A 144,179-nucleotide genomic window follows, 5' to 3' on the forward strand; every position below is an offset into this window, starting at 1 on the left:
AACCTACAGATCGCACGGGGAATTTAACCTTAACAACAGAATCTAACCTACCGATCGCAGCTTCTCTCTTCTCAAACAGGGACACAATAGGCCACTCTTTCTACAATGATTTGATCTCCATCCCTGCGTCAGAATATTTTTTGACCTCCTATGACCTCGCTGCTACTACTACTACTACTACTACTACTACCACTACTACTATCAATAATAATAATAATAATAATAATAATAATAATAATAACGAAAAATTTATCCAAGTTGACAGACTAAGCTATCAGCCAGTTTTCATTATGGCCAATTAAAACAAATCTACATGCAATTAGTGAAGAGTATGTACACGGTTAACATATGCTTCATAAAAAGAACACCACGTATAATAGGAGTTAATACAAATTATGCCAGTATGACATACTGCCAGTATGACATACTGTTATCAAATGGATATATTACAGTTACCACTGATATGTATTATCACAGGGATATATCACAGTTACCACTGATATGTATTATCACAGGGATATATCACAGTTACCACTGACCATAAAATGAGGATTGCTTATTACAGTGTTTGCAAAGGTAACATTTCTTAAAAGCCGAAGCACTGGGATCTTGTTTAACATCATGATGCAGACTGTTTCATAAAACTATTCTAGAGTAAAAAATATTTCCTAAAATGTTCAATCTAACCATTTGGTATACCTAAATCATTGATTTTACATCAAACGTATACTCATTGTTGTAATAATCCTTACAGACTTAAAAGCATCAATACACTCAGACCAGATTAAAGTAATATCAATATGGATACTTCAATGTTTGGCACATTAAACAATTTTGTTTTTTTTACCATTTACTTTCAAGTACAATTCTCTAGATCTGGCTTCACGTTGTTCTTAGCAGAATAAGTATTAACTGGATTTTCTGTACATTTTAGCAACGTTTACTGTCATACATCTTTTTCATATCAAAGTTTATTGTCATACATCTATTTCATATCAAAGTTTATTGTCATACATCTATTTCATATCAAAGTTTATTGTCATACATCTATTTCATATTAAAGTTTATTGTCATACATAGATTTCATATTAAAGTTTATTGTCATACATCTATTTCATATTAAAGTTTATTGTCATACATAGATTTCATAGCAAAGTTTACTGTCATACATAGACTTCATAGCAAAGTTTATTGTCATACATCTATTTCATAGCAAAGTTTATTGCCATACATAGATTTCATGGCAATGTTTATTGCAACACATATATTTCATAGCAAAGTTAACTAACCTAACATAGATTTCATAGCAAAGTTTATTGATATACATCTATTTTTTTGATAGCAAAGTTTATTGCCATACATCTATTTCAGAACAAAATTTACTGTCATACATCTATTTCATAGCAAAGTTTATCGCCTTACATCGATTTCATGGCTAAGTTTATTTACCATACATCGATTGCATAGCAACGTTTATTGCCATACATCGATTTCACAGCAAAGTTTATTTGCTATACATCGATTTCATAGCAGAGTTTATTTGCCAAACATCGCTTTCATAGCAAAATTTATTGCCATAGATAGATTTCATAGCAAAGTTTATTGCAAAAATGTTTATTGCCATATATCCATTTCATAGCACATTATACATTTTCATTTAGTTTGCTCTCAGCAAAGCTAACGTCTTCATCACTAACATATAGTGATGTATCATTTGCATACGTAGACATTAAAAATGTTTCAAACACTTTGGAAACTTATTTATATATCAAATGCAAAAGAAGGGGCTTAGAATTGATCGTTGTGGTACTCCAGTGGAAATTTCATTAAAATCCAACACAATACTTCTCCAACTCACAGGTTTTAATCGAAATAGTATGATAATATTTTTATTATTATTATTATTATTATTATTATTATTGTTGTTGTTGTTGTTGTTGCCACACGCCCCTTGTATGCTCCATTTTCTTTTGTGAAAGCTAAATTTCGTATACCTCAGAGCCGCTCTGTAATAACGGATACTCATATTTCTTTTCAGTGTCAAGTAAAATATTTCACCAGGGATGTAATGGTTGATAGTAAGAAATCCGCGGTTCTATAACTATGTCACTTGGGATGCTGACTTTTGCAATACTTTTTCCAGCGTCAGACTGAGTCAATGTTTTTCTTGTTTTGTTAAATGCATACACTTTGGATTATATGTACCTTTTGATAACATATTTTGCAAAAGACATTTGTCTTATATGTAGATTTGTTTATTTTTCCTGTTGTCTTCATTCACTTTGTACGGTAGATTTCTTTGCACTATAATGTAAACACTTTTTCCGCTCTCATAACCTTTGTGTTAAGTGTCTGTTTTGTGTTTGCAAGCGCCCTCTATGCTACTGACGAAGAGCTGGACTAGCTTTATATGTTGGTGTACATATTACATGGTTGTTATCTATATGTAATGGTTGTATTCTCTGTTCTAAAATTCTGTATTAAGTGTTGAACTCTGTTACTCTAAGACATTTCATACTTCAAATGGGACTTATCTGGGTATTCAAACGCTATTACAAAATTCTGTTTAAAATCTTGCATCGTGTTAATTTAAGACATTGGATAATTCAAAGAAGTTTCCTTTGAGTATACAAACACCGTTGTGAAATTCTACGTAAAGTGTCAAATCGTATTACTGTAAGACATTTGATACTTCAAAGGGGGTTTCTTTGGGTATACAACACTATTTTAACATTTGATTTTGTCTGTTCTTCTGTATGATTTGGATTTTTAACGTAGCTTTAACAATTTTTCAGTCACATCGCTACGATGTCTCCAGTGTGGCAGTTTATAGTGATTGTCTAGCACTGAGGCATCATGCCGCTGAGATGTCCCACTCAGTCGCATTATCCTGACACCAGGTCGACCAGTCATAACACTAACCTCTTAATGCTGATCGCCAAGCGAGGCAGCTGTATGTACAATTTTTATAAGTCTTTAGCATGACTCGGCCGGAGTTAGAATCCGCGACCTTCCGCATCCGAGGCGGACGCTCTAACCACTTTAGGATACAGGAGCTGTCTTGATACTGCTGAAAAAGATCAACGTTCTTAAAAAAATGGAATCGATAAATTTTGTCAGCAAAGATACGAAAATTTCTTCGCTGGTGTCCCTATATTCAGAATCTCTTTCTCACGCATTTGAAATTTAATTGGATTTAATCAAAAGTAGAAGAAAAGCAAAAACTCTTTCATCAACTCATCATTCGACATCCGACATTGTCAATTGACTTTCAACTTACATTCTCTATACTGTTTCGAGGTTTCTGTGGCAGCATGATTTTGTTTGGTATTTGAGTCATGAACAATAAAATTTAAAAAAGTAGTTAATATCTATATTGATTCTTTTATTGTTTTTCACGTAATTTTACATCACCTCGATAATATCCCTTGCTGTTTTGTCTGTATATTTTCATTTTGTAACATTTATGCTGCATACCTTGGAAACAACAACTGATTTCGCTATTAATTAGTACACAGTTCCAATTCACAATTTCAATAAAGTTGAATACCTTGAAAAAAAGTCGACCTTGTTTTAATTGGTACACCACTCCATTTTAATACTTCAAGTCATTTAATTAAAGAATCAATAAATTACTACATGTATATTAAGTTTAAACGTACGATACGTTAAAGTACCGGATTTCTTCCAATGTACGAGCTGTTTAATAGATACGATAGTTTGGACATGTATATGTATGTCATATATTTTGCATTTGAACAGACCCATAAACAACGATCCTGGCACTTGTTTGTATTGGAAACTTTACATTATAATTTCCCTCTGTGTATTCTTCATGTATTTAATATGCATTTTTCAAGGAACATTTTAGCAAATGTTCATAGCTAAGATAAAAACAAAATGCATACGAAATACAATAAGTAGGTTTTATGTATACATGATAGGTAATGGCGTAATTTTTAGTAGATGATTTAAAAAATTAAAGCATTGTACTATTTTTTTTTTACAAAAGAAAAGAATACATTAATCCAACATGTATAAATTATAGTCATTAATTATATCTTGAGTGATACGTTGGTATATTTTACGAGTTGGGGAAGTGGGGTGGTAACTTATCTTTAAAACTATAAAGACTTTATACGCACACATAATTTAAATCGTGACCTAAATTGACTCATGCAGTTTCATCTCAGTCTAATAAATACCATATACAGAGTATATAGTCATTCCGTCAGACTGCATAATTCTGCAACCAAAGCAGAACACTTTTGAGGCACGAACATTGATTTGTAATGTTTGTTCCAATCCTTTTCCTTCTGCCAACCAATAACTTCTTGAAACTGATTATTGTTATGCTATGTATATAAAGTATTGATTTTGCTCCCAAAAGCTTATTAATCGTTAATTTACAAAACAAATTCCATTCCTGGTTTACCTACCTTCTGCAATGTTTGAAGATACGAGACAATTTTATCTCAGTTGAATTTATGCAAAAAAATTAAGCCAATTATTCCAACCTTTTCTGCAGAGGTTGAGCACATTCTAATCATCAGTGTTTTTAGAAAATACTTGGAAAATATACACAACTCGCGGTTTTTCGTTTAGATTTATTTTTCCGGACATACGAGTATGGTGCCAAGGTTGGGAGCTTTGGGATCCCCATGCACATGCAACAGTTTATTGTATTTTGTATCAGAATGGCGTGCTAATTTACACCCAAATTTCGTATACTTATCCGTACGTGAATGTCTTAGTATATAACTTTGAATGGTGATCTTTCACAGAGAGAGAGAGAGAGAGAGAGAGAGAGAGCATTAAACACATATCTAAATATTTAAGCTTATATCCCTGTAGATTCATAAACATGTATTTATCCATTTAACTGGTATGCATCTAATTGAAGGTAAAATACAGAGATTATTGTTTAATTTTTATTAAATCTTCCAGACATGGAAATCCTTTTGTTACTAATTGATATTATTGGGAACTAGTGGTCAATTATCTGCCCTTGAAAGATTATAGATGGCGCCACCGCTACCGGTCCAGTAGCTGACACACACACACACACACACACACACACACACACACATGTTTACGTATTCATCATGGAATAAAAATTTGGTTCAATGACGATTCCTCACTTGAGAGATGAACTAGAGAAAAGAAATGCGAGGATTTCAGGAGGCAATAAAAAAAAACTATGTTAAATTGTGGCTCTGAGCACAGGAGTCTGACGTTTTATCAATAAAGTACGATGAAATCTCTGACAACACGAAATCACATTATTGGTACTATAAATTAGCATAAAGAGTGCAAGCGTGACCCCAACCCTTCGCTCGATTCAACTTTTTCTCACGCGTCTTTTATCACTCCAGAACCGCTAAAAGACTGAAAAGCTACACATATTCATTCAAAACACAGTAACGTACCAACGCATAACTCTGGGACGGTCATCACACTTTGAAAGTAATTTCACAAAATAAATTGTTTAAATTGCCCTTTTTTTTCAGATTGTATCATATTATATTTTTATATAAATTTCCTGAACAGAAATATCTAGTTAAAGTTAGGATAGTAGAAATCACGGTTGATGACGTCATCACACTTCCAATTTTAAATCCGACACGGATTCTGGATTCCGTCGTATTAAAAGATAAGACAGACTCTGCTCCGTGATCGGTACGATTATTAGACTCTAACGCTTATTTACTGCAGGGAAGACTCTGGTAAAATCTGCTACTTCCGCCTGATGGTGTCCTGTGTAAAGACTTTGTGACCGTAATGGTGAAAATAAAGGTTAATTCGTCAAATTAGATTCATGCGATGGTCACGCTTGCACTCCTTGTTTTAATTTATAGTACCGATAAGGTGATTTCGTGTTGTCAGACATTTCATCGTACTATAAGGCTTTTATTACTAAATCTGATAAGATTTCTATTTGCATCATTAAATCATATGTAAACATCGAGTACCTTTCATTTATCATTGATTATAATGTAAACTTTTAGAATAATTCCATTTTTGTTGTTAAATCGTAAATATCAGATATTATTTTAGAAAATCGTTAAATATAATGTAAAATTTAGAAATGCTTCTATTTTTTATTATTATCGAATAATATGTATTATTTTGGAGTATTTCTACTTTTATCGCTACGCATAATGTAATATTCAAAACAAGATTTAGATACAATACAAACTTTCAATATCGTGTTATAAAGCATTTAATATAAAGTAAAATTTGGAAATTACTCTATAAATTATCATTCTATTCTTTAAAATTATTCTAGAAATGAAAAGTAGTCTACAAGAAATACATTAATTACTAGATGACGTTCAACATCAAATGTAACGTGTCACTGCATTTTTACCATATTCCGATTTGGAATATTTTTCTCTTTTCCGTTTTATATAAATCTTAGAGGATTTTTTCAAATGTCTTCATAACCTCCCTCTCATCCTGTAAAACATTATATTTAATAATAATTTTATTTTTAGATTAGGCTAAGCAAAATTATAATCAAAACAATAAAACAGAAAATAGAGTTTCACAATAACATGGTACCGTAGAGTAACGTCAATACTTAAATTACTATACCACACACATCACAATTCATACACCAGACACATATGATGATTTTGTTTTATCATAACCTTCTTCTCATTTCTTGATATGAGAGGGAAATACTCATAACTTAAGAAATATCTTTGCTCATGGTCAGAGAGAGAGAGAGAGAGAGAGAGAGAGAGAGAGAGAGAGAGAGAGAGAGAGAGATGGAAGGAAAAGAGCTCAGGCTCTGTTAAAAGAGGTGTCACTCATAACGGTGTAGATATGGCCACATCTCGGGGGAAAAATGGCAATGCGAGATGTAACGGGAACACTATAAGGAAAGACAAGAGTTTTCTGATTATCGATGAACTAACTTTATTTAAATTAATATATATATATATATATATATATATATATATATATATATATATATATATATATATATATATATATATATATATATATATATATATATATATATAGATAGATAGATAGATAGATAGATAGATAGATAGATACATTTATAAAACTTTATGTTTAAAATACACGAAATACATATCGAATTACACTTTTCCTTCGAGCTTACCAACTTTATATATTTGTATAGTTTTTGCCTTTTAGAATATAATACAGATAATTCAATCTCGACTAAAGTCATGATAGCCAAAGAGTATAAAATTCAATAGTTGTGATATAATGCAAAAAGTGTTCTGAAGAAATGTATTTTACTAAACTTAAAATAGAATACTAATTTGGAATAGGTTACTAAAACATTTTTATTACTTAAAGAATATTTTATTTCCAAATTAAATCTAAACATGAAGTTGGTAGCGAATTCGTCTTTTCCAATAATAAGTACAATATATGCGAATGAATATAAATTCTTTTAAAGAATTAAACAATCCATTAAATTATAATATAGAATAGAAGGAACCCACAAAAATATTGCTTAAATATCGAGTCTAGATTGAACTTTATCGTGAAAATCTCAAACATTAAAAAGTTAATTTACTTTATACGAACACAGACGATGCTTACCTATAAGGAAAGACAGAGTCTTCTGAATTTCGATGAACTGATTTTGCGCAAGCTTGCTCTCAATTTATACGCAGTTTTGAACGCAACTTCTTGACCAAATATGGACGTTCGTCTAGGTATTTGTGTTCATTCATTTCGAATCAGAACGAGTCTCTCGTCCTTTTCCACGCTGCATCGGCTTATTCGTGTCCAAAAACGTGTGAATCATCTAGCTTACTCATCCATTAGGAATTTCCCTGTTCAGCAACTTCCCACCAATTCTAAAATTTGCTGACCTTTGGATACAAGAGAAATGTATTTTATGGGTTTTTGCACTTACTCGTAGAAGTGCAATCTTTATTAAAATAGTATACAGTTGTAGTGCAGAAATAGATAAAATTAATCTCAATATATTTTAGTGGAAAATTACTTTCAATATAATTTAATGAAAAATTACTTTCAATACAATTTAATACAATTTAGAGAAAGTTTCAATCGTAATACTTTTACTAAAAAATTCTGTCTTAATACATGTAACTATCCCAAGGTCAGCCGAACCACGATTTTGGGCCTCATTTCACATGTGACATCACTTTACATCATACTTACCTTCATGTCAACAATAAAAGGCGTCATCAGATAATGGAACAACCCCTCCTCAATTATTCCATTGTACAAAATATCAGTCCATATCACAAATATTTCACTTGGAAATACACAACAGGTAAATACATTTGGTTTCAAATAGGAGCTAATTAGCACCATGCCCATTTATTCGGCTCTGATCTGCACTCAAAGACAAACTAAAGCTTGCCACCATGAAGCCTCGTCAATTCTACATTGACTAATTAATAGGAGGTGAGAAATATTTCCCCAACACCGATTCTCCATAATCAAACAACCAATCACTAAAATCTAATACATGTTATGTATATTTTATTTAATTATATCTGATTTAATATATATCTATTTTAATTTAATTGTTTGTCAGTTTTATTTCTTTAATTATTTTTCTTTACATGATATTGTAATGTAAATTTCTTCAATAGAGATGATAAATTTTTTATTTAGAAAATAGTTTGACCTTGACTGTTAGTTTATAAACACCAGGTGTTGATCTAAATCCTGACCTTGTTTCAGAATTGGTAGCAACCTTCGTAAACACGTTCTATTTTATTTTTAAATCACTGGTTGTTTCCAATGTCATTATGGGAACTTGTCTTTAAGATATTTGTTATTTCTTAGAGTAAAAATGATTGGTTTTCGTCAGGGTCACACTGGGTAAACGTGAGCTGTAACAAGTACTTGCTTCTATAAACTTCTAGAAGATGATCACGTGACCCTTGTTTACGTTTGAGAAAGTCCATTAAACCCATGTTTTGGAGAATTAATAAGTAGAAGTTGGACCGTTAAACTGTTCGTTGTATGTTGTGCTGTTTGGAGTTATTTCAGATTACTTGGTTTGGAGTTATTTCAAATTACTTGGATTCAAAAGGATTATTTCTGTTATTTTTCTGGAAAATACGTGTGGTTATGTAATATTGAGGAACAAGAACATTTTGTTTACATAAAAATGTATTCAGCTATCAGAAACCGGAGTGATAATTCTTATTTCTACAAGGAACTGTAGACTTCAACACTACACATTGTAGCATACGTCATCGTCTTCCATCTTGGATTCTTCGTCGGGATTCGAATATGAAATCAGTAGAACATTTTGTTATTAGGGCTAATAAAATTGTATTATCGGTTTATTTTTGGATTTTTTTATATTTGATTCTATAAAACCGTAAGTTCATATTTTTTAAAATTTTTACAGAATTTTTCCAGGGAAATAAATTATTATCTTTTTAAAAGCCTGTCTTTTTCACTCTTTCTTGTGTTACCGTTTATTCGAGCCTAAACAAGTGACGTAAGAACGAAAAAAATGGAAACGTAAGTACCCAAGATTTTTTTATAGTAATAATCAAACAATCAAGAAATATGAACCAGAACCTTCGGCAGCGAATTTGAATTTGATGAAGTTGAATTTGAATTTGAATCTGAATTTGATGAAGTTGAGTCTGAATTCGATGAAGCTGAATTTTAAGTTGAATTTGAATTTGATGAAGTTGAATTTAATTTGATGAATTTGAATTTGATGAAGTTGAATTTTACGTTGAATTTTAAGTTGATGAAGTTGAATTTAATTTGATGAAGTTGAATTTTAAGTTGAATTTAAGTTTGATGAAGTTGAATTTGAATTTGATGAAGTTGAATTTTAAGTTGAATTTTAAGTTGATGAAGTTGAATTTAATTTGATGAAGTTGAATTTGATGAAGTTGAATTTATGTTGAATTAGAATTTGATGAAGTTGAATTTGAATTTGATGAAGTTGAGTCTGAATTCGATGAAGCTGAGTTTTAAGTTGAATTTGAATTTGATGAAGTTGAATTTGAATTTGATGAAGTTGAATTTTACGTTGAATTTTAAGTTGATGAAGTTGAATTTAATTTGATGAAGTTAAATTTGAAGTTGAATTTAAGTTTGATGAAGTTGAATTTTAAGTTGAATTTTAAGTTGATGAAGTTAAATTTAATTTGATGAAATTGAATTTGATGAAGTTGAATTTTAGTTGAATTAGAATTTGATGAAGTTGAATTTGAATTTGATGAAGTTGAATTTTAAGTTGAATTTGAATTTGATGAAGTTGAATTTGAATTTGATGAAGTTGAATTTGAATTTGATGAAGTTGAATTTTAAGTTGAATTTGAATTTGATAAAGTTGAATTTGAATTTGATAAAGTTGAATTTGAATTTGATAAAGTTGAATTTGAATTTGATAAAGTTGAATTTGAATTTGATGAAGTTGAATCTGAACATGGTGAAGTCCAACCTAAATTTGATGATGAATCTAAATTTTATGAAGTTGAATCGAAATTTGATGACTTTAAATCGGTGTTTGATGACTTTAAATCGGAGTTTGATTTTGATTTTGAACGATTCATAAACGATTTAAATTGGAATTTTATCAAAATAATCTGAAACTGATTAGATCAACTAAAATGAAAGAGAATAAGATGAATTTTAAATTAAAATTTGATGACCTACAAATCATCAGTCCTCTAACTTATTAATTTATAATTTGTATTGTTTTAAATTAAAATTTGATGACCTACAAATCATCAGTCCTCTAACTTATTAATTTATAATTTGTTTTGTTTGTCTGAAGAAAATCTCAGAAAGGGTTTTTCTAAAATTTTGGAAAAACAAAATAAAAAATGAATTTTGTGTGGTGTTGGTAGACAAAATATAAAAAAGTCAACCAAACTGAATTATAGGGAATATTTGGCGGGTGATGGGCATTATTTAATAATATAAATTTTCTTATCATTTTATTTTGTATAAGAAATGTAAAATTTTATCGCAAACGAAAACTTTGTCAAATATGATACTTATTGTTTTCTCGTCTTAATTAACACAAAAGTAACCCTATCATCCATTCAGTTCTCTTTTTAAAAAATTGTACTTTTTCTTTCGAAGTTTAGGTTAAATCTTTGACATTCATTCCATTTGAAATTAAATACAAGTATTCTATTTTATACAAAATGTGTGTTCTGGTAAATGGGATGCCAACACCCACGCAATATATTTATAGGAGAGGGCCCGTAAAGATAAAACACACGTACTCATGAAACGAGATATTTTTTTGTGGAAATCATGTAAAATTCAAACGGAAGATAATTGCTCCCTCGAAAGTCATTGAATGTTTCGCAGTGTGACAAAGGAATACATATATAACGCATTCAGATAAGCTAGTAAATAACTAAAAAAATAACATTAAAATCTATTTAAAAAAATAACATTAAAATTTGAAATTTTCTAAAAGTTGGATTTCGCGCGAATATCTTTCACAACATCAGAAATATAGTTATATTTGTAATATTCAAAATTAGTTTGTGTCAAAAAAATGCAGCTGTTTTATAAATAATATTAATTCTTCAAATTATTTTTCATAAAAAATGACAACATGCTATTAGTATATAAATTACAATTTTATTCGGGAATTCCAGTTTATTCCTCACTGGCGGAAATTACCGACGTAACCGTACAGTGAAAAAGTACCGTGGTACGTACCTACTGGAAATAAAACCAGAGTACCGATAAACCGGTAATACCACGCACCTCCATTCATTGCATAGGGTCTCGTTACAAAGTGAACGAAGAGTATACTCTTACTTTTTCTTTATAATGAATCCCTGTGATTCATTGTACTTCCAGCTCATGCCGTGAATTAAAAAAATTAACACCCATATAATCATTACTTTGTAATGTTATTAATCTGATTTAGGTTTTTTTTTCGTTTTGTTTTTAGTCAGCCAAATTAGTGTAACGTACATCAAGTAGCGTCCTGTTACATAATTCGACATAATAGACTTTTAATCCTATAGTGCGATGAGCGCAACGCAGCTAATCCATCATATTTGCCTGGAGTGCTAGGTGAATGTGTTTATAAATGTATGTAGTGGAAAAAGTTATGTTATTGTAACTAGTCATGGAGCCAATAAATCAGTACAAATTAGTAACAATATTAAAAACGCATACTCGTTCGCTTGACAATTTTTGTACATCTTTGCTATCGATACAGATGATCACATTGGAAATAAAGCATCTATGGTTCAGTGGTAGAATCCTCGGCGCCCACGCGGGCGGCCCGGGTTGTATTCCCGGCAATGCACGTTTTTTTTTTCTTCTTTCTTTAGGAAAATGCTTTTCATTTATCTTTAGCATCGAACCAGAAAACAATGAGTGGAGATTTGTGCAATATTTGAATTTGGGTAACCATACTAAGATCCTTTTGCCCCATGTTACAACTTGCTATAAACCAACATTTTAGTAAAGTCGTGAAGAGAAAAGGTGACATGTTGCATCTTTGCCTAACACCGTATTTGTTTGGGAACACCCGAGACAAGTATTACTTTGGGTAGGAGTCTGAATAGTCATAGCCACGGTAGAGTAACGTCAGTAATACTAAATCTTAGATGGTACTTTATATTGCTAAGTTGAGGCTTAACTTAAATTAATTATTTTTCCCGACGGTCTCATCTCACTGTATCAATTACACTGAAATCTAATAATTGAGACGATCATGTATGCCATTCTTCTGCGGACACTGTGGCAGAACTGTCTAAGGCAGGCCTCAGAAAGAATCTGAAGGCCCTATGATTCCCCCCCCCCCCAGTAATCCCCTATGAATTACCAAAAAAACATATTCTCTTCGGCGGTGGGTCCCCTGACAGTTATGGAACCTCGGAATGTGTCTTAGTTGTCCTACCCTGTGTTATGTATAATTGCATTTTGGACTTGACCCTATCAAGAATGAAGTTCGTTTTCTACCTGACGTGAATAAAAACGTTTGGTTTCGTAAACATGTTTATCTCATTTTCCTAGAACTTTGGAAATCCTTCATGAAATGCCGGATCTACGTGTTGTTTACTACATTTTAAATTATAATTTTAGAAACAGACATTCTATTTATAACTTAGAGATTTTAACTTTTAAACATTTGGAACCTCCCAGAATGAAATTTTCCATTAGGTAATTCCTTTTTTTAATAGAAAATTATAAATGTGACCTAAGGTCAGGTAGAGGAGTGCATACTATTGTTTATTTGAAAAATTATTTATTCATGCTTTAAGAACCAGCTGCATTATTGCTCTGCCCAGTATTTCATTTGGGCTGGAATTGTTCTTCTTTGGAAATACGATGTGCTCCAATATAACATTCCTGGAAATAGAAACTTAGATTTATAATGAAATTCAAACAAGGATATATTCTTGGATTGTATTATTCTGATTCAACAAAAAACTGTTGACACATCACTACAACAAAGGCCATCACAGGCTCGTCATCACTCCGAGCGTTGTATTTATTTTGAAATACCTTTAAAGTTTTAATAGAATTTTAATCATTAGGAATTTTGTTAGATCTTCTAGGGTTATCTGGGATTTAATTTGCAACACTGTAAGTTCCTTTTACATTTTTCACTTTGTATTCTAAGGAAATAAATTATATTGAATTGTAAAAAACTTGTTGGTCTTCTCACTCTATTCTATGACCAAATTTAAGACCTTAGAATCGTAATAAATCTATCTATTTTCCTGTATTTTAGTGACAAGATATTTTAAGTACATATTTCAGAAAACGGCGTTGTCTTCTGTACTTGGGACTGAAAATTAAAAAATGCTTGGTGGTTTCGATACCACCGCAGTGTTACGTGTTTAGGCTCTTACAAAAGTAACAAGAAAAGAGTGAAGACAACAACCTTTGTAAAATTTAACAAATAATTTTTTCCCTAGAAAAAGAAGGTAAATATGAAAGAAAAAGAACTTACGGTTTTACCAACCAAATCCAAAAATAATCCAAGAATTAAACAATAGAAGTCCTATTATTAAAAAAAAGTCTTAAATGAAACTGAGTTTGAATCCCGATGAAATCCAAAATGGAAGACAATCACGTTAGCTGTAACCTGTGAAGTGCTGCATTTTAAATAGTCTCTTGTTGAATCACAGAAAATATTATTCCAGTTTTTTTATTATGTATAAATTTCGATAAATATCCTTGTCCAAGAATTAATTTAGAGCGCTAGTATTTCCAGGGAAGCAATCTTAAAATCCAAATAATTTGAAGAAAATAAAATAATTAGCCCAAAACTGGTCACAACATAAAACACTTTAACTTTTCAAGTGTTAAGGCAAGAATTACAATTCTTTCTCAAAACATTAGTAAAAAATCTAGCTACAACGCAAAACAGATTCCCGGATGGATGTCAAGAGTTCATCCTTCTGGGAAAACCAAAAGTATGTAACAATAAACACATGCTACTTGTCACGTACTCCAAGTATGACATCGATTCCACTTTGTGAGTCTTACTCTGAGAAAGAATAAAAATTCTTTTAAAAAATGTGTCAACTACAACTCTTACTGGTTCTGAATTAAGGTCAGGAACTAGGTCAGCATTAGATATAAAGTTTCTATTAGTTGTTCTTTACCTTGAAAAATAAACAAATCAATCAGAACTGAACTCTATTCCAGTAAATAAAGTTACATTACAATAACATGTAATGAAATTTAAAAAATTAAAACTAACAAACAATTAAAGTAAACCAAATATAAATTAAATCAAATATACATAATAACAGGAACAAAAAGGTGTATCAATACGATGAACAAGGAAAAGATAAGCTGTTTATGAATTTGCAATATGTCGTAATCTAGTATGGATAATATCCACTGTTCAATTAATAAAACTTGACATTTTGCTAGATACGATATTTGGACATAAACACTTTTTTAAAGCACTGTAAGACATGCTACACTGAGTATCCTGTTCTAGATTATTCCGCAAAGATAACATTGAGCGTATAAAAGATGACTGAAATTGCAAATTGTCATATTATTTGAACATCGAAGGTTAAAATTTGTTATTTCGGGCGGGGTGGGGGGTAGTAATTCAATGACATAAGCTGGAGCTTGATTCATTTTAATGTTGTAGAGTGTTAGTATTTTTTGTCTTATTCTTCTAGACTGCAGACCTTTCCACCCTGTTTCAAAATACAAGATTGCCTACTAGTGTATTCTGGAAATCCTGCAACTAAGTTTGCAGCTTCGAGCTGTAGTTTGTCCAATTTTTCTGAATTGGTCAACGAGCACCCTTCCCAGACTACACTAGCATATTTTAAGAAAGGCCGGATATATGCAATATACGGTTTTGATAAAATTTGCCTGCTAAGGTGAAGTTTAGTTTTTGAACAATGTCCATTCGAGATGATGCTGTTTTTAAGTTGCTTTCAGCGTAGAAAGTCGATTTATGTTTTGATAAAATGAATAATCCTCGATGGCGATGAAAATCCGCATATTTAAGTTTGATATTATCCACAAAAAAATTATTATTATTTATTACGTTTTTGTTCGTGAAAAACGCTGTTTTTTTCTGGATCAAAACTTAAGACCATTGCTTGGACCAGTTCTGCACTTTTATAAGTACTTTATTCATGACAACATCTTTTACAGAAGAAAAAGACGATGAATAATGCAGAGATGAGTCATCTGCAAAATGACGAGTCGAAGAGCTTATACCATCGGCAAAATTGTTTACATAAATTAAAAACAAGAGTGGCCCAAGCACAGATCCTTGTGGTACACCAGCATTTCCTGTGAATAAGTATCCTGCAAAAGGACCGTTTGTTTTCTATTACTTAAATAACTTTCAACCCATTTTATCAGACTAACTAAAACACCGTTTTCATTCAGTTTAAATAATAAGCCTCTGTGCTTTAAAAATGAGGAACCATATAACTTATTGTAATTTTATATTTCATTGCCAACCTTTATACGCAATCATAGGTCTCGCGGCATAATTTTCGTAATTGTCCCCTTCGTTTAACATTTGTTTCTTGCATTGCTGTTTGCGGTCCAATTGAATAATGTGCAGTTTTTGTATTATATAGCAAACTATTTCTACCCTTTCTGACATCAGAAATGAGTTTTCTGTGAGACCATGATAATCCTTGTATTCATTTAAATTATTATCATGTCTTCTATTCATTTATTTTATTTTATTTCTCACTGGTTGTCCTAGTAATTTCAAGACCTGGCATATGCTAGGTTTTCTTGAACGAAATTTTAAATCCGTTTATTTTTTGGTGTATGGTTGATGGTTGATGGTTGATGGTATGTCTGGTTGATGGTTGTAATTTGAGAACTTTTAAAACACTTTGTATATATATATATATATATATATATATATATATATATATATATATATATATATATATATATATATATATATATATATATATATATAAAAGCTGTATTGTCTAGTTGGTAATTCATTCATTGCACTTTGAATAGCTGGTACTTTGAATAGCTGGTATTGTCTAGTCTACCAAAGTTTGTTTTTCTTATTTTAATAGCTATTAAAGATAGTGTACTTTAGACTAATTCAGACTGATTTTTCGAGTCATGGGAGCAGCCATTTTGGTTAACTACGTGCTTAGATCATGTACAATTTACATAAGTACAATATCCAAACATTTTAGAAGTAAATATAAGTAACATAGAGATATGCCAAAAGTCTCTCCATTGTGTCGATTGCAAATGAGAACAACTTCACCTTATACGTGACTCTCTCACAAGTACATAATCTGCGTAGAGTCTTTTAAGTTGTGAGTAAAATTTCGGAATGCCTTTGATTTTATCATGGATTGTATTTTAAACTTTCAAAATACTTCCATTTTAGTTAAATCGTATCTATTATTTCAGATGTTCAAGAAAGTTGTTACATATAATGCATATTTCGAAATACTTCTATTTTTTTCCTGGAATCATATGTGAAATATCAGAACACTTCTATTTTTATCGCTAACCGCAATATAAACTTTTAAACAAAGACTAAATATAATGTAAACCAACGATATTATTTTAGAAATCGTTATGCATAATGTAAAATTCGGAAATTATTATCGAAATTGATATTTTATTGTTTTTCATTTGTTTAAAATGATCATAGAAATAAAATTAGACCATATTAGGAAATAATTAGCGTGCAGCTGACCTTGAATATAAAAATGAAGGGTCAGTCTGCATTCTAAACGGACACCAGATTTATTTCTTCTTAAAAATCAAAAAATTTTACATCAATTTTCTTGCAAAATTTCAAACGCCATAACAATATCTTCATCTCAAACTTCACACTTTTAAGCACTAATTTATTTTAAAATATTAATTTTAAATTTAAATACAAATACAAATAATATTTACAGTTGGTTCCTTTTTCATATTGAAAGATAAAATTACCCGTTTTCATATAAAACCTTTTTATTACTTAAAAATAAATTATCTCCCTTTACCCTTTCCAGAGATATAAAAAATTACTTACTAATAAAGGGAGTATTATCTCCCTTTTCGTCATTAGACTGTTATTAAATAAATATTCAAAATATGTCATGCTCTAGGTCCCCTTGAGTTTCTCCGCCCTAATTTGTATGTACACCTTCATTTTCTGAAAATATTTTCTACGAAAATAGAAATCAAATTTTTGGGGTGGGTGGGTGGGGGCGGAATAAAAAGGTAGCACTGTATTTAGAATTAACAAAGCTTTTGTTATTACAGGAATATATACGATTCTTATATAACTGTTTTGATAACAACATAAATAATCAAAAGCAAGGGCATAGTTTTCAGTGGAAGACTGGAAGAATAATGAATGTTCAAACTGAAAAGGAAACACGCAAAAAGGAAAAGGGAGAAATATTTCCTACGAAAAGAGGATATAAATCTTATTAGTTATAATTAAAAACTAAATATGCCTAGTTCTTATTCTAATAATCAAATGATCAAGAAATAGATCGTAATCTGAAAAAAATAGAATTATAGAATAAGAACCTGAATTTATGAAGTTGAATAGGAATTTGATGAGCTGAACATGAACTGGATGAACTTAAATTTAAATTTCATCAAGCTGAATGTGAATTTCATGAAATCTGTAAAAGCAATCATTTATTTCACATATATAAATAGATTCATAACATATGTGAAAAACAATATGTGAAAAACAATGTTACATATGTAAAACAAATTCTTACTTTGAACCGCTACTCTTTCACATGGCTATTTCCCATAAATCCAATTTTACACATGCGAAAGAAATGTTTATTTTACGTATTTTAAAATAGTTGTCCATATATGTAAAAAATGTTCACATTTTTAAAATTAATCTACATATATATACAATATATCATTGATTTCACATATAGAAAGAGATGTTCACATAAGTGAACAAAAATTGTACGTAAGTGCAATAAAGTATTCGGTTGACATGTACATTTCTTTACCACATATGTACAATTTTTGTCAAATATGTGAAATTTCTATATTGAAATATGCGAAAAATGATTTATTTTTTTTTTACATGTGAAAATCCTATTTAAATATGAGAAATAAAATCTTCACATATGTGAAAAATTTATTTACAAAATTCAAGTGAGAATAAAGGAAAAAAGAACTTAAAGGTGTTTCTATATGTAATGTGTAAGCTAGTTATGCCGCTTTATCTGTAACGGAAATTTATACATGGTCTTATGCTAGAAAACTATAGTTCATTGGGTTATCTTACCTGTGCCAGGTGTGCACAAACGTCGTATGTGATGGCTTGTTGGTCTAGGGGTATGATTCTCGCTTCGGGTGCGAGAGGTCCCGGGTTCGAATCCCGGACAAGCCCAATTTTTTAGGGGAATTTTATTCTTATATTGTTAATTCCTACAATAACGTATCGAATATCCATGTTTAATGGGTATGTTATTGGTCTGTTTATCGGTTCAAGCAAACTTTCGTGTACATTCTTGATGGCATTTTTTTTTATTGCGAATTTGGGGGAGCTTTTTATTTAACGCTTTTTAAGTGTGAGCGATCACTGTATCAGACTAGCATACTAATGTAGTATAATATATCAAATGTGTATCAGATTGTTACGAGGAATTTAGCTGCATCCTACTGGGGAGAGTCAGGACATCATGTCATGTACATAAACAAAACAATTTAAACTTAATTTTCTATAAAGGAAATGATTCCAATATGTGATTCGTCACTTATCTGAATGACTATAAACAGGTCCGGCGCCAGACTATCTGGCGCCCTAGGCAAGGTTAGATTCTCCCCCCCGCCCCCGGAAAATATCAATTTCAAAATTTATAAACAATAAAAAAATTTTTAAAAAATTCATCATTTGAGCACAGACCAAAGGTAATTTTTTTAAAAATTACCCCTCTGTGCTCAAATATCCGGACACCCCCAAAAAGCACTACTTGATACTATTTCATTTGCAAAATTAAGACAAAAATAAACAAACGTGAAGACGGACATTTAATACCCCACACAGGCTATTTCTTTCCTTGTTTATACCATTAAAGTAAGGAGTTACCCCCATCAATTTGGTTTCCGCGGCAAACTGAAGGTTTCGTATACGCGTGATTCCACGGAAAAACTCGTGGCCTATAAAAACACGCGAACGTAATTACGTCCTGAAAGTTTCGTATACGCGCGACTTTCACTCACTCATTTTGCTTGTTCCGGTTAGCCTGTTGTTTCGGTCAGACTGAATCAACCCGATTATTTGTCCCTGTATGAAATAAACCAGGATAAAAATCGACCCTCAATAAAACTGAAATTTATTTTTTTATTTTTCAAAACTGTTGTTGATTTGGAGAAATGCGCCCCCTGAAATCAGCGCCCTAGGCGGCTGCCTAGTTTGCCTATATGGTAGCGCCGGCTCTGACTATAAAAGACACAGGTGCAGAAGGTATGATTTACAATTACAGTAGATGCAATTCAAAATAAGATTCAATTATAGACTTTTGATTGGGACTTTACCTTTCAGAAGTTTTATGAAGTTTGACGCCATTTTTGTGCCCTTATTAAAAAGATTTATGGTAAAATGTTAATAAAGATCTGCCCCAGTGCAAACTGCACAGACCCAGCTCAGCCGGCGCATGATGCGACAGCAGGGATGGGTCTGTGCAGTTTGCAGTTGGACGCAAATTAAAAGTGAGTACAGTCGGACAGTCAGTATTTTCATATAGGCATGCCTTCAGTCTGGTATCACTGATCTTAGAGGTTGCTAATTCACCTCACTATTTGTAAATTAATGTCCAATAATTGTAAATTGAAGTATGTTCCTCAAAGCTTGATTCCGTTGAATACGTACCTCGTTTTCATCTTTCATTTGAATGTCTCGTGTTATCTTTCCGTTTGCATTTACAGAATCTTTTTCCATGTATATTTTGACTATTATAAGATAAGACATTCATTTATCTACTTTCATTTTCTCTGCGTGTACTTTTAGACGACAAATTATGAATGAAAAATAAATTATTAGAAATGGCAATTGCTTAATATAATTTTTATTTATCATAGTCGAATTTTAACATGTTATCTTATGTTAGCTGTTGTAATGGGTGAATACCTCCAACAAGCTAATGTTTTTTTTTATTTGTAATATCAAAATGACTTTAAATACAAACTGTACATTGCTGTGATTATACCTACATACATATGACAAGCTTGGATTCATTATCTTTTTGGACATGGGTGAATGCTGTTTGATTTCAGATCTCGAGTTTTTTTAATTTACTCAAACTAAGATAGAGAGAGAGAGAAGTTGTGAAATGACTGTCATTATTTGACTTCAATACGTTTGAAATTGCTTAAATTCCCATTCATAAAAGAGACAAACTTTAATTTGTGGTTAAGCAACAAAAGTCCAGTAAACACATATGATCAATCCATTTCTGGCTTCAAGAATTTACTACATTTGCAGGCTCGTTTTTTCCATTTAAAGGTCTTAGTGTTAAATGTACATGTATTTACAACATTAAAGTTTGAAAATTAGAACTAATATTTTGTCGTACATTTGAAAGACTTTATTACAATGTACGTGTTTAAGACCTTTGGCTGGTTGAACCCAGACCAGGGCATGCTGGTTTATGATTCAGGTTAACGTTCCACTATTACGTCATATAAGTACTGTGGAATGTGAACGAAATCTAGGCACAGGGCCTTGTTACAATGCACCTGGGAAACGCCGCGATGCCATGTAATTGGAGCTGCCATATTGGTCTTCTTCCGGTCAACCTTGTCCCTTGATTGAGAGTTATATTACATGCATACATATAACACGACGGATAACCCGACGGGAACCAAACTTTCAATTTGCTTGTAAGTATGATAAGTATTGTCGTTGTGGTATGCATTTCCAGTAGTGGGAGGGACGGCACTTCCAGCAAACTAAGGGCTGGATTCAAATTAAGAAAAAGACAAATTTTAACAAAAATGACAAACTTACCAGGTAAGACATACGAGCAGTTGCATACTTTACAAGATGGTACCTTGTTCGATTCTACTGGATGTCACGATTGTCATTCATCAGGAATGTTAAACTAAGTATAGCGCGACACGGTTAAAGGATTTTGGTAATGCGCAAGTCAGTACAGGTGGGTGGGGGATGGTACTCTGACTGTGATAAAATGGCTACAGGTTTTGGTAATAGTCGTGTCATTTCTTTCGTTTAAGCATCATGCACCATTTGGCAGTGAGTGTGTGAAATAATAACTTGTAATATAAACAATTCCATTTTTCCACGGAATTTGATGCAGTGTGCAAAAATACGGAGACTGTACGTAGTGAAAATGAAACTGACAGGTATGAACTATCTATTCATTGGCAAGGAGAAGTGGACAACACGAGCTGTTTTTCTGCACATGCTGTTCGCAAATACAACCTTGACAGTTGTTCCCAAAGCGAGGTACGAAAGCCAGTATTGCCATATGTAGAATTTTATAATGAAGACAATAACACAATTCTCCGTGTATTTTGGTAACAATAATTATGACATAATATTTAGCCCCCCCCCCCCAAGAAAGAGACAAAACAAATTATGAAATTATGATGCTCACCAAAATGAAGAGTTCGGAATATTCATGTTTTCTGCTCACAGGTCTTACTGAAGATTCAGAACTATTTATTGTACCACACTTGGTAGCTCATTTTCCTAAACATTATCACTGGATAATTACTGAATCATGAGTTACAATCTCTAATCACTTTCTTGGTATCCTAATAATGGGCTCAAGGTAAAATATAGGAAATCTAAGACTTTGGTCTAATATTTCCCCTTTATGTAGACCGCACGCCACATTAAACTTCCTCCTTGTAGTCTGATTTTCTTAGTCATCTTTGCAAATTACTATACTGTACAACGATAGCAACCAAACTTATTCAGTGTTCAAATGACACACACAAAAGAATACAAATAGCTAGTAATCACAAATACAGAAAACATGTCACTAAATCACCACTAACACGCACATGACTAATTGTGCAAATAAGTGTCAATTCTCTCCGTGGCCTATTTGACACACGGTGCAATCCAGTGTACTGTGAGGTGAGCGTTTATGGCGAGGCTCAATAGAATTTAGATCAAAAAATGTTCAAAGTTTAGAATTTTTTATGGGGTATTTATATCCCTAGTGTGATCTAAAGGGTTGTTTATCCTACTCTGGATTTTAAACCCCAGTGTCGGAGTTCCTTCCCTTGTTTGTTTCGTGATCTTCGCCAGAGATCTCCTTAGTCCCGTGTATGCTATAATGTATTTTTGCTATACTGTGTATATGCTATAGATGTCTTTGTTGTGACGGCAAACGTAGTCCAATTATCGCCCAGGTGTCTTATCATACAGTTATAGTTATAGTTATTTGGTATTTTTATTCAAATTATTGAGGTTTGATTTTATTTTGAAAAAATGAAAGTTTGAATTTTGTCGAGAAAACGGTGTGTGTATGTGTGATTTGGATTTTTAACGTAGCTTTAACAATTTTTCAGTCATATCGCTACGATGTCTGCATTGTGGCAGTTTATAGTGATGTCTAGCACTGGGGCATCATGCCGCAGACATGTAGCATCATGTCCTGTCCAGTCACGTAATCCTGACACCAGGTCGACCAGTCCTTAATTTTTTGGTTGAGAAAAAAAACAAATTTTAACAACATTACAAGCTGATCAGGTAAGATGTACTCTTATTGTACTCAGATGTACGCACGCACGGACGGACAGGTGGGTGGGTGGGTGGATGGACAGAAAGACACGTGAACAGAGAATATGAAAATATTCCACATTGTTTATTTTTTGTTATCGTCATAATGCTTGAGAGTAAAACTTGCGTCATTATTATTATTATTATTATTATTATTATTATCATTATTATTATTATTATTATTATTATTATTATTATTATTATTATTATTAAAAACAGCGAAATACACGGATAATTGTTATTGTCTTCATCGTAGAATGTTGTTTATGGTCAGTTCAGGTCTTTGTATATTTTTTAGACACTGCTGTCAAGGTTGTTTAGGAATTACTAGAACTCAATTTATTTACAAACAGTATCTGAAGAAAAACAGCTACTGTTCAGTTTTAACACGTTTTCTACAAATCGACTTCTCCCTGCCACTAAATGGATTATTCATAAGTGCCACCGACATTTCAGTTTTACTGTATACATGCTCCAAATAACAGTACACTGCATCATGGTCTGTGGACAAAAGCCATGGATTTTTAAAAAAAAAATTCTAAGTTATTCTTTCATACATTCACTGTTATGTTGCAGGATACTTAAATGACGGAGATGGGACACCACCACAATTACCATAATTAGCCATTTATTCACGTTCAGAGTCCCATTCCCCACCCCACCCCCAACTATACTGATTTCGTTTTCCTTTTTGTCAGACAAACTATTGTTACTTACATAAACTGTGTTGCCTGTTTATCATTACGTCACTTGTAACCGTACCGGGTGACACCATCAGAGGGGGTGACACCAAAATTACTGTCTATAAATTTTTTAAAATTTTGTGCAGGAAGGAGGTCCATGGTGGTGACACCATGAGTTACCGCACATGACTGTCTATAAAATTTTTGAATTTTTGTGCAGGAACGAGGTAATATGCTCACCTGGCACGCGATTGGCCCGGTTTCTATTCCCGGCCGATACACATATACATTTTCTTTTTATGCATTTTAAAGGTCAAGATTTTTAAATATCGCAATTTTGACGTCGACAAAGCGATTTGACGTCGACACAGCAATTTGACGTCGACAAAGCAAGGAAAGAAACAGATCAGTAGTTGTGATTTGTAGTATCTTGAAATTTGGGTAACCAAATAAAATAGAAACAACACTAAATGCCTTTTGCTTTATGTTACAACTTGCTCAAATCGAACATGTTAATCGTCTTGAAGGTGATAGGTTGCATCTTTGCACCGTTTTTTGTTTGGCAACATTTGGGACATATTATCATGTGTAGATATCTATATTATTATGCGTAATGATCTGAATGGGCACAGACTTAATACAATGTCAGTATTAATTAATGTTAGATGTTTCTTTAGAAACTTAAATAAACAAGTATTTTCCAGACTGTCTTTTCCCATAGCAACAAATGCGTTAAAAGATTATGCACATAACATTTTGTTTGGGGCTAAATAGCCTTACAGTGCTGATGCGCCGTTAAAAATAATCAATCAATCAATTAATCAACAAATGCGCTGAAATCTATTAATTAGACTATCGTGTAATCCGTTCCTGTGTAGAACCTCAAGCGGTGAGTTGTCTAAGTAAGGTACGTGCCTTTGCAGATCACTCACAGTCATCGTGTATTCCGTTCCTGTATAAAGCCTCAAGCGGGTGAGTTGTGTAAATAAGGTACGTGCCTTTACAGATCACTCAAAATCATCGTTCTCCCTCTGAATTCGAGACTCGAGGCTCAACCAGTGAATGTGTGACAAATGTTTGCCAGTAGCTTTCCTGGGGCTGGTTGTTTTTCCGGGTTCTTCCTGCACCAAATATACTGGCCACCAGATATAGCCTATCACGTGATAAAAAATGGCTCTAAACCCCACAAAACCAAACAAAACTGTTCTTGTGCCTTCTACAAAAATATCTAATGAGCTTGATATTTTGCCCGCTAAATTATGTTCATTATTCATAAGACAAACATTTATTTTATTCAGTTTTTTTCTTCTTCCTAGCATGATATTTCAGGCAAGGTTACCAAGCTCCAGTCAATGACTGTACCATTTTGTTCGAATCAGGGGAACCAGCATTATTATTATTATTATTATTATTATTATTATTTGGCGGGAGGGAGGAGGGGTTCAAACATGTAGTGGTCAGCTATTAAGTTTTACGTACCGGTGCACGTGGTTGAAATGTTGATTTATATTACAATATAACTTAATGACAAAATATCTTATGTTCATATTTCATTATATGGTGAAACTGTGCATTTGACGTTTTATTATTGCCTATGGAACTTTTAGAACATAAAACTCTTCAGTTATTTATTTTTGTATCCTCAACTTTTCCTACACGAATACATTCACTTCTTTTTTGGAAACCTTATTTCTTCTAGATTGAAAGGCGTGTTCTTATGTTACAAAAAAAATAATAATATTCAAATGTTCTGTCTTTCAGTGTGGAACAATGGAACTACTTATTCATCCTTTTGATGTTTTATTTGTGGAGAACACCCAGACCCTCAGCTGTATATCTGAGGTGACCTCCCTTGGACGAAGAACTATAAAGTGGTTTTATATGTACATGAGCAGCAGAGGGGGCGAACCCTACAATGTTTAGGAAGCCTCCAAATGCCGAAATAACCCCTTTATGGAGGGCGAACCCTACAACTTTTAGGAAGCCTCCAAATGCCGAAATAACCCCTTTAAAAAACCGCGAGTAAACTCAATTGTCGCCGTTGTTGCTGCGTTTTGTTGTCGTCGCCCTCTCTGCTGCTCTCTATGAAACCAATTTATCCAAAAATCGTATCTAACCCGACTCGATACCGTGTTCGAGGATCATGTAAATTTATTGTTATAAATCCGTGCGGGGTTGATTGGGCATGACTAAATAAATTTCTAAACTTAATTATGTCCATATCACCGCTGCACCAAGTCTGATGTATATTTCGTAACGTGTGTGTATCAACTCCGTTAAACACAGCAAGAATATTACAGTTATCCCTAATCACTTTAGGAATTTGAGTATATCGTTGGGTTACATAAATCACATCAGTGTTTTTATGCCTGCATCTGGAAAATATCCTGGCAGGATTTGATTGTTTATCCAACATCACATCATCATACACGACTAAATTATTAATGAATCCATCAATATCTTCTACAGATAGTGCTTCGTAAATGTCAGTTATAAATTCAACAACATCATCACCGTTTTCATTTAACGATTTTGCACTTTTATTAAAATCTTTTAACACTTCGTAGCATCGTTGATCGTCTACACTTGGTGCTACCAAATACAACTTATCCCACTTCATCCATTTCATTATCAAATTAAGTAACAACTGCGTCTTACCACTCCCAGATGGTCCAATTATAATCATACGAACAGAGTTTGGTAGAGCTGCGTGATGCTTAACTGGTTCACGTTTCCTTGTAGCAGAAAAGTCAGTGATCTCCATTAGATATATTATAAAAGAATATGGATTTATATTGTGTGAAATGTAGAGCACGTACCCGAACAAGTGATCTAACAACCATTACAACAAAAAATAACAGATCTGCGGTTTCGGGTAAGTGTGAGCGATGCGGTACAAAAAAAGTTTAAATTTATTTCCCTGACTCCGTCAGGTGGAGCGCCAAAGTCAGCTAAAAACAAAAAGGAGGTGATATTGCCGCCAAGTTAGGAAAATTACCCGGAACTCCGTGGGCTAAATACCCAGGAGAAAAACATCTCCCAGGATATAATTACTGTGGTCCTGGAACCCGACTTGATATCAGACTTGATGCCTTAGATCAGCCCAATCCAGGTGAGTATCCGATAAATGCTGTCGATAAAGCATGTCATGTTCATGATGTAGCTTACCGAAGTAAAGATCTGCAACAGCGCCATCTCGCGGATGTGAAATTAATTCACACGTTAAATTCCATCACTGATAAATCTTTCAAAGAAAAGTTAGCTAGTTGTCTAATAAAGTCCGCAATGAAATCTAAGCTTGTATTAGGCGCTGGTAATTAATTATAATGGAGTCGATTTATTATTCCCCAAGAGGATATTGGAGGGGTAGCGCAGCAATTAGTAAACTCGCTGAAGCAGCAAAAGTTATGCGAGTTACTGCTAAAAACTGGTTATCCAAACAGGCAATATGGCAAATTTACCAACCACCGCCTAAGCAAATTCACTTTGCACATTTCAATATTAGTGTGCCAAATGAAGTTCACCAAGCTGATATATTATTTCTACCACATGATACCATTCGTCACAAAACATACAAGTACGCGTTAACTGTAGTTGATGTTGCAAATAGATACAAAGATGCGGAACCGTTAGCGACTAAAACAGCATCTGAGGTTGCTTCTGCGTTTGAACGAATTTATCAACGAGGTGGTCTGCGATGGCCAAATCTATTACAGGTTGATCCTGGCAAAGAATTTCAGGGTGCAGTATCATCAACGATGAAGCAACATAATGTCAATATCAGACGAGGACATACTGCAATTCACCGTGATGAGGCAATTGTTGAGCGATTTAATCGAACACTTGCTGAGCGGTTATTTGGATATCAGTATGCGAAGGAATTCATTCAAGATAAAAGATCGCGCGAATGGGTTGCAAGATTACCAAGCGTGATAGCTGCATTAAATAATTAAATCGAACAACCAACATGAAACCTGCCATCGCGGTCACCAAAAAACATATACCCGTACGACGTGATTTTCCAGCACAACCAATACTGGGTAATGTCACTGTGAGATATTTATATGAACCAGGTGAACTTGAAGGTGGTAAAACAAAGAGCGACTGATCCTATCTGGAGTATTACCACACACAAGATATCTAACATAACTAGATCCACTGGTAGACCAGCAATCTACAGGCTGGATTCAAATGCTCCTCAACGTGGATTCACACGTGAACAATTACAAGTAATTCCCGAGGACACACAATTACCGCCCAAATCACTTAACTAGCGCCTCTACGCCGGTTACACTCAAGACAGGTCAGCATCACATTTTGTCGTGTATAACCGCGACTATTATCTTTTCGGTCTACGGTGAATTGTCTTGGATTTTTATTACACCACAACATTATACAATTACAGCTCGCACAGTGATTATTCTGCTGTTGTTTCAACGCCATGATAAATTCAGCATCCAGGCCGAAATCGCGATTATATTTTTTGTCACTCTGTTTGTAACCGGCGAGTTTTTTTCTTATTATATCATTGTTGTTTTCATTATTATCAGCCACTGACTCTTCCAAGACAATTCTTCGCAGCTGAGATATTCTTCTGACTCTGGACACTGATAAGTAAACTAAGTTTGACCACTCGATTCGATCATCAACAATCCAAACAACTGTATCAGAAATAGTTAGTCCTTGAGAAGAATGTATCGTCATTGCGTATCCTAGCGTCCACGGGGATATGTTCATTTTTAGTGCATCTTCAACAACACTAACATCAACTGTGACAATATCATTCAATACTAAATTCTGTTTCTCTGTTTTCCCAGGAATATCAACGTCGATATTCTGTAACCGCGTATCAGTTGGTCTATAACACAATGGCACTGGCAACATTGGAAACTTTTCTTGTTGTAATTGAAATAACTGCTGTTGAAGTGTGTCTCTGACTATCTTTCTACTTGCCACTATCAAATCGCTTGGTCTCCACGTTTTCCAAAAGTCGCTCATTGAAGTCTCTGAAATCACTTCGCGCATGATTTCACATTGAATTTTATTCGGTTGTAATCTGATTATTGTTTTAAATTCCTTCAACGTTGCATCAAGTGCTCTATGATCATCAGACACTTCTTCACAATAATCAACAAAATCTTTTAACCACAAATGCGGAGATGGACCAACAAAAGGTGGTGGCTGACCGTGATCGCCGCACATTATCACAGCTGTATTTTTTGTTAATAGCCAGTCGAGAAATGTTTTTAATATATCTAACGACACTGTGCCTATTTCATCCCAAATTATAATCCGCGGAATATATTTTGTTCCCATTCGGTCTGGAGTCCACGCACTGCCGCTGTATTTGAAAAAACTGTGATAAGTACAAGAATTAACTCCTCGTTGTTTCATCTCCCTGGCAAGTCTGTGTGTAGGTGTTAATACAATCATATCTGAATTTCGAAATAATTCAATCGCTCTAGCTGTCTTACCAGAACCCCCCGGTCCGTTCAAATAAACGGTTTTGTGTCTGGTGATTGGATCATTTACAGATGGTGCATTCGACATTTCTGATAATTCTGATTTGCAATAATCATCCTTAATTTCAACATCAGCGGATTCACAATATCCATGTAACGTCTCCTTTTTTATTCTCCACGAACTCCATGGTTCGTCGTTGCTTACAGCCAGTGATTCTGAATATCTTTTATTCAAGTAAAATGAATCCGTTGTAACTTTAACTGCAGTGTCGGGAAATCGATTTTTCATCGATAGCAAATTTATAGAAACATAAGCCAGCATCGAAGATCTTAAATGTGTGTATTGAGGTGATTCTCCATTAATATAACTTACAATTGTGCCCAACCGTGTTCTGTCAGACAAGTAAGCATCTTCCCGATTACAAAATATATTTCTCGCAGCGGCATCAGCAGTTATAAAATTTAATTCAGCGTCATCGATAATCAATCGTGAGTGATGTCGTTTATGACCATATGCACCACCTTAAGTAAATTTACCGATTATTCTTCTCCCGAGATCCTTTGCTGTGTTTTCACTATTGCTGAGTTTAATCCTAAGAATATTAAGAGCGCTATTGTTAATGACATCCATGGTCTGATGGGGGCACTCTCCTGCATATTCTTCAATGACTTCATCGAGACTGATGCGCTCCGGTGTTGGTAACCAAACCAAAGTCTGCGGTCGATATGATATAATTGCTTCACTGACAGTCAACGATACCAGTATTCGGCTGTCAAGCATATATCGCAATAACACTATTGGTGCCCAACGCTTTTCACTAAAGTGTCTGCCAAACCAAACATAACAAATTGGATGAAGCTCTTTAGCGAATTCAAACGACGTTACACGAGCAAATCCTGTCAGGGAAAAATCGGGTAAAGGACCATTTATAGCAACTCGTGTCATCGGGTTCGTGGGATGTCCAAATCGTCTAAAATATCCACTACACTCGCCCATCCCAAGAAAGCTTCCCGGATAACACGCAACCATATCCACGGAAATGATATCCTTGTGGTCATACTTGATATTCCACAAGCCTCCGTGTCCATACTCGACACAACTCAATTGTATATCTTGAAGAAACTCACTTCGGGATGGTTTCCATGAATTTCTTTCTCTGGCAGCGTGGGCGACAACACTCGGAACTGTAAAACAATTAGTTAATAACTGCTCAGTGTTTTCTGAATATTTCTCTGCGAGCTTTTTCATTTGTTGTTGCAGAAATTCCGTCCGGTATAATTCACCGTTAGAACTTACAAATTGATCATACTCGCCATCTTCGGAACTTTTAAATAACCACATCGACACAGGGTCGTTTTGCTTATTTGATAAATAAAATCAAATATGTTTCCCGAATAATATTTCACAACACGATCCCGCGGAAATATCGTAACTGCGTTAGTCCAAGCGTGAGCGTTATGGTCAATGATATTTATTGGAGCTCCGTTTTGATTATATTTCGATTTGTATAATACTTCTTCTGTTATCGTTTTTAGGGTTATGGGAAATCTTAATGCTTTTTCTAGCTCGGCAACATCGTTTATTGACGCTCCTGTATCCTTGACTTTTTCAGCCCACGCTGCTATCTTGGAACGTCTTAGATCAGTTAGACCGTTTCCGCGCATCGCATTTTTGAAATGTTCCATTACTCGCTCGGCTACACAATTCAGCCTTGACAATCTCATCGGGGCGAGTTTATTGATTTTTGTTTATTTTTATCGGATAGATTCCATAAATAACCGCGGTCACAGGATACGCTTGAGCGTAATATGGTTTATCAATCCCAATCAACATTCCTGGTTTGGAATCTTTACTTAACAGAACGGTTTTTTCACTAGCAAGGACAGGGTCATTTTTATCACGGATAATCCACGTATCGGAATCTGCTTGCACAATAAATTTTATTCTGAAACAATATTTCTGATTAAGATAATCGATAATTGTTTTCACTCGTGCATCATTCATTGTAGCGTCCTTAACTTCGTCAACATTGACTTCGTCGGTGTCGCGTATAATTTTAAATGTGGACCATACGTGAGATACACCGTCGTTACGAAATTCTTTTTTGGCATTTCTGATAATATCAAACAGATCAGTCAGGGCTCGTCTCCGCGAGTCAGGGGTTAGTCTGTCAAGATCAAATCTAGAAGCTTTCCCGGTGCCGATGGCACTGGGCTTGATTTTTTAAGCTCCTCCATATTATATTTAAGACAAACATTTAAATAAGAAATATTACATATAATGAATCAATGAATTCTGCGGGAAATATTCCCAAAGCGTCCGAAGGGGAAGTTTAGGACCAATACCATGTCTGTGATGTGGTGTTGGGGTTAGGAGTAAAACACAGTTATGTGCAAGCTTAGAGGAAAGAGATACCGTGAACTTAAAAGATATTATAACAAAAAAATATATTATATTATATATTATATAACTATGTTTTCAGACAAATTATAAATTAGACAAATATGTTATATATATAAATGAGCCAAGAATTTGTCCCACATCCTATCATCAATAACTACGAGACGAATCGTGATGGCGTAATCAGACACTGCCAGAGGAAAGTACCAGTTGGTGTTGTTAATAATACTGGTTATCTTAAATTTGCTGTTGGGAAAAAACCTATTATAATCACAGGTTGGTATTCGAGTGTTTCTTTGGAAAGATCAAAGACGGTCTTGTGATCGATCACATCAACGGTGTGACAACCGACAATTTTTTATCCAATCTGAGAATTATAACACAAAGTCAAAATTGTAAATGTGGAAACACTGGCCGTAGTAATAAGAGCGCCAAGAGAGTTGCATCCATAAATTTAAATACCAATGAAGAAATAATATTTCAAACGATGAACTCAGCTGGCAGATATTTTGATATTTGTGTGCCATCTCAATAAAATATAATAAACAAAAAATTGTTTTTCATTATTGTTAGGAATCCTGAAGTTTTTTAATGTAAAATGGGAGATAACTCCGTTAAGCATATCTCATGCAATTAGTTCCCTCCCCCTGCGCAACCCTCCTTGAGATTGTGCAATACAGGTAAATTTATCCAGAGCGGTATACAATTGCATCACAGTCTATAACACTTCCGCGTTTGTGAGTACAGGTATTTTTCAAATTATGTGTTTAGATCAAATTTAAATTCAGTGTTTAAAATCCAGTTCAGAAGTTAAATTCAGTGTTTAAAATCCAGGTCAAAATTCAGCAGTAATGTTTTAGAACTTGTTAACTCTCTGTCAGTAGTTACATATATGATAAGTTTTAAACCCTGTATTATCAGATTAGACAGTGGTACAGTGGTAAAGCGTTTGACTTTTGTCCCGACTTTATCAAATGCCATGTTCGAATCTCGTCACGGACAAACTGTCGACGGTGCCCATTTGGGGTTTAATAATAAAATGTACATATCTCCTCCACGTCGAATCGTGGTGGTGTGTTTTTCACCCCTGGGATTTCGATTTGAGGGGTATGTATATGGATCCCAAAAATAAACAGTAGCCTTGGATGTATAAAGCTTTACATCACATGGGTCAAAACGAATGTGGCTAAAAGAACCGATCACGAGGATGCCGAGAAGCTATCAGAAAAGCTCTGTAAGACTGAGATAAGAAAGATAAAAAATCACCTTGACAAAATCAAGGAAGTAAATATTCAAGACTGAAAGGACCTCGTGGAGACCCATAGGCCAATGCAAGACTCATGATTGATAACCGCTCATCAGGCTACTGTTTATTTTTTTCTTTTAAATATATGATATATATATATATATATATATATATATATATATATATATATATATATATATATATATATATATATATATATATATATATATATATATATGTGTGAATTACGAAAATATCAATGATGTGATTGTTGCTGTTAAAAAATTAGAAGAGCGCGGATTTAATATATCCCTAAATCCTGAAACAATCATGTCTGATTTTGAAACACTACATGAAGCTAAATGCACAGGGCGTTATATTCTGCCTGCTCAGTACCGATTTATAAAGATGATCCAGACGAGTGCAATTGAAAAGATTAGGTTGGAATTAGCTCAAGAATATGGAATAAGGAAGATAATAAATACTCGTGTAAGAAAGCTAAAAAATTGTATGTCCGCTGACGAAGTCGAGGAAGTAAATACCTAGAAATGAAATCAAGGACATGGAAATGAAATGGAAAGTAAAAAAAGATATCACTTTGTTTTACTTGTATCAGTCCGAGTTAGATAATATTTCCCTTAGTCGGCTGGATTTAATGCAAGAGTGAGCATAATTGAGAATTTGATCTCGGTCGCATACAATTGAAATAATATGCTCGCGTCTGAGACTATCTAACTGTTGCTGTGTTAGTAAGAAATCTTCGTCTCCGTATTCGTCAATTATAAATTTAACGTTAATTTCTTCTTGGGTAAATGCAGCCTTAATTGCTTGCTCGAGCGCTTGTTTGTCATACACGAAAACATTTATATGGTGGTACATATAGATTTATAAATCTAAGATCTAAATACGCGTATATACTCTAAAATTTGATGTATACCGCAGTGCGCGATCACAATATGATCTTCTTTTAGTTGCTGTAGTTGTGTATTAGTTAGTATAAAATCGTCATTGCCGTATTCATCAACAATTATTTTTTCCGGGGTAACTTTTCCAGTACTGACAGCTTCATCAAGAAGTTCTTTGTTATGTATAAAATATTTCACGCGGTGGTACATTATATAATACTCGCTTGATTAATTGTGAAATCGTAGACGTCTTCGACTTCCATGATTTTGCAGTCAAAAATATATTTTTTCTGCAGATTTCAATATTTTTTTTAACTTTTTTCCTGAAAAACGTTGAATTTCTGTGATTTTTACTAGTAAATTACCTTTCCAAATTAGCAAATCGGACGATTTCTGTGTTTTTTACTAGTAAATTACCTTTCCAAATTAACAAATCGGACAGTGTGCACAAAATAAAATATTTTTTACTGTTTTTAGGATTTCACAAGTAAATTAATATGTAGTGTTTCATGCTGTAAATCAAGAAGGTGACCGCGTTGGTCTGTCAACGCGAAATTTATTCTGGTCAGCCACGGATTGTGACATCGCAGATAGACTGGATTGATCGGCTCTTGCACGATTAGATATCCAGGTGGTTCTTTCGGGGTGAATGAATAAAGAACAAATCCTTGCTTGTCTTGATTTGATACTGTCGTGTCCGTGCTGTAACTGCCATCAATGACAGCACACACAAGATTGACCGCGACCACTTCAGTTATGTTTACGATGCCCGGAGATACATGCCGACCTTCTCCGGTTGGGCTATTGTTATGTCTGAGGATAATTGGCTCCGGTAGTGTTTTTCTGTGTTGCGCAAGTATGTCATCAAAGGACTCATTGATTAGATCATTGACAGATTTTTTTAGTTCGGCTGCATTATACCCGGGAAGTTTAAAATTTGGCAGAGTGGCTTCTGTTAGCGAGTAATTGGTTAGACATTTTGTTTAAAGCGATTTATGTCATCAGTGTGATCAATTGTTGCCTGAATTACTCATTGACTGAGATATTCCATGTCGGATACAAGCTGATTTAATACTTCAATCCGCGTGATGATTTCGCTGCGTGAACTTGTTATATCAAAAAGATGCTCTTGGAAGCGCTCCCGTAGTCGCTCTAGTTGTCGTTTATGTAATTGATTAATGATTTTAAAATATTTAATAATATCTTCTAGCTCAATAATCGAGGATTTATCTTCTCCTGTGGGAGTTAGTTTATATCTAAAAACCCACAAAATATTGTCCCCCAATGAAGCTAAACTCACTACCCAACGTTGCATTTTTTTATATCGTGTAGATGTTGTTTGTATGACGGTGTAATTCCATGATATGATTGTTTGTCAGTAACATAATTAGACTTTTTAGGCTCTGGTGGTATTGGTGGTGCCGGTGGCGGGGTTTGAGGCCATCCTAACACGGTTCTGATCGAACTATTATATATATCCACGGCGTAGTCTGGGGTGCTTATTTCGATGGCAGAAGACAGCGTTGGCTCATGAACAGTTATTGTTATCTTAGATTCTTTTGTTGTGATATTTTTTATTCGACGTTGTAATTCCTCATTGATTTCTTCGATTTGATAAGACCCGGTTGGTATCCCAATGACGTTCCAGTCTGGTGTGCCATCGGGTTTATTTTTATGTGCAAACACAAACGAATTATTCGCTGGCAATCCACCAAACGACTTTGATCTGATATTGGGCCAACTGTGATATACTCGTAATTGTGCTAACGCGATCTCGTTTACTGGAATCGCAGTTGGAAAATTAATACTGAATTCTGGTTTAGTCGAGATTACTGTTATTGAAGAAGTTTGCGCTGGGCTTGTATTTGTGACTATCTGTTGAAGTAATTCCGTCGATGTCGCTGACATTGTTAATTATCTTTTGTTGTTTCAAATCGAAGTACTTTGTACTCTGGGTATAGTCTTAATACATCTTTGCCATTTGCGCGAATTCGGAATCTGATATTGTTGTATCGTCGAGATTTGATGATATCAGCGACGACAATTTCGAGTAGGCGCTCGTGGCCGCATTGTTTATCTTTTCATATTCGCGCAATTTTGTTAGCGCACACGATGATATTAGCAACTCCTGCAATTGTTGTTGATGTTGAAACCATAATTGTGACTGCGATTGCAGTTGTCACTGGTGTTAGCGCTGATAATGACACTCCTGTGGATGCAACTAACGCGTATACCGAATACACTATTGTTTCTAGGATGATTACACGCCACTTGTATCTTTTTACCTTTGCTGTGCATTCGTTAATGGTATTTTTTAACTCTAACTGCCATTCGCGTACTTGTTCATATCTGTATTGTTGTGCATCCGATGACATTTTATTATTTTATGCAGTAACCAATTGAGGTGTTTCAGCTACGAATTGCAAACACCACCAGTAAGATGTTGCGGTTAATTTCTTGTCGGCGGATTCCAGTATAAATGTTTCTTCGGTTCCCTTGTTTAATATGATAGTTACAACCCCGGAAAACTTGTCAGTGGAATGTCGCCTGGGATACGTTGTGAAGATTTCAAATTTAGCGGCACTGAACACAGACAGTCTATACACTCCAGTGACTGTTGCGGTATATTTGATAGTATTATTTTGTTTAGACCATGTTGCGAATCCAGATGATACTGTGTATACTATGTTGATAATACGCCCGGGAGTAACTCCGGATGGGGTTTTAATCAAACCGGTTTTGTTAACGATCTCAGGAATCCCCACTACGATATCCTGCTGTGTTTGTTTGATCGTGTCAATGTTGGTCTTGATATCAGAAAGTTTTATGTCAACGGTGTGCGGAGTACCAAAGAATTCCTCTGCGGTTTCATTAGTTTTTCTAAAGTTTCTATGGAGATTTGCAAACGCATTTACGTGAACATCATACTCGACCCGCAACGTGGATAATTTACCGTCAACGGTGTCAACATATTGTTTGTTTTCAGCGTCTTCCGGGGATGTTGGATCCGCTAACACGGTTATTTGATTTTTGTTCATGTTGAGTTCACCTGTCATGGTATCACCGGTATTTCTTAAACGAGTATTAAATATGTCTCCGACGGTTGTAAATAGCGCGTCAACATATTGTTTGTTTGCGGCATCTTCCGGGGATGTTGGACCTCTTAACACGGTTATTTTGTTACCGTTCATGCCGAGTTCACCTGTCATTGTATCACCGGTCTTTTTTACTGCAACTTTCTGCATATCATCTCGCAGCGCCGCAATTGATATCAGCGAATCTCTGATTTTTCCGCTGTCAGTGAACACAGGGATGTTACCTGGAGTAGCTCCAATAACCCTACGAATTATTTCATGCTATTTGATATCACTGGTTTTAAGTTTTCCGTGTCGGTCCTGAAAAATAACAACCTCTTCTGGGTCTATCCCGGTCAGACTTAAAAGATTATCGATTTCATCTTTGGTCGCATATTTTGATAAGTCTATATCGGTGCGTTTCACTTTTCTGTTGAGAAGAGATCTTCCGTAAATATCAACCATTATATGATAGAAAACTGTTTAAATCGACCCGTGGTATACTCGTGCACGACTTTGTGAGGTGATTTGGTTGACGCTGATATCGCATCGAGAACATTTAATACTTCACGACCACATATCGGAGGATCGGTTAGTGTTTGTGTTGGTAGCGTTGAGTACCAAACTTTTGTCCTTGTCTTTGACGCGGGGATGTCTTTTGTATATTTTAGAAATTCAACTGGCGGTGCTAACCCATACGAATCAAAATAGATAATTCCACGTGGATCGATCGCGTAAGCAACCCAGTGAGTTCCTGGACCGTTACTATTATCAAGATTAATAATTCCGGTTTCTGGATTATTCGGTTGTTGTGATAAATGATCTCTCATAAAGACGCCTCTAAAAAATTTTATATTTAACTGTTTAACAGCGTCAAGCAAGTCAAAATTTGACATTGGAGTGATGTCAAGAACCGTTTTGGGTACCATGAGGGTGGACTTCCTGGAAGTCTTAACCCGCGTCCTTTTTTTTTTTTGTATCCTTTTCCAGTTGCTTTCTTTAGTGTCATTCCAGAAGCGGTTCCAACAGCTCCTAACGCGGCGTCTTTAGCGGCTGCGGGAGCATCAGCGGCAGTCAGTGCTGGTATTGCTGCGAGAAGAGGAAAGATACCGCCGGTTTTAACCATGTTCCTGACCGCGGCTGAAGAAAAATCAAGCTGAGTCCCAGTCTTCCCTTGCTTTGCTTTTTTGAAATGGTTAAGTTGTGTTTTGGTCAACGATAACTTGTTTGGACCTCCAGTAATTTGATCATGTTTTAGTGTTATCGTTGCCCCACATATGCTTGCCTGCTTTGGTTGTAATTTTTTGGCCTGACCAGGAGTCAGAGTGACATTAACATAATTGTACGACATTTTTATAATTAACGCGATTGATCTAATTGCATTGCCTTTAGCGCTACATGTTTTCGGAAAACTACATGTTTTCTACTGGTGCATCAACGATTCTCATTCGACCACTAATACCTTAAAGCAACATCGCTTTATCACTGAGGATGACCGCGATTGCTCTGTAGGGACCGTGAACAGGTGGCGGACCAGCCGTGGTAACTGGTAGGGCGCCGCCACGAACTCGGAAGTGAATATCAACAACAGACTGCTTGGATAAATCAAGATGTTCCAGCGAAAAGTAATAAATCGGGTACAAATTTGTAAAATCAAACTGTGATATTTGCGTCCCAGTATCTATATTTGTGTTACGCGCCAAAAATGTCAGCCAGCGATGATATGCGCGCGCCACATGATTATTTGTAAAACTTAATGATATATCTTCGGATGGTTCTTGTTGTCCGTTTATTCTCAATGAAACCTCAGTAACGTCAAGTTTGTCAAATATCATATGAGACCGTTGCTGATTACCCGTCCGATGAATACCTTGCAGCGCAATGAAAATATGTCGCGGTGCGGAAACCCCCTGTTGTGATGTTATATGCCAAGTAAACACATCTCTGACGGAACTTTAAATAGCGTCTGTGGTTACTGTAAGCCACGATAGCAATGATTTACCGCCTTGATTCATAAAAGAGAGCAGTCGCGGTTCTTCTGTGACCGATGGAGTTAATACCGGCATCTACAATGAGAGTTTCGTTATTCTTACCATACCAGCATCAGCAACACCAGCCCCTCGCCAGATCGCATCATTGTCATCAACTTTTCTATGAAGCACAACTGTGTGTTTAGCTCCAAAAATGATCCTTCTAACATCCCTACAAAATCCAAAGATGTGATTTAGTGGGATCGCACACGAAAAATTTCTAGTATTTCTGACAACATTGTTCGGCGTGTTGCAAATCCTAAGTTGTAAGTCTCGCTAGTACCAAAAACTACAGGCTCCCATCTGCGTCATCAGCAGCGGCAGAGTGTTTTTTTGGTCGTCTCATAGTATACTGAATATGATCGGCGTTGTCGGTAATATCTTTGGCAAACATCATTGATGGACCAGATGATCTTGTAAAGTCGTCAGAATATCTCGCTAGACCAATTATTGTTGTAGTAACATCGACATCATTTTGAATCGATTCGATATTTTTTCCATCAATCATGTATGTGGCGCTACTAAACAATGCCATAATCCCATTGTTGACAAAACCAACTCGGTCATTGGGATCGTAGTTATTACCATCCGCCTTCATAAGATCACCTTCTACTTCAATAAACGCTTCAGATGGCAAAAAATATCTACTTGTATCGTGAACTTGAAGTTCAATACGCCCTCGCTGATCTGGCTCTCGTGCAACGTAGGAATAAAATTGATAATCACGCACTGATTTGTCTCTGGGAACCGGCGCATCTGTATCAAATGCTATATCGGATATCGGTTTGAACATTTTATACTATTGCGTGTGATTTCAAATGGATGACAATCCGCTTCTTGCCATTAAATGTGCTGTGATATTTCTTTGCGCGTCAGATTCCAGCGCCGCTAGTTTTTTATTTGCAGCCTGATTTATTATTTTACTGACTTCCGCCGGCATAGTTTTGGTACTTGGCAATTTTATCGGTTTGCGTCTCATTAGTCGCGCTATTCTTTCTTTGATTGCTGAGAGCGCTTTACCAGCAGCGATAAACAATTGCACCAGGAGCTTTTTCACCAACAACATTAATGGCTTTCATTGATAATTGTTTTGCAAGAGGGCCCAATTTTGGTGCTAACCCCGCAAATAACTTTTGAGTTACATCACCAAGTCCATCTCCGTAAGTTGCGTTATTAATTGGTAATCGTGAGTTTACTGCTCTGACCTGCACGGGCGTACATAACCATATTATGTTATTTGTTGTCATGTATCTAATCGTTGTGACTTTAGTCACTATAATAATCAACAAGCTCATCGACGAGTTCTTGATATATGTGAGCATCCATAACACCACCTTGAAATAATCGCCGACAAATATCAGCAGCTTCATTAATTATTTCCGGTGAGTTGTTTCCAGCACGTCTTCCTCCTATGAGAACTTCTAACCGCGACACATCATTGAAAATATTATCAGGGCAAGGGGTTCCAAAACCGCTGCCAGTAGACGGTGACTTGGGGAGGTACTCCTCTATGTATCGCTCAAGTTCCTCATCATCTAACGTTCCCTCCCTCCCCGAAGGTTTATCCATGCAACTAATATCATAAGAGGAAGGCTTCTTTGCCTGAATACGCAATCGGGTTGGGGCGAAGCCGAAGGTGGATCATCTACGTCTACGTGTGGTACTATTATTTCTTCTGGTGTTTTTTTTTTTTTTTGGCCTTCCTTGTCGTTTTTTCTCTGTCTGTTGCAACGGCGCAGGAAGTGAAAGGTCTCCCTGCAACGGCGAAGGGTCTTTTTTCTTTTTTGTTTTTTCTCTTGTATTTTTTCTTGCCGTTCCCGTTTTTCCGCCAGTCGCTCTTCTTGTATTATTTTTTGCTGTTCTCGCTGTTCTTTATTATATTCTTCTATTCCATAAACAAAAAATGGATAACCAATATCTGTTTTATCTATAGTATCGTCATTCGTATTTATTTTATACAACCAATTACCCCAAGTATCTTTTTTTACACCTTTGATATACTCGGGTTTTAAAAATTGATCTCTACGCTAATGAGTTTCGGCAGCAAACGTACCAAAATCAAACCTACTGCGGGCGTCGGTCAATTTAAATTCCTCAATTTTTTTTATACCCTCTTCAGTAAATCTTGCTCTGAGATCAATCATTTTTTTTTCTACCAGGTTGCGTAGCGGATTCTTCTCGCAATACCTGAATAAGACTTTTTCCTTCTTCGGGTCCCCTGATAGCAGTTAAAACTTTTTCAGTAACTGCAGTGACAGGTCTAAACAACTCTTTTGCCTCAGCTGCGTACTCAACTTGTGCTTGAAGTTGTAATTGCACATCTTTTTTAAATTTTTCCTTCACAGGGATATATTTTTTAAGCGCCTCCTCTCGCTCCCTGGCTAGTCTAGCTGTGTAAGATTCTGAGTGTACCATTATTTGGTATAAGTAATTTGTAATTTATTTCCTCGGTCGGGTTTAATTGCAATCAGCAGACAGGGCGACGACAACAAAACGCAGCAACAACGGCGACAATTGAGTTTACTCGCGGTTTCTTAAAGGGGTTATTTCGGCATTTGGAGGCTTCCTAAAAGTTGCAGAGTTAGCCCTCCATAAAGGGGTTATTTCGACATTTGGAGGCTTCCTAAAAGTTGTAGGGTTCGCCCTCTCTGCTGTTACATGTCGCTGCGATTTTTGTTTCTTTTTTTCTTCAACTGGTTTATGCAGTCATAGGCTTTACTGCATAATGTTTTTAAACATCCGTCACTTTGAAAACTTATTTTAACATTTATTCTTTCCTTGTGTTGTTATTTGAGGTATCATTGAGTAATATCCGGCTTTTCCCCCTCATCAAATAGTATTAAAGCTTGGTTTTTATTTTAATAAACCTGTTTATTATGACTTTATATCTGCAGAGTGACCAGAGTGACCAGTTTACAATACAAAATTACTGTCCTGCGTTTTAGTGAAGGCGATATGATCTAATACTGGGATATCTGGGCTGTTATGGGCTACAATATTTCTTTTTTTATATCTTAAGAATGGAGAATTATTTACAAAAAGAAATCGCTACGACTGTGTGGCTTTTATAGGACTTTCCACACATCAATGTCACATCTGGGCATATTAAAATCATTAATACAATTTATATTTTTCTATTTTGAGTTCTGACTTTCTGAGTCTCTTTGATGGCTTTTTCTTACTGAGTCCCATTCAGAATTTTGACTTACTGAGTCCTGTTGAGGGTTTTGATTAACTGAGAAGACCCATTTAGGGTTTTGACTTTTAAATACCCCTTTTGACTAATTGAGCATTAGTGAGAGTTTTGGCTTATTGAATCCTATTGAGGGTTTTGAGTTACTGAGTCCTTTTGATGGCTTTGGCTTCGTGAGTCCCAGTGAGAGTTTTCACTTACTGAATCCGATTGACGGTTTTACTTAATGAGTCACATTGAAGGTGTGACTTAATGAGTCCCATTGAGGGTGTGACTTAATGAGTTCCATTGAGGGTTTTGTCTTAATCAAACTGAGGGTTTGACTAATTGAGTTCCTTTGAGAATTTTTAGTTAACGAGTCCCAATGAGATTTTTGACTTACTGAGTCCGATTGAGGGTTATGGCTTATTGAGTCGCATTGAGCGTTTTGACCTATCAAGCCCCATTTAGAATTTTGACTTATTTAGTCAAAACACAATGACAGTCGTGATTATAGAACAATTTTTCGATTTATCGGCCAGGATATTCACCATTCTTCATTGTCATTTATATTGGAATACTTGGGAAGTGTTTTCTTCCGTTTTGGCGCATGATGCTTCAGCACAGTTTTATGAAATTTCTTTCCATTGATCTTGATTGAGACTTTTTGAAGTATTCTGTTGCCTACATCATGTAATGTGCATTATGTTTAGACAATAGCTCAGAGACTCTAAGAAATTGTTTATAATTTTTATCTTGGATGGCAGAATTGAAATTAAAGTGTAGCTCATCTCTCTCGTAATGTGGAACATATCTGGATCTGGATTTGTTAATAAGTTCTGTATCTTGCATTTACTTGTTTCTTTGCTATGCTTCCTTTTTAGTGCCATTTGCAATATCTTTTGTGTTTACTCCCTGATCAGTGGCAATTATATATACATATATATACATATATATTCATATATATATATATATATATATATATATATATATATATATATATATATATATATATATATATATATATATATATATATATATATATATATATATATATATATATATGGGGGTTGTGGATGTCTGTGTGGTGAAGACTTCTCGTTAAAATTCCTAAAATCTTTGTATCATTTTGAAATCAGAAATGTCTCACTGGCATATAAGATGTCTTTAATATTTTATGGCGACAAGGTGACATTGAATCGGAATTCCTTACTCTTATTCTTGATTTTCATCAATGTTAATAATAGTCATCAGTGTTAATAATAGTCATCAATGTTAATACTAGTCATCAGTGTTAATAATAGTCATCAATGTTAATACTAGTCATCAGTGTTAATAATAGTCATCAGTGCTAATAATAGTCGTGATGATGGTGGTAAATAAGTCAGGATTTTATTATCAAGTTGCATACATTTGCAAAATTATACAGATTAATACAGACAGCGTTTTAGGCATCCTGTAAGCATATAAGTTGAGGTTTTATTTTTTTGTTTCTCATCTCATCGTTTAACTTTTTTCTTTCTCCCTCTTAATTAGCTGGAATTTAGCATCCACTTTCGACTGCCTCCTACGTGTGCAAATGACATTTGACTTGAACATATTAGGAACTTATAGCTTTTTCCCCAGAAAACGATCTAATCAACAGATATCCATTCTGTTGGCTTGACTGATCAAGGAATCATATCTTGTACCTCAAGCGTTGCATGACTAAATACGTTTATTTCACAAAGACCAGTACTTAATATCGAATCTGTACTATGACTAGTTGTTACCATTTTTTTTTTTAAAGTAGCACCCCCAACCCCCCAAAACAACAACAACACTTAGCAGGTTATCATGTCCAAAACCAGACATCGTATCGCGTTTTTCAAGGCATCAACGTGCGATAAAACGTGAGCCAGCAAGAAAACCTACCTGAAAAACTTAAAGTTAATTTAAATATGCACCTGAACTCTTCGAAAATCAAATATCAAGACTTCATCCCAACCATCCCTAACAATCCAGTTCTGTCACAGGATTCATAGGCTTTCATTTGGATACACCAATAGGACATTCAAGAAAAATAAAACAACTTCCATCACAAAAGCAGTTAGTACGGCATATCTGGGTCATTTGCTTTGTAGGTATTCTAGAAAAGAGTCATCAATTATTTTCAAGTATTTGTATGTACAAAAACCATCGTTCTAATTAGTTTCGAGGAAAACGTTTTGAGAGAAATCAATTATACTTCAAAGAGTATATAACCTATTTTGCTGATTTAACAATGCGTATCCCACAGTTTAAACTCGCAAATTTTGTATTATTTCTTAATTTTTTTTATTTTTTTTTTTGGGGGGGGAGTAATTGGCGATTTTTTTTGGTGGGGGGCAAGTAGGGAATGGGCAGAAGTCATAAGCACGCCAAATATATATCGTCGAGATGTTTTATACTATATTTACACAACTTAAATATATTTACCTAATTTAAATGCTTGAGAAAGTAAATAAAAAAGGTCGCAGGCTATACATGGGGATGTAGTCAGTCTTATATGAACGAACTTTCCCTCTTGGAAATAACAACCTTAGTCAAAGCTGTCATCATGTCCCTTACCTCAATGGACTAGCATGGCATTTTTCTTTACAGTTTTTCCTGCGTGGAACTATAGTCAAAATGCAATCTGATTAAAATCAGATCTCCACTGTTACGCATGAAGATCTGACAGCGACCGCTTAGGGATTATGTCCTGATAACCTATGTTATAATCATAACCTCTAATTTTATCAGCCAATCAGATGAAGTCTTATATCTTCGCGTTTGGAGACTGGGCAATGTGGATGAAGAGCATGCATATGTACCGAACGATTTGAGTCACTTTCAGATTTTTTGAAAGCCGCATTTCCATTGTCTAATTCAAAGGTCACCAGAACATGACTCCTAAGGGGTCGTTGTCAGATCTTCAAGTAGGACAGCGGAAATCTGATTTTAATCAGATTGAGTCAAAACGGCAAATAGTGTGTTCACGGTATCAATGAACAAGAAGTTAATGTTCACATCGAGTCTATTATTGACCTTTGGATGATCACTTGGATGATTTACACGATTTTCTAGCTGAGATTTCAACCTCATCAACCCACTGTGATGAAATAGACAGGATCCAAAATAAAAATAAGAAAATAAACACTGTCGTAGATATCCGAACGGTCGCACACAACATTAATTCAATCTCACCACTGTTTCTGGATACCGTGAACGCACCACACACATCGGTTTGGATATAAAAAGTATCATTTTGTAAAGGACACTTGAATTGCAATTCCGTAATAGGGGAATCCGATTGAAATATCGAGAAAGTCTCCCTTTATGTCCGTGATACTAAACCTTTCACACCAATCAACGATAATCTTTTTCCAAGACTAATGAGTCACACATATTAAATTTATTTCAAACATTCTGTCCACATTCTAATCCAGGTCTTAACAATAGCAGTATATGGGCATACGCAGGTGTTTTGATCAGATCTAAACATGGAAAGGTTAATCAATATTTTAAATGATTTCAGTTAATATTCTGTACTCAAAGCCTTTAATATAATAAAGCGTGTAAATGTTGAAGTTATGAAGTTTGGCACTTAAATATTGTTGCATCAAGATAAGATAATGAGATAAAAAATATTTTCGGGCTCGTCCGGGATTTGAACCCGGGACCTCTCGCACCCTAAGCGAGAATCATACCCCTAGACCAACGAGCCGCCTTAATCATCTCACACCGAAACAGCTGCTATTAAATTGCTTACAGTAACGGAAACGGCAAGTGACTCATTCTCGAAAGACGTTTTTCGGTAAAGATTTTACTGTTTATATACCACGAACTGCTAATACAATACGACGTATCTTGTAATTCAATTCATTTCATCTATAACAAGTCTAATTAAATTTGCTCGTATATCCTAACAGCACAAATGCAAGGACTTTTTATTATTATTTTAGTTTAGTTTATGATGCAACAGCGTGACGTAGCCACAGTGTGATAAGACTCGGCAGGGACCGGGGCAATAACTTAAGGGATCGGTAATGGAGTGGATGGGAACGAATGCCATATTATTTCAATTCCACTACTAATCTCTCTGCTGTCGCTAGATCACGCTGAGGTGTCATAGAGAGGCAAAGAGTTTGGGACAGTTACGTATACTGAGATACGTTCCTTTGTCTCCTTCCGAATTCATTACCTGCTTTAAAAAAAATGTATGCAGAGCTAGTGAAATTACGATCTATAAAAATTGTTCATACGAAATACAAAAAAATTAAATTGGAATAAAATAAATTAAATGGGTATTACATTCCAGAAATTAAAGATAATTTTAATTATTTTATAAAAGAAGATATTACCTAGTACAGCAATCAAATCATGTTTCTCCTATTTTGCAGAAGCGATTCAAATGTTAAATTAAAAATCCTTCCTTCGTAACAGCTTTTTAATTAAACGCCATGATGAAAAGATTGTAAGGTTTATGGGGCCAAAAAATACATTGCTCTGGATTGAAACTCATTATGAAAGAGTTACCAAAAGGAACAGAAATATATAGAAAAAAATTTTGCATTATCCTGAAATACAACAAAATTCAACAACAAAAAGAGGATAATAAGAATTATAATATATTTTGCTAGTGTATTTAACTTTAAATTTCTACGCATCCTAGTCAGCAACGATGCAACGATTAAACTTAAAAGTCATTAAGTTTAATAATCCAAAAACTGGGACACTGGAAACTATGGCATAATTCACAAAAAAAACTAATGCATGGCTTAAGCATTCTGTATGACTTTTAGCAATAGGATGCAGCATACGTCTTGACAAGAGACGGAATTTATTTTAACGTTTTTAAAGGTTATTTGGAGATCCGATTGTCAATAGACCGCTTGTCATAAATCAGAATAAAGTACTATCATGTTACGTACTTGCAAAGATGTGCAATGCACGATAGTTTACGGTAAGGGAAAGAGATTGTAACGTCAAGCTGAGACAGAATTTGGTATAATATGCAATACAGCACGTGCAAACCACGACAGTTTATAGTGAGGGAAAGATACTGCAACGTTGAGATGGGGCCGATTTTGATATACTATGTTAAAGGGAAGAGACTCTAACGTCGAGCTGGACAGGAGATGGAGTCATATGGTACGGGAAAGAAAGTGTAAAATTCGAACTTGTAACCTCTCACACGGAAACCTGAAGTTCAGATAAATATTTCCCCAGAAAACTATATCTGTTTTTTATACACTAGCTGTAAATACTGTTTGCAAGACGTGGTATTGGCAGTCATTTTCATTATTTTATTGCGCGCTGCCCAAGATAATCGTTGCTGATTGATTGTTAATGGATAATATATGCATGCTGTTAAACGAACTGTGAATGATAATTACAGTCGTATTAAACTGTGAATGATAATTAATAATAATAATAATAATAATAATGAGGACTTTGTATAGCGCCTAATCTTTAGAAGCTCTAAGCGCTTTACAACATTAGACAACACCTATAAGATAAAAAACATATAATGATATGATTACAAAAACAAACACCATGAAATTAGAAAACATTAAAAAACATGCTGAGAATATTTAAGGTAGAAAACATTATTAGGTCTTTAAGTTCGTTCTTGCTGTCGAAATGCGTGCGTTTTGAGAGCCCTCTTGAATGTGATCACTGTGTCTTTGTGTCTAAGTTCAATGGGCAATTCATTCCACTTTGCTGGGCCCTGGTACGGTCGTATTAAACTGTGAATGTTAATTACAGTCGTATTAATTATTTTTTTGAAGGTTAATTCAGTTACCATTTGGAATTTTTCACGCCAATCTATTTTATTTTTTCAGTATTAGGAAGACGAGTTGTGTCTATGCCAATAATAAAATAGGATTTATTTTAAAAGTGAAAACGAATATTCCTGTAAGGCAATGCAAGGAACTGAGGTTGCTAGAGCACGGGAACAACCTTTATAAGTGAAATAACATAACTGACCTTGATTAGAAGTATATTAATAAAAGTCATGGTATGCACCATTCCGGACAATTTCTAAGTTAATAGTCCCAATCTTCTGTCATTGTCTAGACATGACGAGAATATAAATTCCAAAACATACAGGATTTGCCCAAGTCATGCATTTCAGTAACTTCTTTGTTATCATTTTGGGAGTTTTATCTCTTTGACAGCCTATCATCCACCCATTTTACTTACATAACGAGTCTTTAAAAAAATGAATGAATAATAAACAAATAATACATAAATAAATTAAAAGTAAATATTCAATAGAAAAAAAAAGACTCAAATGTTTGTGTTTCTACGTGTCAGTCGATGCATGGAAGACATTCCAGATAATCTATTCCAGTTTTACGTTTCTTTGATATTTTAAACATGCCCTAACGCTTGGGAAGATATACAATATTTTCCTTGGGCGTGGCAATAATAGTTGTGGTTGTAAACACAGTAATAGTGCTCGTAAATCACAACAGACGGTGAAAGAAGGATACACGTGGCACGAGACGTTTCCTGTCTTTAAATTATATTCGCTTGTCACCTATTCTTATTTGCGACCTTCTTAATTTTGCAATTAGCTGCTGGTTCCGTGCCACCAAGGCTAGCCGCAGAGGAACATAGACTCCCCAAGTGCCAGCATCTGTCTTTCTCCTTCTAAGCTGTCACATTTTGATACAATCAGCATACGTTACATTTATTTCCAATCTTTACCCAGTTTCCTATTTTGTGCGGGGCGGTTCTTTGACCTAACGCCAAACATGTAAGAGTCGCATCCGCTTCTGATGTTCCCGAGCTGTGAATTTTCCTACTTTGTAATAGTTATTTCTTGTGTACTATGCGTACTTGTATTTTCCGAAACATTTGCCGTATCATTTTTGCTTACAGTAGCTGTTGACTTTTACGATCGCAATTCGGGTGTCTCTACTCCACGATTTTGTAATTCAAACCTATCATGATCCTTTAAGGGCCAAAGCAGTGTTTGTCTAAAGATAATTTTTTAGGGTCAGAATGAAGGCCCTATATGATAAGCTTGCATGTGCTTTTGAGGTTGGGATGACGATTGCTATACTGTAAGTTATAGATGTTCTATGCTTATGTAAACCATGCTGGATGTGTGCTTTAGATGAGTTCCGGTGGGGCTGACTGAGTGTTGATTTAGGTTGGGGTTTCTTTTCTGTGCTATTAGGTATTGATTTCATTTATTTATTTTGGGGTGGCAATTTCTATTATCTTCTTTTCTCTTATCTTCATGGTAGCTTCTTTAGTATGTGCTCTGGGAGTCCGCTACCCTTTGCTTCTTTTGCAGCTTTTCTTTATTTCCGCTTTCTCCGCAATAAGTGTTCTTTTTCCGGTGTTGTCGTTTCCATTTTTTTTTTTTTGATCTTCTTGTCTGTTGGTTAGCTATATTATGTATTTTCTCTAACTTATACACGTGTGATGAGCTGTTTCCTATCATTTATCTAGATTATATTTCCTGTTGATTGTCCTGATTTTATTTCCTGTAGATTAGCTAGATTGTTTTCCCTCTGGCTCATATTTTGATAGCAAGGGTTGCTGGTTGAATGGTGTCAAGTTTATTCTGAAAGACTGTTCATTCTAGGTTTTCGATAAGGAAAAAAGAATTTAAATATGTATTTTAAAAAATTCATCAGTACTGCTAGATGATACATGCATACAAAACAAACATGTACATAATAAAACATTTTAGATATAATCCCTATTACAAGACAAAAACCAATTTGCGTATTTTAATGCTTTATGTAATATTTTTGCAATATTGTTTTCCTGTAAAAATGTGTTTAAATTTTTACATGTATTGTTGATGGTTTTTAATAATTAAAAAAAATATAACTTAATATAAATTAAGCAGCGCCAGGCTCGATTAGTACTTGTATGAATGACCGCCTGGGAATATCCGTGGTGACTGCCTGGAAATAGCGGGTGCTGTTGACATTTCATCTTGTTTTTGTTTAGTAAGATGATTTTCCAAATAACAAAATAAGTAAAGACAAAACTACTCCACTGCTATGCGGGTGGATTAAGTCATTTGTATTCTTCTATCAACCGTAACACACGCTTATTTCACATTTCATTAATTTGCTTTAAGATTTCTTCCTGCAGATTCATTATAATGTGCAAAAGTATGTAACCGCCCAAAACAATATAGATCCAATAATATAAATAGGTTAGTATTGAACAATAATTGTGCCAAGTTACATGTTGTCGATCACTCAATACATGCTAAATTTTGGACTTATGATTGTGACATCAGAAGGTTAACATGACTGATGACAATCATCGTATTCCAAGGATGTGATTTCACAGACTGAGTTGTGTACATAGGTTGGTAAAGGTATAATCAGTTCTTTTCAACTTCTTACTGCCTATTAATAATTTTTGTTTGTACTTTGAGGGGGCCCCCGGTGTCCGAGCGGTCGCAAGCGCGCTCCTTAGACTTTACAGTTCACCGTTATTTCACCTCTGTTCACGTGGGTTCGTGTCTCGGCTAGGTCATCGCGGGTATGTGAAAAAGCTTGCTGTAGCTTCATATAGGCCGGCTCCGGTTAATGTTAAAGATGTGAAGAAGGTCAAAGGTCGTGTACATATTTCTATACATTAACTCATTCCCAGGATTAACGTTATCAGGCGCTGCATGCCAGTATGACTAGTAGGAATGTCGCAAAGTCGTTACTGCAACACGGAATGGAAGGCATGCAGAAAGGGCCTACAAAATATGAGGACCTAAGGATATAGCGCAATCACTAGTCTATGGATTAATCCGGTCCTGCTCATGTCCACAGGTGTAAATTTGTTATGAAGTTTGATTACCAAATAAGAACTTGCATACAGTGTTATGAGTGATATTGGTATCGGGTGATTCCAGTTATGAAACTATTATCGTTCCCATACTGTATTTACACCCACCCCCCCAACATTTACCGTTTGAGCAAATAATTGGCAAGTTCAGAGAGTACCGAGTTAACTTTATTTCCCGTTCAACGCAGGTATTACCCTGGTACATGTCGAGCAGGCGAAACGTAGTAATAAGTGCAGTTTTCATAAGCCTTCAAGAGATAAAATTGTTTCCATGCAGTCTGAAATTTTAGGCAGCTAGTGGTAACCAATATTTCCGGGTTCTGCGCGATAACCGAAAGCAAGGTCTTCTTAGTTTCCTCTAACTGGGGTTATGTCGTGAAAGACTGACCCAATTTTGTGTAGCACAATAACAGGGCATGTTGCCATAAAGTGCAGCACGAAATGACGCGACACCCGTGCGAATTATCACCTGGTGTGTTTATGTAGGATCCGTAACTGATAAGAGTGGCTGAGCGGGGATGGGCGGTTGGTGATGGTGCTGAGGGTTTTAAGAGGGAGGCAGTTTTGAAGTGGACCCGTCTCGAGTTTTTGCAGCTGAAATTATCATTGTATTTCACCTTATATTCATTTCTTTGTAACCTGGGGCATTTCTTCACAGAACCTATATTTAGGAAGGGAGGAGGAAGGTTAGAAACTGACATTAAAAAACAACTTCTTGGTAGCAAAGTGGAAGATCGCCTTGAACTCTCGCGCCGTCACTGTGATTACCTCAAATATATTGAACTTTTATATATCAAAGTTGACACCAGGGAAGATGATAGTAATAATGATGTTGTTTCGGGAAGAAGCATCATGCGCCAGCAGATCAAGGTGTGTTACGTATTTACTCCTAACAAACATACTACGGAAGATCTTTGTTTGCAGTTTGACTAGAATTATTAGCGAGTACATACGGTAAGCACAACAAAAGTTGGATGAATTGCATTTGTCTTTAGAAACGTTGTTGTTGTTGGGTTAAACGCCATTTTTCAGCACACGATAGGTTATGAATGGCGGCCAGTATTAATGGTGGACGAAGAACCCGAAAAAAACCACGAAAATAACCACCGACGCACGAGAAGCTACTGGCAAGCTTTCTCACATACCCACATTGGCTGAATCCGAGTCTCGAACAGGCGCAGACAGAGGTGAGATGTCAGTGATCCGTAACGGAAAGCGCTTTAGACCACTCGGCCACTCGGGGCCCCCTTTAGAAAAGTAAATAGGTATCTAGATTGTTGTGCAAATGTTATACTGAGTAATATTTCAAGACTAAACTGTCAACGTTACACCAGCATGGTACTGTTCATGCTGCTAATGATTTGGAATATTTTCTGGTTGATTAAATGAAATTCTGAATTTACAGTGATTACAATACCTATACAAAAGTTTTCTCTAGGAAACAAATAGTTGAAAACAAATCAAAACAGAGCTGAATAAACCTGTTTTCATATTACTGCGGGGAAATCATTATGTCCTGGGGAACACAAGATATTTTACAACGATATAGATCTGAGTGATCACTCCGTGATCGTGGGGCGACGTAACATGTATAATATAGAATTTTATAGATGAAGGTTCGAAATCAACCATTCTAAACAACAATATTTTATTCGAGCTTGAATATGCTAATGGAGTTCGAGCTGTACTATGTGACAATGGGGATTTCGGTTATTCAAAGGCAGACATATGTAATTTGATGGGATGGACTAAGATAAAGAATAAAGTTTTCACGAATACATTATTTTAAAAGAAACATGATAAAGTCTCATTATTGTAATCATTTACATTGTAAATTAATATATTTTCCTTAAATAGTATCAAACAGTGTTCCATGGGATGATAATAAATAAGAAGAACTGAAAATTTAATTGAAACAATACGAGAAAAAAAAAATGCAAGGGTGTAATTTCAAAGTAAAAAAACTCAGTGGGCTGGAGAGAATGACAGAAACACTAAATATTTTTGGGGTTAATAAAATACAGTTTAACAAGTGATTGAGGAGATGAAAGATAAAAATGGAAAACTTGAAATTGAAACATCGGATTATTTTCTTATATATTAAATACATGTATATGATATTTATAGTAACCTATATATTTCTATTACTATTGATTTGAATAGCAAAAATGAGTTATTGGATGTTTTAGAGAAAATTGTATCATACGACGATAAGTGTACACTTAATAAGTAAATATCTATCGACGATGTTGACATTTTATTGAAAGATATGGCAAAAAACAAAAGTCCAGGGCCTGATGGGATTACTGTAGAATGGTACTACATCTATATTTTATCTGAAAGGTTTTGCAAAAAGTAAACGTCCAGGGCCCAATGGATTGACTGTAGAATGATACTACACGCTTTATGATATTGGTAACTACATGAGACACATTTAAGAAACTATTAAGCAGAACTCTATTATGTTAGGATCTATGAGGGCTGTTGGTATTTTTTTAATGCACTAAATATGTTTGGGGACAGGTACGAATTGAAAAATTGGAGACCAATAACCCTTTTGATTGCCGAGCACATAATTTTAGCTCTAGCTATGACAAGTAGATCAAGTATGTATTACCACACATCAATTATCCTGATCAATTATGTATTTACCACACATCAATTATCCTGATCAATTATGTATTTACCACACATCAATTATCGTGATCAAGCATGTATTTACCACACATCAATTATCGTGATCAAGCATGTATTTACCACACATCAATTATCCTGATCAAGCATGTATTTACCACACATCAATTATCCTGATCAAGCATGTATTTACCACACATCAATTATCCTGATCAAGCATGTATTACCATACATCAATTATCCTAATCAAGTATGTATTAGCATACATCAATTATCCTGATCAAGTATGTATTAGCATACATCAATTATCCTGATCAAGTATGTATTTACCACACATCAATTATCCTGATCAAGTATGTATTAGCATACATCAGTTATCCTGATCAAGCATGTATTACCACAGATCAATTATCCTGATCAAGTATGTATTACTATACATCAATTATCCTGATCAAGCATGTATTACCACAAATCAATTATCCTGATCAAGCATGTATTATCACACATCAATTATCCTGATCAAGTATGTATTAGCATACATCAATTATCCTGATCAAGTATGTATTAGCATACATCAATTATCCTGATCATGTATTACCACACATCAATTATCCAGATCATGTATTAGCATACATCAATTATCCTGATCAAGTATGTATTTACTACACATCAATTCACGATCAAGTATGTACTACTATAAATCAATTATTCTAATCAAGTATGTATTTACCACACATCAATTATTCCGATAAAGTATGTATTACCATATATCAATTATTCTGATCAAGAATGTATTTACCACACATCAATTATCCTGATCAAGCATGTATTTACCACACTTCAGTTATCCTGATCAAGCATGTATTACCACACATCAATTATCCTGATCAAGTATGTATTACCATACATCAATTATCTTGATCAAGCATGTATTACAAATTTCAGTTATCCTGATCAAGTATGTATTTACCACACATCAATTATTCTGATCAAGTATGTATTTATCACACATCAATTATCCTGATCAAGTATGTATTTACCACACATCAATTATTCCAATCAAGTATGTGTTTCCATACAGATGGCACGGCTGTAGCTAATTTAGTATTTGTGTGTTTTTCAGCGAGAGCCACTGCCTTTATTATCAAAGGCATGCTATACTGTACATTTCAAATTTATGCATTCTTTTATTGTCCTTTCTCAAAATTACATCACAGGACAGCCTTGCATGATATTTTCTCCTCCTATAAAATAGAGGGTATCAATAAAGATAAGCTTAGTTTATAAGTGTGTGCGATTTGGATTTTTAATGTAGCTTTAAAAAAAATTCAGTCATATCGCTAAGATGTCTGCAGTGTGGCAGCTAATAGTGATGTCTAGCACTGGGGCATCATGCCGCATACATGTAGTATGATGTCCCACCCAGTTATATTATCCTGACACCAGGCTGACCAGTCATAACACTAACCTCAAACCACTAGGCCACTGGTTCATGATTGTACAAGTCTGTTAAGAAAAGATGCATGCATCAGAAGGAAATCAAAGCCAGGCCGCCCACATAACAGGCGAATAAAGGAATTAATGTCAGCAATTTAAATATATATCAAATTACCAGGTAATTTATTTAGGACACATGTATTATCGTGTCATGTCCTCTAAGATCCCAAGAGATAGACACGGACATATGAAAATTTTTATTAGAGTTGGAACTGCATTTACATATTAAGAAACAATAGCCGGTAGGAGCTATTTTACCTACCTTAAACTATAATATAAAAATTGATGCATACATACATAGTTTTTAATTACTGTTTTATTCATACAAATAGTAATTAAACATCCCGTTTCTATTTTAAAATATATACCCACCCACTCTGCGCGACACACGAAATATATAATTAATATTTATATGTTGGCTTTTTTTTACCTCAATAAAATAATTTACATGAAGAGATTCTACTTCACAATTACACGCGGTGATAAGATATGCATGTGAAATGACTGATCAATACAAACGCATGATACCATTTTATATGTATACAGATTTTAACTAAACAACGACAAGGATTTGTAACACCCATGTACATAATACAGAATATAAAGAGTGGTCCTTATGTATTGGAAACATATGTATCACAGTACAACTAAGCTACGAGCAAATAACAACATGTAGAGTGAAATACACACGAGCACAGTACGTAGAAATAAAGAGTAATGGAAAGCTACATATATACAAAAGAACTAAAACCCTACACATGCTGCCCAGCAAATATGCCATGTTAGGATCTGCATCCCATTTATTGGACTTGATATACATAAAACTAGTGAATATATATATATATATATATATATATATATATATATATATATATATATATATATATATACACACACATACATATACATATATATATATAGTACTTTAGTCTAATTCAGGCTGATTGTTTTTGCACAAGGGAGCAGTCATTTTAGTTAGAAGTGTGCTTAGATCATGTACAATTTGCAAAAGTACAATATCCAAAGAAATATCATCCACATTACATTAATGTAGCACAGAGGTATGCCAACATTCTCTCCAATGTGCATATTTCAAATGCAAACAACTTCACCGTACATACGTCACTAATAACTGGTGAGCGACCCATTATTTTTTTATCGAGACCACTCTTTATTCCAAATGGCCATCTTATCCTACTTTTTGCAAAGGTTCATCTGTCTGTTTGCTGTTCATACCAGTTTGCTTTAGATCCGAGACCAAAAAGTCTAAAACCTGGACACAAAATTGGATTCCGACCACGGGTGAATTTTGGGTAGAAAAAAATTGGGTCCAAAAAATGAGGTTTTTCCCTCTGTATTTTGTAGTGCAACTACAAATTCCAGATTATTTGGTATCATTGTAGAGCTACATCTGTCTACCTTTCTGTAATACCACCCACTTTAGTGTATTGTACAGGACCTTGACGCTACAGAGCTCGGCAGTAGGCTACTACCTCCTGCCACGTAAAGCGGTGCCAGGGGTTTAATGAGTTAACAAGGAGTTTGGAATTTTATTTTACAAATCGTCAAGGAAAGGCTAATTTTGTAATTTATGTGCAATGTCGATTCACAAGTGAATAAATACGCAATGAATATTCAAATTTGGTGACGTCATCAACACATTATGTGGGCTACTTCGGAATACAACTACTTCCAGGTGATCTTCCAATAACATACTGCCTAGTTGTGTTAGAAACATCGTTTTTCACTGGCTATTTAGCTCGCGCATGAGCAGACGGGCCCATCATTTTCATATTGAGACCACTCTTTATTCCAAATGTCCATCTTACCTTACTTTTTGCAAAGGTTCATCTGTCTGTGTGCAGTTCAGACCATTCTGCCTTAAATCTAAGACCAAAAAGTCTAAAACTAAAAGGCACGCTCCACATCAATTTGAAAAAGAACTGTCATTTTGGTCTACTTAAAATTTAAATTTAGAGTCATATTGTAAAAAAATGCACATGGAAAATAATACTTTTTTGTTGTCTTGGATAGCTGGCTTTGAGACTCTAAGTTTCCTACCAAAACCTTCAGTTGCATTTTTTTCTTGAATCAATTAGTTTGACAGATTTGTAAAATGGTTAGTCTTTGATAGATATGCGATAACCCTTGGCATCAATATGGTTTTCTAAACTATATTTTTTAGACCTAAGAGAGCACTCGTCATGGTCTTAACCAATCTTTTTGCAAAAAGATATGAATACTTTCCTAAGGAACTGTTTAAATGATCAGAACATTATTTTCAATTACTGCATCTCTCACGTTTTGTTGTTAACATTGCGAATATCACATTCATTCGTTTGCTTCTTTGAAAGTTTCGTTTCTGATTCAGTGAACTTCTCCACATTGGTAACTTTATCATCTATACTTTCAAATGGATGACAGCTGCTTTAGTTCATTCACAAACAAATTTAATCAGCCAAAACCTAAAGCATCTACTACATGGTTCGTTTACAAAGTAGTCCCTAATACACTATACTATCTTTAGGCACGCATGTCATGCTAGTGTGTGCAATACAAAGGTGTTCAGTATCGTAAAATACTGCACGATTCTGACAATGTTTACAACATATCCAAGAGTGATTGCAGTTATTGGGCAAACAATGAATATCACAGGTATTTAGTAAATTCTACTGATAGACTGCTCAGATAGAATTGTAACTTATGTTTATCTGCTATCTGTTTTACTAAGTTCTAATAAAGAAATTAAAAATAACAGTGCAGAAGAGTACTTTGCAGTTAGCACCCAAAACTTTCCAAAGATTAGTAAATGGATGTGTACATTTCTTAATCAATTCTATTAATTCTATGGTGCAGGGCTTAACAGATATACAGTAGTGAACTAATGGTGGGGGGGGGGGCCAAGGTGCCAGAGGTCTTGGGACACCAAAACCACAGGCACTAGAGGTCTTGGGGTGCCAAAATCCCTTGGGCCTTCATTGTTGCCCAAGGCAACATTTACCCTTAGTATGCCACTGCAGATATTGATTATATGAAAACAGCAACATTCAGTACCAATAATGATAAAAACTCTTTACCTATATACAATTCACTGATGATAAATCCTCCCAACATATAAATAAAATCTCATGAAAAGCATGAAAGGGAACAGAAGCTATTTGGTTGCAAATCTGATAGACTTTGGAGAAGAAAAATAAATTGTAGAAACAGAAAAGAAGTTTATAATTTTGTTTTTCCTGGCATGGAACAGTTTGGTGAATACACAAAAGACTATAGGTCAACCTGTGAATTGTGAACTCCTTTTAATTGTTTTCGTTTATTTCACATGGGAAAAATGAGAAACTACAAGCACATGCAAATGCATACAAAATAATGATAAAAAGAATAATATAAAAGTTTAATTTATAGCAATTTGCTGACATGGTAACTGAACAAGAATTGGTATAGCCATGTGACCTGTTCTTGATTTTCCTCAAATTCATGGTATTACTAGTACTCAAAGTGACATATTCAATATATCCGTCAATTCAGGCCTCCCAATAAACAAATATTAAATTGTATGCCAAAACGTATGGTATATGATTGTTATCCTCATTCAAATTCACTGTAAATCTCAGGAATGTTACAAGAAGGCCTGTGACATCACAGTTGGATAGAGGCTTGTTACATCACAGTCATGTGGAGACTTGTGACATCACAGTCACAAGGGTGCTTGTGACATCATATTTGCTACTGAGTTTGGGCTGCTTTTGATGGATTTTACTGCATCAAATTTTGATGTTTTGTCCAGTCATGCTACATAAGTAATCAAGAACTATATCAAGCAGCCATGAGACTGGTCACTAAATTGGTGCTAAAGTGGAGGTGTAACCACAAGACAACAAAGATAGAGATCATTACTGTTATTTGTTGAAAGTAATAATTTTAAAAAATCAAGACAGAACTTTAACTGAAAAAATTAACAACAAAATCTTTTAAGAAAACTCAGTGGTGATGATTGAACATTTTCATTATTTGCATATTTTCCTAGCATTCTTCGTCTTTGCATTGTGCAAATGATGTTATGTCATTTATTTGCATACAAAATTTCTCCTATATCTGGAAAAGGACTATTACTGTCAACAGTATTACAGTTAGCAATATTACTGAGAACAATATTGCTCTGAACATTATTTAAGTACAGACTGAACAACAGACAAGTGAATGAAAGGTCAGATTTGATAAATTCACCAGATTAAATGATTAATTTGAAAACACTAAAAACAGACAAATATTTAGGTATCACTGGCCGACTAATTATTCTTATCTTGTAATATAAGATCCATATATGACACAGAAACAAGGTCAGATGTTTTGACCCCCAGCTTAGACATCAGATCATCGGCCAAATGCTGGCCTTCGTCTAGTGATTGACCATCTTCAAGAACCACCTGTAAGAAGAAAAGAAGACTGTATCAAAATATTTATTTATTTATTTACACTGCACTTAGGAGAAGGAACCTGGGTTCACTGATTAAGGGAGGTAAAATATTTTGATAAATGCACAAAAGGGAAAATGAAAACATTGCTTAATCCTGACGGTATTTTTTTTAAAGGCATGTGATTGTTATAGGAAGCTGCATTATAGTCGTTAATTAGAATTATAGATAATGGTGTCTTTGTTATGGGCAAGACCCAAGTACACTTGGGTGAGCTTTCCTATTTGACTATTCATTAAATGTATTCAGATTTGAATAGCCATCAATGTTGATAAAGGAATCAAATCTATTCTCACTTCTCTGCTTATTTTGGTATATATTAACACACACACCAAACCACACTTAAAACATAACACTCAGTTATCTCAATCAAATGAAGTTCAATATGACTTGAATTTTTGACTGGCTTTATAATGGCCAAACCGGACACTGAATTTTTGACTGGCTTTATAATGGCCAAACTGGACACTGAGTTTTTGATTGGCTTTATAATGGCCAAACTGGACAATGAGTTTTTGACTGGCTTTATAATGCCCAAACTGGACACTGAGTTTTTGACTGGCTTTATAATGACCAAACTGGACACTGAGTTTTTGACTGGCTTTATAATGCCCAAACTGGACACTGAGTTTTTTCTAAGTCATAAGAAGCTCATACAGATATTAAGAACTGACCAAAAAATGTTCCAACTGACACCCATACACAGGTAGTGACCTCATTTTATATGTACGATATGCACCACAACAGGTGTGAAATGACCTTGTACATTTTGGAAACAGAATGATGCAATTACTTTTATTGCCCAATATCACAAAACCTGTTCTGTACCTTAACAAAGACTGGAAGTAGACCTTTCAGTTCCATGGGTAAGTAGGGTTCCCAACCAACAGACAAGATGTTTTCAAAAAGGCATAGGAAACAGTGCTCAAAAAGTATGATAGCCCAATGCCTGGGGCCCTCTAAATTAGGATTGGGCCCATCATGTATTCTAAATCAGGTGCCCATCAGGCTTGTAAAATAAAATAAAATTTGTCTGAGAAAACCTGGAACATGGAAATGTATTTTCAAGATGTTGGCATACCTGCCATAACACAGTGCAATCTAATTAAAAACAGATTGCCACTGTATTATGTGAAGTAGAGATCTAATTTTAATCAAATTGTAATGCAGCATGTCATGCTAATTACATGCTTTTGTACTCTCAAACCCCCTGACACAGTAGTGTTTCAAGAAAACAAAAATTTCAGTAATATTCGAAAATAAAAAAAAAACCTCACCACTTTCAGTACATGCCCGTTATATGTAGCATATACAAACAGTAAATAGTCATGATTGGAGCTGATGTAAAACTATCCTTTGGGCAGTTTAAATATAGAGAATTAAAAGGCAACAAGGTCAGGTATAAACCACCATTTCACATATTACTTAAATGGCTGACAATAGCTAGTGAGATGTGTTTGAAGACTGCATGGGTGAGTCCACTGTGCTAATTTGCATAATTACTGTCATGACTTGGAACAACCCAATATAGGCAAATCAAAGAGTTGCTAAATGCATGTAGGAGAACGAAAGTTATTATGTATCATAGCTTTGAATGAAAATGTTTAAGCCATATGTATAGGTATCATAGGTTTTTGACAAGTTTGTGAACATCAGCAACATTTCTCTGAAGTAGGATTTTACTGCAAATATAAAATGCAAGCATGATCATTTCAACTGTTACGATAGTGTTCAAGTGTGATTAATTTTGGAAGCCGATTGAGGAAGCAATTAGCTACCAATAGCATCTGCGAAGCTCAACAAAAATAAAGTTCAGAACTGGTCAACAGAGATTTACTTTGTGAAGCACGCCTCCGTAAAATAAGGTGGGGGAGATGTAATTAATTCTTTGCACATACTGCAAACAACAAAATGACCTACGTCAACTTTGTTCTGACCAGGATTTGGTCAGAGAATCCTGCAAAGAAGTTTGAACACCATGACTATCCAGTCTCAAGTGAGTGTGTAGCGATGAACACTAATAACACATGCATTATCTTCACACCTTCTGCTAAATTTATATTTGAATTGTATCAATTACAATGTTGTGTGACAAATAATAGTAAAATAGGGAACATTTTGGGCATATAGAAATTGGAGTCCTGGCTTGTGGAATTTTTTTGTCAGGGCTTGTGGTTTTTTTTTTAAAGTCACCAGCCCCTGGGCCTGAGTCTAAAATTCTTTTCATCAAGCAATGAGGAAAGAAAAAGTGAAAGAATCCTTGCATAAATTAAAATATATGCTGATAACTATGGAAGGGTACTAATGAAGAGAAAATATTGATTAGTAACAGCAAACTCCTTGACTGCTTTAACTTAATTGGTTTGGTTCAAAAGTCACAACTGGTATCTAAGTGATATGAAGCTGTCTTTTGTATTACCGAATTTGCCAGCCTATAAGACGATACTTTTTTACCAGAAAATCTTAGCTTCCTCTTATACTCTGAATCGACTTGTATATGGATTATGTCATCTGAATTGCTATATCATACTTTTTTTTGGACAATAATTCTCCAAGAATATGAAAAATAATGTGCAAAAGTATTTCAGTTTGGGGAAGAGATCGTGTATGAAAAAATATAGGATCCCACACTGAGTATTTTAAACAATTACATGATCATCAGTATTAAAAATTAACAGATGTAATTGTGCTAAAGCAGCATGCACCAGCAATGTATGCTGTTTGTAATATATGTTGTTAGATTTAATTACATATATGTGTATTAGAATTTACAAGTTAGAAGATGAATAACCATGACAAAAACATATTTTATCACAATTTTCTTCTTGCACCTAATCATCAAATAATCTGTATGCCCCAGAGAGAGAGAGAGAGACAGACAGACAGTCAGATGTCTTCAAGATTGTAACTCTGTATTGTTCACTTACCTGATGACTGATTTTACTTGTGCACAAGTGCAGTACCATATTCCATTATCAATTAATACCACTAGTTAGGAGATTCCTTCTAATGTTTTTTTCCAATTCCATTATTACAAGAATCACATGGCTATGTAGTGGTATTTACATGCTAATTAAATATGCCATGGCTGTAATTAGTCATTCCAAGATGCAGCATGCAAAATGCTCATTCTTTGCATTTAACCTAATGGAGATAATATGTGTAAAACTACTGTGAACATTTAAACCCTGGAGTATCGTATGTATTTTCATAGTTTACATTTACGGTTTCATTTATTAATATTTTCTCTCTTTGACAAAAGCTTCAGCAACACAGGGGCAGAAAATTAAAAAAAGAATAAAAATATCCAAAAAGAGCTGAACTCTCTCTCTCTCTCATATATTGGACCATATTTGATTTTGATCATGACGTGCAAAAAGAAAAATGCGATGGAATACACATGCATACTTTTCTATTATCTCCCCCCCCCAATGCATTTTAGTAATAATGATGCAATTTCCCTATTGCTGGTATCTGAAATAGCATCAGCGATAATTTTAATATTTTTGTTGTTGATGTGGTGCGGTTTAATGCCATGTTTCAGCACATGATAGGCTATACATGGCGGCTAGTATTAATGGTGGAGGATGAACCCAGGAAAACCACAGAAAGAACCACCGACCCACGAGAAGCTACTGGCAAGCTTTCTCACATACCAACATTGGCCAAATCCGAGACTCGAACCCATGCAGACAGAGGTGAGATGGCAGTGATCCGTAACTGAGAGCGCTTTAGACCCCTCGGGCCCCTGCTTTTAATATTAATGAAACCAAAGTTATTATAGTGTAATTCCACAGAGCATCGCAAGTTTTAACCTATCTGTAACTCAATAAATTTTCGGGTCAGCATCATTATATGTTGCTAAAAGTTTAAAATACTTCTTGTGAAATAAATTAGGTACTTTTAGTTACATTTAATGATCCTCACTGGAAAGGTTACTGAGTTACAGTTAGGATAAAATTCGCGATGGTGTGTGTAACAAAGTGAAAAAACACAAGTTGTTGATCTGACCTTGTCTTATACTCAGCATCAACTCATGGATGAAAAAGTTGTCATATTCGCTGATTAGACGCATATTCTGCATAGACTTATAGGATGGCAAATATGATACTGACTTTTTAAAGAAAATAAAGACAAAAGACTGCCATATTTTAAATATGCTGTGTGTGATGACTTCAAAAACCTTAGAAAAAAGACAATATGCAGCAATGTATTGGAATCCAGGTAAGATGATCTGGACATGTCTGAATACAGTTCGTAAACATTTCTTACATCAAGGTTTGTTGACATTATCATTAGCTTGTGATTCAGAGTCTGAATTTCATATAATTTAACTAAATAAATTTAAATAATTTAATTTAAACTAATTCAATACTACATACTTTACATTTTGCTTTGTTTCTTTTACAAGTCGTTGTCAAACTCAATAGGTAATTATACAAACTTTAAATACCTATTTTCTATTTGAGCAGTCAAAATAAGTATTCTGATTCAAACGTTCAATTATTCATTCCAGCTCTAGTACAATCACTATAATTTAATTATTAAGTACTTATTTAATAAACGAAGTCATGAGCTGGACATACAAAAAAACTGTTTATGCTTCAACCTACATTCAGAGAAATTTATCTGAAGTCAGCACAGCCAAAACAACACAGTACTTCTTCAATGTAATAAAAGAGTTCAGGTCTCCATGTGAATCATTATTGTAACCAGAATTTCCATTCCAAAGTTTTATTAATACATTCTATTGAAGAAAAGTATTGTATTTAATTATGAGATTCACACTTGTAATGTGCAGACATGATTTTGGTCTTCCATAAAAAAAGCTGAAAAAATGTTAAGGGGGGTTTGGGGTTCCCTCCAATTGGGTCTTGAGGGGCAGCACCCCAGATCTGGGGGGCCAAAAGTGCATTTTATACTCGTAAAAAACTGCTCCTGGTGCAACTTATGCTCATAAAATAAACCAAAATGATCATTTGAAAAACTAATAAACTTACCAAAAATGTTCAACTTTACTTCAATAATTTCACAATATTTATAGTCCCATGAATTTGTTCTCCAATACTACTGATGCTGAAGTTATTTCATGTGCATATCAGTGTTCACATCATAATTAAGTCAAAATAATTTGTCAATTTTTGCAGCAAATATATTGTACTTTTCTCTTTTCATAACAAATCTCTAAAATAAACACCCAAGTATATCAACTATATACAAATAATGCCATACATTCACTTGTCGTTTTCTCCACTGGACACAACCTGTTGATATCCAGGCGATCTCTTTTTGCTGCTTTGGCAAAGATTTCTTTAGCCTGCCTTTTTGTCACCACTGACATTTTTTGGCCTGATGTGCAATCGTTTCTTGTCCTTGTCAGTGAAAGCCTTTTTCCTTCAAGCTGGTGCTTGTATTGGTGACATGCAGTGTGCATATTCTGACACAGGGCTAATTCTATTTTAAAATTGAGAAAAATCATGTCTGAATGTGCATAAACACATGAGACCATTCAACTGCTTGTGAAAATGAATGTGGGTGGCAGGTATGGGCTGAACATTGGACAATTTTGGAAGATGAGCTGATCAAGCAGCAAAGCATCCTCTTGGTGGGATTTGGTGTTTTACAGGACAGCAACACAAATAGGTTATTTAGTTCCTTATCATGACAGAATTATGATAGCCTCCTACCTTATTATAAAAGAATTATGGTAACCTACCTGATAAGCGACAAGGATACAGGTGATGCATGATAATGAGTATATGAAGGATTGCCCCCCCTCCGAAAGTTTTTGACAGAAAGTATTGTCTCATATACAATAAAACTCACCTTAGCAGTATATCCATTATCAAGGGATTGGTCGCTCTCCTTATTTAATTATCATTTAAAACCTCAATAAAAATAACACTCATCCATACAATAATGATCCCATGAAAGTTTCCCATAATGAGTAATGTTCTGGACATAAAAGCTTGCACCAGGTGTATCAAATACATTGTAGTGAAAATGCCTATAGTGTGGGACTTTTATCTAAAGATAAGGACAAAGTTTAAAGGTACTGTAACACCTCATACTTGCTGTATCAGGAAAAACTCAACAGAACTTAGGGCACTGCTTTCCGCTAACTATGTGACTGCAATTTTTCACAAAAATGATTTACCATCCAGCATTTTCATGACTTCTTTCTAAAAGATATTTGGTGTGAATTACAACTTGCAGCATGTAAACAATTTTAATAAACGCTATTGACCATGCCCTGAAGGTGCTTTAATTACAAATTATTGAGTGAGTTATCCATGAGCAATTTGTAAGGTTTCACCAAGCTGATCTCATGCATAAATCTCATGCAATTAGTAACTTGCTCTTGTCTCAGACTGGTAAATGAGCACACAAAGAAATTATCCTTCTCCAGTAAATGAGTACACGTCAAACAAATTGTTCTTGTCTGGTAAATGATTACACAAACAATGTATTCTAAATGAATACATGTAAACAATTTTTTCTTTGGTATATGAGAACAACATATTCTTGTCTGGTAAATGAGAACAGAAACAACTGTCTGCATGCATTTCAGATCAACACATATAATGGAAGACAATCCTACCAACTATTGTACCTGAAAGGGGTGGGTGAGCAGACCACATAGGATTTAAAATAATTTCCTGTTGCTCTTTTGTCAGAAAATAAATTACTCCCCCCTACCTCTGTCCATTCCATCTTATTGTCATTATTGCATAATTTTGCTTACTAAAACAGAGAATGAAAAAAATATTATGGCTCATAGGAAAATCCTAGTCCTCCATAGATCCCACCAAAGATAACTGATCAATACCTAATAAATCAAGGTCTGCAAAACATCACATGCATATTTAATATTTATCAAACCTCAAGTTCCATGAAGTTTCCCAGTCCTTCTACATTGTCTACATGAACTCTGGTTTGCCCCACAATGTAGAGAGTCCTAGTTTTCTTTACAATGCCTCGTATTCCCAGGGCTTTGCCTAAGGTCTCCTGCAGATAAAAAAGATAATCATGCAAAAATCATATACATGTACATTTTATTTACTTCTTCTTTTCTTTCTCTCTCTCACACCTTCCTCTCTCATTTCCCATCAGGATGAAAAGATCTTAAAATATGTCAAGACAGTTGACCCACTAGCATACATTTTTTTTTATAATCAATGAAAAGGTGCCGTTAAGAATGCAGATAAACTGACCATCAACAACAAAAAGCCAGCTTCAAGTATTTTCAAAATTAATTTTCTGCATGAATCCAACAAACTGTCAGGGACTCGACTTACACAACCTGTTACTATTCAATATTCTGTGTCACTGACACAGTATTGTATATCTGTTACACCCAACAATGAGCAGCACGCGTTTTGAGAAAAACTCTTGATTACGTTGAGTAAAAGAATTGTTTAAATAGCGATTATTATAACTGTCAATCATAATCATGTCCAAGAATGGCATGGATTAGTGTTGACTGCAAAATTAAATTAAGCAACAATCAAAATTTGGGTGCAGTGTCTGTTCCTGAAATAGCAAGCCACCTATCAACAGACAAAATTCATGTCTGAATGCAGAAATTGAAAAAAATTCTTACAAATAAACAAACAATCCTTAAGATCTCTAGTTTAACAATGCTACATTATATAATCATTTGGAGCATTCTGTCATATTGCTATGGTAACACCTCCAAACAATGTTCACTGTAACTGTGTTCACTGTAACAACAAGCACAAGAAATATATTAACAGAATAAAAATCTCTTCATTTTTAAAGGATTTATTAAAATATAATTTCACAAAATACACAATATAAAGCATATACAATCTAAGTATAGCTGCAATGACACAGAATAGAGAAACAAATCCATGAAAATCGAAGATTTTTGCCCTCAAAATATATAATAACAAGAGACCCTTAGGACTCATGGTACTAATCAGTTCCCATAGTACACCTATGCCAACACCATAATATTCAAAATTCAATACTCAAAATTTCTGAGTGATCATAATCAAACCTATATTTATAAGTATAAATGAAACCTTGATGTCAGCTTCTTTGTGGAGAAAACAATATGAGACGTGGCATTTTCTGGACCTGCATGTGTTTGAACCATGTGCTTGCAATTCTGCACCAAAGTGTCAGGTGCTGATTTTAGTAATGAGTGTTCCAAACTCAAGACTGTTAAAGGACTGAAATTCCATCAATAAAACAATGTCTCTTATTTCTTTTCACTTACAACTTGGATAAGCTCTCAAAAGATTCTTTTTCCTTAAACATTATTAACCAATTCCGGCCAGCCAAAACCCATATACACTCTACTGATGTTCACCCATTTCCAGGCTGGTTCCCATTTTTCCATACAATTAGTACCATGTGTCCTGAAGAGACTGAGGCTCTACTAGGTGAAAAAAATGTCCCGAAATTCAAGATAAAACCATTTTGTCCTTTTAACTGTCCAGTGTTGAGACTATATCTGGTAATCTTCAATGATAACAAAATTTTCAAATAAGCACCTTTGGTACATATACTGCAAGCCAACATGGCACCATTTTCATTTACGACAAAGTAGACATAATTAGATGTCTTCTGGTGAAAACCCCATGTCATAATGGTCATCCATTCAGGTGAGTATTGACAAGATTTTGAAGACAGTCATCATTTCAGCAATACTGTATGTATGAATGGCACCATTTTCATTTAGAACTTGGTAAAAACAATGATGATTTTCCATATAGGGGAACTGGTGACAACAGACTTTTTAAAACAGTCATGGAAAATCCCATGTGACAAGAATGAAAACCTGTGTTGTTAAGACCATCCACTAAGGACAGTAGCAATAAAAATATTTGCAAGATGACTGCCATGTTGGCTATATTGCACACAAATTGGCACCATTTTGATTTAGGGCCAACTAGACATTTTAAGGTTTCTTTTAGTGAAAGCCCATTGTTATGATATTCAAGATGGCCACTGTTCTGTCAGATTGGCACCATTTTCATCTGGGACAAACTACCCATTATAAGAAGTCTTTATCTGAAAACCCTGTGTTTGTATGTCCCATCCATTCTGGGACAAACTACCCATTATAAGAAGTCTTTATCTGAAAACCCTGTGTTTGTATGTCCCATCCATTCTGGGACAAGCTACCCATTATAAGAAGTCTTTATCTGAAAACCCTGTGTTTGTATGTCCATCCATCTGGGACAAACTACCCATTATAAGAAGTTTTTATCCGAAAACCCTGTGTTTGTATGTCCCATCCATTCTGGGACAAACTACCCATTATAAGAAGTCTTTATCTGAAAACCCTGTTTTGTATGTTATATCCATCCATTCTGGGACAAACTACCCATTATAAGAAGTCTTTATCTGAAAAACCTGTCTTTGTATGTCCCATCCATCTGGGACAAACTACCCATTATAAGAAGTCTTTATCCGAAAACCCTGTGTTTGTATGTCCCATCCATTCTGGGACAAACTACCCATTATAAGAAGTCTTTATCCGAAAACCCTGTGTTTGTATGTCCCATCCATTCTGGGACAAACTACCCATTATAAGAAGTCTTTATCCGAAAACCCTGTGTTTGTATGTCCCATCCATTCTGGGACAAACTACCCATTATAAGAAGTTTTATCTGAAAACCCTGTGTTTATATGTCCCATCCATTCTGGGACAAACTACCCATTATAAGAAGTCTTTATCTGAAAACCCTGTGTTTGTATGTCCCATCCATTCTGGGACAAACTACCCATTATAAGAAGTCTTTATCCGAAAACCCTGTGTTTGTATGTCCCATTCATTCTGGGACAAACTACCCATTATAAGAAGTCTTTATCTGAAAACCTTGTGTTTGTATGTCCCATCCATTCTGGGACAAACTACCCATTATAAGAAGTCTTTATCTGAAAACCCTGTGTTTGTATGTCCCATCCATTCTGGGACAAACTACCCATTATAAGAAGTCTTTATCTGAAAACCCTGTGTTTGTATGTCCCATCCATTCTGGGACAAACTACCCATTATAAGAAGTCTTTATCTGAAAACCCTGTGTTTGTATGTCCCATCCATTCTGGGACAAGCTACCCATTATAAGAAGTCTTTATCTGAAAACCCTGTGTTTGTATGTCCATCCATCTGGGACAAACTACCCATTGTAAGAAGTTTTTATCCGAAAACCCTGTGTTTGTATGTCCCATCCATTCTGGGACAAACTACCCATTATAAGAAGTCTTTATCTGAAAACCCTGTTTTGTATGTTATATCCATCCATTCTGGGACAAACTACCCATTATAAGAAGTCTTTATCTGAAAAACCTGTCTTTGTATGTCCCATCCATTCTGGGACAAACTACCTATTATAAGAAGTCTTTATCTGAAAACCCTGTGTTTGTATGTCCATCCATCTGGGACAAACTACCCATTATAAGAAGTCTTTATCCGAAAACCCTGTGTTTGTATGTCCCATCCATTCTGGGACAAACTACCCATTATAAGAAGTCTTTATCCGAAAACCCTGTGTTTGTATGTCCCATCCATTCTGGGACAAACTACCCATTATAAGAAGTTTTATCTGAAAACCCTGTGTTTATATGTCCCATCTATTCTGGGACAAACTACCCATTATAAGAAGTCTTTATCTGAAAACCCTGTGTTTGTATGTCCCATCCATTCTGGGACAAACTATCCATTATAAGAAGTCTTTATCCGAAAACCCTGTGTTTGTATGTCCCATTCATTCTGGGACAAACTACCCATTATAAGAAGTCTTTATCTGAAAACCTTGTGTTTGTATGTCCCATCCATTCTGGGACAAACTACCCATTATAAGAAGTCTTTATCTAAAAACCCTGTTTTGTATGTTATATCAATCCATTCTGGGACAAACTACCCATTATAAGAGGTCTTTATCTGAAAACCCTGTGTTTGTATGTCCCATTCATTCTGGGACAAACTACCCATTATAAGAAGTCTTTATCTGAAAACCCTGTGTTTGTATGTCCATCCATCTGGGACAAACTACTCATTATAAGAAGTCTTTATCCGAAAACCCTGTGTTTGTATGTCCCATCCATTCTGGGACAAACTACCCATTATAAGAAGTCTTTATCTAAAAACCCTGTTTTGTATGTTATATCAATCCATTCTGGGACAAACTACCCATTATAAGAGGTCTTTATCTGAAAACCCTGTGTTTGTATGTCCCATCCATTCTGGGACAAACTACCCATTATAAGAAGTCTTTATCTGAAAACCCTGTGTTTGTATGTCCCATCCATTCTGGGACAAACTACCCATTATAAGAAGTCTTTATCTGAAAACCCTGTGTTTGTATGTCCCATCCATTCTGGGACAAACTACCCATTATAAGAAGTCTTTATCTGAAAACCCTGTGTTTGTATGTCCCATCCATTCTGGGACAAACTACCCATTATAAGAAGTCTTTATCTGAAAACCCTGTGTTTGTATGTCCATCCATCTGGGACAAACTACCCATTATAAGAAGTCTTTATCCGAAAATCCTGTGTTTGTATGTCCCATCCATTCTGGGACAAACTACCCATTATAAGAAGTCTTTATCTGAAAACCCTGTGTTTGTATGTCCCATCCATTCTGGGACAAACTACCCATTATAAGAAGTCTTTATCTGAAAACCCTGTGTTTGTATGTCCATCCATCTGGGACAAACTACCCATTATAAGAAGTCTTTATCCGAAAACCCTGTGTTTGTATGTCCCATCCATTCTGGGACAAACTACCCATTATAAGAAGTCTTTATCTGAAAACCCTGTGTTTGTATGTCCCATCCATTCTGGGACAAACTACCCATTATAAGAAGTCTTTATCTGAAAACCCTGTGTTTGTATGTCCCATCCATTCTGGGATAAACTACCCATTATAAGAAGTCTTTATCTGAAAACCCTGTGTTTGTATGTTATATCCATCCATTCTGGGACAAACTACCCATTATAAGAAGTCTTTATCTGAAAAACCTGTGTTTGTATGTCCCATCCATTCTGGGACAAACTACTCATTATGAGAAGTCTTTATCTGAAAACCCTGTGTTTGTATGTCCATCCATCTGGGACAAACTACCCATTATAAGAAGTTTTTATCCGAAAACCCTGTGTTTGTATGTCCCATCCATTCTGGGACAAACTACCCATTATAAGAAGTCTTTATCCAAAAACCCTGTGTTTGTATGTCCCATCCATTCTGGAGGTGGAGTAGTGATAACAAAGTTTTCAAGATGGCCACCATCATGGCCACAATGAACACCAGATTTTTCATTTAGGACATACTAGACAACATAAAAAGTCTTTAATGAAAATCCCAGGTTGATATGGCCATCATTTCAGGGGGAGTAATGATAAAAACAAGATTAAAATCCCAGGTTGATACGGCCATCATTTCAGGAGGAGTAATGATAAAAACACGATTAAAATCCCAGGTTGATATGGCCATCATTTCAGGTTGATATATTCCGTCATTTCAGGTTGATATGGCCATCATTTCAGGTTGATATGGCCATCATTTCAGGAGGAGTAATGATAAAAACAAGATTAAAATCCCAGGTTGATATGGCCATCATTTCAGGTTGATATATTCCGTCATTTCAGGTTGATATGGCCATCATTTCAGGTTGATATGGCCATCATTTCAGGTTGATATGGCCATCATTTCAGGGGGAGTAATGATAAAAACAAGACTAAAATCCCAGGTTGATACGGCCATCATTTCAGGAGGAGTAATGATAAAAACAACATTTTCAAGATGCATACTGTGGTGGCCATACTGGAAGTCCAAGCATCACAATTTTTATTTAGAACCAACTAAACCATGGGATGAATATGTATGTGTATGTAGTTTCACGGCAACCCTCTAATTACTTTTAGATGAGCATTGATAGCAAACTTGTGCTAACAGATGGACACTTGTGAAGTGGAAACATTTTAGCTTTGCTAGTCATGACAAGACCATGTTTCCATTGCACATGTGAAATGTTTCCTCATATCTACTCAAAATCACCAAAGATATCGTCTATGTAATCTTTTTCTCATATCTACTCAAAAACACCATAGATATCGTCTATGTAATCTTTTCCTCATATCTACTCAAAAACACGATAGATATCGTCTATGTAATCTTTTCCCCATCTCTACTCAAAAACACCATAGATATCGTCTATGTAATCTTTTCCTCATCTCTACTCAAAAACACCATAGATATCGTCTATGTAATCTTTTCCTCATATCTACACAAAAACACCATAGATATCGTCTATGTAATCTTTTTCTCATATCTACTCAAAAACACCATAGATATCGTCTATGTAATCTTTTCCTCATATCTACTCAAAAACACCAAAGATATCGTCTATGTAACCTTTTCCTCATATCTACTCAAAAACACCATAGATATCGTCTATGTAATCTTTTCCTCATATCTACTCAAAAACACCACAGATATCGTCTATGTAATCTTTTCCTCATATCTATTCATAAACACCATAGATATCCTCTATGTAATCTTTTTCAGAAAGAAATTCATGCTAAGTCAATTTTTCTTCCTACAGTGTTGCAATTTACATAAAGTATTTGTGAATGCAACACAGTCACAGCTATACTGAACATCAAAATTTTACAAAAGTGAACTTAGTATTGCAAGCATTCACTAGATGGTACTGACATGTTAATAATGATATTTTATAAGATACAGACTCAAATGGAGCAATACTTTTGTTGATACCAATTTAGAGATTTTTAAAAATTAAAACTGTAATTCACAATAACCGTCCATCCTTTAACTTAAAAGGAAAATACAGCTATCTCCACAGTCACAATTTTCCTTTGCACAGGATACATAATTTGTTACAAACAAGTTTATATTAATTAATTATATAATAATCATCAAACACAACAATTTAAAACAATTTATTTTGGGTATTAATACTGACACATATTAATAGGTTTCAGTGGCATCAATAGGGGGTGCTGGGGTGCAGACCACACCATGTGACACCATCAGAGGGGGTGACACCAAAATGACTGTCTATAACATTTTTGAATTTTTGTGCAGGAAGGAGGTCCAAGAGGGTGACACCATGAGTTATCACACATGTTGTCTATAAAAAGTTTGAATTTTTGTGCAGGAAGGGGGTCCTTGGCAGTGACACCATGAGTTACAGCACTGAGTGACACCAACCCTAGTGATGGCACTGATAGTTTTAGCTATGAACTTACAGATAGGCATTTTACTGTTTGTAATATGGCTCAATGTAGATTGATTCATTTATAAACTGACTGATTGACTGACTAATTGTGGTTTTAAGGTGCATCAGCACTGTAACAAAAATAGTTATATGATAAATTATTTATGTATGAAAAGTGGTTCATTATTAACTAATGATAAAAGGAAAAAAACAAAATGGTGTGGTGGTGAAGATAACTCATAAGGCAAAATAGAACTAACTATACATGCATGGTTAGCGCTTGTTGGCATGGGTTAAAAATACTTGACACAAAAACAGTTTGAAAATCATTCAATGGAATCCATATACATACACAACTTTTGCTACATCTTCAATTTTTCCAAATCCCCAGATATGAGGCAAAACCATTTTTTTCCATATTTACCTGTAAACTTTGTGGATCTGGAATCTGTGTAATGTTGTAGTCACTAAATTTGGGACCTGACTGGTCTGTCCTCTCATAGTAAATCAGCTGAGAGGGAGCATCCTAAAACACGGAAGATAAAAAAAATAATTGAAGAATATAACTAAATCCTCATGTACTGTAGTCTTCAATGTCACAACTTTACAACATAAATTAAAACAGAATAGAGCAACTATAACAGATTCCATTGAAAAATTCCATGCATTTATTTTGCATATTCCACTCCTTCAACAAGTACCCTGGATTAATAACAGTTCAACAGTTACCCAGGGTTAATAACAGTTCAAGAGTTACCCAGGGTTAATAACAGTTCAAGAGTTACCCAGGGTTAATAACAGTTCAAGAGTTACCCAGGGTTAATAACAGTTCAAGAGTTACCCAGGGTTAATAATAGTTCAACAGCTACACAGGGTTAATAACAGTTCAAGAGTTACCCAGGGTTAATAACAGTTCAACAGTTACACAGGGTTAATAACAGTTCAAGAGTTACCCAGGGTTAATAACAGTTCAACAGTTATCCAGGGTTAATAACAGTTCAACAGCTACACAGGGTTAATAACAGTTCAAGAGTTACCCAGGGTTAATAACAGTTCAACAGTTACACAGGGTTAATAACAGTTCAAGAGTTACCCAGGGTTAATAACAGTTCAAGAGTTACCCAGGGTTAATAACAGTTCAACAGTTACACAGGGTTCATAACAATTCAGCAGTTACACAGGGTTAATAACAGTTCAAGAGTTACCCAGGGTTAATAACAGTTCAACAGTTACCCAGGGTTAATAACAGTTCAACAGTTACACAGGGTTAATAACAATTCAGCAGTTACACAGGGTTAATAACAGTTCAAGAGTTACCCAGGGTTAATAACAGTTCAACAGTTACACAGGGTTAATAACAGTTCAAGAGTTACCCAGGGTTAATAACAATTCAACAGTTACCCAGGGTTAATAACAATTCAACAGTTACCCAGGGTTAATAACAATTCAACAGTTACCCAGGGTTAATAACAATTCAACAGTTACCCAGGGTTAATAACAGTTCAAGAGTTACCCAGGGTTAATAACAGTTCAAGAGTTACCCAGGGTTAAAAACAGTTCAACAGTTACACAGGGTTAATAACAATTCAGCAGTTACCCAGGGTTAATAACAGTTCAAGAGTTACCCAGGGTTAATAACAGTTCAACAGTTACCCAGGGTTAATAACAGTTCAACAGTTACACAGGGTTAATAACAATTCAGCAGTTACACAGGGTTAATAAGTTCAAGAGTTACCCAGGGTTAATAACAGTTCAAGAGTTACACAGGGTTAATAACAGTTCAAGAGTTACCCAGGGTTAATAACAATTCAACAGTTACCCAGGGTTAATAACAATTCAACAGTTACACAGGGTTAATAACAATTCAACAGTTACCCAGGGTTAATAACAATTCAACAGTTACACAGGGTTAATAACAATTCAACAGTTACACAGGGTTAATAACAGTTCAAGAGTTACCCAGGGTTAATAACAATTCAACAGTTACCCAGGGTTAATAACAATTCAACAGTTACACAGGGTTAATAACAATTCAACAGTTACCCAGGGTTAATAACAATTCAACAGTTACACAGGGTTAATAACAATTCAACAGTTACCCAGGGTTAATAACAGTTCAAGAGTTACCCAGGGTTAATAACAGTTCAACAGTTACACAGGGTTAATAACAGTTCAAGAGTTACCCAGGGTTAATAACAATTCAACAGTTACCCAGGGTTAATAACAATTCAACAGTTACACAGGGTTAATAACAATTCAACAGTTACCCAGGGTTAATAACAGTTCAAGAGTTACACAGGGTTAATAACAGTTCAACAGTTACACAGGGTTAATAATGTAAAGTCAGTCACATGTTTAACATGTCTTCTAGCTATGTCAGCATATGTTCAGTTTGGTCAAAAAATCTTTAAAATGTCATAGTAATTAAAATTGTTTTACAGCTGAAGTTTGCTCCCATGGATGCCAAGGGTGGGTGATAATAATAATTACACCCCTCTTACAGATGGTTACACCTGCAACCCAAAGAACAACGCAATTACATAATTTCATGCATTTCTATTCAGCAGTGTGTGATGAGCTTGCCAACATACTGGACAGGTAGGGCATATGACAATACAGTAAAACCTGTCTTGAAAGACCACCCATCTCATAACAGGTTGTAACACTATATAATCAATAAATCTGTGCATGGAGATCCTGGACTCTCAAAACAGGTGGTCTTTCATAGCAATGGTCTCTTGTGATAGGTTTTCCTTTAGTATTCATTCCTGCTGACACATAGTGTACAATAACATGTTAGGACTATGCATGCACTACCATAGTGAACAGTAAGGTATATGTCAGGACTATGCATGCACTACCATAGTGTACAGTAAGGTATATGTCAGGACTATGCATGCACTACCAAAGTGTACAGTAACATATATGTCAGGACTATGCATGTACTACCATAGTGTACAGTAATGTATATGTCAGGACTATGCATGCACTACCATAGTGTACAGTAAGGAATATGTCAGGACTATGCATGCACTACCATAGTGTACAGTAATGTATATGTCAGGACTATGCATGCACTACCATAGTGTACAGTAAGGTATATGTCAGGACTATGCATGCACTACCATAGTGTACAGTAACGTATATGTCAGGACTATGCATGCAATACCATAGTGTACAGGAACGTATATGTCAAGACTATGCATGCACTACCATAGTGTACATTAACGTATATGTCAGGACTATGCATGCAATACCATAGTGTACAGGAACGTATATGTCAAGACTATGCATGCACTACCATATTGTACAGTAATGTATATGTCAGGACTATGCATGCAATACCATAGTGTACAGGAACGTATATGTCAAGACTATGCATGCACTACCATAGTGTACAGTAATGTATATGTCAGGACTATGCATGTACTACCATAGTGTACAAAAATATGTCAGGACTATCATAATGTACAATAACATGTCAGGACTATGCATGCCCCATCATAGTGTAAAATAACATGTTATGACTATGCATGCACTACCAACAGTATACAATAATATATGTCAGGACTATACATGCACTACCATAGTGTACAATAAAGTGTCCAGACCATGCATGCCCTATCATGGTGTACAAAAAATATGTCAGGACTATGCATGCACTACCATAGCAAACAATAACATGTCAGTATTGTGTATGCCATATCATAGTGTACAATTACATGTATGCCAGAATTATGCATGCCCTACCACAGAGTACAGTTAAATGAATGTCAGGATTATGTATGCCCTACCATATTGTACAATAACATGTCACAATTATGCATGTCCTACATAGCATACAGTAAAATGTATGTCAGAATTATGCATACTCTATCGCATCTTTGCTAGCCAAGGTTCTGATAAGTTAACCTATCAACACCTTGGCAGATCAATCAGATATTTCAGTGCTTCAGGTCTGTGAATTTCACTGGATGCAGCAGCAAGCCACTGCATCCAATAAAAATCAAGTTATTCAAATCTGGACATCGTTCCTACATAACAGAGACATAGGGGAGAGAACACAAATGAAATGGACTGATAAATAAACAATTTTCCACTGCTGATCCATGTTTGTACAAATACATCATTTCCCTCAAGCTTTAATGGCTTCTGCCTGGTTAATAGTCAGGCTTTCAATGTTAAACTTATAAAGTATCTTTTTCAAGTCTATTTTCAACCGATATACAATGCACCACTGTTCCACGCTAGTGGTTAGCTGCCATTACAGACTAAGAGAGGCAGCTTATGAAATCCAAATAGAAGTTAGATATCACTGGGACATGGCATGTAATATTTGATTCATCTGCCAAGATGTAGATAGGTTAACATAATGGAACCTTGCCTAGTGAAGATGGCCCTAACATAGAGTATGACTGCAGGCTGTAAGACAATTGACATGATATTCATTGCACGACATTTCCAGGAGAAATGCCAGAAGCAACACAGAGACCTCTTTAAAACCTTTGTTGACGAGGCATTTGACTCAGTCAACAGAGTTGGACTTTGAGAGATCATGGCAATGTTCAGCTGCATGAATATGTTCATCAGAGTCATTTGCAAGTTCCACGATGGCATGATGGCTCACATAATGGATGATGGCGAACCGTCGGATGCCTTCCCAGGCACAAATGGCATCAAACAAGGATGTGTTCTGGTGCACACACTCTTCAGCATGATGTTCACTGCCATGCTCAAAGATGTGTTCCAAAATTGATGAGGGCATCAATGTCAGATACCAGACTGATGAGAATTTGTTCAATTTCAGGCAACTGCAGGCAGTCACAAAGCTGAAGGAATCAATCTTTGCTGATGACTGTGTTCTCAATGCCAGCACAGAAGAAGACATGCAGACAAACATGGGCAGATTTACTCTGTGGCCTCATAATCAGCACCAAAAGGACTAAAGTCATGTCCCAACCTGCCCCTGGGATGCCATATTGTGAGCCAAGGATCACAGTGAAGGGTCAGAAACTACAGGCTGTCACCAGTTTCACGTATATGGGCATTACCCTCTTAAGAGCAGTCAACATTAACATTCAGGTCAACAGTAGAATTGCTAAAGCCAGCTCAGCCGTTTGGAGACTATGTGGGAATGTGGGGGGCCACCGAGGAATAAGTCTTACCAAGTTGAATGTATGCCACACTGCAGTACTGACCCCTCCTGTATGCCAGCGAGACGTGGACTGTCAGTAGCAGAAATTCCTGACAACTCAATCAATTCTAGATGAGCTGTCTCCAAAGAATTATGTGGATACGGTACCAAGACAAAATTCCTGATACTGACATCAAAAGGGCAGGCATCCCATCTGTCTTCATGTTGCTGCAGAAAGCCCAAGTTAGATGGGCAGGACAAAATGCCTGCATACCTGAGGAATGGACTGGTCTCACTAATCATCTCTGGACATACCACTTGATAGCAAAAGCTGTGGTCAGGATTGCCACTGATTGATGAACATTCATTTATTCACCATTGAGTACAATAACATGTATGTCAGGATTTGCATTTATCACTAAATAACAACTGCGGGACCTCATAGATTTTAAACCAAATCTAGCATGATCTAAAAAATAGCTTCAGGATTTCTTATAAAAAACTTAAATCTGGTAAACATAAATAACAAATGCAGGACATCTCAGACTTAAGCCAAGTCTGGTATGATCATAATAACAGCAGCTGCTGCAGAATTTCTTAGATAAAAACTAAATCTGGTACAATATAAATAACAATTGCAGGGCCTCTCAGATTCAAACCATGTCTGGTAGGATCTAAAAAACAATTGCAGGGGTTCTTAAATTCAAACCAAATCTGATATGATACAAAACAACAATTACAGGAATAATTCTCAGAGTCAAACCAAATCTGGTATGATGCTTAATATAGAGAAGATATGTCATTTTTAATTTCACCCTTCTTTAAAAATCTGAATAAATTATGACTCCTGTAACAGCCTGACTTGCATCATAAATTGCTTCTAAATAACTTTAGAAGGACCCCATGAACTGAAGCTACCTCATGGAATAAAGCTACATTTAGAAAAAAGATCTCATAGACTGAAGTTATATTTAGAATGAGGACCTCACGGACTTAACCTATATTTAGAATGAGGACCTCATGAACTGAAGCTATATTTGGAATGAGGCTTAACAGTGATGACTACATTTGTGAAGTTGGATTTAAGATTTTTCATATTTGACAGAATTATGACTCTGTTTCATTTTAAATGGCTAAACTTTGTCCCTGCATATTGGACTGAAGTTTCTGCAATTTTAGCTGGGGCATTTGTGTCTTATGGATCCATTTTTATTTTGTTGTAGGCAAGATGATGTTATCTATGTGAGGATAACATTCAACATAAACGTGTTGAGCCAGCTTTCACAGAAGCTTGAGATGGTGCTCAGTTTGGTATCTTTGTCCATGTCTGTCAATATGCAAATATATAAATCCTTATGTTTGTCTAGCCACACTCGAGATTAAGCTCAGTGTTAAAGTGTTTTATGTGGTCATTTTTCAAGTACAGTTGGCAACAGTCATGTTTCTTGGATGAGTGTATGCACAACATTAATACACCAAAAGCTCTGGAGCAGGCTCATCCTGGAGGCCATATCCAGCCTTTTCACTAGTTTTAAAAATTCACCTGTAATTTTCTAAGCTTTAGTCTGCCCTTGGGGACCTGAAAAAACACATCCTCCTGTATTATAATGGTTCCATCTGATTCACTCAATTTGGCTGCCATCTGTTTCAGTAAATCCACATTTGCAACACTGGCTTTTATTTCTACATTGGCAGGCATTGTTGCTGATAAGGTTATCAAAGTCTATTTTGCTTGAATAAATCAAGATGACCTGCAAGAAAAAAATAAAGATTCCTGTTAAGTGAACCATAAACAGACATTAATTGGAGAAAAAATGCTGTGATTTGCTGGTCTACATCTGCATTTACAAGGTAGGTAACAGTGACCTATATGCAGTATGATTAAACATTACAACTGTCACAAACAATTATTTATGTGCATGTACTCCGAAACACTGCATGACCAAAACCTCAGTAAAACAGAATCCCTTTGAAAAGGAAATTCTTTAAGTTTCCCTTCTAAAATAAATTAACAGTTTTAAAGAAAAAACCCAAACTTAAAACAAAAATAGTTTTGGTATTAAGAATTTCACTTTATACAGTTCCACATGCCATGCTAATTGTCTGAAAATGGTGAAGCCAAACACCTTGGCAATTGAGTATGAAATAAAGGTCACACTGATCTACTTTTTAGTGAACTGCAATAATATTCCTAAAATGCTTTAAGTTTTAAGACAGCTTGTACAGATAAATGATCAATTTTTTTTTAAATTTGTGCTTTATTACTGGCCTTTTGTTCATTTTAATAGTGTATAACACAGTCTCATAATGTAAATAGTCCCTCAGTTTTGAATGGAACACCATGAAATTTGACAAATATTAGGATCACCTGAATACGTATCACGCACATATCAACAAATTACTTTGTGCAATTTTAGTTAGTTAGTGTCCTTCTGGTCTTGTTACAGTTTAAGATATGATCTCTTATGTACATTACTAGTCCTGCAGTCATTGACTGATTGCCATGACCTGCCAAAGATTATGAGCACCTGAAGATCTGAATATCAATAACTCATTTAATTCCTGCAAGTTTTGCTAGAGTTACTGCCCTTGTAGGTCTTGATCCTTAATGTAGTGTATGACACAATCTTATTAATGACACTTGTCCAGCAGTTTTACAAGAATTGCCATCAAACTTGGTAAATGTTTTGTTCATCATCTATAGATATTCATATCAACAAAACACTGCTCACACAAGTTTTGCTAGAGTTACTGCCCTTGTAGGTCTTGTTCCTTAATGTAGTGTATGACACAATCTTATTAATGACACTTGTCCAGCAGTTTTACAAGAATTGCCATCAAACTTGGTAAATGTTTTGTTCATCATCTATAGATATTCATATCAACAAAACACTGCTCACACAAGTTTTGTTAGAGTTACTGCCCTTTTACCTTGTAGAAGAATGCAGTGTATCACACTATCACATTAGCAACTAATTTCCCAGTTTATCTTGTAGACTGTAATGGATTGCTGTGAAATCTGGTACATATTAAGGTCATCTTCTAAAATGCATGCATAAACAAATCTTTGAGCTCCAATTATTTTTATACGAGTTATTTCTTAAAGCTGGATGAAATGTGTGATAGAAATTTGCAACCACAACAATTCTTCGGGTTTTTAGTTGACTGCTGTGAAACAATACATTTATGGTTCTTTAAAGAGGTATGCATGTTGACAAATCAATGTACTTGTGCCACTTCCAAAAAAGTTATGCAAGTTATGCACTTTCTTTTACAATCTCCATCTTGAAGTAGGGGTAGAATGTGGGAAAAATATATTTACAAGACTTGCTAACAGTGTTTTGATGTATCACAATAATACACTAAAAAATGTCCTTGTCTGAATTCAATTTAATTCCAAATTAATGTTCCAATCCATGATGAGCACTTTATATTTCCAGTGAATAATAATTTGAACAAACAAATCCACCCAAACGAAAAACTGAACACAACAAATAAGATTGATTCTATTTCCAATGTTGAGGCAAGAATGAGCAATTTCTCAAGTGAACAACATTATATAAAATACTAACTTAACAGACACAATAATAGAGCCAAGATGTGGGTCAGTCTACTCTCTAAAGCATTCAAAGTTGTCAACAAGTTTAGGAATTTCCAAGTGAAAAACTATGTCATAGACTCCAATTCAAACAAACATGTTTACCTCTAAATATAATGATCTGAATATTTAAGCTACACTCTTTGAGAAATATTAGGTATATATTACGTTATTTACAGATAAATATCATGGGTAAGGAACACCATAAATTTGATTTTGGACAAGGTCAAGTACAAAATACAGATATACATAACATACAATCATTAAGAAAAGCCAATATATAATACAAATTAAATACATGTAAAATTAAGATTGATATTATAAAGAAATAAAAAAAAGTTCTAGACGACTGCAAAATATCACCCGTTTGCTTTTGATATATGATAAATGAGACTTCCAGTGTTTAGTTCAGCCAAGATAGAAGGTAGAGTAGGGATGAATTTGGTCTAGGGCTTGAAACCTAGCTGTGTCCTGTACCTAGGTGATGGGTTGAAATTAGTTAAACCTAGGTGTGTCCTGTAACTAGGTGATAGGTTGAAATCTAAGGTAGAGTAGGATGAATTTGGTCTAGGGCTTGAAACCTAGCTGTGTCCTGTACCTAGGTGATGGGTTAAAATCGAAGGTAGAGTAGGGATGAATTTGGTCTAGGGCTTGAAACCTAGCTGTCTTGTACCTAGGTGATAGGTTGAAATCTAAGGTTGAGTAGGGATGAATTTTCGTCCAGGGCTGAGTAGGGATGAATTTGGTCTAGGGCTTGAAACCTAGGTGATGGGTTGAAATTAGTTAAAGCATTGATCTGTTGAGCAACAATTTATATTTTCTACCTTTAAATTAAGCAATATTTTGCTAATGTCTGTAGCCCACCATTCAACCTTTCCAATCCGTTCTAATGTTTACAATAGTATCATGTAAAGAGACAAAGATAATGTCAATGAAAATATATATTCTTGCTTAACTCCCAACTTGACCTTGATTTTTAATTGTAAATATTAAATTGGGCAAATAAAATAAAACTTGTAGCAATGTTTTCAAATACACGAGTATATAAATGTTTTATTTATGTATCTTGATAATAATTTTGTTAAGTGGTTTGCAAAGAGTGAAGGTACAAATTTTCTTTGCAAATATAAAGTCATATTGTAATTTTCAATTTTTTCTCACATTTGTTCAGATGTCCATATACTCCCACCCCATCTTCTGCTAATGTGTGTGTGTGTGTATGTGTGACTTAGATTTTTAAGATAGCTTTAAAAAAATTTCAGTCATATCGCTACGATGTCTGCAGTGTGACAGTTTATAGTGATGTCTAGCACTGGGGTACCATGCCACAGACATGTAGCATGATGTCCCATCAAGTCACATTATCCTAACACCAGGCCGACCAGTCCTAACACTAACCTCTTAATGCTGACTGCTAAGCTAGGCAGCTGTTAGTACCATTTTTTAAAGTCTTTGGTATGACTTGGCCGTAGATCGAACCTGCGACCTACTGCATTCGAGACAAACGTTCTAACCACTAGGCCACCGGAGTGGTTCTGCTAATGAAAATTTCTTATGTTAGTAAATAAACATATGAGCAGTGGGGTTAATAAAATATGTGCCATGAAAGAGCTTTTCTACAAGAAATGCACTTGCAATCTTCTGGTAAACAGGGAATCTCATTTGCATATCAAGAGGGAAAAATATATTTGGTGGACTTAGGGAGGTAACAGAGATGTTTTTTTTTTTAAGTTAAAGATGAAAAAAGTAAATAATAAAAGTAATATATATATATATATATATATATATATATATATATATATATATATATATATATATTAACATTTAATGTGTTGATACTAGTATTTCATTTTATTAAACAAAATATTGCCCTTTATGTAGAGGAAAAATAAATTATAAAAGGGGAAATTAAATGTTCAATGATTCACTATGACAAGTGAGAATGCTTTACTCCATGTGGATTGCATAATCAAATTGATTAATTAACTTGTTTGCAAAAGTAATTCTATATGACACGTGGTCCCAGCCTTTTAAACTGTTAAGTAGGCAACTTAAGGTACAATCTCAATTATATACACCTCATCTGACTTCACAAGATCAATTGTACCTCCCAATGGATATTATGTTCTATTAAATTTTGAAAACACTTGTATTGAAAGCAATTCAGAAATTAGAATCAAATGTATTTGAACAGTTTTGTTCTTCAAGGACCTTACAGAAACAAGACCAGGCAATGCTCGCAGGATATTTATTTACATCGTCATTGGGAGGATTTTACTTGTATCACAGCAGGAACTTTGTGTTTCCGCTATCAACTTATAACATAAAGAAATTAATACGCCACTTTTAAGGTTTAATATTGAAAATTAGTAAATAAGGTTATAGTTTGACCTGACATTAAACTAACATTAAGATAAAGTTATTTTTTCAATAATATTTTACAAATAAATTATACCGTTCTGAGGAGTCACAAAAGATGTTAGATCTACTTTTTTTGCTCATGGATGATTACCATACCTAATCACTCATTCACTGTCGCTAAGAAAAAATTGTATGAAGTAGGCGAATAACCAGGTAAAAATGTTAATTTTCTAATTGCACTGTCTAGTATCATCACAGATTCTAAACAACTAAAGTTCATATAGTTGTTTCATTGCTTTTTTACTGTCATCAACATTTCTTATTTACTGTTACAAATAATTGTTTCTTCTCAACTACTCGTGCCTTGTTGAGCACCGGTGTAAGCGACTAAAGGATACATATAAATTTTATCCCACAATGTTTAATAAAACGAGAGAAGTTTCTTAAGTGCATATTGTATAGATATGATTAACTCTTATATAATCATTAAGTGTTATCTCCGTGTGTTTAGAATGGGATATCATTTCATACAATGCTTGAAGCGAACAAGAATGGAGAGTTGTGTTTTGATTGGTTATTGATCGTTTTACTTGTCAGACGAACATTTCAGAGGTAAAATTCATATTGCCGAAATACATATATTTTTACTTGAAAATGTTTATGTTCTTTTATCGTAAATAAACTGGCGAGAGGGTCTGCATAGCGTACCATTGTATATTTACCTTAAATGTTGACAAAACTTTACCAGAATATTTGACCTACTTTATTTACTGGGTCAGAGGTCATGCGCGTACATATTTGAATTGATTAGGTCAGCCATATGTAAAGGAATTTCGGGCAGACCTATTCAAAAATCTATGATGTGTATTTTACCAGAGATGTTTTTGCATAAAATATTCATTGTATTACATAAGTGTTGTATGATTGTCGAACTTTTATGTTTAAACGTGTATAAAGTCAGATGTAGAAAAAAGCGTAGTTTTCAAGTTTCTCTTTCATTTTCCCCCAGAAAGATGAGTACATATACTCAATATATGCACGTCAGTGGGATCAGTAGAATCAGTAAAATGTAAGCACAAGTATGAACCTACAATTTTATTTATGAGCATAATTTTAGTAATTATTCATTTGCTAACTTTTATCTCCAAAGCTTTTGATGTCAATACACAACTGAGAGAAATCCAGTGATGCTCTGCAAAGATCAGACCCCCCAAAAATGTTGCCACATTGAAGTCATCCCACACCTACTCAACACAAAGATAATATTCCTGCTTTTAATAACTTACCTAACATACTTCTTCTGTCCCTTGCCCAAACAAGTTTGTGACAAAGTTTATTTCTCTCCAAAAAAAATGATTTAATGTAGCAGAGCTTTCAATCGTTTTGGAAAGGTAATACTTTTATAAATTTTGTTTTTCAGCTAGCAGAATGAGTGAAAGTGGAGGAGGAGGGGGAGGCAGCTCCCGTTTTGCCCCATCAACAGGCATGACAGCCCAAGAGCTGTGTGAAAATGACGACTTGGCCACATTTCTTACGCTGGATCCATACCTAGGATTTGTTACTCACAAAATGAATACAAGGTCTCTTCCTTAAAAAAATAAATGTTGATTGCTAAATTATAATATATACAGCCATGTACAAAGTGTATTGACGATTTGCCACAAATAGTTGAGACTCATTTAAACCCCACAACACTTTATACTTACAGCTGGAGTCTGGTCCAAGCTATACTATTTTGTGGTGTATTAGACCGGTTGTTTTATGACCCATGAAGTTACCACTTGAATCTATGTTATTAGGTAACATGTATTGACTGAGTAGATGCCACTCATTGGAGTTGAGTGTAATTTGCGCCCAGTTAATGTAGTGCAGCCAGAACTATATTATTACACTGTCATAATCACTGCCATCTCACCTCTGTCTGCGGCGGTTCGAGTCTAAGATTCAGCCAATGTGGGCATGTGAGAAAGCCTGCCAGTAGCTTCTCGTGGGTCGGTGGTTCTTTCCGGGGTTTTCCGGGTTCTTCCTCCACCATTAATACTGGCCGCCATGTATAGCCTATCGTGCTGAAAAATGGCGTTAAACCCCACAACAACAACAACACTGTCATAATCAACATGCTTCAAAACAGTGTTCAACAGGATTAATGCAAACTCTGTTGTGGATTCATTTGGTCATATTGCCTTTTACTTATATTTTCAACATTTTCAGCAGATCTGGAAAGTAATACAGGCTACATGCCTGAAATTGCTGTCCATAAGTCAGTTTGTTATACCGATAGCTGGATTTGTCCATAAGTTAGTTCGTTATACTGATTATTAGATTTGTCCATAAGTCTTTTGTACATTTTGCACAGGACACATGATACAAAAATAAAAACTGAGATGATTGTTATATCTTTGTGATGAAGGAAACAATCATATGGATGGTTATTGATTGGTACTTTTAGGTATAAGTTACCTCCCTTTATCCACCATCTCACATACACATGTACTCACTGGTTTAGCTTATAAAATTCAGTCGAAGTTAATGTTTCTCAAAATTCATATTACAGTTACTGTCCAGCCAAAGGAAAACAGCAAGCTGAACTAAAGGCAGTTATGGAGAGGTTTAAAGTTCATCAGAACTATGAGAAGACGTACAAGGAATTGGTTGCTGCGGGTGGTGACAGGTCAAAAGCTTTCTTTGCCAACAAGACCAAAGAACAACATAGAATATTTAAAGACCACGTAAGAAGATAGAGAAAATGCAGAACTTTTCTATCTCATTGCTACATTTATTCAACAAAATTAAATTAAATTGTGATCAGTTTCCACAGGGTCCAACAGATCTTATGCCTGAAGTTAGAGCCTAAGGGCTACCAGAATAATATTTCTGGATTTTTGTGTATTCCTCTTGGCTTTCACATACAATGCAACCCCAGTGTAATGCACCCCGCTATAACTTGAATTTGGGTATGAAAAAATATTTTTTTCAAAGTACTTGAAATAGTGTATAAAAAATGTATTATCATTATGGGTAAGAGATTGTGTATGAATTCAAATTTAATATGATTGTGGCATGGTTTCTGAATTTTAAATACATATATGTGTATTTTTCTCGGATCGAGAAAATATATATTTTTTTAAGTATGAAAGATAGTGTGTAAAACGCTTATTATCATTTTGGGGAAGAGTTCACGTATAAATTTTAATATAATATGATCGTGGCGTAGCTTCTAAAATTTAACAATTTCACCAGGTTCTTGAAGTGTTATGCCAAAATAAACATTATCGGAAATATTACTTTTTACTGGTCCATGGGTAAAGCCAGTAAGTCGTCTTTGTGATTGTCTTCAATTAATTCTGTATACAATCGTTGCTCAAACAATATCAAACATGTGTTTCTTCTTTAACTGCATACACAACCAAGCAGCAGACAATGCAGTGGCTGATAAAAGATTCTCACAGTTTAATAAACATCAAAAAACAAAAGCCACCAACATGTTTGCTGGGCTTGGCATTGTTATTAGACGCAATCAGTAAATAATGTCCGCTTTATTAGCTGGAAATTGAAAGGGTATGAAATTGTACATGCATTCAGCTTTTAATTTTTTTTATATAAAAGTGACTTGTGACCATTGCAGGCCTACTGCACTTAGTTCTCGGGGTTTTTCATGGGTATGGGGTTTGCTTTTGAACTCGTTATTAATTTCCTATTTTTTTATAAAAATAGTTTACCATTATGGAAAAGCAAGTTCACGAACGCAAGTCATTCTCTGCACTCTGTGCAATGATTAGTATAGTAGTTTTCACACGTTTCTTTCGATATTCACAAAATCTGAAGTTAAATTATATGCACACTGAAAGCGTGTGTTGATTGTTAATTATGCTTGCTGTAGTCGTTAAAACGAATAGGCATACAAGTGTTAATTATTGGAAATTTGCAATGGATAAATGTACATTAAAATGCCTATGAGAAAATTTTAGCAGTACAAAATTTGTACAGACACTGTTCATAGACCCTGGAACGTAATGAACCGTACACATGCTTCGTCTTTCTTAGCCTAATTTTGCTGTTCATTATTCCCATTGAAATCAGACACATAATGATGTGTGACAAAATTATTGAATAGTTTAAATATGTATGTAATTTTTGCAATGGAATTACATATTATGGATTAATTGCAAGCCCCGATGGTACGATATCAGACGGCAAGTAAATGGTGTTGATACTCTGTTCATGCTGTATATTAGATGTTGAATTCAGACACAATGATCTGGGAAATTTTTGTTTGAATATTGTAAATCTGTGTGCAGTTTTTCAATGGAATTACATGCATTATGGATGAACTGCATGCCACAATGACACGATAGTAAACAATGTTGATACTCTATTTATCATATACATTAGACATGAATACATGTATATGTGCCAATGAGTAGTTCTCTGAATAAAGTAAAATACTGTAAAACCCAGTATTAACGCGACCCCTATATTAATGCGATCCAATGTTTTGGACCCCAGTTATCGCATTATAGCGGGGTTCCACTGTACTATGAGTTGTCATATACTATCTAGATTTGCTTAAAAAAAGGCCAGTCTAACTGCATACAACATACACCTTGATCTGCCATCACATATTGCGTAAACTGATTGGAATCCGTGTTGTTTGTTTTACTGGCTACTCCTAACAAACTGCATAGTCCCAGATCTACTGGTGCTTTACATGATAGGTCTGTGCAGCTTGTAGTAGGACTTTAACTGTAAGAGAGTATATATGTTAATTTTGACAAACGTGCCTGCAAGAATATTTTATGAAGGAAATCATGGTTAATGACACATTAGAAGGTAATAGTTTCATATATAAGTACCTTGTTTGTCTACTGTGGGTTAATGAATTTAAGTATGCATGGAATGTTGTCTGATTTTGACATTTTGTTAGACCCCATTGCAACATTTACATCACAAATTTAAGGAGCTAAAAAAACCAGTGGTCATATTATCCATAGTTTTTGTTATTGATGTTGAAGTATTCATTGGTATATCAGATGTTGCTTGTTGCTGTTCTTCACTTTTGTGTGAAAATAATGCAGCACATTCAGCTGTAAACAGTGCTGTTGTTGGTGGTTCCATGTTGTCCATGCATCTATCATGGGCATCACCTATGTATGGAAAGGATACTGTAAGTATTGATTTCCACACAGCAAAGCAAACCTATTTGCACACATGCAGTGCTCATGCATGATATTGGTTAGAATGAATGCAAACTGCATGGGACATTAAGGTGGACATTGTTCATTTGTACTCGTGTCTCTCCTGAATCATCACGGGTACTAACACATCTGTTTTCCCCATTAATTTTACATGCAGTACTCAGATACTATGCTGGAACATCATGGGTACTAACACATCTGTTTTCCCCATTAATTTTACATGCAGTACTCAGATACTATGCTGGAACATTATGGGTACTAACACATCTGTTTTCCCCATTTACTCAGATACTATGCTGGAACATCATGGGTACTAACACATCTGTTTTCCCCATTAATTTTACATGCAGTACTCAAATACTATGCTGAACTTTGCAAACAAATTTATATTTATGCTTCATTTAAAAAAAAAATATCAATACTTGTTCTAATATGTTCTTTCCATGCCAGATGTCAGTATATATAAATTAGATGATATTTTGGTGTATTGAAAAGCTAGTTCTAAATAATTAATGAGTTTCATTAGTAAGTTTTGATGACTGCTAAGCAAAGAACAGAAGTTATATTTCAGGGAATATGTTATTGAAAAGTTACAGATATCAAATTTGTATGATTCAATAGTTTGAACAAAGAGAATTTTTTTTATTGATCTGACATCCGCAAAATGATTCCAGCATTTTAGACACCACAAAACAGAATTATAGCGACATCAGGAAAATAGTAAATGCAGATATAAAACAGATTAATTAGAAAGACCATGTGGAGACAGTTGTTTGTGCCATCATAGATAGCACACTGTTGTGTGTATGATTTTGCAATTTGTGTGTCAAATGTTGCACATAAACAAAACGAAGAAATTGTATGTTAACAAGAAGCACCAACCAATCTCTGTATTCATATTTTGATGCATGCGATTTCAGTCTGACTTTGCTTGCAGCTTTTTGTTGGAGAGAGATTTAAAATAGCATCTATTTAATTGGTTTGAGCATGTATGCATTTGCAGGAGAGAGATGCCATGTGCTTGATAAGGGAAAATCAGCAGGTTGTTTCAAGATATTCTAGTGTTACCAGACAGATTTTGGCACATGATATATTCTTTTATTCATGCTTAAAGAACACAACCCACATTTAGAGGAAATAATTCAGAGTGTTTCCAATGAATAATCCATGATACTTGGTTTTTAAGAATATATGTCTGGGCATTTTCTTGACTCAAAAAGTTTATATGAAAATTATAAAGAAAATATTCAGTTGTGTCTATGTATGACTATTGAAAACAGGTCTCTTCCTTTTTTCCAAATAAGTTTTTATTAGGAAAAAAAAATTAGAAAGCAGCATTTCTGTCAGACATGTACTTTTATTTGTTTTCAGACTAGTAGTTTTCATAATTGTAATAGTCTAATCTCGGTATGATGTGAAATATTTTTGTGTGAAGGACTAGTGAAGATTCAGCATGACGAGTGAATTTCTGAATCTACTAGTCCTTTTGGCTACAAATAAATTTATATTAAAGTCTAGGCCTGCCATACACATATGGTTGTCTAAAAATGAAGCATTGTATCAGCAAGTACATATTGTGATCTGTGTTGGTAACATTTTTTTTAAATCGGGGTACACTAGCACAGTTTTTCCATAAACACTTTTGGGTCTTTTTTTATTTATTACCTCTTCAGAGGACACATATTATGGTATATTTTTAATTGATATGGAGACAACTCAGCATCTTAAAACTTCAGAAATCCAAGAGATATTTGGTATTATTGTCGGACTGGAGAGGAAATTTGAGGACCTCTCCCCCACCACCTATCACCTGTGTAAAATAGGTTTTGCAGAATGGCATTTATTCTAGAGCTAGTTCCTGCCCTAACTTTGTATATGTCTTACACTTAGGTTAATAAAGCAGCCTTTAGAAATTGGGGTCTAGTGGTCATGATAAATGTAATATGAAAAAATTGGTTTCAGCAGAGTAACTTTAGTTAAAGACTACATACCTTGAGCAAAGGTCATTGAGACTCGCTGGTTAATAATTTACTAAGTCAAAATGCCTTACATGTTCGTAGACGGATCACTAGAAACCACAGGTGGGCATATAATGTGCTGTACACTTGCTTATGTAGGTTTTCCGGTACCTGAAGATGTTTGACAAGAGGGCCGGTTTTGAAGTACTGCCTTGTTATAGATACTCCATGGAAGGCCAAGTAGGAGGGAAGATCTGTGCAACCAGACAGTGGTGAGAAACAATGTTCCTTAATATTTTACCTGTATAATTTAGTAGATAGTGATATACCCAGTATACAATGGTTATCTTCCCTTTCAAACCGCAACAATGAAGTTATTAACATTCTCGTCATTCAGCATGTAAGTCAGATTACTTCAACTCCTCAATATTGAAAGAAACCAAGGTAATTGTAGTGATACATTCCTAATTGGTAGATGTTTGATGATGAACATCAGGTTAGATGTACAAATCACTGATCCTCATAAAGTAATTGGCATTGAAAATAATATTAAATGACATTCCAACCATCAGTAAAATACCTAACTTTTATTTTGTTTAATTTTATTCTTGCAATCTTTGAATGAAAGAAATGAAATAAATCATTGTATTTCAACTGGATTGGTTATTGCTTACATGTTACATCCCACTATCCACATGCCATTCTGCCATTTCGCTGTGTTTTGTGTGTGAGGCGGAGCACACCTCTTCAAACTGAGACACAGTCATAGTAATTATGAGCGTCATTTGTCACATGTATCGCAAAGTGCAAGCACCTTGCCTCACTGATTTGATTCCAGTGACCTCTTTTGTTCAACATGAACCCAAAATGCAAGCCAACTACATGGACTAAATGTGGTGCTCAACCAAAGAAGCAGTGATCTGTACTAACTCTGGAGGAAAAAGTGGTTGTTCTGAACTTTTGAAAGAAGGAATATTGGTCGCAAATGTGGCACACAAATTTGGCTGCAATGAATGAAGCATCTGCGCCTACAGATATTGAACGAAGGAAATTCGACAATCCATTACATCGAGTGCTCCCATAACTGCCAAAGTGATGAGCTATGTGTGTGATAAAACTCTCCTTAAAATTGAAAAAGCATTAAACTTATGGCTCGAGGATATGAACTCGAAGTACATGCCTGTTGATGGCACTGTGTTGCGAGAAAAAGCTCTTAGCCTTTACACTCAGTTAAAGCTTCCTGCAGAAGAGGGAGAGGCTTCTGGTTCTAAGGAAAATGAATACATTCGTATCACAGGGTATATACAAAAACATGTAGATTACTCTTTTGTTGATTTAAGGGAAGTTTAAGATTAATTCTGAATTTATGTGTTTTGGGGTTTATGTGTCCATCTTTGGAACATAACCCTCACATAAGATGAGATACTACTATATAAAATAACAGGCTTACCGGCAGTTCATAATGGCATGTTTACGTCCGGTATCTTTTTCCAGCATGTGACACAAAAGACTGATGACATTCCGATAATGTTAAGATTATGAGTTATAATTTTGTAACTTCATTCACAGAGACAGTATAATTTTCAGGCAAGGCAATGTTTGGTGGAATTTTGTGTTCCTGTATTGCAGTGTTGTGCCTTGACTGTCGGACAAGGCTGGGTGTAGTTTTCATTTGAGTGTACTTGAAGCAGGACAAGACCACTCATTGACTAATATTGAGTGATGACTATACGATGCTCTTAGCAGGTCTCACACCACTCATTGACTAATATTGTGTGATGACTATACGATGCTCTTAGCAGGTCTCACACCACTCATTGACTAATATTGAGTGATGACTATACGATGCTCTTAGCAGGTCTCACACCACTCATTGACTAATATTGAGTGATGACTAGACGATGCTCTTAGCAGGTCTCACACCACTCATTGACTAATATTGAGTGATGACTAGACGATGCTCTTAGCAGGTCTCACACCACTCATTGACTAATATTGAGTGATGACTACGATGCTCTTAGCAGGTCTCACACCACTCATTGACTAATATTGTGAGATGACTATACGATGCTCTTAGCAGGTCTCACACCATTTGTTATTGTAAGTATATGTTTCTGGAGGTCTTGGACCACTCGTTGATAAGTATTGCATCCTTGAAGAGCAGGATAACGACATCAGATTCTTGATGGGCTTATTCAGTTTAATCCTCCACACGGTTTAATCCTCCACACGGTTTAATTCTCCACACGGTAACCCTTTTATGAGCTACCACTTTGCCTCTCTCAATGTAGAGATTAAATGAGGCTGACATTATGTGATACTCAAGCAACGTCGTTAATATACCTTCAAATGTGCTCTCAGATGGCACTTAAAAGTAGGCAGCCTCCGAGAAATAGACATTAAAACTATCCAAGGCTCTCCATTTCGTACAACCATGGGGTAATATTTGCTTCATTATTGAGTTCTAATGGTGAAAGTTGTATTAACTAATCAATATGCTTAAGAACCATGAAACATGACTCACGCTGGCCTGCAGGAGATCACTTATACATCTGGGTGGTACATTATGTCAATTGGCCTGAGTAAGTACAGTTTCTAGGTGATTGATATGAAAGAACTGGTAATGCCATGATTTGTATTTTAACAATACCCGGAAAGATCCAATAGGACTTCATTTATGGTCAGTACGTTACCTATAATCTGTTTGTGGGATGGTGACATTTAAGATCACCAATGCCTCCTTTGGTATTCAACTCCCAATGAAACTTACATCTTTGTTTGGTCTCCAAAAAAATGTATTCATGACTTATATACATTGGCTATGACCTACAGGCATTTTTAGATATCCCACGACTCTTGTGTACATCACAAGCAGATTAGCACAGAGAGTAATCCAGACTTGCCAACCATTACAGTTTAGCCTGAAGTCTCATGAAAATAACCCTTAAAATATAGCCTTAAGGAGTAAAAGTAAAAACTACAGAAAGATGATTGTTGCAGCAAAGTATGGATAATTGTCTCCCTTGTTTGATTAGTGCAATTAGTTAGGCAGCCTTACTAACGTTATCGTCAACGATTCAAACTGAACGTAATTTTTCATGAACAGCATCTACATGATCAAACTGTTGATTATAGATATTTTTTTTAAATGGTGTCCAGCCAGCAATATATGTTGAGGATGAAAGGGAAAATTAACTTAAATAACAACTGTTAATAATCAGTACAGAAGAATAAAAAGCAGTATACAGATTCTTCTGAATAAAAGTAGGAAGGGCAACAATGACTTTTATTGGATATAACATTTTGATTTGAGTAGGTCGTGTGGTGGGAGATGTGATTAAATCAAGTTGAGAGATAGCGACAAGTAATTGAGTTGCTTTGGGGCGTGAAACTGAAGTTTATGAAACTGTACTAGAGGTAGATAAGTGTATTTTACTGACTTTTGGGTTGAACATGTTTGCCATAGCTGCATCAATTTTGAATACCAAACTTTTTAAACACATTTTCCAACTTTACAATAGAAGTATATGATATTTTGTTACAATGTACTGAAAACTGGTAAAACTTGTGGACAAAATCAACTGCCTTTCTGAGACAGACTTGTTAGGTTGGCAGGTCTGGGTTATCTGGTGGATGGATACCTAAGGACTCTTTTAAAAATGATCATGGTATGAGATGTAAAAAATATTTATGACACTATAGTCTGAAACTGAATAACAGATAAGTGCAAAAACCATGAAGTTCAGTAAAATTCAGCATCTTAATTTTTTCCAAGAATATTAAGCGAACATTTAAAAAGAATTTAAAATACTGTGAATTAAATCCCAAATATCCTAAATGTTCTTTCAAAAGTCCAAAAGTATAGAGTATTCTGAATGAATTACAGTGGTGTTCTGGGTGAATTGCAGTCTTAAATGTTCAGATGTACCAATAGCCTGGAATAGTGCTGATGTGCTAACAGTCTTGATGTATCAGTGATTTAATCCAAAATGTCACTAAATGAATTCACAGTAATCCCAAAAGTAGTGACTTAGCCTGAAAGTATTATTGAGCGCTTTGTAATTCCAGTGAATAATTTAAATTAAAAAAATCCTCACAAATTGAAACTGAACACAGCTAAGAGACTGATTCCACTTCAGGTGTTAAGATAGGAATGAGTCATTCTAATATAAATAGCCCTAATATAAAACCCTAAGACACAATTAGAGGACCAGGATGAGGGTAAGCTTAATGGAAATTTCCATCAAATTGTAAACAAAATTTGTTTCTAGAATTTCCAGAGGTCAGAATCAAGTGAGTATCTAGAACTCAAAACAAAGTAAACATGTTTACCCAATATGACATTAGGCATTTAGGTCCAAACTCTTACCTTTATTTATGGACCAAGGTCAATCACACAATACAAATTAAATATACATAACGGTATGCTTAGTCATGGACCCTCTCTTACTGACAGCACTGCTGGTGTAATTTATGCAATGATGAACTCCAGGAGTTAAACATATGTATTATAATGCACAACACAACCCAAATTATCTGTTGAATTGCCCAGTCATGCTTGAAATAGAGGAAAAGAAACCTTGATCAAAATGTTGCTTGCCAGGCACGGTTGCTTCAGAGATAAGGAAACATTGAAAACCTTTACGCCATTTACAGGGACCGTTACTGAAGATTTATTGATGGGTGGATTTAAATCATAACTTAGGATCCCCTGTTGATGTAATCACCATGGTCTATGAAAGTGCAGTCTTAGATGTAATCACTATGATCCATGATAGTGCAGTCTTAGATGTAATCACCATGATCTATGATAGTGCAGTCTTAGATGTAATCACCATGGTCTATGATAGTGCAGTCTTAGATGTAATCACCATGGTCTATGATAGTGCAGTCTTTGATGTAATCACCATGGTCTGTGATAGTGCTGTCTTAAATGTAATCACCATGATCCATGATAGTGCAGTCTTAGATGTAATCACCATGATTTATGATAGTGTAGTCTTAGATGTAATTGCCATGGTCTATGATAGTGCAGTCTTTGATGTAATCACCATGATCTATGATAGTGCAGTCTTAGATGTAATCACCATGGTCTATGATAGTGCAGTCTTTGATGTAATCACCATGGTCTATGATAGTGCAGTCTTAGATGTAATCACCATGATCCATGATAGTGTAGTCTTGATGTAATCACCATGATCTATGATAGTGCAGTCTTAGATGTAATCACCATGGTCTATGATAGTACAGTCTTAGATGTAATCACCATGGTCTATGATAGTGCAGTTTTTGATGTAATCACCATGGTCTATGATAGTGCAGTCTTAGATGTAATCACCATGATCTATGATAGTGCAGTCTTTGATGTAATCACCATGCAGGGCCTCCCATGGAAATATTTTTCTTTGCACCATGAAATTAAACCAAATTTAAAAATTTGGAGCAACGTTTCAGCCATAGGAACCAATTTATGCCATGATGCAGGGATTTAAATATATGTGTAATATTATATTGGTCCTATTTGTAATCTATATAAATATGATAAAACAGTATTTATGTTTATATTACATTTCAAAGCACAAGATTAATTATTAATAAATATAACAATACCATTATATACATGTGAAGTTCAATGTATAGCATATGAAAAGCAAGAATGAATAAGAATATTCCTTTATAACCGATAATACAAAATACTGCTTAGTCTTTATGAACAATGTCACTGACACTTCATCAATACCTGCCACATTTTTTCCCCCAGACCAGCCCTTAAATGCCTTCCTGAAATCAAAATTCTCAGCACTGGGCCAATCAATAGAAATTCTCATTAAATTTGTCAGAGTAGATATACCCATAGAATTTTGTTAGTTTGTTTTGATGACAGATTCTAGCAACTGAACCCCCTCTCACAGTGTGCAGTAGAAATAGGGGCAACAAGTAACCGGATAGCTGCCTCAGATGCAGCTGAATATCAGTCTTTGTTTTCAGAGCTAGATTAGCCATATTATTTGTGCTTGATACAGACTTGTTTTACGAAGTACATTTTTAAGTTTTCATTGATATAAGCGACTCTGGCCCTTTACAGTCAATGACTGGCATCCTTGTAGTGGCATCTTGTTTTACTCAGTTAAGTTCAGACCACAGAAACATGTAATCTAAGTAATAATCCCTAAGACACCAAGGAGTCCCAAGTGTGTCTCACACTCAAGTTTGCAGTGAACATAAATTAACAGCATGTGCAAATGGCATGAAATCTTTTTGGCGACATGTTCAACAATAGAATATATCCCCTGGTCATTCCTTTTTTCCTACTAATCACTTTTAATTGCTTCTCAAAACCGAACGACAGCTGGCATTTAGCTACAATGATGTTCAAATAATATCTTATCATCTACCAACATGATCCACTGACTGCCGTAGATAGTGAAAACAGGTATTAAGTGGCTTGAGTTGCAGATATCATTGAAAAATTTAAAATTTACTTTATAAACATTTCTCGCCAGCAACTTTAGCCAGTCAGTAACAAAATAGCACCACTTTCAAGATTCTTTCTCATTGGTGCCAAATGCGAAGCCTAGCGGAGGCCCTGCCATGGTCTGTACTAGTGAGGTCTCAGCTGTAATCACCATGGTCTATGTTAATGTGGTCTCAGCTGTAATCACCATGGTCTGTGTTAATGCAGTATCAGCTGTAATCACCATGGTCTGTGTTAGTGCGGTCTCAGCTGTAATCATGGTCTGTGTTAGTGAGGTATCAGCTGTAATCATTGTGGTCTGTGTTAGTTTGGTCTTGGCTGTAATCACCATGGTCTGTTTTTGTGTGGTCTCAGCTGTAATCAGCATGTCCTATGTTAATGCGGTCTCAGCTTTAATCGCCATGGTCTGTGTTAGTGCTGTCTTATATGTAATCACCATGGTCTGTTTTAGTGTGGTCTCAGCTGTAATCATCATGGTCTATGTTAGTGTGGTCTTGGCTGTAATCACCATGGTCTATGTTAGTGCAGTCTTGGGTGTAATCACCATGGTCTACTTTAGTGTGATCTTTGCTGTAATCACCATGGTCTATGTTAGTGTGGTCTTGGCTGTAATCACCATGGTATGTTAGTACAGTCTAGGCTGTACTTATTATGGTCTGTATTAGCGCAGTCTTGGCTGTAATTGCCATGGTCTGTGTTGGTGCTGTCTTGGCTGTAATCACCATGGTGTTTGTTAGTGCAGTCTTGGCTGTAATCACCATGGTTTATGTTAGTGCAGTCTTGGCTGTACTCATCATGGTTTATGTTAGTGCAGTCTTGGCTGTAATCACCATGGTTTATGTTAGTGCAGTCTTGGCTGTAATCACCATGGTCTGTGTTATTGCAATCTTGGCTGTAATCACCATGGCCTTTGTTAGTGTGATCTTGGCTGTAATCACCATGGACTATGTTAGTGTGATCTTGGCTGTAATCACCATGGTCTATGTTAGTGCAGTTATGGCTATAATTACCATGGTCTATGTTATTACAGTCTAGGCTGTACTTATCATGGTATGTGTTAGTGCAGTCTCAACTGTAATCTCCATGGTCTGTGTTAGTGCAGTCTGTGTTAGTGCAGTCTTAGCTGTAATCACTATGGTCTGTGTTAGTGCTGTCTTGGCTGTAATCACCATGGTCTTTGTTAGTGGAGTTTTGGCTGTATACACCATGGTCTTTGTTAGTGCAGTCTTGGCTGTAAACACCATGGTCTATGTTAGTGCTGTCTTGGCTATAATCACCATGGTCCATTTTAGTGCAATCTTGGCTGTAATCACCATGGTCTGTTTTAGTGTGATCTTGGCTTTAATCACTATCGTGTTTGTTAGTGAGGTCTTGGCTTTAATCACAGTGGTCTATGTTAATGTGGTCTTGGCTGTAATCACCATGGTCCATTTTAGTGCGATCTTGGCTGTAATCACCATGGTTTATGTTAGTACAGTCTAGGCTGTACTCACCATGGTCTGTGTTAGTGCAATCTCAGATATAATCACAGTGTTTCCCTTTATGCACATTTGTGCATCAGGTATGCATGCTGGAAAAAATTGAGGCATACATTTTGTTGCTGTGCGTTTTTTTTTACTCAAAGGATTTGCATAATGCGATCAGGATTTATTTAATACGCAATGCACTGGATGAAGGATGGCATTGTGTATACTTCAAACATAGGCATTGACTGGTTGCCCCGCTTTGTTTGCTCCCTGCATTGCGCTTCTCTATTCATAGAGCAGAGGGCAACACAGGGAACATATGAAACAATGAACCAGACTAGCATTGGCAATGTTATGACAGAGTAGCTTCCCCATATCTCATGAGCTCTCACGTGATTTCCATTGTGCTTAGCAAGATATCATCTCGATATTGAACCTCGATGCTTGTTCCACTAGAAAGTGATCTCCAGATTAAAACGTCGTGCACTAAAAGTCATTAGCGAAGAAAGTGAAAGAAGCAGAACACAAAAGAATAACTGTGGATCTAACTTTAATGAAAAATGGAGAAAATAATTCCCTTGACTGGAATATGGCACATCCATTAGGATTACTGGTGTGACTTCTGATTGCAAAGACTGCAAAAGTGAATAATCCTTTTGTGACATGGTTTAAGAATTTTTAAAAACCTGCCCTCGTTTGCCACAGGATATCTGGAGAACACATTATAACTAAAGACATTCTTTCACAACAAAGAAATCAGTAAACTTGCAGAGACAAATGCATTATTTGGATTACAAAGTCAGCGGGTCATTGCAGATTTTGTTGGTTTTTAACTTTGCTGCAATAAAAGAAAGATCTTATGGTTCCAATGTAACTTACTAGAAAGAAGATGAATCATTATCCTCCTTGATATTTGGATAAATTTGTTCTAGGACAAAGTATAATGAAACCAATGATGGTACACATTTTATGACAGGCAGTAAATTAACTGCCATTTGGTTAAAAAGATTTATTTGGCATTTTGTATTGGCTTGTATGTAATGTGTTCGGCTATAATATTGCTTCAAATAGATTATAAGGAAACTGTTTAAACTATGACTTTAAAAGAAAAATGAACTAATAAAATTATTTTTTGAATGGACAGTGCATTTGTTTGTTAATTGTACATGTTGGTTTATTTGTATGTTTAGAGAGAAAGTATGTTGTTCAAGTTGCAGTACCCTATTTCAAGCTGAAAAAGTATGAGTCAGATGAAAATCTGTCAGTACATTTTTGACCCCCACATTTTTTACTTGACCCCCAGTTCTGACACCAAGGTCTTTTTTAACCCTCAATTTTACACCTTGGGGGATACACTGTGATCACCATGGTCTGTGTTAGTGGGTTGTATAAGATGCAATCACCATGGTCTGTGTTAATGGGATGTATAAGATGTGATCACCATGGTCTGTGTTAGTGGGATGTATAAGATGTAATCAGCATGGTCTATGTTAGTGGGATGTATAAGATGTAATCAGCATGGTCTATGTTAGTGGGATGTATAAGATGTAATCAGCATGGTCTGTGTTAGTGGGATGTATAAGATGTAATCACCATGGTCTGTGTTAATGGGATGTATAAGATGTAATCATCATGGTCTGTGTTAATGGGATGTATAAGATGTAATCATCATGGTCTGTGTTAATGGGATGTATAAGATGTAATCATCATGGTCTGTGTTAATGGGATGTATACAATGTAATCACCATGGTCTGTGTTAGTGGGATGTATAAGATGTAATCACCATGGTCTGTGTTAATGGGATGTATACAATGTAATCACCATGGTCTGTGTTAATGGGATGTATAAGATGTAATCACCATGGTCTGTGTTAATGGGATGTATAAGATGTAATCATCATGGTCTGTGTTAATGGGATGTATACAATGTAATCACCATGGTCTATGTTAGTGGGATGTATAAGATGTAATCATCATGGTCTGTGTTAATGGGATGTATAAGATGTAATCATCATGGTCTGTGTTAATGGGATGTATACAATGTAATCACCATGGTCTGTGTTAATGGGATGTATAAGATGTAATCACCATGGTCTGTGTTAATGGGATGTATAAGATGTAATCATCATGGTCTGTGTTAATGGGATGTATACAATGTAATCACCATGGTCTGTGTTAGTGGGATGTATAAGATGTAATCACCATGGTCTGTGTTAATGGGATGTATAAGATGTAATCATCATGGTCTGTGTTAATGGGATGTATAAGATGTAATCACCATGGTCTGTGTTAGTGGGATGTATAAGATGTGATCACCATGGTCTATGTTAGTGGGATGTATAAGATGTGATCACCATGGTCAGTGTTAGTGGGATGTATAAGATGTAATCACCATGGTCTGTGTTAGTGGGATGAATAGGACAGCCACTGGCAATATTCTCATTGGTATAAACAAATACAGCATTGTCTACATTTCCAACCAACAGGACCATTGCAAATGGTAAAACACGACTCTTTTGGCATATTGTTGAATGGAATACAGATGACTGGTATTCTTTCTCTCCCCCATCATTTGATACCAATAGGTCAACTTCCATTTGTTAATGAGGGGGCCCTTTTTGCTGTACTGGGTGAGCAGCTTCCCTAATGTATGGATGCAAAACCATTTTTATTAGCTACATAAAGCTACCTTGATTAAAAGGATTGACCTGGCTTTGTGTTATCATGTCAAAGCCATTAGATAAACACTTCCTTTTCACCATGGTGGGTGAAAAAAATATGTGCCACTTTTGTCTTCAAATGCACCACAAGAATAAGGTGGCTACTATTTCAAAATGGAATTATTCACATCAACAAGATACACTTTCAAGGCAACAAGATACACTTTCAGGGCAAACAAGATATACATTCAGGGCAACAAGATATACATTCAGGGCAACAAGATGTACCTTCAGGGCAACAAGATACACTTTCAAGGCAACAAGATATACATTCAGGGCAACAAGATGCACCTTCAGGGCAACAAGATACACCTTCAGGGCAACAAGATATACGTTCAGGGCAACAAGATACACTTTCAAGGCAACAAGATATACATTCAGGGCAAAAAGATACACTTTCAAGGCAACAAGATACACTTTCAGGGCAACAAGGTACACTTTCAGGGCAACAAGATATACATTCAGGGCAACAAGATACACTTTCAGGCAACAATATACACATTCAGGGCAACAAGATATACATTCAGGGCAACAAGATGCACCTTCAGGGCAACAAGATGCACCTTCAGGGCAACAAGATACCCTTTCAAGGCAACAAGATACCCTTTCAAGGCAACAAGATACACTTTCAGGGCAACAAGATATACATTCAGGGCAACAAGATGTACATTCAGGGCAACAAAATACACCTTCAGGGCAATGAGATACACATTCAGAAAAACATGGTGCACCATTGGAGCACCAGGTTGTGCTTTAAGGAGGGTAGGCTACATTTCCATTTCAATTCTTTTTACAAGGAAAAAGTCTGGATTAGAGTCATAATTTTCTTAGCTGGAAATATTAGTTTTAAGTTGTTTCTCTTTTCCTTTGCCATAGAAGCAAGTATTGCTACCCTTTTATGTTTTATGTTTTATTTGTTTCCGTCATTGTACCTTGGTTACATTATTCTTTCTAACAGTTTACCTTAGTTACAATTTTATGGCAGTTTTTCCAGCAGGAGGGCCATGTATATGTATGTAGCTTTATGTGTGAACACTTTTGAGGAGTGAAACATCCTTCTATAAAAGGAGGTCAGTGTGACCTATATTTCAAGTTTCTTGGACTGCAAATAAGGGTGTCAAGACATTCATTTTCTGTAATACATTTCCAGGTCATCATATTTGATCAAAATATATGTAACAAAGTCACCTTTCTTCCAGGGGCAAAAATGACAAGGTAGAGATGCTTATTGGCTGTATAGCTGAGTTGACAGGGCAGGAAGAGGAAGAATTACTGGTATCAGGAGAGAATGACTTCAGTGTAATGTTCTCATGCCGTAAGAATTGTGCACAGCTTTGGCTTGGTCCAGCATCTTTCATCAACCATGACTGCCGGCCAAACTGCAAGGTATGGATATTGTGTGGTTAGGTTCAAGATAAATCATGGTTTCAGGATTTCTTTCTTGCCAGCAAATTTATTTGAGGCAAGCATGTCACTTTTACAAAAGCAAGTTTGTTTTCATCATTGTTCCAGCAGGGATCAAAATTCAATTTTCTCATTTAGTCCCTTTTATCTTAAACAGTTGCAGGTATAGTCATGACATTTGATGGCACTATTTTTCTTGAAACATGCCAGGAGCAAATTTTGGTCAAATGGCAAACTTTTCACATTTCAGTTATTACCTAATGTTTTTGCATTTATTTCATAAAATAATATTGACACCATCTTAAAGTAACTTTTACATTCTGGCTGTAATACCTATTTGGGAGTTTTGAATCTTGTAGGATTGGAGTAAGCAAGACAAAACATTTGCTAGAATGACTGTTGGCATATAGATCTATGTGAATTTCCAAAGCTTGCAAAGGTTATGTGGCATGCTTACCTATTTTCTGTTTCCTCCAAGAACACATTTGCACTGAAACTTTATTACGTATGTGAATAGAACATATTTTAATGTTTTATTTGTTTTACTGGTCATAGACCATAAGAGTTTATGGAATGCCTGTTGTTTGACGTCTGTCCATCTGTTAACAAGTTTGTGATTACTATTCCTAAACTATTTGGAGGATTGCGAAGTAACTTTACACACACGTTCATCCCATGTGATTCCAGTTTGACAAGCAAATAAAACAACCATTTTACCCATCAAAGCATACAAAAAATTACTTAATATTTATAAAGATGCTGAACTCAAATTAAGGAATGCAGAGGGGCACATATTGGGGGCTGAGTGGTGCCCACATTGAAGAGCTGGGCATTCAATTAATTGATCTAGCTGGAGCACTGCAACACATATCATGATATACAAGAAAGAATACAAGTCCCTGTTGCTGCTGCAAGGCAGCTTTAACTTAAACGAGAAGAAGTAAAATGACTTATAAATTGTGAGTATGAGTTGACACCGCTTTTTCTTGAGTGCTTGAGTCTTAAATTTGGACTTGACGTGTACTGAGGTATTGATGTGCTCATTGTAGTACAATCCACATAGTTATGTTTTATGACAAGACAATTTTGTTCCACTTCCTTGACCTTGGATGCCATGCATGTCAATTAATTTCTTGTTTTAATATAATCTCACACTTGTAATGAAGAACATGTATAAAAACTGCATGGATTATTGTTGTTATTTCCTGGAAAAGCTAAAAAAGTTATTAAAAAAATGACCGCCAGTAAATGGGCAAATACTGAGCCCAACAGTTTTGGTACATGCTAGATCAAACAAAATGTACTTTCATGTCATTTTGTCGTTTGCTTGATAAAAAAAATCTAAATGCTACATGTGCTTATTCATTTCAGTTTGTATCGACTGGAAGGGATACTGCCTGTGTCAAAGTTCTGCGGGATATTGAGACAAATGAAGAAATCACTTGTTTTTATGGTGAAGACTTTTTTGGAGATGGCAATTGTCTATGCGAATGTGAAACTTGTGAAAGGTAACTCACTCCATTCCCACATTGCAAGTATTATATTATTTGTCCATCTGTCATTCCTTCCAGTTATGTTTTGCTTTTAGGTCAGTTTTCGGGCACTGTGGTGTGTCATTAGTGTTTCATGTGTTCATTTCTAATTATTAAAAGAAAGTTACAAATTGTAAGTGTCATGATTTGATTTTGATTTTAGTATAATTATGAATTTGACATCTCTTTATTCAACAATCACATGTGATGGTATGAAAAAAGAACACTGAAGTGGAGGTAAGTCAAAAAGAAGATTTGGTCTTATTGAAGTAGAAGAGTCGGACTTTAAGCTGCATGATACATTGAAAATATCAGTTGATGTAAGTTCTATCGTTATGGATGTTCACTTGTGAAATGTTGGAATACCATAATGATGCTAAATCCTGGGACGCTCTTAATTATTTCCAAAAATAATTTTTTATGACCTATACAAGTTGGGAAACGAAATTATAGCAATTTTTTCATGTTTTTTTAAAAGTCTTGAGACACGTTAGACATTTTTTCTACTGATCATTTGATATATTTATCGATCATAACATTGTTTAAACAAAAGAAAAGACTTTGCAGTTGTTTAGAGACTGTCATTATAAAATATAAGATGGAATTGTTATAAACTAATATAATTTGTGTGAACGATTAATAAATTAATTTTCATCATGTTTTTTTATCATTTCATCCTATTTCAACTGTCTGTAATCTCTTCAGATGATGACGAGCATGGCAGATTATTACAAAGCTGTAGCCAAAGTAACCGTAACCTCTCCCATTTTCTGCCTTGAAAATCTAAATACTTATTAAAATGTAGTGCCAGTATTAAAACAACGAAAATAGTGTTTGGTTCACCACTAGAATTTATAGTGACCTTGTTCACAACATGATCTCACTGCATATATGATGAAAATTTTAACTTAAAAAAATTGAGGTATATATCTCGGATTTAAATCATAGACACCACTGCAGTATACTTCAATAATCAGGGTCCATAGGGGGACCTTGCAAAGCCTTGAAAAATTAATTTGTGCTTCAACGCCTTGAAAACACCTTGAAAATTCAACATTTTGCCTGGGTACCTTGAAAAGCCTTGATTTGATCGAAACCTGAAGGAATTAATAAATAGTTACACTTTGCAGATTTAAATATAAAAAAAGGAGAAAAAAAAACGCTTTCTCACTAAGTCAGTCCCGGAACAGAAATTTCCACAAATGGCCACTGCACAGTCATATGTTTTGAACTTGGATGTAGCCATGGTTTAAATTTGAAACATTTGTAAGCTTTGAAATGGCTGGCTGTCAGTTCCAACTTCAGTGGCTAGACAGGGAAAAATATAAAGTTTGGATTACAATGTGTTTTGCAAACAGCTTTGCAAAATGCAAATTATGCCAGATGGCTATTGATTTGCATGCAGTGGGAGAGAGTGCTCTACGGTCACATGCAGCTGGAAAAAAGCAACCTAGCTCTCATAAATCACATAATTGTGGCTAATACAGCAAAACAAGAAGATGCCTTAAGCATGAAATTGTGTTTCATGAAAGAGGTGTCTCAGCCAACACAGAGCTTCAAGTTTTAAAATAGAAACTGTATTTAGTCTTAATTATGAAATTTGTTCGATCTGGAAATAAGACAGACAATAATTGCAATGAGCAAGATAAATCTAAAAAAAATAGAATACAGCTAAGCTGAGAGAAATATTAATATATCTAATATGAAATAGTTTAAAATAGTGATATGCTATTTTTAAATAAGTGATATTATAAAGAACAAATATTTTTGTTACTTGTTTGTTTTATGGGGAGGGTTGGGGTATAAATAACAAGGCCTTAGTACAGGATCCCGCATTAAAAAGTATGTTGTTATTCTGATCTCATTTTCTTAGTAGGAATTATTGAATGGGAGTCCTGTAAAGTCTTCCCATGACAGGCTACTGTTGAAAGGAGTTTTTCTATCAGTAAAGAGTGTGAAGATGTATATATGAAGGAAAGGACTAGTTGCAAGGAGTGTAAACATTGACAGAAATGCTTGTGGAATTCGCCAAATTGATATAACACCAAAAATGCTTATAAATGCAGGCAGTGCTTACAGTAGGTACAGCATGTACTTGGATAAACAGAGGAAAAACCTTGAGCAAGAGAGAAGAGGACAAAAAGGAAAGCACTGGATGAGGAACTAGCAGAGTTAGAGAAGAAAGGCAGGCACTAAAAAAGACATTGAGACAATGGCAGCTGCTGCTGCTAACTATGCATTGAAGCTGAGACCCATAGGAAAATTTAAATTATCACGACATCAAATAGTTTGAGGAAAAGTGATAAGGACAAAATCATTGAACTTGGAGCTCTTGAAACACAGATTGATGACAAGCTACAAGAACTGAAAAATTCACTCTAAAATTTTGTGGACTTTGTAAATAGGATAGTGTTATTAGAGTCAAATGAACATTGTTCAGTGACTGTACATTATTCTAATGCCCAGATGTAGGATGTTTAGTATTAATGGGAATGACATCAGTGATAATACTCTAGACTTCATCTTATTTTTTTAATTGCAAGAAATGTTCCTCGTATGAAAAAGTAATAAGTAGTAACTTCTGTTTACATACAGTTTAATTTATGAATCCTTTAAAATTAATGTAATAATGCACCTTGAAAAACATGATTTTGAACCTTGAAAAAAACTTGAAAAACACCTGGAAATTTATTAAAGAAATATGCTACTAACCCTGAATAATTCCTAAATATAGTTGAAAAAAGGGTACTAGCATTGCCTAAAGACAAATACCCTCCTTTGCCCAAACAATTAACTGGCTTGGATTTCTCTCAAAAGACAAATCCACCAGTTATAATCGAAAGGAGTGACTGAAGCAACTAGTATGTCATAATCAGAAGGGGAATTAATAACTTTTGGAAAATTATTATTTTGTGTTAAGCTGAAGCAAAAACATACAGTAGATTGATAATGGTATAGTCAATCTATATTCTGATTTTTATTCTATATTATTGTCATTATTTAGTGAATATATGTAGTTATGTGCCTAATATGTTTATAAACATTGAGTGAATTTGTCTTCTTCATATGGATTATGTCACTATATAAAATCCCTTATATCACTGGAAAATGGTCAATCACTATATAAAATACCAATAGCTGCTATGTATAGTATACTTTAGACTAATTCAGGCTGATTTTTTAACACAAGGGAGCAGCCATTTTAGTTAGCAGTGTGCTTAAATCATGTAAAATTTCCAAAAGTACAATATCCAAAAAAAAAATATCATCCACATTACATTAATGTAGCATAGAGGTGTGCCAACATTCTCTCCATTGTGTATGTTTTAAATGCGAACTACTTCACCTTACATACGTCACTCTCTCAAAAGTACATATTATCTGGTGAGCGCCCCCATATAAAATCCCTTATATCACTGGAAAACAGTCAATCACTATATAAAATCTTTATATCACTGGAAAATGGTCAATCTTGAGCACTTGAAAAAAGTACATAAAACAGCAATGGATGTGTAGCTACAATGTGATCTGGAAGAATGAGATTTGGTTAAATAAAGCAAAATCTGTATGTAATTTTTTATATATTTAGGAAGCACAATCTGCACCATGTAAATACTTTACACTATAGGACACATCTCCTTTTAAATTCTAAATCTTTACACTATAGGACAGATCTCCTGGTAAATTCTCTTGTGATATATGAAGTCTTTATAAATCAGAAAATATGCACATGCAAATAAAAAACATTTAATATATCACAGGAATTTATGGTTAAGTGGAACAGTTGGTCATATTAAACATAATTCCATGTGAGTGCTGTGATTTTTTTATCTGGGCTGTTCCAGGAAAAATGCCATAGGGTTAGGAACATGAATCCATTTTAGGGGTATGCCAATTAAGATATTATTTCTTTAATAGGCATCATCTAAACAAATGAAATCCTGACAACACCCACCACCACCACCAGACCTTTAAATAAAATATGATGGTATTTATGTTAATTGCAACAACTATATCAGCTGAAACTACCTGCATACATTCTTTTTAGTTGTGTATGCAGTAATAAAGGGACACTGCGGTTAAAAATGTTGTCTTTATATTTGCTGTGGTTACATATATTTTAATTCACATTCTCTCACAGTGAGTCATAACCTGGTTATGGCCCCCTTGGCTGCAAGGGCAGAAAATATTTTAATATACAGTTTTACGGGCAGTCAGCTTTGAAAAACTCCTAGGAGAGCAGTATTGTCTTGTTGCCCAGTAAATTACTCTTTTCCACAAATTGCTGTAATTACAATTATTCAACAACTTTTTCATATAATTACAGATAAGTTTGGTGTGTACGTTCTTTGATAGGATGTTTTCCCTGTTAAAACATTCAAAGTTCAATTCCTAAGCCAAATTTGTAACTACTGTTTATTCCAAAGGCTTTGTTATAATGTTCCTTCCTTACAACATGAATTGGTTATAGCATTTTGATGTGTTCCTTCCTTACAACATGAATTGGTTACAGCATTTTGATGTGTTCCTTCCTTACAACATTAATTGGTTATAGCATTTTGCTGTGTTCCTTCCTGACAACATTAATTGGTTATAGCATTTTGATGTGTTCCTTTCTTACAACATTAATTGGTTATAGCATTTTGACGTGTTCCTTCCTTACCACATCAATTGGTTATAGCATTTTGATGTGTTCCTTTCTTACAACATTAATTGGTTATAGCATTTTGATATGTTCCTTTCTTACAACGTTAATTGGTTATAGCATTTTGATGTGTTCCTACCTTACCACATCAATTGGTTATAGCATTTGATGTGTTCCTTTCTTTCAACATTAATTGGTTATAGCATTTTGATGTGTTCCTTCCTTATAACATGAATTGGTTATAACATTTGATGTGTTCCTTCCTTACAACATTAATTGGTTATAGCATTTTGATGTGTTCCTTCCTTACAACATTAATTGGTTATAGCATTTTGATGTGTTCCTTTCTTACAACATTAATTGGTTATAGCATTTTGATGTGTTCCTTCCTTACCACATCAATTGGTTATAGCATTTGATGTGTTCCTTTCTTACAACATTAATTGGTTATAGCATTTTGATGTGTTCCTTCCTTACAATATTAATTGGTTATAGCATTTTGATGTGTTCCTTTCTTGCAACATTAATTGGTTATAGCATTTTGATGTGTTCCTTCCTTACAATATTAATTGGTTATAGCATTTTGATGTGTTCCTTTCTTACAACATTAATTGGTTATAGCATTTTGATGTGTTCCTTCCTTACAATATTAATTGGTTATAGCATTTTGATGTGTTCCTTTCTTACAACATTAATTGGTTGTAGCATTTTGATGTGTTCCTTCCTTACAATATTAATTGGTTATAGCATTTTGATGTGTTCCTTTCTTACAACATTAATTGGTTGTAGCATTTTGATTTGTTCAATGAGAAAATGAGCTCAGGTATAATGTGTGTATCATCAGAGATGCAGAAGCGAAGCAAACAAGAGCAGTCATTTAAATAACGGCATGCTGGAAACAAAGGCATGATGATCACACGTCATTCATAATAGCTTAATGATAAATGCATAGCCAAGGTGCAAGGTAACAGAAGTGTGATAATCACACTGCATTCTTAATTAGGAATTTTGAATCATCATTTGCTGGTTCAGTACAAGTACAGCATGAAAATAAATACTTTGATATTTTTTTGAAAAAACAATTTAGAAATATATTTTATGGGTATTTGCATGTCACTGAAAACCATATAAACAAATTACAATTGTCAATATCATTTCTGGCTGGTAAATGTATGTTTTATTGACACTTTGAACAGATGGTAAAACTTGTTGTCCGGTATCGTTGACATGTACATCAAAATGTACATGTAAAGAAAAATAGACAACAAATTTGGATTTAACATTTGTCTATTTAATTGTTATAAAACTTCCATTCATTATGAATATTATAAATAATCTTTTCTAAATATAGTTAGTCCTAATTTCATACAGTACTTGTAACTTACAATGAGTCACGCTGTTTGGATTGTGTCACACATGTTTAAACATTTATTTGATCTGTTTGTGATAGCAAATAAAGATATATTTTGCTTGATAAATTGTCCCCAAAACCTGTAATGTTATTGATGAGTACAAATACATATTAAGGCGTTAATCTTTGGGGAGTAGGTGTATTGTTGTTCATCCTGATTGGCCACTCCTGACCAATAACTTATTTAAATGCTTGACTGAGTTTACATTGTTATGGTTCATGTTGTCACTGGTTCCATACTACTATTCCTGTATCTAAATTGTAAGGTAAATATAAACATTCAACATTCAAGTTTTTGCTTAGCTATTACGCTTCAAGACAGTATAATATGCAACACCAATTGTGATTGGTTTGATTCTTTATACTCAGTATATTCCTTAGCTGAAGTTAGCCAAAAGAAACAACTGTCACATGCTTTACAGCATGTTCCCATTAGTCAGTTGACTTATGAGGAAGTGTGGTACTGGATAGTAGGCATTCAGTGCCATTACACCGACATTAATCCCATGGTCTATTTGGTTGGTCTTAAATGAAAGTGGGGAAGTGTGGTACTGGATAGTAGGCATTCAGTGCCATTACACACATATTAATCACAGGGTCTTTTTGGTTGGTCCTAAATGAAAATGTTGCTGATCAGATATAGTTACTGTGACCATCTTGAAAATCTGTCTTATCACTACTCCTTCTAAATGGAAAGTGAAATCAGCATGGGATTTTCAGTAAAAATAATATTTTGATGTCTAGTTTGTCTAAGTGAAAATGGTGCTGATCAGATGTCAAATATGGCCACCATGGCAGCCATCTTGAAAATCTGCGACTTCTCCTGAACTGAAAGTTGTATCAGCATGGGGTTTTCACCAGAAGACTTATGATGACTGGTTGGTCCAAAATCAGAATGGTGCCAATCTGATAGCCAACATCACCGTCATGGTAGTCATCTTGACGAGTTGAAAAACCGAGTTCCCGTGAACAGATACTTGAGGTTCTAGATGTAAGTACTCATTGAATTTGATCTTATATCACACAGGAGACAGATGGGAGCTTTCCGTCCAGCAGATGTAAAAAGTCCAGACACGAACAAAGAGGGATACAGACTTCGTGATACAGATGACCGTATCAACAGGACCAAGTCGTCCGAGAATATCAAGGGTCAGCTGTCTTATGTGGTTAATGGAGCTGCTTCATATGGAAATGGTATTTTCTTCATTTTTACATACTGTATGTTTGCATTCAGTTTCATATGGAAATGGTATTTTCTTCATCTTTACATACTGTATGTGTTTGCATTCAGTTTCATATGGAAATGGTATTTTCTTCATTTTTACATACTGTATGTTTGCATTCAGTTTCATATGGAAATGGTATTTTCTTCCTTTTTACATACTGTATGTTTGCATTCAGTTTCATATGGAAATGGTATTTTCTTCATCTTTACATGCTGTATGTGTTTGCATTCAGTTTCATATGGAAATGGTATTTTCATCATTTTTACATACTGTATGTGTTTGCATTCAGTTTCATATGGAAATGGTATTTTCTTCATCTTTACATACTGTATGTGTTTGCATTCAGTTTCATATGGAAATGGTATTTTCTTCATTTTTACATACTGTATGTTTGCATTCAGTTTCATATGGAAATGGTATTTTCTTCATTTTTACATACTGTATGTTTGCATTCAGTTTCATATGGAAATGGTATTTTCTTCATCTTTACATGCTGTATGTGTTTGCATTCAGTTTCATATGGAAATGGTATTTTCATCATTTTTACATACTGTATGTGTTTGCATTCAGTTTCATATGGAAATGGTATTTTCTTCATTTTTACATACTGTATTGTTTGCATTCAGTTTCAAAACAAGTTGGTTGTCATATGCAAAATCAATAAAATTGGCTCCATACAGGAAATGACAGGTAAAAAGAAAGATACTTTTGAAAACATTTTCATGTAATTTGCATGAACTCAGTGATAAATTTGAAATAATTGAGTAATTAGATTGGAACTACCTTGATGATTTTTAGTCGGATAACCAGGTTTTTCAATCTGTTTGTCCTATGGGGAGTTGCCAGTTTTTTTCTACACCGGATCAAGCATTGTGTTTTATGAAGTTCCACCTTAGACGTTTTGAATCGGATAAAAACAGATTGGAGAATGGAAATATATAGAACTTAGCTTTCAAAATTAGTGGTTGACAAAAAATTAAGTACTTGGTTCTTGTGGTCAACAAGAACTTTTGCAAGCTTATGAAAAGAAAATCTGGAGTGCCGGTAAATGTTCTGGAGTACCGGTAAATGTTTTCAAAGACCAGTAAATGTCTTGGAGGATCAGCAATTGTTCTGGCGGACAAGAAACATTTTAAAGTTTCTTATTCTTCAGGCCAGAGAGAAATTTAGGGAAATTTTGAATATTGCGTGAAGCAAGTCTTCCGTCATAAACCTTGTCTAACATTTTTAGAATTTCTTCCAAAAGAGTACATGCTTTTCTTGGATTGACTGCTATGAAATGACTAATAATAGTGCATTTAAACTTCAGTTGTCTCACATATATTAGCTTGTAGTACAGATTAATGCAAGCACCTGTTGACCTGATGATGAAAGGCTTTAGTATAATGTCAGGATGTCTGGGTTAGATTCTGTGCCTCAGCATTTCCTATCAAATTTCATGAAATCTTCTGCTTGCAATAATTATAGCAAGAGATAGCTATGAATGCCTGTCAGTTTTCATATAATTACTAGTATATTTACTGACCTGTAATAAGTCTTAGGCAAGTATTGTACATTAATCATAATTTCAGTATCAATTCTTAATCGTGTTAAACAGCATGATGCTTATGAGGCTTCCGATGTATTTGGCTGAACTCAGAAATGAATATTTTAAAAATAAATCCAGATAATTGCCTCTTGTCTTTTTGGAGAAAAGCAAGGAATATAATATCACCACTTCTATCTCTCTGTCCATTTATCTGTTGCTCATTTATTTCTGCCTTTCAACTGTAAAGCCAGATGAGATTGAGAAATTTAGTTTCTTCACATTGAGGTTGCTATCTTCAAGGTGAACATCACACATTTGTTTATGCTCCATCACTTTAATGCCATTGAGATTAAGGGATGAAATATGGCATACATTATCACTAGAAGGTGTGTTGCGTGCCATGCTGGGGTTGTTTTCTTTATTGTCAAAGTCATGGCTCAGTATTTTACGTTTTTGATCATGCTTCCCCATCCAAAATAAAGCCATTTCAGATTAAAGAAATGAAACTTTATATACAGCATCACTAGAAGGTGTGTCATGTACCACATTTAGGACCTGTCTTCAGGGTCAAGGTCATTGCTTATCATTAGTGGGTGTGTTTTGTACAACATTGGTGGTGTTACCTTCAAGAGCAGTGTCATGGTGTTATATGTTATATTGTACTTTCCTTACCACTCTACTTTGTTTAGCCATTAAGCCATGAAGGGCTGAAACTTGGTTGAACTGTCCATCATTATTGAATGTGTGTTTCATACATCATTGGGGGTCCTATGCAAATATAAAGGTCAGAGGTTAATATTCTGCAGTTCAATTGCATTTGCCCTTCTGCTTCTTAACTTAGCAGATGTTAATATAAATGACAGAAACTTGGTATACTTACATACTATCACTAAGAGATATGCTGTTGCACATTTGAAGTCCTATTCTCAAGGTCAAAGTTAAATTTTCTTTTGTATTATCATAAAAGCTATTTGAGGTACAGGGATGAACTATGGTATACTTATGCTTCTCAGTTTGATGGCATCTCCTATATCAGTGTCAAGGTTTTATTGGAAAGGAAATCTGCACCAAATGGTTTTTACCCCTTTTTTTGCTGTTTTTCTCAAATAACCTTGGAGATAGGGCAGTGAAACTTGGTTACTTTCCATGTCTGCGCAGTAACTTTCCAGCTCTGTTTAAAGTCATAGTCATATCTCGTGATTGTGAACTTTTGTAACTTCATCATTATGGGTAGGGACAAAGATTCACTGAATTTGATTCTTTAGTTATGTTTTGGAATGCTTGGAAATAGTGTTTGTGTATGTTGGTCTTTATGCAGCTAGGACAATGTGTTAATGTTCTTTTATGCATTACCTATTAGTTAGGTGCTATGTTTAAGTGAGATACTGGATATTTTTGGGGTGGGGCAATGAAAGGGAGTTGGTAGAGAAAATTCAGCAAGCATTAATTCCCAACTTTTCACGATGTTCATTTCAGTCCCTGACCATACAATGTGCTATGATTTATGGTATGACCATGGCATTATTTCTGATTTTTTTATGAATTTTTTTTTTTCCCCACTTGTATGAGATGTTTCCCTTAAACAGCTCTTTTCCACCTTAGGTTCCGTTTTCTTTTTCATATGCATGCCATTATAATGAAGCATTTAAGTCATGACCATGTTTGTTTATTAACTTTTACTTTATCCACACAGTAACTTTGGTTCTGCACTTTCAGTAAGGAAAAGATGCCTCTCGATTTAAGAGTCACAAGGTCAAAGGTCAAGGTCATTGTGATGAAAGAAAAAAATTGGTGTCTGTTTGATAACATCAGTTCTGCATCACATATCTGTTAAAAACTTAGCGGATAGTTTATGCTTGGGGTAAGTAAGCAATCCATTTATTTTGTGTTTTAACTAAAAAAACAAAAGATGCTGTGACTGAAAGAAAGAAAATCTTTTAGTCACTAACATTATTTATACATGATATACTTGGACCAAACTTTGTTTATAGTTGGCACCAGGGCTAAAGAAGCCAATTGATTTGGGGATCAAAAAGTTAAAGGTCAAAGTCACTGTGATTGAAAGAAAAAAATGGTTTGTGGATGGCTTGCACTGTTGATTTTAAGATCAAAGGAGAGTACACTGGAACTGAAAGAAGAAAAATGGTTTCTTCATAAAATGTTTAGTTATTTACTTTGTACCATCACCAAAATTTTTGGATGATTCTTCACATTGGTTTCTCTACATAATTTGAGTTCAACATTGGGATCTTGAGTAGACTTTTGTACTTACTCAGGAAGAAGCCTATTGATTTGGGATCCAAAAGTCAAGATCACTCTGACTAAAAGAAGAAAATAGTTTTTGAATGGTAATTTTAGTTGTAAACCACATATCTGGACCAAAGTTTGTGGAGTATTTGAACTTCAGGTATGGAATAGGTCTGCAGAGTTTGGAGCAAACAAAAATTTGAGGATCAGTGTTATTTTGAATGAATATTTTCTTTTGCAGAATAACTTTTATTCTAGAGTAAGTTCATTGTATTTACTTTATGAATGGCTTGCACTGATGATAATAAAGAAACCTTTAGGTTCTGGGGTCAGACATAAGAGGTCACAGTTGTGCTAAGTCAGGTAAGAGTTTGTTTGATCAAAGATCCAGGTCATTATGACCCATTGGTCAGTAATCATCAGTCAATCTAGTCCTAGTCTACATCATTTTGTAGTAGGTTTTGGCCCGTTTTTTTTAATAATTAAAATATGTGGCAACTCAGCAGAGAAGGCCAAGCTACACAGGAGCTGTTGACGAAAGTTTACTATAGTATTTTTTATGTTTTCTTTTTTTTTTCTTCAGAAAATTGGGATATAAGAGATGACAATTTGAAGAAACAAGCTCACCTACTGAAAGCAGCAGAGCTGAAGAGGCGAGGCATCACTCGCTATGATGCTGAGATCATTCTTTCGCAAGGTTTAAAGTTACCAGATCCGAAAGTAGTGATTGAACGAAAATTGCCTGCATCCATCAATGCCAGTAAGTCCGTCACTTTAAGTGAGTGGGAGGGGAAGAGAGTATCTCCAAGGAAACATTTAAGTTCCACATCAAGAGCTCTTGTAGAGGAAAAAGGCGTCCTGGTGAAAAGACAATCTCCAAACTCATCATCAACAAAAGCTTCGATAGTGAAATCAGAATCTGCAAATCTGAATACTTCCCCAGTTTCTGAACTTGTTGGACAAGTGTCCAAAAGAAATCTAGGACAAGTTTCAAATAAAAGTGCAGATGCTAAGACAGAGGTGAGTGTGTCACATGAAACATCAGAATTCTTAACCCCATTTAGTGTGATAACTAGTCCAAACAGATCTCAGGATTTAATGAGCCCTTCAAGATCAGACAAGAAGAGACCTGATGGTGTAAGGCAAAGTCCCAGACTGAGGGCTAAGGAGCAAACAGACACAGAAAAGCAGTCTAACTTGAATTTAATTTCCTGTTCTCAAAATGAGTTTGGGTCAGGGAAAGTGGATGAACAAATGAGTGACAGTAATAAGGATGTGAAATTGGGGTGTTTTGATCAGAATTTACCTTCAGTAAATGCAGACGATTCAGGGTGCAATTCTGTATTTAATCCTCTTCAGATTGATGTTAGTAATTCTTCTCAGGGGAATAAAGAATCTGACTCGTCAACTCAGAATATATTTGAATTAAGAAATCGAAGGAGTAGTTCAGTATCATTGGATATGCCTTTCTTGACTCCGTTTGAATCGGAGCCTTCATACTGTACCAGCACAAATGAGAGTAGAAATATATTTGAAAGAATGGAATCAAAGTTTGAATTGGCTAGTGTAAAACCAATCAATTCTCTGTCACCAAGAACAAGATCAAAGGAAAGATTCATGAAGCAGGAATCAATTGATACCCCTTCCCCACGAACCAGATTGAAGGAAGACTCAGTGAAACAAGAAACAATCAGCACACATTCTCCACAAATTAGATCACAGGAAATTAGCATGAAACAGGAACAGCTGGATATTCCTTCTTCTTGGCCTAAATCTTTGGAAGATTGTTTAAGAGCATTAAATACTGAATCTGGGATCTCACCATCCCAAGTTAAATCTCAAAGTGCAGCTACTTCTGTGCGACAAAGCCCTCGAACCCGAGTAAAAGTGGAAAGTTGCTTACCGGGAGAACTTGAGTCAACAGGTAATCATCCTTGTCTGCCAGATCTTCCTACCTCTAGTCTTTCAAATCAGGAGGGTCAGAAAACACGGCTGCGGTCTCATTCAGGACAGGGCTTATTTGAATCAGAACCTCCTAAAGGTTGTGACTCTGACTCGTTTGATGGGCAGAGAAGCATAAATAATAGCAACTCAAGCATCCAATCAGTTAAAACTTCTCCTGTTGACTCTGGGAATAGAAGTGGGACCAAGTCCAGAACAAAATGTCCAACAAGGCCTTCACCTAAGCCTCTTAGATGTAGTCCTAGAACTCGACAAAACACAGGCAGCAGTTTTTTCTCATTCAAAAAGCCACAGGCTTCAGTTAATTTAACAGAGTTTTTTCAGGGAACTTCAGGGGAAAAGGGTTTTGAAGAAAAAATGGATTTTGATGTGTTCAATTTTGAAGAGGACACAGAACTTAGCAGCAGAAAGGATGCACTGTGTGAGAAAGGTCAGCAATCAGATTCTGCTCTTAGACAAGATGGTCATAAAAGAAAACAGGGTAAGAAAAAAAGAGGAAAAAGACGTTTAAGTTTTGGTGGTGAAATCTCAGATTGTGAAAAGGTTGAGGAGAAACATTGGAATAGAAGACGTGTTAGATCTTGGTGTGAGGATGTAGAGTATTTCACATCATCAAAAACACTAAACTGCTCACCAAATAAAATTCCTAAGATCACATTCAAGATGCGTCGGGATCCTGTCCTTCAGAAGCAGTTAGAGGCACAAAATTCGCAAGGTGTTCATTTTGACTTTATCGACACTCAGACCTCGACAGCATCTACACCATGCGATACAGACTCTGACAGTGATGAAAGCGTCCTTGTGCATACAAAGCGTCCTTCCTCAGGGGTGGTTAACTCACAACAAAGCCCATGCAATGAGACTTGTCTCCCATTGAAAACTAGTCGGTTCTATTCACACAATTCACAATTCAATGGATGGGCTGTTCCAAAAATTTTGCGGCTCAAGTTGAGAGGTGAAGCATTGGTTGAGAGAAACCTTACATCCCATTCATTTGAAACCAATAGTTGACCCTGATAACATTAAATTTCTTGATTTATCCTCATCATTAAATATCAGACAACAGAATATGTTTATCATCTCTAACAAATTTTAAGCTAAGGTCAAGATTATTCTGTAATCTAATTTATTAATTATTTATTTCTTTGTCCATTAAAAGTAAAATTGCTGACATGACTGTTTTTCATATATTACAGGGTTCAGCCTGTCAATCACCAGGTTTAAACTTTGGAAACTAAAAACATCAATCTGACCCAAAATATACATTTGGTGAATATTTGTAGACTGAAGAAAAAAAAGAGTTTGCTGCCAAACTTTTTTCTGCAAACACATATTTCAAAGTATTTCACCTTATGTGGGGCCTCAAATTTGACAGTTTTCTAGAAAGGCAAAATAAAAGAAATAACATTATTTAATCCTCTTTATTTTACGCTTATTACATTCAGTAATTAGAGCTGTTCACCATGGTGTCAGAATTGCCTCCAGTTGGATTGCAAGGTTACAAACCCCATGTTTACTTGTATGCAGTACACAATTCTCAACTGCTGTTTTCCAGGTCAGGCAATTAGCCAGGAAAATATTATGTTTTATTATCAAATTAAAAATCTGCTCAGAAAGCTTGTGTATTCAATAAATTTCACTGTCAATGAAGAATTTACAGCAGACCATATGAAGAGACATTGGTGCTCACATAAAATAGTATCCATATTAATTTTATCCCATTAACCATCTTAGTGACACCTAAAGCAATAAGTTAAAACTATTTGATTTTTTGTTTTTTAGAGATAAGTCTTCATTGTTTTCTTTTGGTTTTATCAGTAAATATTCAGGGAAATAGTTTCAAAAAGATGAAAATGTTTTAACATGGGATATGTTTTATAAACCAGTCACCATTTACTTCATTGTACAACCATATTTCCAGGTCCAAATCTTGATTAGGACCAAGATTTAAATTCTGTTTTTATTCTGTAGTTTTTTGGATCAAATTCCTATTTAGAATTTGTTGCAATTATTAAAATAGCAGTTAATTATTAATTGTATTAATTGCTAAAATACTTCTCCACATGTACATGTACAGGGATGCACAGAAAAACATGCATGACATTTTTTCACAATATATGATTTATTGTAAGGTTCTTTTATCCACATAAACAGGACAATAATGCTATTTAGTGTGAATTAAAATTATTATTCTGCAAAATATTGTCCCATAGTCTCATTTATTTTCATAAATTTTCTTGGTTTTACAAAAGATTATTTTTGGTCTGTACCTAAATTCATAGATTTCACAGGAGGGTCAGTATTTGAAGAGTCTTAAAAGTTGTGGTTCTTAGCAAACATGAATTTAATATCAGTAATTCCTTACCTGTTGTTGTTGCATAGTTACTACTTTCCAGGAGGAAATACTCCAACCAACTTATGAATATTCCATCCTCTCATTAGGAAACATTCAGACACTGAATCATCCCTGGAGGAGAACCCCACACATGTTGGGCATGTGTACAGGCAATTGTCGTTATTTTTGGGGTCGCCCTGTTGTAATATTCAGCATCACTGATGTAAAGATTAACTGCTGCTTCATGGCTTAGCCAGCTATTAATTAAATGCGGTGTGTGCTGTATTCTTCATGAACAGTAGGATTATACTTGACTTTATTAGTTTTATTAGGCATGGCTCGCTTGAGAGTTTTTAGAGAATTGTTTCATACATGTGGTGCAAATCTGGCGTTTGGGTTCTTTGTTAAAAAATAAATATAAAAAAATAATTGTAAATTTTTTTTTTTTTTTTTTTTTTTACCTGTTCTTGCAATTTGGAATCACTGGCCCTGCCAGTTATTAATTCACTTTAGCCTATATCATGAATTTTATACATGGACAGTGGGTCACTCACCACTTTTATCACGTAATGCATCATGCTCAGTTATCGAAGACATGTTCTTTTTTAATTTTAGTTTTCGGATAGCCTTCCTAAAATTGTTCCTTATTATTAGCAATTATTGTAACCTATGGATGTTTGTGTGCTAATTTAGTAATTATGTGCTATATTTAAGCATGGTTGATTTGTTTTGCTGCTTTTTCTGTCCTGATTCTTAGTGATGCATCCTTTTTAACATTGAGTGAAACACCCATCTAAGGTGCCATTTGACTGAATAAATTATATTAGCATAGAGAACTGCTCTGTCTCAGATGGGAGATCATGGGTTTGACCCTCAGCCAGGTCATATCAGAGACTTATAACAATGGTACTAGCAGCTGACTTGCTTGGTGCTCAGCATTAAAAGATTAGTGTTAGGACAGGATGGCCTGGTGTCAGGATAATGTCACTGGGTGGGATATGATGTTACATGTCCGCAGCATGATGCCTTAGTGGTAGACATCATTATAAACTATCACAGTGGAGACATCGTAGAGATATGACTGAAATTTTGTTCAAGCTATGTTAAAAATCCAAATCGCCAAATCACACACACACCTACACATACAGACACATTAGCCTAAACTTAATCCATACTTTTCATTGTATGCCAACAGTTTGTATAACCATCTTTATTTCAGGAACTATGTCAAAGCAAGGTGTGGGGGCCTCAGGAAATTCCCTTGGTATACACACACCGCTTGCTTATCCTGCAACACTGTAAGATGACAGATGGCTGAACATTTGTAGACTTTGGTTTGACAAGATATGTGATAACAGCAGGGACGACAAACCTAACAGCCAGGTGATGAAGACAGTTTCATCATCTTCAGATTTTTGGGGGATTTTGTCCCCCGAGTTGCTTGGGTCTCAGAGGAGGATTACCCAAATGTACCCAGAGATGCAAAGGGTTAGTGGGCCCCCTCTCCCTAGGGAGGTTATAAATTGGTCAAGAGTAAAACACACCCTCCCAAAAGAAGGAGCAGCACTGTTTTCATTCTGTGAGGGCAGAGACTGAGTCACACCCTTGCAAGAAGGAGAAGGAGCACCCTCTCTTTACCACTAGGACAGAGAGTCACACCCTCTCCCGTTAGGGAGGAGCAGTGCCCACTTGGGTCCAAAAGGCAAAGAATGAGTCACCCACCGATGAGGGGGTGCAGCATCCTCTACTGAGTGACGGCTTGTTAATGGCTGGTTGCAAGTTGGACAACCCTTGCCCAGTAAGGGGTGATCAGCACTCTTTCAGTCTTAGAATCCATTGTTGGCAACTTGATCAAGCCCCCTACAGATGTGTCACCTTTCAAGTCTGTGCCAGGTACTGGGTACCAGTCATGTGTCTTTGGAGACCCTATGGCATAGAGATAGGGATCAGGTTAAATTCCCCCCACCCACCCCACTCTCTATTTCATCCTATGAGGGACTGGGAATCTGCTTACAGATGCTAGATTTAGGCAGGGGATTAGGTTGACATCCTCCCCCTTCCCTATTTTCCCATTAAATCTGTATGGGGCATGGGACTTGCTACCATTTCCCTGCATGCAGCCATGGACTTTTGGACCTGGGCTGCATAGTAGTGGGCTCGTGCCTGAGGACTGTCAACCCTACATTGTCGTACAAGATTGGGTCTTAGAAGAGGGACAGGGATAGACCTACTTCCCCACAATGTGCTTGGCTGATAGAGTCTTCCACTGTTATCAATATTTCATTAAGTGTGCAGGAGGAAATGGCAGTTCAAATTTCTCTTCACCCCAACTCTTCCCCAAAACTGAGACGTTGGGTCATGTAGTCATGCCTCCCTGGAGAGAGGGTAGGATGATGTTGACTTTTTCTGTCCTTTCCAAAGTCAATGAGTTTCACACAGAGCAGGCCGATGTGGTACCTTTGCCCCTTGGGTCCTCATCCCATTCTCACTCTTGAGTCAGTTAAGGAGGCAGAGGAGGAAGAATCCTGTTAGTTTGATAAAGCCCAGTATCCCGGACTTTTAGATTCTGTTGACTCCCAAATTCCTTCCAGTTTGGAGAAACTGTATGCGACAAACTCATGACCAGGTTGCTAGCTCCTTCCTTACTCAATTACAATCAAGAAGCTCTCTGAAAAATTTAGCAAGGGCCAAGCTGTTTCTAGACAACATAGGGGGTGGTCTGCCCCTTCTCCCAGATTGCAACTCTTAGTAGCTCCTTCTACCTACAAGGTTCATACCCTTGCTGGCCATCTACACCTACCACTTAGGACACGGAAGCAGTTCTAGTTTCTATGGTGCCTTGGTTTCACCTTCAAGTGGAAAAATGGAGCCCTTAGAACCAATGGCCAGGTCACTAGTAGTCGTTGCTGTGTGTACAGGCTTCTTTTCAGCAGCCTAAAAGGGCATGCTACAAAGGTCCAAGGAAACAAAAAAATAGCATTTTATCTGCATTATACTCTCAAAATACACAACTTTTCTGGTACCTTCTAAAGAATCCGAATACTGGTGTACAAAGCATTATAATGTCTACAACTTGTTATGAATGATTTTCAGCATTATGTAATTTTTTTCCAGTTATGTTGACCAGATACATGAAAATGAAAACATTCAACTAGTTCCTGAGACTCTAGATAGAATAATCACTGAAGAGGAGGCTCACCTTGCACTGAGTATAATGAAACATGACTAAGTAGGGGGAGTACGTGCTTTATCCAGTCTCAGGCAGAAATGCCATAAGACCTGGCAATTGGGCAGTCTCCTTTGATCTTCATGATGCATACCTTCACATCCCTGTGTTTTGCTTGACACAATAAGTACCTGCAGTTTTGCTTTGAGGGTGAGTTCTTCTGGTTTTGAGCTGTGCCATGTGGCCTAGCCTCAGCACCCAGAACTTTTACAAGAGTCAAGGAAGTAGTTGTAGCACATTTAAGATCATGGCAGTCTAGAGTCCATCAGACTAGACCTGTCCTGCTGTTGGTTCATAGTGAACAGGTTGAGTTTTCTATCCAACATTGAGAAATCAGAGCTGAATTCATCTCAAGATTTTGTCTACATGGTGTTGAAATTCTGCACAGTGTTGTTCTGTGTCCCTCTGGTCAGAGTAGACAACAACCTGCCCCTTTCAGAGTGTTGTTCTGTGTCCCTCTGGTCAGAGTAGACAACAACCTGCCCCTTTCAGAGTGTTGTTCTGCATCCCTCTGGTCAGAGTAGACAACAACATGTCCCTTTCAGAGTGTTGTTCTGTGTCCCTCTGGTCAGAGTAGACAACAACCTGCCCCTTTCAGAGTGTTGTTCTGTGTCCCTCTGGTCAGAGTAGACAACAACATGTCCCTTTCAGAGTGTTGTTCTGTGTCCCTCTGGTCAGAGTAGACAACAACCTGCCCCATTCAGAGTGTTGTTCTGTGTCCCTCTGGTCAGAGTAGACAACAACATGTCCCTTTCAGAGTGTTGTTCTGTGTCCCTCTGGTCAGAGTAGACAACAACCTGCCCCTTTCAGAGTGTTGTTCTGTGTCCCTCTGGTCAGAGTAGACAACAACCTGCCCCTTTCAGAGTGTTGTTCTGTGTCCCTCTGGTCAGAGTAGACAACAACCTGCCCCTTTCAGAGTGTTGTTCTGTGTCCCTCTGGTCAGAGTAGACAACAGTTTTTGAACATACCCCTTTCAGAGATGCTGAGAGTAAAGACTGCATTGTCAGCTCATCTTTTTCTCTCTCTGCTGGGGACCTTGAACTCCACAACAGACCTGTTTCCCATAGGCATACTCCTTGCATACACTCCAGTTTCTCATTTTAGCTGCTTGGAATCCACACAGGGACCCATTCAGTGCCTAGATTTCTCAAGATTGGGATTTGCACCATCATCTGAATAGGTGGACAAATGGGGACTGGTTTCTAGCCAAAGTTCCCATGTGAACCTTCCTTGACCCCACTCCTACCTTCTTGCAGACACACCATACGCAGGGAAGATCCCTCATCTAGAACTGGGGTGACTGATTCTTTTCTAACTGAGATCCCCAGTCTCAGCGGTATCTGTACTGTGGATGACCAAGATAGATCTTTATGCCCAGTTAAGGCTCTACATTTTTATTCGACACCCTCTAAAGAGAGAAGGTAAGATAGGAAGCATCTTTTCCTCTCCATTAAATGTTCAGCTGATATTTCAGCTTCCATCATTTCTAGGTGGAATGCATTAACTATCAAGAGAGGTTACCAGTGCCTTCTTGAGAGGGACCTGTCTTTCATGAAAATTACCATGACCAAACTGATACTAATGAATAACAATATGGACCCCATGACCAAACTGATGCCAATAACAATATGAACCCCATAACCAAACTGATACCAATAGGTGGCGCTATACAGTTTCGCATTTTGCATAGGGTTAGGATTTTAAAGAAAAAGAATGTCCCCGGCTTTCCTCACTGGTTATACTGGCTATTTAAAAAAGACCTTATATATCTTAGGTATAATGCAAAGAACCTTTAATTCCCTTTATTTTGGTGTATGATTGATGGGTGTACTATGGGTTATAGAGTATACAGCTTGGCCTTACTTCAAATGTGCACCTTTCAAAAAAGTGCTAGCTCTACTTGGTAATTTTCACTTCCTGAACTTCAGAGGTAAATTGTATAAAAAAGAGCTGATAACTTTTTTTACTTTTTATATATTTGGTAATTCATTCATTGCACTTTCAGAAGCTGGTATTGTCTAGTCTGGCAAAATTCATTTTCCCTATTTTAATAGCTGCTATGTATAGTGTACTTTAGACTAATTCAGACTGATTTTTTAACACAAGGGAGCAGTCATTTTAGTTAGCAGTGTGCTTAAATCATGTAAAATTTCCAAAAGTACAATATCCAAAAGAAATATCATCCACATTACATTAATGTAGCATAGAGGTATGCAAACATTCTCTCCACTGTGCATGTTTTAAATGCGAACTATTTCACCTTACATACGTCACTCTCTCAAAAGTACATATTATCTGGTGAGTGCCACCATAACAATATGGACCCCATAACCAAACTGATACCAATAACAATATGGACCCCATAACCAAACTGATACCAATAACAATATGGACCCCATAACCAAACTGATACCAATAACAATATGGACCCCATAACCAAACTGATACCAATAACAATATGGACCCCAAGGCCATCAGGTTTGAGCCATTGCTGCTTCATCTGACCATCTAATTTTTAAGGATGTGATGAGAACCACATTTTGGCATTCTTACACTAATTTCTCCTTTTACCATCACTAGCTAGCCCACCTAAGTGAACTCATTTTCTCCCTGGGCCCACTTGTCATTGCTCAGAAAGCAGCCCATGCAGATTCCATCCTGTAGTAGTCTCCTGTTCTTCTGTTACAGTGAGTATTCCTTGTGTTTGTTTTTTATTTGCCATTTGTGGGATTGTAAGACCTCACACCAAACTGACAAATTCAGTACACAGCAGCAACAGATACGGTATCACTGCTATAAAAGTATTACCTACCAGTTGCTATTGCCAAATTCCCTCCTCTCTCCCCTTCATTGAGACTGTGCAAAGCTAGGATGCTCCCTCAGAATAATGACGAGTGCCTTCCTGCATGCCCAGTTTGTGTGTGGTTCTTCTGCAGAGGCAGTCCTGTGATATGGAAGCTTCTGGTTCACCCCAAAGGGAGGACAGAATTTTTGTCATTTGGTATTTTCATGCAGGAAAAGTACTAGCAATGCAGCAACAATGGATCAATATTACATCATTAAAACTATTATCCCCCTCTCAAAAAAAATTTGATATCCATGAAAATTGATGCCCCTTTAAAATTAGTACCTCACAAAAACTGGTACCCAATGAAAATTGATACCCACAGTGTTGGTTATCCATGAAAAGTGGTGCCCCATGAAAATGCCTTAAAAGAAAAGCATAACATATTTTTCAGGGGCCCAGAGTGGCCAGTTGTCTAAAGTGCTCACTGTTATGGATCACTGCCATCCCACCTCTGTGTGTGTTCGAGTCTGGGGCTCGGGCAGTGTGGGTATGTGTTAAGCTTGCCAGTAGCTTCTCATGGGTCAGTGTATCTTTCCAGGGTTTTCCGTTGTTCTTCCTCCACCATTTATACTGGCCGCCATGTATAGCCTATCTTGTGCTGAAAATTGGCATTAAACCCAACAACAATGTCAAAAATATATTTTTCACAATTAATGTTGGATATCCAGTGAAAAAAGAGTAAATTCACAGTACTGTATGTGCTCGCTTATAGGTCAAGTCCAACTGCAACATGCACAAACCCTGATCTACCATTGCATAATGCATTGGTAGATTAGAATCTCTTGTTTGTTTTACTGATTACTTCTGATAAACTGCATAGATCCAGATCTGCTGGTGTATTATGTGATGACAGTTTTGGGTCTTGCAGTTGGACTTACAAGGGAGTATATATGGTATAATAAATAACAATGCATAAAGTATTTTTAGAAAAACATCTGTACAAAAGTGTTTCAGTCGAGTTGATTGTGGTGAGAAAAAAAGTCCAAATATAAAATACTCCCCCTCCTCCTCCCCAAAAATTGTCAAAATTAGTTGCAAATTTATTATTTATCCCAATATAATATTAGGTAATGAGAATGTTCACCACTTTGTTCAAAATAAAGAAATAGCAAAATGTGCAAAGGAATGATGTACAGTAAAACCTGTCTTGAAAGACCACTGCTATGTGTGACCACCTGTCTTGAGAGACCACACTCTCAAGGCACAAATTTAATGATTATATAGCAGTATGACCTGTTATGAGAGACCATCTGTTTTGAGAGGCAATATCTTTTGGGCAAAAGAGGTGGTCTCTCAAGACAGGTTCCACTGTAATAATGAATTTATACTATGTAAGGCTATAAGCAAAAATAGTTATTATGATACAACTGACATAAATCCAAAAAAAGTATTTATTATGATACAACTGACATAAATCCATACAAAGTATTTATTATGATACAACTGACATAAATCCAAACAAAGTATTTATTATGATACAACTGACATAAATCCAAACAAAGTATTTATTATGATACAACTGACATAAATCCATACAAAGTATTTATTATGATACAACTGACATAAATCCATACAAAGTACTTATTATGATACAACTGACATAAATCCATACAAAGTATTTATTATGATACAAATGACATAAATCCATACAAAGTATTTATTATGATACAACTGACATAAATCCATACAAAGTATTTATTATGATACAAATGACATAGATCCATACAAAGTATTTATTATGATACAACAGACATAAATCCATACAAAGTATTTATTATGCTACAACTTACACAGCGCCACATAAAGATACTTTTTATAAAATAACTGTAATAACTCCATACAAAACAGTCATTATCATACAACCAACTTCACACAAAACTAATTATTGAGAAAAAACTGACACAACTCCATTTAAAAAACTTGTATAAGAAGTTCTTTCATATGTTGGTAATTTAGATAATCTGTGCATGGACTGGTTTTAGCATACTTCAACATGGTAGAGGTAGTAAGATATTATACTACCCATCATTTAGCATACTTCCACATGGTAGAGGTAGTAAGATATTATACAACCCATCATTTAGCATACTTCCACATGGTAGAGGTAAGATATTATACTACCCATCATTTAGTGTACTTCCACATGGTAGAGGTAAGATATTATACTACCCATCATTTAGCGTACTTCCACATGGTAGAGGTAGTAAGATATTATACTACCCATCATTGAGCGTACTTCCACATGGTAGAGGTAGTAAGACATTATACTACCCATCATTTAGCATACTTCCACACGGTAGAGGTAAGATATTATACTACCCATCATTTAGCGTACTTCCACATGGTAGAGGTAGTAAGATATTATACTACCCATCATTTAGCATACTTCCACATGGTAGAGGTAGTAAGACATTATACTACCCATCATTTAGTGTACTTCCACATGGTAGAGGTAGTAAGATATTATACTACCCATCATTTAGCATACTTCCACATGGTAGAGGTAGTAAGATATTATACTACCCATCATTGAGCGTACTTCCACATGGTAGAGGTAGTAAGACATTATACTACCCATCATTGAGCGTACTTCCACATGGTAGAGGTAGTAAGACATTATACTACCCATCATTTAGCATACTTCCACATGGTAGAGGTAAGATATTATACTACCCATCATTTAGCGTATTTCCACATGGTAGAGGTAGTAAGACATTATACTACCCATCATTTAGCATACTTCCACATGGTAGAGGTAAGATATTATACTACCCATCATTTAGCATACTTCCACATGGTAGAGGTAAGACATTATACTACCCATCATTTAGCATACTTCCACATGGTAGAGGTAGTAAGATATTATACTACCCATCATTTAGCGTACTTCCACATGGTAGAGGTAAGATATTATACTACCCATCATTTAGCATATTTCCACATGGTAGAGGTAGCAAGATATTATACTACCCATCATTTAGCGTACTTCCACATGGTAGAGGTAAGATATTATACTACCCATCATTTAGCATATTTCCACATGGTAGAGGTAGCAAGATATTATACTACCCATCATTTAGCGTACTTCCACATGGTAGAGGTAGTAAGATATTATACTAACCATCATTTAGCATACTTCACAAGGTAGAGGTAGTAAGATATTATACTACCCATCATTTAGCGTACTTCCACATGGTAGAGGTAGTAAGATATTATACTAACCATCATTTAGCATACTTCCACATGGTAGAGGTAAGATATTATACTACCCATCATTTAGCATACTTCCACATGGTAGAGGTAAGATATTATACTACCCATCATTTAGCATACTTCCACATGGTAGAGGTAGTAAGATATTATACTACCCATCATTTAGCATACTTCCACATGGTAGAGGTAAGATATTATACTACCCATCATTTAGTGTACTTCCACATGGTAGAGGTAGTAAGATATTATACTACCCATCATTTAGCATACTTCCACATGGTAGAGGTAAGATATTATACTACCCATCATTTAGCATACTTCCACATGGTAGAGGTAGTAAGATATTATACTACCCATCATTTAGCATACTTCCACATGGTAGAGGTAGTAATACATTATACTACCCATCATTTACCATACTTCCACATGATAGAGGTGGTAAGACATTATACTACCCATCATTTAGTGTACTTCCACATGGTAGAGGTAAGATATTATACTACCCATCATTTAGCATACTTCCACATGGTAGAGGTAGTAAGATATTATACTACCCATCATTTAGCATACTTCCACATGGTAGAGGTAGTAAGACATTATACTACCCATCATTTAGTGTACTTCCACATGGTAGAGGTAGTAAGACATTATACTACCCATCATTTAGTGTACTTCCACATGGTAGAGGTAGTAAGAGATTATACTACCCATCATTTAGTGTACTTCCACATGGTAGAGGTAGTAAGATATTATACTACCCATCATTTAGCATACTTCCACATGGTAGAGGTAGTAAGATATTATACTACCCATCATCAGGCATACTTCCACATGGTAGAGGTAGTAAGACATTATACTACCCATCATTTAGCATACTTCCACATGGTAGAGGTACTAAGACATTATACTACCCATCATTGAGCGTACTTCCACATGGTAGAGGTAGTAAGACATTATACTACCCATCATTTAGCATACTTCCACATGGTAGAGGTAGTAAGACATTATACTACCCATCATTTAGCATACTTCCACATGGTAGAGGTAGTAAGACATTATACTACCCATCATTTAGCATACTTCCACATGGTAGAGGTAGTAAGACATTATACTACCCATCATTTAGCATACTTCCACATGGTAGAGGTAGTAAGACATTATACTACCCATCATTTAGCATACTTCCACATGGTAGAGGTAGTAAGACATTATACTACCCATCATTTAGCATACTTCCACATGGTAGAGGTAAGATATTATACTACCCATCATTTAGCGGACTTCCACATGGTAGAGGTAGTAAGATATTATACTACCCATCATTTAGCATACTTCCACATGGTAGAGGTAAGATATTATACTACCCATCATTTAGTGTGCTTCCACATGGTAGAGGTAGTAAGATATTATACTACCCATCATTTAGCATACTTCCACATGGTAGAGGTAAGATATTATACTAACCATCATTTAGTGTACTTCCACATAGCAGAGGTAAGATATTATACTACCCATCATTTAGCGTACTTCCACATGGTAGAGGTAGTAAGATATTATACTACCCATCATTGAGCGTACTTCCACATGGTAGAGGTAGTAAGACATTATACTACCCATCATTTAGCATACTTCCGCATGGTAGAGGTAAGATATTATACTACCCATCATTTAGCGTACTTCCACATGGTAGAGGTAGTAAGATATTATACTACCCATCATTTAGCGTACTTCCACATGGTAGAGGTAGTAAGATATTATACTACCCATCATTTGGCGTACTTCCACATGGTAGAGGTAGTAACATATTATACTACCCATCATTGAGCGTACTTCCACATGGTAGAGGTAGTAAGACATTATACTACCCATCATTTAGCATACTTCCACATGGTAGAGGTAAGATATTATACTACCCATCATTTAGCGTATCTCCACATGGTAGAGGTAGCAAGATATTATACTACCCATCATTTAGCGTACTTTCACATGGTAGAGGTAGTAAGATATTATACTAACCATCATTTAGCGTACTTCACATGGTAGAGGTAGTAAGATATTATACTACCCATCATTTAGCGTACTTCCACATGGTAGACGTAGTAAGATATTATACTACCCATCATTTAGTGTACTTCCACATGGTAGAGGTAGCAAGATATTATACTACCCATCATTTAGCGTACTTCCACATGGCAGAGGTAGCAAGATATTATACTACCCATCATTTAGCATACTTCCACATGGTAGAGGTAGTAAGATATTATACTACCAATCATTTAGCGTACTTCCACATGGTAGAGGTAGTAAGATATTATATTACCCATCATTTAGCATACTTCCACATGGTAGAGGTAAGATATTATACTACCCATCATTTAGCGTATTTCCACATGGTAGAGGTAGCAAGATATTATACTACCCATCATTTAGTGTACTTCCACATGGTAGAGATAGTAAGATATCATACTACCCATCATTTAGCATACTTCCACATGGTAGAGGTAGTAAGATATTATAATACCCATCATTTAGTGTACTTCCACATGGTAGAGGTAGTAAGATATTATACTACCCATCATTTAGCGTACTTCCACATGGTAGAGGTAGTAAGATATTATACTACCCATCATTTGGCATACTTCCACATGGTAGAGGTAGTAAGATATTATACTACCCATCGTTTAGCGTACTTCCACATGGTAGAGGTATTGTAGTAAGATAGTATACTACCCATCATTTAGTGTACTTCCACATGGTAGAGGTCGTAAGATATTATACTACCCATCATTTAGTGTACTTCCACATGGTAGAGTTAGTAAGATATTATACTACCCATCATTTGGCATACTTCCACATGGTAGAGGTAGTAATATATTATACTACCCATCATTTAGCGTACTTCCACATGGTAGAGGTAAGATATTATACTAACCATCATTTAGCGTACTTCCACATGGTACAGGTAGTAAGATATTATACTATCCATCATTTAGCGTACTTCCACATGGTAGAGTTAGTAAGATATTATACTACCCATCATTTAGTGTACTTCCACATGGTAGAGGTAGTAAGACATTATACTACCCATCATTTAGTGTACTTCCACATGGTAGAGGTAGTAAGACATTATACTACCCATCATTTAGCATACTTCCATATGGTAGAGGTAGTAAGATATTATACTACCCATCATTTAGTGTACTTCCACATGGTAGAGGTAGTAAGATATTATACTACCCATCATTTAGTGTACTTCCACATGGTAGAGGTAGTAAGACATTATACTACCCATCATTTAGCATACTTCCACATGGTAGACGTAGTAAGATATTATACTACCCATCATTTAGCATACTTCCACATGGTAGACGTAGCAAGATATTATACTACCCATCATTTAGCGTACTTCCACATGGTAGAGGTAGTAAGACATTATACTACCCATCATTTAGCATACTTCCACATGGTTGAGGTAGTAAGACATTATACTACCCATCATTTAGCATACTTCCACATGGTAGACGTAGTAAGATATTATACTATCCATCATTTAGCATACTTCCACATGCTAGAGGTAGTAAGATATTATACTACCCATCATTTAGCATACTTCCACATGGTAGAGGTAGTAAGATATTATACTACCCATCATTTAGCATACTTCCACATGGTAGAGGTAGTAAGATATTATACTACCCATCATTTAGCATACTTCCACATGGTAGAGGTAGTAAGATATTATACTACCCATCATTTAGTGTACTTCCACATGGTAGAGGTAGTAACACATTATACTACCCATCATTTAGCATACTTCCACATGGTAGAGGTAGTAAGATATTATACTACCCATCATTTAGTGTACTTCCACATGGTAGAGGTAGTAAGGTATTATAATACCCATCATTTAGCATACTTCCACATGGTAGAGGTAGTAAGATATTATACTACCCATCATTTAGTGTACTTCCACATGGTAGCGGTAGTAAGATATCATACTAGCCATCATTTAGCGTACTTCCACATGGTAGAGGTAGTAAGATATTATACTATCCATCATTTAGTGTAGTTCCACATGGTAGAGGTAAGATATTATACTACCCATCATTTAGCATACTTCCACATGGTAGAGGTAGTAAGATATTATACTACCGATCATTTAGCATACTTCCACATGGTAGAGGTAGTAAGATATTATACTACCCATCATTTAGTGTACTTCCACATGGTAGAGGTAGTAAGATATTATACTACCCATCATTTAGCATACTTCCACATGGTAGAGGTAGTAAGATATTATACTACCCATCATTTAGCATACTTCCACATGGTAGAGGTAAGATATCATACTACCCATCATTTAGCATACTTCCACATGGTAGAGGTAGTAAGATATTATACTACCCATCATTTAGCATACTTCCACAAGGTAGAGGTAAGATATTATACTACCCATCATTTAGCATACTTCCACATGGTAGAGGTAAGATATTATACTACCCATCATTTAGTGTACTTCCACATGGTAGAGGTAGTAAGGTATTATAATACCCATCATTTGGCATACTTCCACATGGTAGAGGTAGTAAGGTATTATAATACCCATCATTTGGCATACTTCCACATGGTAGAGGTAGTAAGATATTATACTACCCATCATTTAGTGTACTTCCACATGGTAGCGGTAGTAAGATATCATACTACCCATCATTTAGCGTACTTCCACATGGTAGAGGTAGTAAGATATTATACTATCCATCATTTAGTGTAGTTCCACATGGTAGAGGTAAGATATTATACTACCCATCATTTAGCATACTTCCACATGGTAGAGGTAAGATATTATACTACCCATCATTTAGCATACTTCCACATGGTAGAGGTAGTAAGATATTATACTACCCATCATTTAGCATACTTCCACATGGTAGAGGTAGTAAGATATTATACTACCCATCATTTAGCATACTTCCACATGGTAGAGGTAAGATATTATACTACCCATCATTTAGCATACTTCCACATGGTAGAGGTAGTAAGATATTATACTACCCATCATTTAGTGTACTTCCACATGGTAGAGGTAGTAAGACATTATACTACCCATCATTTAGCATACTTCCACATGGTAGAGGTAGTAAGATATTATACTACCCATCATTTAGTGTACTTCCACATGGTAGAGGTAGTAAGATATTATACTACCCATCATTTAGTGTACTTCCACATGGTAGAGGTAGTAAGATATTATACTACCCATCATTTAGCATACTTCCACATGGTAGAGGTAAGATATAATACTACCCATCATTTAGCATACTTCCACATGGTAGAGGTAGTAAGATATTATACTACCCATCATTTAGCATACTTCCACAAGGTAGAGGTAAGATATTATACTACCCATCATTTAGCATACTTCCACATGGTAGAGGTAAGATATTATACTACCCATCATTTAGCATACTTCCACATGGTAGAGGTAGTAAGATATACTACCCATCATTTAGCATACTTCCACAAGGTAGAGGTAAGATATTATACTACCCATCATTTAGCATACTTCCACATGGTAGAGGTAGTAAGATATTATACTACCCATCATTTAGCATACTTCCACATGGTAGAGGTAGTAAGATATTATACTACCCATCATTTAGCATACTTCCACATGGTAGAGGTAAGATATTATACTACCCATCATTTAGTGTACTTCCACATGGTAGAGGTAGTAAGATATTATACTACCCATCATTTAGCATACTTCCACATGGTAGAGGTAAGATATTATACTAACCATCATTTAGTGTACTTCCACATAGTAGAGGTAAGATATTATACTACCCATCATTTAGCGTACTTCCACATGGTAGAGGTAGTAAGACATTATACTACCCATCATTTAGCATACTTCTTCATGGTAGAGGTAAGATATTATACTACCCAACATTTAGCAGAGGTAGTGAGATATTATACTACCCATCATTTAGCGTACTTCCACATGGTAGAGGTAAGATATTATACTACCCATCATTTAGCGTATTTCCACATGGTAGAGGTAAGATATTATACTACCCATCATTTAGCATACTTCCACATGGTAGAGGTAAGATATTATACTACCCATCATTTAGTGTACTTCCACATGGTAGAGGTAGTAAGATATTATACTACCCATCATTTAGCATACTTCCACATGGTAGAGGTAGTAAGATATTATACTACCCATCATTTGGCATACTTCGACATGGTAGAGGTAGTAAGATATCATACTACCCATCATTTGGCATACTTGCACATGGTAGAGTTAGTAAGATATTATACTACCCATCATTTGGCATACTTCCACATGATAGAGGTAGTAAGATATCATACTACCCATCATTTAGCATTCTTCCACATGGTAGAGGTAGTAAGGTATTATAATACCCATCATTTAACATACTTCCACATGGTAGAGGTAGTAAGACATTATACTACCCATCATTTAGCGCACTTCCACATGGCAGAGGTAGTAAGATATCATACTACCCATCATTTAGCGTACTTCCACATGGTAGAGGTAGTAAGATATCATACTACCCATCATTTGGCATACTTCCACATGGTAGAGGTAGTAAGATATCATACTACCCATCATTTAGCGTACTTCCACATGGTAGAGGTAGTAAGATATAATACTACCCATCATTTAGCGTACTTCCACATGGTATAGGTAGTAAGGTATTATACTACCCATCATTTAGCATACTTCCACATGGTAGAGGTCAGATATTATACTACCCATCATTTGGCATGCTTCCACATGGTAGAGGTAGTAAGGTATTATACTACCCATCATTTAGCGTACTTCCACATGGTAGAGGTAGTAAGATATTATACTACCCATCTTTTAGCATACTTCCACATGGTAGAGGTCAGATATTATCCTACCCATCATTTGACATGCTTCCACATGGTAGAGGTAGTAAGGTATTATACTACCCATCATAAAGCGTACTTCCACATGATAGAGGTAGTAAGATATTATGCTACCCATCATTTAGCATACTTCCACATGGTAGTGGTAGTAAGATATTATACTACCCATCATTTAGCGTATTTCCACATGGTAGAGGTAAGATATTATACTACTCATCATTTAGCATACTTTCACATGGTAGAGGTAAGATATTATACTACCCATCATTTGGCGTACTCCACATGGTAGAGGTAGTAAGGTATTATACTACCCATCATTTAGCATACTTCCACATAGTAGAGGTAGTAAGATATTATACTACCCATCATTTAGTGTACTTCCACATGGTAGCGGTAGTAAGATATTATACTACCCATCATTTAGCATACTTCCACATGGGAGAGGTAGTATGATATTATACTAACCATCATTTAGCATACTTCCACATGGTAGAGGTAGTAAGATATTATACTACCCATCATTGAGCGTACTTCCACATGGTAGAGGTAGTGAGATATTATACTACCCATCATTGAGTGTACTTCCACATGGTAGAGGTAGTAAGATATTATACTACCCATCATTGAGCGTACTTCCACATGGTAGAGGTAGTGAGATATTATACTACCCATCATTTAGTATACTTCCACATGGCAGAAGTAGTAAGATATTATACTACCCATCATTTGGCATACTTCCACATGGTAGAGTTAGTAAGATATTATACTACCCATCATTTGGCATACTTCCACATGGTGGAGGTAGTAAGATATCATACTACCCATCATTTAGCATACCTCCACATGGTAGAGGTAGTAAGATATTATACTACCCATCATTTACCATACTTCCACATGGTAGAGGTAGTAAGATATTATACTACCCATCATTTAGCATACTTCCACATGGTAGAGGTAATGAGATATTATACTACCCATCATTTAGCATACTTCCACATGGTAGAGGTAGTAATATATTATGCTACCCATCATTTAGCATACTTCCACATGGTAGAGGTAGTGAGATATTATACTACCCATCATTTAGTGTACTTCCACATGGTAGAAGTAGTAAGATATTATACTACCCATCATTTGGCATACTTCCACATGGTAGAGTTAGTAAGATATTATACTACCCATCATTTGGCATACTTCCACATGGTAGAGGTAGTAAGATATTATGCTTCCCATCATTTAGCATACTTCCCCATGGTAGAGGTAGTAAGATATCATACTACCCATCATCTAGCATACTTCCACATGGTAGAGGTAGTAAGATATCATACTAACCATCATTTAGCGTACTTCCACATGGTAGAGGTAGTAAGGTATTATGCTACCCATCATTTAGCATACTTCCCCATGGTAGAGGTAGTAAGATATCATACTACCCATCATTCAGCATACTTCCACATGGTAGAGGTAGTAAGATATCATACTAACCATCATTTAGCGTACTTCCATATGGTAGAGGTAGTAAGATATTATACTACCCATCATTTAGTGTACTTCCACATGGCAGAAGTAGTAAGATATTATACTACCCATCATTTGGCATACTTCCACATGGTAGAGTTAGTAAGATATTATACTACCCATCATTTGGCATACTTCCACATGGTAGAGGTAGTAAGATATTTTGCTGCCCATCATTTAGCATACTTCCCCATGGTAGAGGTTGTAAGATATCATACTACCCATCATTTAGCATACTTCCACATGGTAGAGGTAGTAAGATATCATACTAACCATCATTTAGCGTACTTCCACATGGTAGAGGTAGTAAGATATTATACTACCCATCATTTAGCATACTTCCCCATGGTAGAGGTAGTAAGATATCATACTACCCATCATTTAGCATACTTCCACATGGTAGAGGTAGTAAGATATCATACTAACCATCATTTAGCGTACTTCCACATGGTAGAGGTAGTAAGGTATTATACTACCCATCATTTAGCATACTTCCCCATGGTAGAGGTAGTAAGATATCATACTACCCATCATTCAGCATACTTCCACATGGTAGAGGTAGTAAGATATCATACTAACCATCATTTAGCGTACTTCCACTTGGTAGAGGTAGTAAGATATTATACTACCCATCATTTAGTGTACTTCCACATGGCAGAAGTAGTAAGATATTATACTACCCATCATTTGGCATACTTCCACATGGTAGAGTTAGTAAGATATTATACTACCCATCATTTGGCATACTTCCACATGGTAGAGGTAGTAAGATATTATGCTGCCCATCATTTAGCATACTTCCCCATGGTAGAGGTAGTAAGATATCATACTACCCATCATTTAGCATACTTCCACATGGTAGAGGTAGTAAGATATCATACTAACCATCATTAAGCGTACTTCCACATGGTAGAGGTAGTAAGATATTATACTACCCATCATTTAGCATACTTCCCCATGGTAGAGGTAGTAAGATATCATACTACCCATCATTTAGCATACTTCCATATGGTAGAGGTAGTAAGATATCATACTAACCATCATTTAGCGTACTTCCACATGGTAGAGGTAGTAAGGTATTATACTACCCATCATTCAGCGTACTTCCACATGATAGAGGTAGTAAGATATTATGCTACCCATCATTTAGCATACTTCCACATGGTAGTGGTAGTAAGATATTATACTAGCCATCATTTAGCGTACTTCCACATGGTAGAGGTAGTAAGATATCATACTACCCATCATTTAGCATACTTCCACATGGTAGAGGTAGTAAGATATCATACTACCCATCATTTAGCATACTTCCACATGGTGGAGGTAGTAAGATATCATACTACCCATCATTTCCCATACTTCCACATGGTAGAGGTAGTAAGATATTATACAACCCATCATTTAGCATACATCCACATGGTAGAGGTGGTAAGATATTATGCTACCCATCATTTAGCATACTTCCACATGGTAGTGGTAGTAAGATATTATACTACCCATCATTTAGCACACTTCCACATGGTAGAGGTAAGATATTATACTACCCATCATTTAGCATACTTCCCCATGGTAGAGGTAGTAAGATATCATACTACCCATCATTTATCATACTTCCACATGGTAGAGGTAGTAAGATATTATGCTACCCATCATTTAGCATACTTCCCCATGGTAGAGGTAGTAAGATATCATACTACCCATCATTTAGCATACCTCCACATGGTAGAGGCAGTAAGACATTATACTACCCATCATTTAGCATACTTCCACATGGTAGAGGTAAGATATTATACTACCCATCATTTAGCATACTTCCCCATGGTAGAGGTAGTAAGATATCATACTTCCCATCATTTATCATACTTCCACATGGTAGAGGTAGTAAGATATTATGCTACCCATCATTTAGCATACTTCCCCATGGTAGAGGTAGTAAGATATCATACTACCCATCATTTAGCATACTTCCACATGGTAGAGGTAGTAAGATATCATACTACCCATCATTTAGCATGCTTCCACATGGTAGAGGTAGTAAGATATTATACTACCCATCATTTAGTGTACTTCCACATGGTAGAGGTAGTAAGATATCATACTACCCATCATTTAGCATACTTCCACATGGTAGAGGTAGTAAGATATTATACTACCCATCATTGAGCGTACTTCCACATGGTAGAGGTAGTGATTATACTACCCATCATTTAGTATACTTCCACATGGTAGTAGTAGTAAGATATTATGCTACCCATCATTTGGCATACTTCCACATGGTAGAGGTAGTAAGATATTATGCTACCCATCATTTAGCATACTTCCCCATGGTAGAGGTAGTAAGATATCATACTACCCATCATTTAGCATACTTCCACATGGTAGAGGTAGTAAGATATTATACTACCCATCATTTAGCGTACTTCCACATGGTAGAGGTAGTAAGGTATTATAATACCCATTATTTAACATACTTCCACATGGTAGAGGTAGTAAGATATCATACTACCCTTTATTTAGCATACTTCCACATGGTAGAAGTAGTAAGATATTATACTACCCATCATTTGGCATACATCCACATGGTAGAGTTAGTAAGATATTATACTACCCATCATTTGGCATACTTCCACATGGTAGAGGTAGTAAGATATTATACTACCCATCATTTAGCATACTTCCACATGGTAGAGGTAGTAAGATATCATACTACCCATCATTTAGCATACTTCCACATGGTAGAGGTAGTAAGATATACTACCCATCATTTAGCATACTTCCACAAGGTAGAGGTAAGATATTATACTACCCATCATTTAGCGTACTTCCACATGGTAGAGGTAGTAAGGTATTATAATACCCATCATTTAACATACTTCCACATGGTAGAGGTAGTAAGACATTATACTACCCATAATTTCGCGCACTTCCACATGGTAGAGGTAGTAAGATATCATACTACCCATCATTTAGCATACTTCCACATGGTAGAGGTAGTAAGATATCATACTACCCATCATTTAGCGTACTTCCACATGGTAGAGGTAGTAAGGTATTATACTACCCATCATTTAGCATACTTCCACATGGTAGAGGTAGTAAGATATCATACTACCCATCATTTGGCATTCTTCCACATGGTAGAGGTAGTAAGATATGATACTACCCATCATTTAGCATGCTTCCACATGGTAGAGGTAGTTAGATATCATACTACCTATCATTTAGCATACTTCCACATGGTAGAGGTAGTAAGATATACTACCCATCATTTAGCATACTTCCACAAGGCAGAGGTAAGATATTATATTACCCATCATTTGGCATGCTTCCACATGGTAGAGGTAGTAAGATATCATACTACCCATCATTTAGCATACTTCCACATGGTAGAGGTAGTAAGATATCATACTACCTATCATTTAGCATACTTCCACATGGTAGAGGTAGTAAGATATACTACCCATCATTTAGCATACTTCCACAAGGTAGAGGTAAGATATCATACTACTCATCATTTGGCATTCTTCCACATGGTAGAGGTAGTAAGATATCATACTACCCATCATTTAGCATACTTCCACATGGTAGGGGTAGTAAGATATCATACTACCTATCATTTAGCATACTTCCACATGGTAGAGGTAGTAAGATATACTACCCATCATTTAGCATACTTCCACAAGGTAGAGGTAAGATATTATACTACCCATCATTTAGCGTACTTCCACATGGTAGAGGTAGTAAGGTATTATAATACCCATCATTTAACATACTTCCACAAGGTAGAGGTAGTAAGATATCATACTACCCATAATTTAGCGTACTTCCACATGGTAGAGGTAGTAAGATATCATACTACCCATCATTTAGCATACTTCCACATGGTAGAGGTAGTAAGATATCATAATACCCATCATTTAGCGTACTTCCACATGGTAGAGGTAGTAAGGTATTATTCTACCCATCATTTAGCATACTTCCACATGGTAGAGGTAGTAAGATATCATACTACCCATCATTTGGCATTCTTCCACATGGTAGAGGTAGTAAGACATTATACTACCCATAATTTACCGTACTTCCACATGGTAGAGGTAGTGAGATATCATACTACCCATCATTTGGCATGCTTCCACGTGGTAGAGGTAGTAAGATATCATACTACCCATCATTTAGCATACTTCCACATGGTAGAGGTAGTAACATATTATACTACCCATCATTGAGTGTACTTCCACATGGTAGAGGTAAGATATTATACTACCCAGCATTTGGCATACTTCCACATGGTAGAGGTAGTAAGATATTACACTACCCATCATTGAGTGTACTTCCACATGGTATAGGTAAGATATTATACTACCCATCATTGACTGTTCTTCCACATGGTAGAGGTAAGATATTATACTACCCATCATTTAGCGTACTTCCACATGGTAGACGTAAGATATTATACTACCCATCATTTCGCATGCTTCCACATGGTAGAGGTAAGATATTATACTACCCATCATTTAGCATACTTCCACATGGTAGAGGTAGTAAGATATTATACTACCCATCATTCAGTGTACTTCCACATGGTAGAGGTAGTAAGATACTATACTACCCATCATTGAGTGTATTTCCACATGGTAGAGGTAAGATATTATACTACCCATTATTTAGCATACTTCCACATGGTAGAGGTAGTAAGATATTATACTACCCATCATTTAGCATACTTCCACATGGTAGAGGTAAGATATTATACTACCCATCATTTAGCGTACTTCCACATGGTAGAGGTAGTAAGGTATTATAATACCCATCATTTAACATACTTCCACAAGGTAGAGGTAGTAAGACATTATACTACCCATAATTTAGCGTACTTCCACATGGTAGAGGTAGTAACATATCATACTACCCATCATTTAGCATACTTCCACATGGTAGAGGTAGTAAGATATCATAATACCCATCATTTAGCGTACTTCCACATGGTAGAGGTAGTAAGGTATTATTCTACCCATCAGTTAGCATACTTCCACATGGTAGAGGTAGTGAGATATCATACTACCCATCATTTGGCATGCTTCCACATGGTAGAGGTAGTAAGATATCATACTACCCATCATTTAGCATACTTCCACATGGTAGAGGTAGTAACATATTATACTACCCATCATTGAGTGTACTTCCACATGGTAGAGGTAAGATATTATACTACCCAGCATTTGGCATACTTCCACATGGTAGAGGTAGTAAGATATTACACTACCCATCATTGAGTGTACTTCCACATGGTATAGGTAAGATATTATACTACCCATCATTGAGTGTTCTTCCACATGGTAGAGGTAAGATATTATACTACCCATCATTTAGCGTACTTCCACATGGTAGACGTAAGATATTATACTACCCATCATTTCGCATGCTTCCACATGGTAGAGG

General features: G+C 35.5%; 3 protein-coding genes and 2 non-coding genes across 11 annotated transcripts in view; 3 read left to right on the plus strand and 2 right to left on the minus strand.

Annotated features, from left to right (window-relative positions):
* Positions 1 to 3,561, plus strand: part of LOC149792507 (ras-related and estrogen-regulated growth inhibitor-like) — a 25,080-nt gene extending 21,519 nt beyond the window's left edge. The window contains exon 5 of the mRNA XM_089971119.1: positions 1 to 3,561. This exon is cut by the window's left edge and continues 1,401 nt beyond it. The gene's annotated coding sequence lies outside the window, so the exon portion shown is untranslated.
* Positions 3,562 to 18,754: 15,193 nt separating this feature from the next.
* Trnap-cgg (transfer RNA proline (anticodon CGG)) lies at positions 18,755 to 18,826 on the plus strand. The gene has a single exon. It is a non-coding gene; the product is annotated as a tRNA-Pro (tRNA).
* A 26,993-nt stretch (positions 18,827 to 45,819) lies between these two features.
* Trnap-agg (transfer RNA proline (anticodon AGG)) lies at positions 45,820 to 45,891 on the minus strand. The gene has a single exon. It is a non-coding gene; the product is annotated as a tRNA-Pro (tRNA).
* A 12,515-nt stretch (positions 45,892 to 58,406) lies between these two features.
* On the minus strand, positions 58,407 to 85,257 carry LOC149792510 (uncharacterized). Of its 5 annotated transcripts, none has more exons than XM_089971128.1 (5): positions 85,239 to 85,257; positions 80,496 to 80,703; positions 74,243 to 74,344; positions 66,482 to 66,607; positions 58,407 to 59,551 (listed from the first exon to the last, which is right to left on the minus strand). In XM_089971128.1, the coding sequence occupies exons 2-5, from the start codon at positions 80,649 to 80,651 to the stop codon at positions 59,414 to 59,416; spliced, it is 522 nt and encodes a 173-aa protein (XP_089827254.1). In that variant the 5' UTR covers positions 80,652 to 80,703; positions 85,239 to 85,257; the 3' UTR covers positions 58,407 to 59,413. The 5 variants fall into 5 exon arrangements, with proteins under 5 accessions (XP_089827254.1, XP_089827251.1, XP_089827252.1 ...); XM_089971125.1 differs by lacking the exon at positions 85,239 to 85,257 and adding an exon at positions 85,068 to 85,221; XM_089971126.1 differs by lacking the exon at positions 85,239 to 85,257 and adding an exon at positions 85,006 to 85,220.
* LOC149792511 (uncharacterized) lies at positions 85,061 to 120,879 on the plus strand. 3 transcript variants are annotated; one of them, XM_089971120.1, is made up of 8 exons: positions 85,061 to 85,124; positions 86,332 to 86,491; positions 87,466 to 87,640; positions 92,224 to 92,336; positions 103,924 to 104,110; positions 105,500 to 105,636; positions 112,744 to 112,910; positions 117,301 to 120,879. In XM_089971120.1, exons 2-8 carry the CDS (start codon positions 86,340 to 86,342, stop codon positions 119,688 to 119,690), a joined length of 3,321 nt encoding a protein of 1,106 aa, XP_089827246.1. In that variant the 5' UTR covers positions 85,061 to 85,124; positions 86,332 to 86,339; the 3' UTR covers positions 119,691 to 120,879. The 3 variants fall into 3 exon arrangements, with proteins under 3 accessions (XP_089827246.1, XP_089827248.1, XP_089827247.1); XM_089971122.1 differs by lacking the exon at positions 85,061 to 85,124 and adding an exon at positions 85,316 to 85,523; XM_089971121.1 differs by lacking the exon at positions 85,061 to 85,124 and adding an exon at positions 85,729 to 85,980.
* The last annotated feature ends 23,300 nt before the right edge of the window (positions 120,880 to 144,179 follow it).

Source organism: Sinohyriopsis cumingii, chromosome 9 (genome assembly GCF_028554795.1).
Source record: "Sinohyriopsis cumingii isolate HCF-2022 chromosome 9, ASM2855479v2, whole genome shotgun sequence".
Classification (NCBI taxonomy): domain Eukaryota; kingdom Metazoa; phylum Mollusca; class Bivalvia; order Unionida; family Unionidae; genus Sinohyriopsis; species Sinohyriopsis cumingii.

What these genes read in the sequence shown, in the direction of transcription:
- LOC149792510 (XM_089971128.1), bottom strand. Translation starts at nt 80,651, where the DNA reads ATGCCTGCCAATGTAGAAATAAAAGCCAGTGTTGCAAATGTGGATTTA. An exon ending in CAGATCCACAAAGTTTACAG is followed by an intron (nt 66,608 to 74,242) that starts GTAAATATGGAA and finishes TTTTATCTGCAG; the next exon opens with GAGACCTTAGGCAAAGCCCT. An exon ending in GAAACTTCATGGAACTTGAG is followed by an intron (nt 59,552 to 66,481) that starts GTTTGATAAATA and finishes TTCTTCTTACAG; the next exon opens with GTGGTTCTTGAAGATGGTCA.
- LOC149792511 (XM_089971120.1), top strand. Translation starts at nt 86,340, where the DNA reads ATGAGTGAAAGTGGAGGAGGAGGGGGAGGCAGCTCCCGTTTTGCCCCA. An exon ending in ATAGAATATTTAAAGACCAC is followed by an intron (nt 87,641 to 92,223) that starts GTAAGAAGATAG and finishes TTGCTTATGTAG; the next exon opens with GTTTTCCGGTACCTGAAGAT. An exon ending in ACTGCCGGCCAAACTGCAAG is followed by an intron (nt 104,111 to 105,499) that starts GTATGGATATTG and finishes TATTCATTTCAG; the next exon opens with TTTGTATCGACTGGAAGGGA.